A 144,179-nucleotide genomic window follows, 5' to 3' on the forward strand; every position below is an offset into this window, starting at 1 on the left:
ATCGTTAATGAATCTAAATTATTTTCCTAGATAAGCTATACCCCTCCATTCACCTTACATGATCCCACAGCCGAAACCCCGATATGCCTACAGCTCCATCAATCGAGTTTGTAACTCAGCATTCCGAGCGACCCACTTCTAATGCACATGGCAGAAAAAAATCAAAATTTCGCACTTGGGTGTTAAAAAGTCGAAATATGTTTGTGTTGTTATGTAAAAATCAATAAATCACCATTGATCTTTAGCTAGGGCAGTCGCGAGTGTGGCGGATTCCATAAATCCTACTTACCTAGTCTTATTTAGACACTATAAAACATTATTATAGTTCTCCTGTAAAATTGCTTATTTGTGACCTCTGAGACATAGCCGTACGCTATGGCACTTTTGAGGAAATTAGATTTTTAATAGGGAGAGAATTTTTGAAACGGCCTGTTTCTGCATTTCCAAAATTAGCTTCAACACACCAACAAACAATCTCTCTTTTTTATACTGCATGACGACCTGAAAATTCGAAAAGTGAAAAACGTCTGGAAAAGGCTGCATGTGCGTTCTACCATCAATGCACCGGGCGAACGTGACGCAGCAGTTTCTTCGTGAAAACACCTTCAAAGTGATTTCTCATGCTCCTTACTCATGTGACCTGCCTCCTAGTGACTTTAGGGTGTTTTCATCTATGAAAGACATGCAGTCCACTTAAACTCCACGAAGAGTTCTGCGATTACACCTAATGAGCGTTTTTTCCTGGTTAACGAAACTCGAAGTTCACTACCTAAAAGACTATTTAAGGAACATACCTTCATGTGACCAACAGCTTGAACCTCTTCTTAAAAGCATCAGCACGATTCTACAACACTACTTTTCTCTTCCACCCAGGCAGGGTTCCATCTTCCTTAAACGGTATTTCTTGAAACTACGAGAATGTGAATTTATTTTTACTCCGAATTAAACAATACAATATTTGAATTAAATAGGAATTTTTAACATGTGTGTAGGATTGTGTTGGGACCACGAGAAAAGTTCGAATTACTCATGAATTCGAAATAAAAACGAAGTTCTACTGCATTAACTGTCTTTAGAAGTACATTTTTAAGCTGTTGGTGCCCATATGATCATATCCTTAAATGTCAGTTCATAATTCACAAAAAGTATGTATGCCCTCGTTATATTCGATTACGATAGTATTGTTGTTGCAGATCCAGACTCCGTGTAAACGGTCAGCATGGCTAATCACAAGATTAACAATTTAAAAATTTACTACCTTGCTCGTTAATACATTGGGCTCTTTTATAATTCGAACTATCAATCAATCAATCAATCAATACTGGTCTGCATTTAGGGCAGTCGCCCAGGTGGCAGATTTCCTATTTGTTGTTTTCCTAGCCTTTTCCTAAATGATTTCAAAGAAATTGGAAATTTATTGAACATCTCTCTTGGTAAGTTATTCCAATCCCTAACTCCCCTTCCTATAAATGAATATTTGCCCCAGTTTGTCCTCTTGAATTCCAACTTTATCTTCATATTGTGATCTTTCCTACTTTTATAAACGCCATTCAAACTTATTCGTCTACTAATGTCATTCCACGCCATCTCTCCGCTGACAGCCCGGAACATACCACTTAGTCGAGCAGCTCTTCTTCTTTCTCTCAATTCTTCCCAACCCAAACATTGCAACATTTTTGTAACGCTACTCTTTTGTCGGAAATCGCCAAGAACAAATCGAGCTGCTTTTCTTTGGATTTTTTTCCAGTTCTTAAATCAGGTAATCCTGGTGAGGGTCCCATACACTGGAACCATACTCTAGTTGGGGTCTTACCAGAGACTTATATGCCCTCTCCTTTACATCCTTACTACAACCCCTAAACACCCTCATAACCATGTGCAGAGATCTGTACCCTTTATTTACAATCCCATTTATGTGATTACCCCAGTGAAGATCTTTCCTTATATTAACACTTAGATACTTACAATGATCCCCAAAAGGAACTTTCACCCCATCAACGCAGTAATTAAAACTGAGAGGACTTTTCCTACTTGTAAAACTCACAACCTGACTTTTAACTCCGTTTATCAACATACCATTGCCTGCTGTCCATCTCACAACATTTTCGAGGTCACGTTGCAGTTGCTCACAACCTTGTAACTTATTTATTACTCTATAGAGAATAACATCATCCAAAAAAAGCCTTACCTCCGATTCCACTCCTTTACTCATATCATTTATATTGAACCATTCTGTTCATTGAAGCAATTGTATTAATTTGAGTATTGGATATTGGAATCATACTAGGCCACCCACGAAGCCGATGTCTTACAGTATATGTCATAAAGGGGTCCAGAAGAAGCGTTCTTATGTGAAGTGAGCGCGAGCGTCATTATGAGAAATCTCCAGAACTCATTAAAAGAAGTTATGTCCCAAGCCAAGCCTCTTGATGAAGTTTGGGGACGCTTTCCAGTTCGCGGCTAAACTTATTCTAGGAGGGAAGAATGAAATAAATTAATATCTTTGGTCACAGAAGAGTTGCATTGGATTTTAGACAAGAATTGCAACCTGTATTATTTCCGCTTTATTTTGATAGGCATTAGGGCTGCATTAATTAATGCATTCGCTAATTTGAGCTCATGATATAATTAATGCGGGAAATTTTCCCGGGCACGCTAAGATTGCACGCATCCAAGCGGCTTGATGACGCGACCCGGAATTATAAATTAAGGCCGCCAGGGCATATCAGAGTCATTCTTGGACTGAGAAGCTGCAGGAACGAGTCGTCATACTGCGTGTTGGTGCTGAGAACAACGCTTTGTCTTCAAGCTACACCGACTACCTGTACTGCTATTTCGGCAAAGATGTAAGTAATCAACTTGAATATTCAGAGGAATTGAAGATTTTACCTGTGAGATTATGCTATGGGGAGATGAGGTACTGCTTATAAGAGACTAATGAACTAGTAGCTTCGTATTTTTATGAGGTCAAGGGATTGCGGACGAAAGGCTAGAGTTATTATTGGCTCAGGTTAGGAATTCTAAAACTATATGTTGTCCATGTGAAAGGATGATAGAACAGTGACTGAGAGTAGTGAAGAAACTGTTGTGTACCAGGTTAAAACTCTGAACGAGACTTGGTCAGTGTGACGTGTGAGACACGCTAACAGTGAAGACAGGCATCGAGTTTGAACAGTCTGTAATCTATGAATTTATTTTCAGTTACCCCAGCATCAAGTCAGAACGAGTGTTTGACAGCATCATTGCAAAGAAGCCACAACCAGGAGCTGAAGCCAACACAACAACGGGCATCGATCCAGGAACGTTGGGAGCACCTGACCAGCACAACATCGAAGAGGACACCTTCCGACTACAGAGGGAGCTGTACGAAGACGCCACACCAGCAAGAATGTCTCCAATTGGTCAACAGTCTCTGATGACAGCTCTGCAGTCTGTCAGAATGTGGTAGATCCAGTGGTCCACAGGGATGGCCGCTCCGCTATGTTCTCAAATTTAAGGTCAGAGCTTTCCAATTCTGTTTCAAGCATGTCATTTAAATTTAGATAGGAATATGGGGGCCGTCAGTCAGCAAATTTTGTGGTAATAGGATAATTTCCCTTGTAATATAGAGCTAGGCCTCAAACTCGAACCCCGTACTTTAAGGTAGATGTTATTTGTAAAGTCCTTGTTAGCGAAGTTATGGTTCATTGTTATTGCGTTATTTTATTGGACGTGTTTTTTGTAAGGGTCTGATTGAACTCATTTGGGCATAGGAGGTTAGTCTACAGATAGGTACGTTTATTAGATCACATTCCGGCATTTGTTTCTGCAGACGTTGAAGTGTATAGTTATGACCAAATTGTGACCAAGTTGTGACCAGGAATTCACCCAGATTCACTGTTTGAGTAAGCGAGTCCAAATATTTAAGAGATTTGAGCCCATAAGAGGCAGAAGTAAAATTCGCAGTTGGTTTGAGAGAGCCCAACCATTGAGAGTTTATTGAATCTATTTTGAAATGCCTAGTATGGCAATGTGACGATCGCTTAATGATTAGTGTTTTGTAGCACCTGCATTTAGCCCATGAGAGGCATGAGTAAGATGAGCGAGATTGCTGAAGGTAGGGAGACGAGGGCAGATCGCCCAAGTATGTTTAAATGATGGCTTTAACAGCTGACTACGTGAAGTGTTCTTTTGAAAGGCAAGACTTTAGACTGTCTTCCCGGTGGAGCTCATAAATTAAGGGGACTGCCGCAAGTGGAGGGGTGAGAATGGAGGTCATTGAGCTTGACGTCACAGGCTGGTGTGTTGGTCATCTGCAGTATTTCAAGTATGCTAGGAGGGGAAGAAACGACCTTCTTGTTTGGAAAGCAGAGAGCGAGATTTGTTTTATGTCCTATATGTTTTTCGTAATATTTTAACACTGGCCCGTTTTATACTGACACCCTTGTATGTGTTGATTGGATTCTTTCATATTGTTTGCATAGGTATCTGGGACACCTTACCTGTTATAGGACGAGGGTTCGTGACCAAGTCAGGTCATTGTAAATTTTTGTGGTGATTTTGTTGGCACCGGGGTTCGACGGCGCGAGGCATTGTAAATTTTTATGGGAATCATTGTTTTTGTGTAATTAAGCAGATATCCATCTTCCAAAACCTCGTTACTTACACCATTGTTACATGCTTGTTGCAGCTCACGAGTTTTTATGAAGGCAGTGAACTGATAGTCATCGGCTCAGCGTCATTTTTCCATCTCATATTGAAATGATCTTTTATTTGTTAATAATTCAATTTTATGTAATAAATCCCTATTTGTTAAACTTTGAATGCAGCGGTGTTTTCTGTTAGATATTTTATTTTATTTTTTTATTTAGTCGAATTCTTACCTGAGGAGGCACATGTCCTAGTGTTTTATCTTTATATTGCCCCGTTATACCCATGTTATCCCTGGACGGAACTTATAGTGCAGTAGGGCACAATATATATAAGAAAACATAAAGGTCCGATAATACTGCCTTGAGGAATTCCCCTCTTAATTATTACAGGGTCAGATAAAGCTTCACCTACTCTAATTCTCTGAGATCTATGTTCTAGAAATATAGCAACTAATTCAATCACTCTTTTGTCTCGTCCAATTGCACTCATTTTTGCCAGTAGTCTCCCATGATCCACCCTATCAAATGCTTTAGACAGGTCAATCGCGATACAGTCCATTTGACCTCCTGAATCCAACATATCCGCTATATCTTGCTGGAATCCTACAAGTTGAGCTTCAGTGGAATAACCTTTCCTAAAACCGAATTGCCTGCTATCGAACCAGTTATTAATTTCACAAACATGTCTAATATAATCAGAAAGAATGCCTTCCCAAAGCTTACATACAATGCATGTCAAACTTACTGGCCTGTAATTTTCAGCTTTATGTCTATCACCCTTTCCTTTATACACAGGGGCAACTATAGCAACTCTCCATTCATCTGGTATAGCTCCTCCGACCAAACAATAATCAAATAAGTACTTCAGATAAGGTACTATATCCCAACCCATTGTATTTAGTATATCCACAGAAATCTGATCAATTCCAGTCGCTTTTCTAGTTTTTAACTTTTGTATCTTATTGTAAATGTCATTGTTATCATATGTAAATTTTATTACTTCTTTGGCCTTAGTCTACTCCTCTATCTCGACATTATCCTTGTAACCAACAATCTTTACATACTGCTGACTGAATACTTCTGCCTTTTGAAGATCCTCACATACACACTCCCCTTGTTCATTAATTATTCCTGGAATGTCCTTCTTGGAACCTGTTTCTGCCTTAAAATACCTATACATACCATTCCATTTTTCAATAAAATTCGTATGACTTTCAATTATGCTTGCCATCATATTGTCCTTAGCTGCCTTCTTTTCTAGATTCAATTTTCTAGTAAGTTCCTTCAATTTCTCCTTACTTCCACAGCCATTTCTAACTCTATTTCTTTCCATCCTGCATCTCCGTCTTAGTCTCTTTATGTCTCTATTATAATAAGGTGGGTCTTTACCATTCCTTACCACCCTTAAAGGTACAAACCTGTTTTCGCATTCCTCAACAATTTCTTTAAACCCATCCCAGAGTCTATTTACATTTTTATTTACCGTTTTCCACCGATCATAGTTACTTTTTAGAAACTGCCTCATGCCTGGTTTATCAGCCATATGGTATTGCCTAATAGTCCTACTTTTAAGACCTTCCTTTCTATCGCATTTATTTTTAACTACCACAAAAACAGCTTCATGATCACTAATACCATCTATTACTTCAGTTTCCCTATAGAGCTCATCTGGTTTTATCAGCACCACATCCAGGATATTTTTCCCTCTGGTTGGTTCCATCACTTTCTGAATCAGCTGTCCTTCCCATATTAACTTATTTACCATTTTTGGCTCATGCTTCCTGTCGTTCGCATTTCCTTCCCAATTGACATCTGGCTAATTCAGATCTCCCGCTACAATCACATTTCTTTCCATGTCGTTTCCCACATAGCTGACTATCCTATCAAATAATTCTGAATCCGCGTCAGTGCTACCCTTTCCCGATCTGTACACTCCAAATATATCAAGTTGCCTATTATCTTTAGAAATGAGCCTTACACCTAGAATTTCATGTGTCTCATCTTTAACTTTTTCGTAGCTTACAAATTCTTCTTTCACCAGAATGAACACTCCGCCTCCCACCCTTCCTATCCTATCTCTACGATACACACTCCAGTGCCGTGAGAAAATTTCTGCATCCATTATATCATTTATCAGCCATGATTCAACTCCTATTACAATATCTGGTGAATATATATCTATTAAATTACTTAATTCTATTCCTTTCCTTACAATACTTCTACAGTTCATCACTAACAATTTTATGTCATCCCTACTTGATTTCCAGTTCCCTGTTCCCTTATCACCGCTCCCTAGGCCATCCCGTTTCCCTGAATGTACCTCCCTATTACCCTTCCAAACAAATTTCCTAACTTATACGTACCACTGCGGTTTAAATGAAGGCCATCTGAGTGCAGATCCCTATCTCCTACCCACACATTTGGATCTAGAAATTTCACTCCCAGTTTCCCACATACCCACTCCATAGTCTCATTTAAATCCCCAATCACCCTCCAGTCAGTATCCCTTCTACACAGTATTCCACTAATAACAATCTCCGCTTTCTTAAACTTCACCCGTGCTGCATTTACCAGATCCCACACATCTCCAACTATGTTGGTACTTATATCAGCTTGTCTTACGTTGTTGCTACCAACGTGAAACACTACCACCTTCTCCTTCCCCTCCTCCCTCTCTTCTACTTTCCTCAACATCTGCCTCAACCTAATTCCTGGATAACACTCTACCCTGGTACCCTTCCCTCCACACACTTTCCCCACGTGTCTAACGATGGAATCTCCCATGACCAGAGCCTCAACCCTACCCACCTCGTTTGATCCCCTCCCCTCCTGGTCAGCCCTATCTTTCCTGATAACTGCAGAAGCTACTTCCTCCTCCCTTTTCTCCTTCCCATGACCCTGTTCCACCTGTCTTTTCCTATCATCTACTTTACATTTTCCTTTCCTACCTTTTCCCTTCCTCCTACTCCCACACATCTCATCAACAGTTCCCTGTCCCTCATCTTCCCTCTGTTGTTCTACCTGGAGTGACTACAAGGGGAATCAGAAAAAATCGAATCATCCAAAATTCGAATTAACCAAGAATGACTGTTTTAACGAACTGTATAAATACACAAAATATAATTAATTCATTGTGATGAATAATTATTACAGAACTAGCAAATATACCCGTGATTCGCTACGGTATTCTACATTGTATTCGAATATCGAAGTAAATACTGTACATGCAGTAAATAAGATTTTTTAAAAGTGCATGTCTCTTAGCGTTATCCGAGAAACAGCATGGGGAGGTCGCCATACGCTGTTTCCAATGTAAAGTGTTTGTTACGGATTTGTGATATAACGGCAGGCTCACTTGCCTACTGAGATTCACAATCGAGTTGGTAAGTTTACATTATAGTAGCAGGCCCCATTGCCTACTGCTCGATCACAATCGATCGGGAAGCTTTCGTTACAATGGCAGACCCCCTTTCCTACTTCCAGACAGATAACAGTTGAGGAGTTTTTATTATAATGGCAGGCAACTACCCTACTATCAGTGGAAATTGAGTTGTGCAGTTTCATTACAATATCAGGCCACTTTTCCTACTGCCAGCCAGCTTACTGCCAGTCACACCAAGTTGGTGAGTTTCCATCAAAATAGCAGGCCACTATGCCTAATGCCAGTCATATTTTAGATGAGGACATTTGTTTATAATTTTGGGCACCATTGCCTACTCTCAAACACAACTGGGTAGGGGAGTTTTAAAAATCACTGCATGCTCCCTTACCTTGTGCAAGTCCAATCGAGAAGTGAACTATTCATTACAATGGTAGGCCTTCCTTACTAATGCCAGTTACACAGGAGTTGAAGAAGGACCCCTTTCCTACTGCCAGTCATAGTCGGTGTGGGGAGTACTGATTACAATAGCAGACACACCCTTTCTCGTCCGCTACAAATCGACATCAGTGAATATATATAGATCGACATGCGTGTTTATAATAATGCAGACCTTCATTTACAGATTAACTGCTGCTAAAAGTACGTCATATCGACAAAGGATTGTATCATAAGACGCCGGATTTAGTGGCCTAAATGGCTAGTCGTATGATATCTCATTTATTCTTGGATCAGATTGAGTTAGAAACGTTGAACAGGTAAAGTTTTTGTAAAATTATCTAACATTGCATTACTTTTCGGATAATTATGTGACAGCTGCATACATAGCATTTGGCTCACATATGGCTACTGGGTGGGCCAATTTTCTTGAAGAGTTTGATGATTCTATATTTCTTGTTACCGAGTTATCCGTGGAAGGCAGAGGTGAAGGAAGGTGCGGGCTGGAATGGGTCTAACTACAAGTTCGAAAGATGAATTAAAATTTCAACAAAGGTTATATTTTCAAAACTTAACAATGGTGACATAGAATTTGAAAACTTAACAAGTCAACAACAAGCCAAAATCAGATACAAAGAAATTACAACTGTTAGGGGATTATTACAAGGTCTGCGCTTCGAGTCCTACAATCACAATCCTTGAGCTATTAGCCCAACTTTACCAAGGTACAAAATTGAACAAAGGGGCAGAAAACCCCATCATGCCAAGGAGCACTTGCTCCTAATTACAATGTTAAGCCTTCTAGAGGCACACAGAAATCAAATTTAGGAAAGAGCAGACCCGCTCTCAAAGTTCAAGCCTATCAGGAGGCCATAAGCTGACTTCACACTAACTGCCCTTAGGGCACACATATAATGGTACAGGGGTACCTCGTACCCAATCTACTGGGCCTTCTCAGGACGGAAAACAAAACGAGTTAAATAAATGGCCCAAAATACAAAATTGAATGGAGGCGATTTCTTGCACTCCTACACTAAAGTTTTTTTAAAAAAAAACCTATGTGGCGCTAGGCCGATAATACAGGGGCTAATCCCAAGCTAGGGAGGTGACTCGTATAAGAAAACTTTAATACATTAAGGAAGAGAAGAAACGGTTATGAAAACGTAGTCACTTCAATTTCAAAATGAAGGGGAGCTCGAGAGGGTAAAGCACTCTCTATCCCCGCTTTACAGTAAAAGAGATTTGTAGATTTTACATAGACAGAAAAGGAATTTAAATTTTTAAAAGATGGGTTACATATTAAAGGATTCGAACCCTCCCCGAGAGTTAGACTGCTGAGCTAGCAAGAAATAAAGATGTTAAAAGGCCATTACCTTGTTGAAGAACTGCTGCTGGAAGAAAGAGGCCCTTCCCGCCCCCTGCTACATATCCACACACTGAGTTAGATGTTATACTAGTGGCCCGGAGACAAGAAAATCAGCAGTTTTTATACCCTCGTGGAAAATTCGAGACCTTTCAAGAATGAGTAGACACATCCCCATCAACTTTATTGGATAGCTTAGAGCTACATATCCATATCGAAGAAGACATACATGATTGGCTGAGAATTAATTAAAGAAATTTGGGATTGGCTAAGTTCAAACCTGGCGGAAGGAAGGATTAATATTGCCAACCCAAAAATAAAAGAACAAAAATTTTGTAAAGACAACAACTTTTGAATACAAAATTTCTTCAAGAAGGTTCATTCTTTTGCTCCAGAGTGCATGATCATAGTTTTTTTTGTAGAGACATCTGGTAGAGAATGCCCACACTTCTTGATCCATGAAAAACAAAAGCAAATCAAAAACACTCAGTGACATCTACTGATAAACCGTAGAATTAATTCAGTTGTAAAGTTCAGAGCTTCTCCTGTAGAGGAGTTCCAATTGGCGCAAGATTTGAACTTGCGTCGTAGAGGTGTACCGCCCGGTACATTTCCTATAAGTGATTGAAAGTATGAATTATGCATGTGAAAAGTCCAAATTTACTTAACATCGATTAATAGAGAAAAATCGAACGTAAAATGGGTACAGATAAGACAAAAAGTTAAGACCAAGGTTGTTGATCATTCCAAATTTAAGTGAGATTGTGCAATCCGTTATGTGATAGGACTTCACGAAGTTTATGCACCATAATTAAAATTGCCTCCATAGTTCGATATTCTTCGGGGATAAAAATTAAAAATTTAAAGATCCCGGAAGTGTTCCGTCCGTTACAGGCTAAAACGTATAATTTAGTCAAATTTCCATTTTCTTTTTCGTCTGGTAGATTATGCCGCAATCTGGATTTTGAGCGAGGAGGGTAAAAATTAGGACTTTCAGGAAACTAAACAAAAAAAAATGCGGGTGGTCATTATTACCCCTTAATCTGCTAGCTGTGCGAAAATTTCGCAAAAATAGTCAATGTGGAGGCACACAGTCGTTACGATTTTATTTATATAGATAGATAAGGAATCTGCTCCACGTACAACACCTTTTTGGCTCTGTCCGCTGGACTTAACCTGCAAAACTGACCATTCATGATATCTCCCTTATTAATCCTCCTGACGAAAAAAATGCACATGAAAAAAAAGTTTTAGAGATGGAATTCCATCACGTTTGGTCGATTTCCAGTCAGGTTGGTCTTGTACTGTATATAATGTGGAACAGTAAAATCACCATTGCGGTTCCCTATAAACCACCAGTCCATTCCGGGAACATGGAAATGTTATTGACCTTTAAAACCTACCTTTGGACAAGTGGATGCTAAATATAAAGTTTGGTTCGAATATCTTCAGTAGTTTTCAAGTTGTAAGAAATACGCTTTACACGCACCCGCTCTTGAGTTAAGTCCGATGGGACTTGTACCGAAAAACGGTCCGTTAATGATATCTCCCTTATTAATTCTCGTATCGAAATGATGCACATGAGAAAAAAGGTTTAGAAATCAATTTCCATTAAGTTTCATTGTGAATATTTTGTTGGAGTGCAAAATCACGGTTTCGGTTTCGTATGAAGCCCCAGTCACTTCAGGGATTTAGAAACAATATTTGCCCTAAAACCTACCCACGGACAGGTGGTTTCTAAATATGAAGTTTGGTGGAAATATATCCAGTAGATTCTAGCACTCGCGCACATACGGAGTAATTAAGGAAGAAAATAATACAGTTAAGAAAGGTGAAATTAATAGAAAACGGATTATAAATGAGGATAGCTGGATAACGAAAAATATGTAAATGCCAAAGGGATGTATTGGAAAAATCAAATGCCCCTCAATAAATTATGCTGGTGTGAGTTATGGATATAATAAAGCGGTAACAGAGGAGAAAATTAGGCGCAGGGATTCTTAGGTAAACAGATAAGAAGATGACTATTGGTGTTATTACTTAATCTATTCGAGGTTATAACCTCCAACGATATTCCGCCAATATCCCGCAGACAGGGCGATTGACGCCTCTCTTGCCTTCTACCAAAGGACCAACCACGAATTTAAAAGCATGATGAGGAAAATGACAATACGTTAATTCCCTGCTGGCAAGCAGTCAGATACGTTGCCATGGTAACCTGTAGGTTCGTTGTCGGTCTGTCTATCGGTCACTCAATGCAGAGCATGTTACCCGCAGAAAATAGTAAATTTCTCTCCGTCATGTGAAGAGTAAGGTAAATCTATATATATAAAATAACTTGTCCTGACTGACTGACTGACTGACTGACTGATTCATCATCGCCGAGCCAAAACTACTGGACATAAAGAGATGACATTTTGGGGATATATTCATATTAAGACGTAGGTGCTCGCTAAGAGAGGATTTTTGGATATTCCTTCGCTAAAGGGGTGAAAACGGGGGTGAAATTTTAAAATGAGTTGCTCTATATCTCAAAACTTTAAACGTTTACAGATGTAAAAATTGGTATTTAGAATCTTCTTTAAAAATAAGGAAACACGTATTTTTTTGTTTTCAGAAAATCCCAATATGAGGGGTGAAAAAGGGTGAAAATGGGGGAAAAATGGGTTGAATGCCTTTAATCAGGATACCGGTACCTATATCTCAGAAACTGAAGATATTACAGACCTGAAAATTGGTACTTTTGATCTCTTTTAAAAATAAAGAAACACGTAATTTTTTGTTTTTGGAAAATCCAATTAATGGGAGGGTGAAAAGGGGGTGAATTTTTAAAATGAGTGAATCTATATCTCCAAACTTTTAAAGTTTGCAGATGTAAAAATTGGTATTTAGAACCTTCATTAAAAATAAAGGAACACGTATTATTTTGTTTTCAGAAAATCGCAACAGGAGGAGTGAAAAGGGGCTAAAAAGTGGTTGAATGCCTTTAATGAGGCTACTTATATATCAGAAACTGAAGATATTACAGACCTGAAAATTGGTGTTTGGGATCTCCGTTAAAAATAAAGAAACACGTATTTCTTTGTTTCTGGAAAATCCAATTTAGGGGGGGGGTGAAAAGGGAGTAATATTTTAAAATGAGTGTATCTATCTCAAAATTTTTAAAGGTTATATATGTGAAAATTGGTATTTAGAATCTCCTTTAAAAATAAATAAACACACGTATTTTTTCCTTTCTGGAAAATCCAAATATTGGGGGGTAAAAAGGGGGAGGGTAAATTTTTTAAAATGTGTGTGTATACATCTTAAAACTTTAAAATTTACAGATGTAAAAATTGGTAGTTAGAATCTCCTCTAAAAATAAAGGAAAACGTATTTTTTGTTTCCTGTAAATCCCAATAGGAGGGGTGTAAAAGGGTGAAAAATGGGTTGAATGCCTTTAATGAGGATACATATATCTCAGAAACGAAAGATATTACAGAACTGAAAATTTGTATATGGGATCTCCTTTAAAAATAAAGAAACACGTATTTTTTAGTTTTGGAAAATCCAATTAATGGCGGTTAAACAGGAGTGACAAATTGGGTGAATTTTTGAAAGACTATATCTACAGAATATCTTGGAAACGTAAAATGTTACAGACGTAAAAAGTGGGTGTTTGTAATCTCCTGTAAATCTAAAGAAACATAGGTGATTTGTGTTTGGACACTCCACTTAAGGGGAACTAAAAAGGGGTGAAATTTTAAAATGAGAATTTTTACAGTTTATCTCAAAAAACTTAACATGTTACAGAAGTGAAAAATGGTATTTTTTATCTCTATTAAACATAAAGAAACGTGTATTTTTAGCTTTCGGAAATACCACTTGGGTGGAGGGGGGGGGTAAAAGTGACTGAAAATGGTGTTGAATTCTTTTAATTAGGCTACTGATATCTCAAAAATGAAGATGTTACAGGCGTGAAATTTGATATTTGCAATCTGCTTTAAAAATAAAGAAACACGTATTCTCGGAAAATCCAATGAAGGGGGGGGGGGGGTGAAAGAATTGAAAAATTAATTGAATTAATTGAATGAGAATACATACATCTAATAAAAACTAAAGTTGTTACAGACGTGAAATTCGTATTTGGATCTCCTTTAAAAACAAAGAAAAACGCGTTTTGGGGGGAAACCATCTCGGAGGGCGGGAGTGTAAAGGAGTTGAATTCCTTTCATGAGGACACATAAATCAAAAACTGAAGAAGTTAGAGTCGTGATAATTGGTATTTAGAAGATCCTTTACTATTAAAGAAACAAGTATTTTTTGCGGGAAAATTCACTTAGGGGGGGGGGGGGGAGTAGTGTGAAATGAAGTGAAAAAGTAAATTATTTTTATGGGGATACTTATATCTCAAAACTGAAGGTAATAGACGTGAACATTGGTGTTTGAAATCTTCTTTAAACATAAGAAACAAGCCTTCTTTTAATTTTTTTAGGGGGGGGGGGCGGTAAATAAACTTAACGGCGGTGGGGTGTAGAAGGAGGTGAGACCAATTGATTTTACTGTTCTTAATGTACTTATAAGGATCCTCGGCAGCGCGCCGGCCTCTCACAGCTGGGTTCCGTGGTTCAAATCCCGTTCACTCCATGTGACATTCGTGCTGGACAAAACGGAGGCGGGACAGGTTTTTCTCCGGATACTCCGGTTTTCCTGTCATCATCCATTCCAGCAACACATAATAATAATAATAATAATAATAATAATAATAATAATAATAATAATAATAATAATAATAATAATAATAATAATAATAATAATAATAATGTTCCGGACCGTCGTCAAATGTGCGGACCGCGCTGGAAACGGCTCCTGGACGGGTAATGACTAAGAATGCAGTCCGGCCGCGGGTTCAATGCCTTCTAGGCACCCAATATTACACCACGCCGGATCTCCTGAAGGATTTTATCCATATTAAAAATGATTATAGAAAAAGATGGCAAAGATTTAGGGACCCAACTGACCGGGAGGAATACCTGAGCCTAGCCCGGGAAGTACGAAATCGATTGCTGGAAAAGAAGATTGAAAAATGGGAGGAAACATGCCGTAATCTAATAGAAAACGAGTCAGATCGGGAATTTTGGTGGGTTCTCGCAGAAAACGAGTCAGACCGCGAATTTCGGCGGATTATATATCTAAAACAATAAGCATTCAATTATAAATTTCAGTATAATACCGTAGCGAAGCACGGGTATCTTGCTAGTTATGAATATAACGAAAGTTGTTTATAATGAAGAGACGTTTCACGTACGGTCCATGGAGTTTACAGAAGATCAATAGTATAAGAGAAAATGGAGAAAAACCGTTCTGGTTTTCCTATAAACCCCCGCCTATTCAAAGATTTTAAAATGGCATGCATATCGAAACCTTCCCCGGGATGAGTATACTCTAAATATGAAGTTTAGTTGAGATCTATCCAGCCGTTTCGACGTGATGGTGGAACAGACAAACAAACAGACACGAAAAGTAAAAACCACCGATTCGGTCTTGGATTGACCTAAAACGGATAAATATCTGAAAAATTGGCAAAGCAAAAGAAATTACAGACAGCGGCCCCCTTACAACTTTATTTATATAGATTACATATTCTACAGTACCTTAACAGCTGTCACGTTGTCCTGTACTGTAAGATGAATGATTTCACACGAAAATATGCTCTATAAACATTGATGAAACAGCAGCATTAACACACAATTCAGCACATGTAAAAATAAACTAATTCCATTGTTCACTTAAAAGGTTAATGATTTTTTTAAATGATTTTTGTTTGTTTGGGTGGGTTTAATTTCATGAGATAGACAAAATCTTAAATTTCATTTAAAGCTTGAAGCGTGTTATCTCAAACGTTTGACTGAGTTTCAACAAATCTTCTTAAACTTTCTACCATTTTGAAAGCTTCAGACGTCGTTGGTAAAGGCTCTTCTATGACGTCATGACTGCTTTCCTCTTCTTCATTGGGTGGCTTGGAATTTTGTAGCACGTCTGGCAGAAACTCGTCTCCTGTCAGATCTGAACAGTATCAAGAGCTAAATACACGTCATAACTGACATCACTCAGGTTACAGGTGCATTTGTAGTTTTTCTGGAACAATTTCTGCATTAGTTTCTTTATTCCTACGTTGACGATTTCGGGATCGGTGAAGGGGAAGATTTCCGGTGGCGAAGAGCGAAAGCTTGTAGACAAGCGACGGTCAAGGCCATGCCGATCTTACCCTCAAGGACAGTTGCATAGCGACTACCTGACAGTAACTAAGAAGTCAGAATAAAAACAGAGAATTCTTGGGAATTATTTGAAGGTTTCAACTCGTGGAACCGTTACAAAAGTAACTTGCGATCCAATTTTGACTTCGAATTACCCAAATTTAAGCTCGAAAATTCGAGTTAAGTAGGAATTTTTTCAATCAATCAATCAATCAATCAATCAATCAATCAATCAATCAATCAATCAATCAATCAATCAATCAATCAATCAATCAATCAATCAATCAATCAATCAATCAATCAATCAATCAATCAATCAATCAATCAATCAATCAATCAATCAATCAATCAATCAATCAATCAATCAATCAATCAATCACGACTGATCTGCATTTAAGGCAGTCGCCCAGGTAACAAATTCCATATCTGTTGTTTTCCTACCCTTTTGTTAAATGATTGCAAAGAAACTGGACATTTATTGAACATCTCCCTTGGTAAGTTATTCCATTTCCTACTCACCTTCCCATTAACGAATATTTGTCCCAATTTGTCCCCTTTAATTCCAACTTTATCTTAATGTTGTGATCTTTCTTACTTTTAAAGACACCACTCAAACGTATTCGTCTACTAATGTCACACCTCATCTCTCCACTGACAGCTCGGGACATAAGCCTACCACTTAGTCGAGCAGCTCGTCTTTGGCATTGATTAGAATACGAATTTCAAGGGGAACGCACTTTTATTCGAATTATCCAATTTTCGAATTATCCATTGTCGAATTAACCAGAGTCCACTGTATTGTACTTGTAGCTCGGAGATACCTATATTCATCAGGTGCTGGAGTGGACGTTATTTCTGTTTTCATCACTTTTATTTTGCACTAAGTTGTTATCAGTATCATACTGGGAGTATGACTTATCTTATTAGAAGATTATATGCATATAAATCTATGATATTGAATGTAAAACATTTCTTGATAAACATAAACCGTATTTTCCACTTGCCGCTAAACATTGTTAGCAAATTCAATTCTGTGCGTTGTTGATTAAAGCGTGCATTGGAAGTGGGAAGTGGATGCCATAATGCATGCTGCGATCTTCTTCCTTACTTTTCCCAAATTTATTAGGGTTGGCACTTTTATGTGAATTTGACCCAATTCCACGGTCGAATGCCCTTTCTGACGTCAACCCTATTGCATTTTCTTCGTGCTGTACGTAGATGAGATGTACGAACACAAACACCTTTTCTCCGTGTCAAAAGAATTAACCAGTCTGCTACTAAGAAAAAAAATCTACTGACATTAACTGGCTTTTTCTTCCTCCGCTCTTCTCGCACCCATACGCAGTTAAAATTCTTGCCTTGATAAACGTTATGTGAAAGTACTGACTGCAGAACGTTCTTTGCGTTGCTTATGCCTAACTAGACCACCATAAATCGAGTGATTGGCTGGAGAGCAATTGACTTGTGAACATTAATATGTTACCACGGTTCCTGGTCAGTAGCTCATCAGCTTACTTTCATCACGATCATTCAGACGCAAAGGACCTCAACCTCATGCACTGTTGAAACTTTGAACTCGGTGCTTTGCAGCTTTTTTTTGAGGATGCTGCTGCATACTTTCAATATTTTACGTTAATTTATCATGCTCATTAAAATTTTTATCGTTATTGTTTTAACATGGCTGAAAATATGCAAACGGAAGTCGTTTGCACGATAAAACGCAATTTCCCAGATGTTCAGTTTCGATAGTGTGCTTCAGCATCTCGCATCGCAACTGAATGTGATTTCCGCGGGTGTGCACCATACTAGCAAGTAAGTTAATGAATAGTTCGCGAAGTAGGGTAGTCGAGTCCGAGGACGGTCACATTTTCAGATCTTTCGCTTCTTCTTCTTCTTCTTCTTCTTCTTCTTCTTCTTCTTCGCCTTTTACCTACTTGGGATCAGCACTATATGTGGATTAAGCTCATTTTAACGGCCTTATGTCACCTCTATGCGGAGTATGTATTCACTGTTGCGTGTTTCTGTAGTGGTTTGTAGTATGGAGTGTTGTATATAAATAAATAAATGAATAAATAAATAAATGAATAAATAAATAATAACTTGTTCGGTTATCGGAGACACCAAGATGCAGACATTTTTGTCCCACATTCTAGTAATCTACCGGCACTAGGCTGATTTATTTGAGTATGTTCACATATCACTGGATGGACCTAGTGTTGAACCCAGCAACTTGAGCTCAGAAAGCCAGCGCTCTACAGAGTGACTTACTCGGCCCGGCTGTACGTAAATTAAGATATTATGTGTTAAGACCAATATACAAATGCCCAGCCTCCATTTAACTGGTCGCGGTTAAAATCTCGGGCCCGGCTGGGAATCGAACCCGGTATCCTCGGAACCTAGAGCTACTACGCTGACTATTTAGCTATGTAGCTGGACTCTGTTTCACTTGAGCTATGATTTAAAGTACATTTACACTCTATTGAGAGAGCGTGAGATAGAATATTTCATTTTACTACAGGAATGAAATAATCTTACTTGACTCAATTCCACCTGCCAAAGTGCCGTACTGGCAAAGCCTAGCGCACAACTGGAAAGTAATTGCTATTGTTATGGAGTGTTACTGGAGTGGAAGTGACAGGAAGAACTAGTTTTCAAAGACAAATTTCAACAGTCACTGAAATTATTACCCTGGTGCAAGCTTTTAAAAACCGAACAGCTTGTAGAGATTTCACTAGGGATGAAACAAAGGTCTAAATTTGAAAACTGATTCATTTAAGGGTATTAATTATTTAGGCGACAGTGTAAGGCTTATAGCCCCGTGCCTTTTCGTTGTTATGCTATCCACTGACTCTGTTGGTACTGTCACTGCCCACCAAAATTGAACAACGAATGACCCTTTCGATTTTATATATTTTTAAAGCTATTTTATTAAACACTCACAACCACATCCACTACCACCTCCTTCTTCGGAGCCTACCTTCTAGACATTGGACTGAATCTTCAGTGACCTTTCCATCATGGTGCCACCTTGTTTTCCATCGTACATAAGTACAGACATAGTGAGTCCTCATTCCGAAGGATGATTGGATCCTCAATGGTTCCCTTATAAGTTGTCCTCGAAGTCTTAGGCACTGATGAAGATGCATTCTTGGGATACGTGGGAAATGAGTTAAGTAGTTGTCCGATTGCTTTCCTTACCGAGTCAGAAAATGCTGTTGTTCATTAGACAAGCCCAGTTATACCGAATGCACTAACTGATCCTGATCCTACAAGCTACAGCTTTACACCATCCATAACACGGAGCGGTTGATTAATGAAATATATTTCTCTTTCCTGACGACTCAGGATATGCGATAATGAGGGGATCGTGTTCTCAGATACATCAGAAAACGTGCTAATGGTGACTCGATTAACCTATCTTTTAACTAATATTGATATTAAACATATATCTATACTCTGAATTTAGATTATATTAGAGAAGGATCTTCTTCTCCTACTACTACTACTACTACTACTACTACTACCATTACGACGAGAAAACGCAGTTAAAAGCTTTACGGACACATTCAAGGAATGAACTGTAGTAGATTTAAAAAAAAACTAATAATCGAATTCTTTGAACACAGGAGTAAAACAGAAACGTTCACTGGAGTGGATAGCCGAAATCAGAAATGACCTTACTTTGACAGGAATCGCACAAGAACACATCAAAACAGGAAAATCTTCGGATTCAAAATTCAAAAATGACAAGATTTTTAGATCCTAATGGGCCGGTAGGAGATAGGGATCTGCACCCAGATGGCCTTCACTAAAGCCGCAGTGGTATGTAGTAGATGGGAAATTTGTTTAGACGGGTGATAGGGAGGTGCATTCAGGGAAACGGGGTGTTCTAGGGAGCGTTGATAAGAGTACAGGGATCTGGAATTCAAGTAGGGATGACATAAAAATGTTGTTGTTGAACTACAGAAGTATCCTAAAGAAAGGAGTACAATTAAGTAACTTACCACAAATTGTAATAGGAGTTGAATCATGGCTGATGAATGATATAATGGATGCAGAATTTTTTCACGGAACTGGAGTGTGTATCTTAGATGTAGGATATGAATGGTAGGAGGGTGAGTATTCATTCCGCTGAAAGAAGAATTTGTAAGCTACTGTACCATTACGTTACAGTTGCGGCGATAACTGTCATGGAAACAGCGGACAAGTATGGCGCGGAACAGCTTCAGGTGATATACATGTGTACGGAATAGACACATAGCAAATCGATATTGACCGGTCACAGAGAAAAGAGTCTCCTAGATTAAACGACTGTGGACCGTAGAAAAAAAAATTGAAGTGAGCCGATTCTTAACTACCTTGAAGAAAACAATTACGTTACAAAAGAGGATCAGCACATCTTACTGGCAGAGAAGAAAGGAATTAACATGTTATAAAATATTAAAGTAATATTATAAATATACGTCATTAAAGGATTTAACTGCCAATATCTGCAGGATTAACGAAGAATTTAAAGAAGAACGTTTTGTATTTCATCTGTCAAATACTGAAGTAAAGTGTGACTACAGCCGAATCAGACATCGAAGAGAAAGAGGCCGAAATTAATATTATAAGTGACCAGTTTATGCTAAGGAAAGCATAATCTACTGTTTTAAGTTGGAGGCAGTATCTGTTTAGGCAATAGAATTGACAAGAAGCAGGCTGAATTAAAGATATTAACAAAATTAAGAGAAATATTTATGACTGTTACGAGAATCACATATTAAAATTATACGTATTGGATAACCTGCAATTCACCAGGATAATATGTATTCTGCAATATATTTGTTGTCTTTTCGTTCCATGAGAACTGGTGACAGAATGGAATCCGCCTAAACAGATGGAGAAAGGTTGTTCAAGATGAAAAAGCTCAAGCCAAGACGCCCAGCCGAAGCCGAACATGACGAAACCTTGGACTCTGGTGGCTGACTGTTCCAAGATGTCCTAGACGAGGAAGAATCCAACTGCAGAATGCTGTCACAAGATAAGTAACATGTTTTGCATTGTAATGAAACTGTAGTAAATTGCTGGAAAATATTTCGTTTAAGTGCAGGAGTGCATATAGAAAGAAATCAACTGCCAAAGAATGTGTACTAATGTGTGAGTTTTAATAATTAACCGATGACATGTGCCATTTTAAGTAATATAACTGTAGTGCTTGCGTGGTGGTTAATAGAAACAAGATCAGAATGAGCATGTATATATTTAATGCCAATCTATTGGAAAAGACCGAGTAATGTTAGACTAGTTGTGGTTAAAGGAAATGTATGCGAGATACGTAACGTAACCTAGTAAGTGTGGACAATATGATCTGCAGACATGGCCAGTACGATAATTGCATTGAGAGGAAATGATGAAATATTAGGAAGTTGCAGTCTGCGAAAGAATATTCAGGTTATGGATCAGTTTTTACCGTAACACAGAGGTTATTGAAGTGAAGTTAAAGGTATATGTTTTTAAATATGGAGGTATCTGAAGGAAATGAAGGATAGGATGTTGTTAGTATGAGGAAATATGTTTTGTTCTTTCCGTGAGCAATGGATATTTGATTGTATAGCGAGTTCCTGTGTTACATACGGTATTAATATTGAAGTTAACACTGCAAGTGAAGGATTTAGGCCATGTTTAATTGAATGTACGATGTAGTCCAGACACTATATGGTTCATAGTAGCGTTCAGATTAAAGATATTGCTAGGTTACTTGTTTATTACACGCGACGTAATGTAAATATACAAGAGTAAGAAGGAGTCTCGCATAAATGTACAAGCAACTCAGCACGTTAATGTAGATTGGTAGAGCAGTTTTCTTTTGACCAAATGTTGGCACAGCGATGAGATATTCGAGAATGTAAGTAAATGCAATGGCATATGATTATGAATTCATGTGGCACGATATTTCGCAGACTCGAATGATTGATTATTATAACAACGGCACTCAATAGTAAGAAGAATTGATTAAATATTGTACATGTGTAGATGCACGGTTATAATTTATTCAAGTAGCAACGATAGGTATGTTTATAGCTGCATTGGTGTTTCTGAAACCATAGTTAAGCAACATATTACTTATCTCGTGACATGAAAAGATAATAATGAGAATCCAAACAAAACAAAATATACCAAGATGATAATCCAAGTGATGTCCCAAAGACATTTCCAAATAGTCGTAACAGGAAGATATTCCACTCCCTCCTGTTGAATAAAGATTTGTCCCTACCTTTCCCCATGAATTAATTTAAAATATTGAAAGATGCTATATTACTAGACGATGATGAAAAGGTATTCAATTTAGTGATGGGGATTTAAAGACTTTCAATTATGTTTATCACAACAATCAAGAATTCAAGAATGACTTTGTAATATTATACGATTTATTTTCTCCATTGCTATTAACTTAATTGATATTTCACTTTATAATATATTAGCATGCTAATAAATTAAATATAGAATTACTAATGCGTTTCTGTTCTCAAAGTAACTTGTAGTACATAGTAATAAGGTAGTATAGGAGTCAATTGAATTTGTTTATGCCGAATAGAAAGGATTTATCGGGTAATTACCTAAATGTAAGGGAACTGAATGACTGACTGAATATATAGCTACTCTTCAACGGAACCTACGACTTATCTAGAGTATATTGAGAATATAATTGAAATAATTTACCCTGAGAAACATATATACACCTCTTATTTTCGCACTTGTTCATGCATGACACTCCCATCTTTACGTAAATCAACCATGAATGGTATAGTTCGGAATCGTGGTATGACTCTAATTCCCCCCACGTAGCGAACTTCGTGGCCGGAGCAATGCCGTAATTGGGTGAATATTAATTAGGACGCCCGAATTAGGACTTGATAAGAAAATGATATTGGAGTCAGAGAAGTATAGATGACATTAACAAGAGGTATATATTAAATTTCCACCCAATGTGGAACTTGATTTGACGGGGCTGCTTAGAACACCGGGTGTACTGCGAAAAAGTTAAAGATTAGAAACATGAAATTCTAGGTGTAAGGCTCATTTCCAAAGATAAGATGCCTAGCGCTGACGCTGATTCAGAATTATTTTATAAGATAATCAGATATGTGGGAAACGATATGGAAAGGAATCTGATTCTAGCGGGGGATCTCAATTTACCAAATGTCAATTGGGAAGGTAATGCGAATGACACGAAGCATGACCAACAAATGGAAAATAACTTTCGTGGTGATGATATTCGAGCAATTATTTTGCAGATTTTAGGAAATCAAAGCACAATAAATCTTAATTTACACTACACTTTTGCGCAGACTATGAACCCATAAATTTCCGAACAGTTCCAGTTGGCCTTGTAGATGTCGGGTGTTGACGTGCAACTTCTTCAATCCCTCCACCAGAATTTTAGGTATAGCATCTATACTCGAAAGGATGATTGGTACATTTTTCATCTCTTCATAGTGTCAAAACGTTTAATATCTTCTCTTAGTGGTGCACACTTCTTGATTTTCGCGGTATACTTTTCATGGAGTTTCCCGGTGTTCGGGACAACTATGTCGATCAGAACAGCACGTTTTATTCCCTTCCACTGTATCCGGTGCATTGTGGATAGTCGTCTTATCCGTGATAACTGTTTGGTTCCAGTACATTTTAATCTCGTCAGTTTCGAGTACAGTTTGAGGGCTGTATTTAAAATAGGGAATTTGCTGTTTTATTATTATTATTATTATTATTATTATTATTATTATTATGCTATTTGCTTTACGTCCCACTAACTACTTTTACGGTCTTCGGAGACGCCGAGGTGCCGGAATTTAGTCCCGCACGAGTTCTTTTAAGTGCCAGTAAATCTACCGACACGGGGCTGTCGTATTTGAGCACCTTCAAATACCACCGGACTGAGCCAGGATCGAACCTGCCAAGTTGGGGTTAGAAGGCCAGCACCTTAACCGTCTGAGTCACTCAGCCCGGCATTATTATTATTATTATTATTATTATTATTATTATTATTATTATTATTATTATTATTATTATTATTATTATTATTATTATTATTATTATTATTATTATTATTATTATTATTATTATTATTATTATTATTATTATACATCTCATTGGAGAACGCTAGGTACAGCTGTGAGGTTTACGAAATTGTTTGATAGTAGTTGTCTAGCAAGTTATAGATAAGCATGGTTAATGAAGTCGGTTCAAATAAAATTTAAAACCAAAGGCTCAATTACTGGAGGAAAACGTATGTCTGAGATCGATTCAGATGGTTACCTTCATGATTACTGGAATACGGTGTGCTAGGCACAGACAGAACTATTCGACCCCACTTAGTGCTATTATTTCCTTTGGTTAATCTCGACGATGTTAGCATTACAAACTCCCCTGTGGTTGGGGGTAGTAGAATAATACCCAGGGTATCCCCTGCCTGTCGTAAGAGGCGACTAAAATGGCTCAGGGGCTCTGCATTTTTAAGTGAGGTTTGGCGACCACGGAGGCCGTAGCTGAGTCCTGGCATTATTTCCACTTACTTGTGCCAGGATCCTCACTTTCATCTATCCTATCCGACCTCTTATGGTGAACACTTGTTCTATTCCGACCCCGACGCTATCAGGTTTGCGTGGCCTAGGGAGCATTTCATTATCACGCCCTTCGTGGTCCTTGTCTTCCTATGGCCGATACCTTCATTATTTGAAGTGTCGGATCCCTTCTACTTTTTCCCTCGAGGATGAGTGTCTAGTTGTACTTCCTCTTAAAACAATAATCACCATCACCACCACCACTTAGCATTACAAGGCCTACGAAGCTTTTCATTTCTATATCTTTCAATATATTTGCCTTTTCTCAGCTGCTAACTTAGGCCTAATTATTGGAAGGGTAGTCCGACTCGTTGGCTGAATGGTCAGCGTACTGGCCTTCGGTTCAGAGGGTCCCAGGTTCGATTCCCGCCGGGTCGGGGATTTTAACCTTAATTGGTTAATTCCTACGGCACGGGGGCTGGGTGTATGTGTTGTCTTAATCATCATTTCTTCCTCATCACGACGCGCAGGTCGCCTACGGGAGTCAAATAGAAAAACCTGCACCTGGCGAGCCGAACCCGTCCTGGGATATCCCGGCACTAAAAGCCATACGACATTTCATTTCATTGGAAGGGTCAGCCCTTTTTCTCTTTCTGTTATGATCAATGTTAAACGGGGCTCATGACAGGTTGATTTTTCTTAAAATATATGTTAAGCATGACAGATTGTCCGGCCCTTAAAATAACTAGTTAGTTGATAGTAGATTTTCCCAGTTTTCTTCTTTTGCACATAACATTAACCTCTACCGCGTTTGTGTATAGTAGAAGTTCTAGTTATTCAGGGGTTTTTAAGGTCTCTAAGTAATGATTTTAATTTGTGTCTATAACCTGTTAATAGTTTCTTCTAGTTCATAATCAACCTTGGACACATAATAAACCCTGTTGGAGATGGGTAGCGGAAAATACTAGACATCCTGTACTCCAGTAAATAGGGTTCTTTAAGATCATCAGGACTCAGTTATCACGCTCTTAGACTCGAGTAAGCCAATAGCTACGATCTTTGTTTTGTGTTTTGAACGTGTTTGAATATTAGTAGAATTCTCAATGACGTCAATATCATCCCCAGAAGGAGCAAGTTCTTCGATGTCAGACAAATCCATTAGCGTCGTACATTTAAGTTTTTTCTTTTCGGGTCAAATGATCGGCTCTCTTGAGTGACAGACAAGCTTCTTCTAGGAGTAACAACAAAACAAACACGGATTGCGATGAACGCATACATACATTGCGGCCTTGGTTCGTTGCATTGCCGGCTGATTATTTTCCCTTCTTTTTACTCTGCGCAACGGAGGTGTGGTATATAAGTGTGTGTAGGTCGCACAACATCATACACTCTCCTACCAACATGAACCGAGTACTGGCACTGTGCGTCCTCCTCGCCACCGTGGCTGTCGTCCTGGCTGAGGACACCTACACCACCAAGTGGGACAACATCAACGTGGACGAGATCCTCAGCAATGAGCGCTTGAGGAAGGTGTACTTGGAGTGTCTGCTGGCTGACGACGACAAGGGCTGTGCAGAGGAAGGAAAGGCGCTCAGAAGTGAGTACAACCTATAATTAGAGAAATAGTGGTGAGAGTCACTTAAAAGGGAAATGGAATGAGAATTAGATACCTTCATGACATTTATCAGAGGAGGAATTGGCGAGCCTTGAGGACTAGTTTTGATTGCAGGCTAAGTGTGAATTTCTGTCTGCATCTTAGACCTGGTTTAAGGTCCGTTCGACCTACGTGAGAAGAATGGTGCAGCTGTCTAACGGCGATATAAATAAGTCAGGATATTAACAATTTTGCCGGGTGACAGAGCCCACTTCACAGGTTCGATCCTGGCTCAACCAGTGGTATTTGAAGGGTACTAAAATTCGGCAGTATCGTGACGGTACATTTACTGAGACGTAAAATAAAACCTGCGGGACAAAATTCCGTTACCTCGATGTCTACGAAAACAGTTAATAGTTAGTAGGATGTAAATTTATTATTATTATTATTATTATTATTATTATTAACAATTTCCCGTGTCTTGCTAAGTCTGCATGGAGATATAATGAAATTAAGACGAGGTTACTCACTAAAAATCACTATGTTCAGTGCTGAACCACTCATCAATGATACATTGGTTTTTTTGTTTAGTTCACATTCGATTATAGGATACGCTAGTAGATTTGCATGATTTTGTTTTGTTGCGTTCTGGGAGAAATGTGGTACGTTGTGGTTCAATCCTGATAAAACGTAAATAACTAAATAAGTGAACTTAAATTCACGTCGATAACTCTGAAGGTACTCACTCAATATATTGTTACAGTCTTTCAACCCAAACTTTGAAGGGGAAAATGTAGCCTACATTAAGTTCTATATTTACGTATTATATTAGACTAATGTGAATCCTGAGCAGTATTAAAAGGAAAATGCTTTTCTTTTGCTAGCTGCTTTACATCGCACCGACACAGATAGGTCTTATGGCGACGATGGGACAGGAAAGGCCTAGGCCGTGGCCTTAATTGAGGTGAAGCCCCAGCATTTGCCTGGTATGAAAATGGGAAACCACGGAAAACCCTTTTCAGGGCTGCCAGCAGTGGCGTTCGAACCCACTACCTCCCGGATGCGAGTTCACAGCTGCGAGCTCCTAACCGCACGGCCAACTCTCCCGGTAGGAAAATGCTAGTCACAAAGTTATGTTAATTGGAATGTTTCTCTGCTGTAGGGGTCGTACTTCACGATTGGTCCTGACTTCCCAAAGAGCCACCAAATCTCTAAATCTGCTACATCAGCACATGTTTCGCTTAGTTTATGACTAGCTCAACACTTTTTATTCAATACTTCAATAATGTCAATAATATTATTCTTAAAATTTTCGAAATGACTCTTATTAATTATTTGCTTTTCGATATTACTCTACGAATTGATTGCATGGAGGGATTGCAGTGGTTACTATGATTTAATATAATGTTATCAACAAAAATTAGTTCTTTCGTACAAATTTTGAATACATTTTCGTCACAGATTTCTTCCAGTAGTGATAGCTGAATATTAGCCACTTATTTGTATTGCAAGCTCAGCGGATCGCAGTAAACCTCTGAAATATGAAGGCTAGTTTCTATATTTCTCTTTTCGTCGGGGTATAGAACCCACGTGAGCTGAATGATTCTTTACTGCTTCGGCTAGTCTCATATTAATACCGAGCAAGTGTAGAAATTACCTTATGGATACAAAATTATAGAAGTTCAGTATTTATAACATTCCTGAACACCACTGGTTTACGTTCAATTACTACCCTATCACTTGCTTCATCTTAGATATGTGTAGTAAATACATTATAAGTGGGATAAGTTGATATACGAAATTCTAAACATAAAAGGCAGCTATTAATAGGAGATTAATTTTAAACCATAAGTAACAATGGCATATCTAATAACCTGTTTACGTGCCTTGAAACTTATTTCAGTCACACTCATGACCTCTATGTTTAAGTGAGGTTACCAATTACATAATAAATTGTAACTGATTGATCGCGGCGAATTTCTATGAGTATAAATGGTTGCTTTCCTCTTTAAAAAAAAGTATAAGGAAAATTGAAAATTTGGGCAGGGCAGGTTTACTGGGAATCTGGACGTTATTACACATCACACACACAACGCTTTCTATGAAATATATGATTATTAACGAAATATATACTTTACTTTTATTCTGTTATATGTTTAACATCGTACTACGTCTTGTTCTACTACTGCTAATAATAATAGTATGGCATCAGCTACCGTTGACAGAATTTATTTATTTATTTATTTATTTATTTATTTATTTATTTATTTATTTATTTATTTGGGAAACCAAAACAGCGAGAAGCCGAATTACAGAATTCCGCAGTGATGAAAATATTGAGTGGTGTTATCTAGATGACCTGCCTACCTATTTCTATATTCCGATTGTGCTGCTATCTAGTAACAAAAGAGGAGTTCTGCTGAAACAGACATTATGGCTTAGTTAAATTAATTTAGTCACGTGATACTGTGAGTCCAAAGGATACGTTTAACACGCCAACAACAATGCCATGGGGTTGCGGGTTTTTTTCAACCTTCTTTCAAATTCCACTAAGTCAGCCAGGAACACAGGAACATGTTACAACCATGACCCCTAACTAAGAAAGTAATGTGGTCTAATGTATAATTTGTATGTCTTAGGTAACGGAATATACATGAAAATCTTGGGGTTTGTTTGCTGACCCCCAGCATAGGTGTTCAACGGTACAACACTTATAATTGGTGAGCGACTGTTAATGAGCAAAATTTGATCAATTTAATGTGCTATATTCCCCGATTATTACTCATTACTACACTTCATTTTGTTTGTTGTGTGAAACTGTAAATATTATGAGCTACTTCGTTAAACAGGTGTTAATTAGTAAAATAAATGTAAGACAGTCATTGCAGATAATATATAATTATCAACTCAGTTGCGATTCTCATTGAACCGATTTGTTAAGAAAGCACAACATTTCACTCCTGGATTATTCCATGTCAGAATCAAATAGCGCCCTCCCTCAGGATGTTAGTAATCTTAACTGGAGTGATTAGTGTACAGCACTGAAGCAATCTGTTTTCTATAGCTATTCAGACTCTAACTCATTTATATTTTATTCTTGTTGTTATGCCATTGTCCCCGCATTTTGATACTTTAAGGTCAAAGGCGCGAACTTTGGATTTCGCCGTGCTCTTCGACCGGATGCCTTTCCCTTGATAATCGAACCCAGGAGCCTCTGAAACGAAGGTCGCAATGCTGACCATTCAGTCAATGAATCGGATTTCCCTTTTACCTGGACCAGATGATGGGGATACAACCAGGGTAGTTTTTGGCCGAACCTGGAGTTACAAAGCCAGGAAGTCTCTCAACAGACATCTCATTAGTTTACCTGGGACCTTCGTACTTCCTGGCGACAAATATCCTCTTTTCCTTCCTTAATTTTCTAGGTAAGTTGTTGAGTGCCTTTTCTGTTTAACCACTGGTAACATCAGTATCAGGAGGATTTAAATTAAGACGATCAACCGTACTACTCAAGAAGGAAGAAGAATATTTCTAAACTTTCAAAAAATGAGAGAGGGGATAAAGCACGTGAGGGGCCATTAATGAAAGGAATGTGAAAGAGAGAGAGGGAGAGAATGTGTACCTTCGGAGTAGGAACAGGAAAATAAGTACAACAAGAAAAATGATTCATGGAGGAAAATATGGGCAATACAAAAAAAATACCGGATATGTTAGAAAATAGTTACGAGAGAACTGATTCATAAAAAATACCTAGGAAATAGGAAATAAGACTGGATACATTAGCAAATAGTTCCGACAGATTTGATTCATTGCGAAAAATATCGACAATAGGAAAAATGGATGGGATATATTAGAAATATTTACGATTGAGATGGATGATGACCGTGTCACTGAGGAAAATGCTAAAGAATGAAACCCCGCATGTCACAACGGCCCCGAAGACCAATGGACTACCAAGTGACCACTGTTCAGCCCGAAGGCCTGCAGATTATGGGGTGTTATGTGGTCAGCATGACGAATCCTCTCGGCCGTTATTATTGGATTTCTAGAGCGGGGCCGCTATCTCACCGCCACGGAGCTCCTCAATTGTAATCACGTAGAAAGGGTGGTCCTCCTAGCAGTCCTCACATCCAGGTAAAATCCCTTACTTGGCCGGGAATCGACCCGGAGGCCTCCGTGTAAAAGGCAGGAAAAAAGCTCAAGTTATTGATTGTCATCACGGATAAGATGAGGAAAGCAGATTGAAATGCTATAGGCATATTGTATGGTAGGAGGAAACAACCGGGCGAGTTGGCCGTGCACGTAGAGGCGTGCGGCTGTGAGCTTGCATCCGGGAGATAGTAGGTTCGAATCCCATTATCGGCAGCCCTGAAAATGGTTTTCCGTGGTTTCCCATTTTCACACCAGGCAAATGCTGGGGCTGTACCTTAATTAAGGCCACGGCCGCTTCCTTCCAACTCCTAGGCCTTTCCTATCCCATCGTCGCCATAAGACCTATCTGTGTCGGCGCGACGTAAAGCCCCTAGCAAAAAAAAAAGGAGGAAACAATGACCACGAAGAAATCTTTGGATAATCTGGTGATGAGAAACAGATCAAGAGGAAGACAGAAGATGACGAAAAGGACTGCGGATGACGTAAGGGAGAAAGGATTTCGGGACGAGGATGTGAGAGACAGACAAAAATAGAGGAGTCTGTTTTGTTGAAATCGACCAATGATCTAGGAGATAAAACGAGATGTAGTAGAAAAAGGACTATAATTATAAGTGGACATGTCAATTCAGACATACTGTAGATAAGGTGAAGGGGTTGGAGCGAGTAAGTTATAGGGCAGCATGTGTGTCTCTCCCAGGGTTTTCGGAACATTACACTACTGCAGTACATTAAAAGCAGTGCCACAAATTTTTAAATGAAAATTTCACATGAGATACAAATTGTAATTAAAATTAATAACGTAAATTAACAACTATTTGTGTTTATGCGACATTGTACTAATTCTCTTATTGTTATGTTCCAGGTGCCCTTCCTGATGCTCTGGCTACTGAATGTAAGAAATGTACCGACAAACAGAAGGAGAAGGCAGAGAAGGTCATCAAATGGATCATCGAGAACAACGCTGACTCCTGGAAGAAGTTGAAGGCCAAGTGGGACCCCACAGGAGCGTACACCAAGAAGTACGAGGAGGAAGCCAGGAAGCGCGGCATCAACGTGTAAAACACTGATCGAGTGTAGAGGCAAAACTTGAAAATTCCTTCACAACAATACTTGTTGATTTTGTAGATAATTTGAAAATAAAACACTTTTAACCTTTATAATGAATGTAAAGTCCTTAAATCTATATTTTAGTTTAATAAAGCCAGCCTAGTGCTGCACGGGTGTTAACGTACACAGCTGCGACTTCTACCCCAATAATCATGTTATTTTTCACTTTCGTCCATTTGTTAGCAAACCGGGCCAGTTTGGCGTGCGGTTAGAGGAGCGCAGCTGTGACACTGAATGCGGGAGATAGTGGGTTCGAACCACACTGTCGGCAGCCTTGAAGATGGATTTCCATGGTTTCCTATTTTCACACCAGGAAAATGCTGGGGCTGTACCATAATTAAGGCCACGGCAACTTCCTTCCAATCCTAGCCCTTTCCTATCCGATCGTCCCCATAAGACCTATCTGTGTTGGTGCGACGTAAAGCGAAATGAAAAAAACGAGAAAAATTGTTAGCAGTGTTGATATCCATCTTTGTGTGGTATAATGATGCTCCGCTTAGGGTACTTACCCAAATTTCACTCCCTTTAACAAAAAACATCCCGTATAGGCCTACTACTTTTTCTAATTACATAACAAGCAAAATTTCTGCCATGTAGCTTCATGGTAAGTCTGAGAAATAGTGATGAGTGAATAAGTGAGTCGTGGATTCCTCTTTTATATATACATTATAATTTGCATTACGTCGCACCGACACAGATAGGTCTAATGAAGGCAATAGGATAGGTAAGGGTAAGGAGTTGGAAGGAAGCGGCCGTGGCCTTGATTAAGGTACATCCCCAGAATGTTCCTGGTGTGAAAATGGGAAACCATCGAAAACCATCTTGAGGGCTCCCGGTAGTGTGGTTCGAACCCACTATCTCCCGAATGCAAGCTCACAGCTGTGCGACACTTACAGCACGACCACTTGCTCGGTTTCGCTTTTAAATGTAGAGATTATGCTCACTCTCACTTTTAAACACTCCATTTAAGCCCATTCTTCTACTGTCGTCATTCCACTCCATCTCTTCACTGACAGCTTGGAGCATGCCGGGCGAGTTGGCCTTGCGGTTAGGGGCGCAAAGCTCTTAGCTTGCATCTGGGAGATAGTGGGTCCGAACCCCACTGTCTGCAGCCCTGAAAATGAATTCTTAAAGTCACGGCTGCTTCCTTCCCACTCCTAGCCCTTCTCTATCCCATCGTCGCCATAAGACCTATGTGTGCCGGTGAAACCTAAAGTAAAATTAAAAAAAAAAAAAAGAAAAAGCTCGGAGCATATCGCTTAGTCGAGCTGCTACCAAGTCTTCCATGTCCAAACATTGCAACAATTTCGTAAGACTACTCCATTTACTCAAAACAAATCTTGTTGCTACGCTTTCTATCTTTTCTAGTTCTCGAATACAACGGGAACGTACTCTAATAGGAGTCTCTGTGACTTATAATGTACGTCCTGTCCTTTGCATCCCTACTACAAACCCCTAAAATTCCTCAAAGTCATATAAACGAGATATTCAACCTCAATTGACAACCTCGTTAATGTTAATACCCCAGTGAAGATCTTTCGACATACAGCATTAACTCCTAGGTACTTATAGTTATTTCCATTAAGTGTCTATTTCCTGGCCTTTAATCCATGGGGTCACGGGTTTTATTTCCGGCCGAGCCGGAAATTTAAACCTTCATTGGTTAATTCCGATGGTTCAGGGACTGGTTGTCTTACGCATTCGAATTCATAATAGGTAGGATCACGTTTTCATAGACGCACAGGTCGCCTATGAGGAGTCAACTCAAAAGAACTGCACCAGGTCTCTCTGGAGGCTATACGCTCTAATTATTATTATTATTCGAAACCGACTTTCAACCTATTAGGTCGTGTTACGTACATTTAGTACGTGTTGAAGTGATGTTAAGCACAGAACAAAAATGGCCAACCAGACACCAGTGGGATCCGAACCCACAATCTCCCGATTTCGCGTCGGATCACACTGGTGTCTGGTTGGCCATTTTTGTTCTGTACTTAACATCTCTTCAACACGTACTAAATGTACGTAACACGACCTAATAGGTAGAAAGTCGGTTTCGATTACAACGCGGTCGTGAAAATTCAATATTCATTATTATTATTATTATTATTATTATTATTATTATTATTATTATTATTATTATTATTATTATTATTATTATTATTATTATTATTATTATTATTATTATTATTATTATTATTATTACACTCTATTAGCACAATATTTATAACTGAGAAGCCTATTTATTTGGTAAAACATTCAACGTGGCTTTTCACACCATTCACTTCTATACCATTGGCCTTCTGACCCGAACTTGGCAGGTTCGGTCCTGGCTCTGTCCGGTGGTATTTGAAGGTGCTCAAACACGTCAGCCTCGTGTAGGTAGATTTAATAGCACGTAAAGAAGTCTCTGGTAAGACCCCAACTAGAGTATGGTTCCAGTGTATGGGACCCTCACCAAGATTACCTGATTCAAGAACTGGAAAAAATCCAAAGAAAAGCAGCTCGATTTGTTCTGGGTGATTTCCGACAAAAGAGTAGCGTTACAAAAATATTGCAAAGTTTGGGCTGGGAAGAATTGGGAGAAAGAAGACGAGCTGCTCGACTAAATGGTATGTTCCGAGCTGTCAGCGGAGAGATCGCGTGGAATGACATTAGTAGACGAATAAGTTTGAGCGACGTCTTTAAAAGTAGGAAGGATCACAGTATGAAGATAAAGTTGGAATTCAAGAGGACAAATTGGGGCAAATATTCATTTATAGGAAGGGGAGTTAGGGATTGAAATAACTTACCAAGGGAGATGTTCAATAAATTTCCAATTTCTTTGAAATTTTAGGAAAAGGCTAGGAAAACAACAGATAGGGAATTTGCCACCTGGGCGACTGCCCTAAATGCAGATCAGTATTGATTGATTGATTGATTGATTGATTGACTGATTGATTGATTGATTGATTGATTGATTGATTGATTGATTGATTGATTGATTGATTGATTGATTGATTGATTGATTGATTGATTGATTGATTGATTGATTGATTGATTAACACTCAGCTAGATACTGAAGCATCACGAACACCCCTGCACTGTCTCTGGATACACAAAGTTTATCTAGTGTAACACCCTGAGTGTTAACGATCTGATGTTTGCCTAGTTCACGGCACTTTTACACGTACGACATGTTACTCACTGCGTTTTTACGTTCTCAGCAGATGCTGCCCATTTATTATTATTACATGTAATCCGCTATTTCTTTCATCAAGTTCACTTCCGGACTCTATTGTCGTGACGTTATGTGTGTTTCTATGGCACTTCACTTTCTCTGATTGACCATATTTTACTTATGTCACATTTACCTGTGCATAAATAAACGTCGCCGAATTGCCACACGGTTCACTGTAGGCGAATAACACCATTTTACTAACTTTTGTGATTTTACACACAACACTGAACTTTACAATCAATAGAATGATTTACAACTCGTAGTGCATGAATAATTAATTTACTCAGGGCGGTAATCAGCACCTTGCCCCACAGATCACTGGGTACAAGCACTTGCACTGCGCACTACGATGAAAACACCACATTACTACAGCACTGAATAAAACTGTTTGTAACACTTAACAAGGACTAAATGTTTGAAAGACCGAATAACCGCACGACTAAATGCAAGACAGCATAAGACTGAAAGCTTGAAAAGACTGAATATCTGGCTCTCAGATCGTAAATATCCATCGCATATTTCCAAATCTCTGTTATTATTATTAATAACAACTGAAGTCTCTCAGTTGGCATCAATGGATATGCAGGGAAATTCACAGAGAATTATATTTTCACGGGTTAACACATCCCTCTGACTAGGTCTTTGATCACGTGATGCGTGCCTGTTCTCTGCTCACTCTTGCACAGAGAGCGCGTTTTTCAAGTACTGACTGGCGAACGCCCTGTTTTCGCTAAGTGCGCGTAATGAGACTCCCGTCTCGCTAGGTATCAGCAAGTCACTCGTTCCCCGTATAGTGTAAAATGTGCTATTTATGGCACTAATTATCACAGAATGGCACGGAAAATGGCATATTGCATTCACAGGGTATCATGAAATGCTATTGACGGTGTCGTGAACGGCCACAGTACCTAACGTAAAGCCACGGTCGCTTCCTTCCCTCTTCCTTGTCTATCCCTTCCAATCTTCCTATCCTCCCACAAGGCACCTGTTGAGCAAAGCAGGTGAGGCCGCCTGGGTGAGGTACTGGTCATTCTCCCCAGTTTTATCCCCAGACCCAATGTCTCACGCTCTAGGACACTGCCCTTGAGGCGGTAGAGGTGGGATCCCTCGCTGAGTCCAAGGGAATAACCAACTCTGGAGGGTAAACAGATTAACAGAGAAGATAATAATAATAATAATAATAATAATAATAATAATAATAATAATAATAATAATAATAATAATAATAGAGGAATTTCAAGTCGACAGGAAAACGAGGGAATTGATTAAACAAACTCTGACCAACACAACATCAAAAGTTAAGTTCTTGGGAGAAATTTCTGAACCGTTCGAAATCAGAACTGGTGTCCGACAGGGAGATGGACTATCCCCACTACTATTCAATTTAGTTTTGGAAAAAGTGATTCGTAAATGGAAAAAAGAAACTAAAGGTATAAACATTGGCAGACTTCTTAAAGACAAAATTCACCTTGATTGCTTAGCTTTCGCAGATGACCTTGCGATCTTTTCGAACAACAAACAAGAAGCAATCCACTCCATAGAAAATTTGCATGAAATAGCTGCAAAAACCGAACTTCAAATTTCATTTGAAAAGACGCAGTTTATGGAAGGAATAAATCAAGATTCGACAATCAACCATTAATCAACAAATGTGGAATAATTTCCCAAGTAGACAAATTCAAGTATATAGATGAAATTATTCAGCCAGCAGGGTTAAATCAGGAAGCTAACAAAGAAAGAATTGCTAAACTGCAAAGGGCTTACAAAATCACATGGAACAGATACAACAAAAGATGTATATCAAAAAAATATAAAATTGCGACACTACAATACAGTCATCAAACCAGTGGCACTTTATGCATCTGAAACACTGATCATTGGCGGCAGGTCACAAATGAAAAGCATTGAGAAACAAGAGAGGAAAATTCTCAGAAAAATCCTAGGACCAAAGTTCGAAAATGGAATTTGTATGAAAAAGAAACCACACGAAATATTTCAATTCACAGAAAAAATCACAGATACCATCAGAAAGAGACAACTAAAATTCTACGGACACCTACGCAGAATGGATAACAACAGGCTGACAAAGAACATTCTAAATCTAGCTCTAACCCTGAAAATCCGCAACAATTGGTTAGCAGAAATTCATGAAGATCTACAAGAAATGCGTATTGAGGACGAAACCATTCAAGATAGAATGAAATTTAGAAGCCTAGTAAACAAACATAAATTTGCAGAGAAACCAACAAGAAAAATACAGGCTGGGACAGAAACACGCAGAAAGGAACACAGTGGAAAAATGAAGAGATACTGAGATGAAAAGAAGAAGAAACATTGTGCAAAATAAGTTCAAACGCCCTCTACACTTAGGCACAACGAATCAAAAAAAATTAATAATCAGTACTGGTTTTCTACAGTATATACCGGGTGGTTCAGCAGCCTCTTATTTTTTCGGAGATAGGTAACCCAACTAATGCGTATATCATAGTCATCTGAAAAACATTAGTACCTTCTTCTTTATGGCCTTGGTACAACCATATTATTATATAATGCTCGCGAATATGGTACAAATCATTAGCGGCAGTATTATTTCTATTACTTAAACTGCAATGAATGTGGGAAACGATTACAGCTGCGAATAACACTATCTAACGTTGGAAACGAAGTGTCCATAATGACTACCGTGGCTGGCGGTAGCTAAGTTGACCGAACTACGTATTACTGCTGATGCATCAGTCCAGCTTTTGTAACAGGTTCGAATCGCAGGCTGCTACATTTTTTGTTTCTATTAACGCCGTTTACATCACTGTATATGGACGCATATCTTCCTGTTCCAAAAAGTGACTTTCTATTTGGCCTTGAAAAGGGACCGTCTTTATCCGGTGTTCAGTAACCATATTACACTACGACGAGAGTAGGTATCTGTATTAGGGAAGTAGGGTGCCTTGCATATTCAGAGTAACAAGTGTTCGAAATGTTGACCACGTTTTACCATTACGGAGCTTTACATTTTTATGCCACCGAACTTTCTCCATAAATTAGCAACAATTGAAAGTACTCTTCATAGGAATACATCCTGAGCAGGGTGCGAAATCGGAAAAAATGGTGGGGGGGGGGCAAGAAGAAGTATCATAGGGCTTAACTACTGGTATTTATTTGAAGCAGTACCCGGCCGGGGAGGAGGTATATAATTCCCTTGTAAGTAAATTACCCCCTACCCCTGAAAAATGTAAAATTAAAATGTTTTTATTTGAATTCTGTTGTTATGATAAGAATGATGTTCAATGGAAAATTATTCCCGGGTTTCAGATGGACTTGCCAGAGTGAAACATGAAAAATAGGCTGCATGTGCGGAATCGCCATCGCTGCGTTGTTTTATTGCTCAAGGTGTGGCAATCATCCAATTATTTCTATCTTATCTGTATTATTATTGTTGTTTTTATGAAAATATGCACAGTAAAAAAACACTGATTTCAGTAATATGTTACATTTTCCTCATTTTATAATAAAAAATCCCCCCTGGGCAATTTTAGTGGGGGGGACCTTTGAGATAAATTCATCGGTGGGGGGAAAAGCCTCCCTGCCCCCCACCCCCCGCACCCTGATCCTGAGTGAATAAATAAGTGCTGTAATGTGACCTGGAAGGTGTGCATTATTATTTGCGTGCTTTGGATTCGGTGGGTTGTTGATTCGAATTCTATACTGGCCGTCCTGGAGACGATTTTCTTCGGTTTCCAATTTTCACGACCACAAGGCGAATGGCTGGACGGTGCCTTAATAAAAGACCAAGGTCGATTTCCTTCACAATCCTTCTCCCACCCATTCTTAGGGGAAGTGCGCCAAGGCAGAGCGCACCCCTTAAAACCAATAGCAATTATTATTATTGTATCCTCGCTAAAATGGAGCACTTCTGTCGATCAATAAATGTGCTTTATGCTGGATTCGAACCACGACGTTGCCGATACTCATACACCTTGCGCTCCGTTCTGTAACCGATCCAGCCACGAAGTTAAAATACATAGTGCTTTCTAGATATTTAGTACTTAAGTATGGCCGTTCCACCTCGAAAGTTGACATACGTATCAAAGTCTTCAATTAAAGTTTACAGTGTTCATTTAACTTCCTTACGTTACCAAATAAAATGGCGTACGGCTTTTAGTGCCGGGAGTATCCGAGTATAAGTTCGGCTCGCCAGATGCAGGTCTTTTGATTTAACGCCCGTAGGCGACCTACGCGTCGTGATGAGGATGAAATGATAATGAAGACGACACATACACCCAGCCTCCGTGCCAGCAAAATTAACCAATTATGGTTAAAAATCCTGACCCTGCTGGGAATCGAACCCGGGCCCCTTGTCCAAAGGCCAGCACCCTAACCATTTAGCCACGGAGCCGGACCTTCCGTTACAGAGCACGTGGCATAACCTATTAATTCGATCGAAGTGTCCTGTATTTTCATGCTTGTAATCTGGTCACCCTAATATACCATAACTAGCTGTAGTGGTCTTTGATGGGACATGCTCTTAGCATGCGCATTATTGCTACTTTTGTCCCCCAGAGGCTCGTCAATAGACATACCTCTCCCTATCAGTGGCTTCTCGTGACGCATTTGTTTCTGTGCTCTCTGTAGCACTTCAACTTTCATATTTTTTTCATTGCCGGACTGAGTGGCTCAGACGGTTGACGCGCTGGCTTTCTGACCCCAACTTAGCACGTTCGATCTTGGCTCAGTCCGGTGGTATTTGAAAGTTCTGAAATACGTCAGCCTCGTGTCGATACATTTACTGTAACATAAACGAACTCGCGCGGACAAAATTTCGGGACCTCAACGTCTCCGACAACCGTCAAAGTAGTTAGTGGGACGTAAAAATATTACATTATTAATAATTTTTTCAGTATTGATTATCTTGATTTGATCTCTTCTTTCCGGTATAGAAAAGAAATGTATCGGGTTAATTTTTTTAAAAACACTGACAGATATACAAAAACTTGAATACGTTGCCGGAACGATCTCCATACTAACAGTCTTTACAATCTATAGGCCTAGAGTTAGTTACCGTACTTTCGAAAACATTTATATGAGGCCTACTGATATTTCCATTACTTTTTTGCTGTATGGAAAAAAAGGCATAGAACAAAAATTGGGCACGAACTATTTTCAAACCCTCCAGTTGACAATTTTAAACAACTTATAGCTAAGGTTTTACTCGACCTTGTTCTAAACTGAAATAACAATTTTCATTAAAATCCACCCTTTCATTTACCTGTATTCGTGTGACAGACACTGACAAACTTTAAACTGAACTACACACTGGCCAATACAATGACGTCAGTATTCGTATCATAATACAATATAAACCGACTGGCAATCTCATCAACGAAACGCTCAGGAACAGTTGTTTCAAAGTAATAATGGGCAAAATGATGAGTTCACGGATGAATCTAAACAACGGACAGTCACAAGGATCTGACCTAGCCCCTCTCCTGTTCAGTTTGTACATATCACACATGCCTGAAACCATAACAAGAAAGATTCGGTATGCTGACGACTGGCGACTCGCAATGTGCCATAGAGATCGTGAAGTTACCGAGTCCGTATTGACCCATTATTTAACAATTATTAGTGAATATTTCCGTAAATGGAGGTTTCAGCCAAGTGTCGCTAAGACAGATATCTCACCGTTTCACCTAAACAACAAGTTGGCCAACAAAGTGCTCAAGGTCTACTTTCAAGGAAGGCTACTCGGGCATAACACAAACCCGAAAATATCTAGGGGTCGCGCTTGAGAGAACGCTCATCTACAAACAGTACCTAGTAAGAACAGTGGCTAAATAAAAACTCGAAAAAACATACTCCAGAAACTCTGTGGCACATCATACGGATCCTCAGCATCGACACTCCGTAGTTCAGCTTTGGAGCTGACCTACACCTAATTTCTGGTTACCCATACTTACACACATAACACCTCTTTCTATGCGGCGGAAGAGGGCATTGTACGGGAGTACAAAAAGCTACAGAAAAATGCTCACCTCCCTGTTCACGCAGACATCCCAACAATCAGTAAAGGAAGGCTTCGCTCTCGTCACCCCCTTCTGGAAACTGCAAGGATGTTAGCTGACAACGCATTTAATTTCAATGACTGCTGGAAACACACATGTCAAATTAATGCTAGGACGGAACAACTAAGGATGCCGTGCATATCGTCCAAGCCACCTGGCTTTTAATTGCCATCCAAGATCTGGTCGGTCCTTAACCAATAAGAACCTACACTGGCAGGTGTGCCGAAATTCTATACGAGTGGAAGGAAATAACTTCTCCAAGTTATGACTGTGTTGCTCGAAAGCAGAATGTTCACCATATAGTCGAAGAATGTGCTCTGAAAGCTTCACCTGGCGATCCAACAGCCTTGTTATGACGCAGGGATCAATAAACTACATTCGAGGCCTGGATTTAGTTTGTAATTGAATATGAGATAATAATTGTATATATTTTAGTAATGTAGCCATACGCTAAATAAAGCAAAAACCGACTGAAGGTCGCTGTTAAAATAAGCGCTATCACATGATATGCTAGATCAAGTGAAAAACGGGTACGGTTTCTCAATTTTCACGACCAGTACTACTTTGTGTTCCAGCAATGCCAAGTTCTAGAGTTGGAATAAATCGACCGCAGACAGTGGTGAACACTGCTCTATCGTTTTCCATTAAATGGCTAATGTTTGCCTCATGGTAAGAATCGAACTGGAATACTAAGATGAACCAGCGGGTCACCTACCAGTAGTTACCTTTTTGGCTAGTTGCTTTACGTCGCACCGACACAGATAGGTGTTATGGCGACGACGGGATAGGAAAGGCCTATGAGTGGGAAGGAAGAAGCCGTGGCCTTAATTAAGGTACAGCCCCCAGCATTTGCCTGGAGTGAAAATGGGAAACCACTGAAGACCATTTTCAGGGCTACCGACAGTGGGGTTCGAACCCACTATTTCCCGGATGCGGGCTTACAGCTGCGCGCTCCTAACAGCACGGCCAACTCGCCCGATCCAGTAGTTATCAGGACATGTATGAACCAGAGGAATGGCATGCAACGATTTATCGGAGATGAGTGGCAGCAGACGAAACAAAGGACAACACAACAATTACCAGTCAATGTAATGCTATTCATGAATTTTTTGTGGTATTTCGATGTTGTAGCCCTTCTCATTAATTTATTTTCAATTTGATAATATTCCTAATCATACTTCCATTTGAAAACGTAAGTTTCTAAAATAATGCACACTCTAAAAAGTATAGAAACCGAGTATGCGATACAATTATGAGCCCTGGATTGCACTTCATTTCTGTGAAAACAGTACATCAACAGCAATCCATTTCAAATATTTGGGGTAAAATATTTAGGTGTGTCACCGGGTATAGGTACGAATGAATGAACCTAAGAAACTTTTAGTTTTACGAGACTGATGATATCGCGATGATAACCAAGGGTTAAGTGAATGAGATCAAAGAAATAACCTGCAGATATGGAAGGGTGTGGTGGATTTATCGGTGTGCGATCTTATGAGGTGCGTTTGAGTCATAAAACCTTTCCTCAGAACTAGAAACAGATATAATTCTGCGATTTGTTTTTAAATAAAGGGGTACACTTTAAAAGAGATGGAAGCAGTTTACAGCACAAAGAACCCTAGCGGCAGAGGCGAGACTGAAGACTGTTTTTGATACTTAAATGGCGAAGCTTTCATTGCAAGATCAGCGTGTAATCATTGGTTGTTTTTTCTTCCATCTGCGGGGTGTGACACCAATTGAAATTTATCGCCAGTTGAGTGGGATATACGGTGATGGTTTCATGGATGAGTCTAATATAAGTTCGTGGGTGCGAACCGTTCAAGGAAGGCAGAACGTCGGGTGGCGAGAAACCGAGACAATCTTGGCTTCGCACTGGCCGGTCTGACGACATGTCAAATCAATCAATCAATACTGATCTGCATTTAGGGCAGTCCCCCAGGTGGCAGATTCCCTATCTGTTGTTTTCCTAGCCCTTTCCTAAATGATTTCAAAGAAATTGGAAATTTATTGAACGTCTCCCTTGGTAAGTTATTCCAATCCCCAACTCCCCTTTCTATAAACGAATATTTGCTCCAGTTTGTCCTCTTGAATCCCAACTTTATCTTCATATTGTGATCTTTCCTACTTTTATAAACGCCACTCAAACTTATTCGTCTACTAATGTCATTCCACGCCATCTGTCCGCTGACAGCTCGGAACATACCACTTAGTCGAGCAGCTCGTCTCCTTTCTCCCAAGTCTTCGCAACCCAAACTTTGCAACACTTTTGTAACGCTACTCTTTTGTCGGAAATCACCCAGCACAAATCGAGCTGCTTTTCTTTGGATTTTTTCCAATTCTTGAATTAGGTAATCCTGGTGAGGGTCCCATACACTGGAACCATACTCTAGTTGGGGTCTTACCAGAGACTTATATGCCCTCTCCTTTACATCCTTACTACAACCCCTAAACACCCTCATAACCATGTCCAGAGATCTGTACCCTTTATTTACAATCCCATTTATGTGATTACCCCAATGAAGAACTTTCTTTTTAGGATCGCCGAATGAGTGTGGAGCAGATCGTCTGCAGAGTTGGCATTTCCATGGGATCAAAGCACACAATCCTCCATGACGATCTGAAAATCTGAAAAATGGAAAACGGCCGGAAAAGGCTGCACGTGTGCTCATTCACCATGACAAAACACCAGCGTATCGGGCGTAAGTGACGCAGCAATTTCTTCGTGAAAACAACTTCAAAATGATTTTGCAAGTTCCCTACTCCCCTGGCCTGGCTCCTAGTGACTTCTGGCTGTTTCCAACGATGGAAAACACTCCCTGTGGCCGTATTCACTAGCCGTGCCGATATTCAATTAGCAATTTTTCAGTGGTCAAAACAGACCCCTAAAGAAGTGTTGGCAGCGGTCATGGAATGAAGGCGTTGACGTTGTGAGAAATGTGCTGCAAGGAAATTACGTCGAGAAATGACACAAGTTTCGTGAGATTAGTCAGTGGGAAAATTTGGGGGTGTTATAACTAGAATAAACCTCGTAATTAACTTGTTCTGCGGTGAGAAGGAATTAGTTGTAAACTACAGTATTTACATGTCATTTACTGTCCAGCCCTACATTTGAAGGTAATACCTGAAACAATTATTCTATCTTAGTTAACTCCTCCGCTTCTGATATTCGGTGGACTCTATTACAGTCTTTTATTTCCATGACGGTAATGGAATCAAACTAAGCACTATGTTTTTTCTAGTTGGCAAGAAGTCAGCTATAACACATGACGCATACACTTTTTCTTGAAGCAGGTCAAATAAAACGAACAGAAATCTACATGCAATATACATGTTGTAATCTTGATTCCCAGAAGCTATGCTTCGGGGAATTTTTCCCACGTTTCTTTTATCTCAGCACCAGCCGTGTGGTATATAAGTGTGTGGAGTTGAGGTCGGATTACACTCTTCACCATGAACCGAGTACTGGCACTGTGCGTCCTCCTCGCCACCGTGGCTGTCGTCCTGGCTGGCGACACCTACACCACCAAGTATGATAACATCAACGTGGACGAGATCCTCGGCAATGAGCGGCTGAGGAAGGCGTATTTCGATTGTCTGGTGGCTGAAGATGACAAGAGCTGTTCGGAGGAAGGCAAGGAACTCAAAAGTAAGTACTTAGAACTTGCTTATCCTCGAAGAAGGACATTTTCATTAGTTTCTAGTCCTGACTTCCACACTTTTACTCTACATATCTGTTTAAACCTGTTTCGACAATAATCTAGAGTTCACGATAGTCGAAAGTCTCACCTAAAGGACCGTGGTTCTAATACTGGCCAATCTATACACTACTTTCCAAATCATAATGTTTTGTCGTATTCCACGAAAATCCGTACTGTAGAAAGTGGGACATATTATTATTATTATTATTATTATTATTATTATTATTATTATTATTATTATTATTATTATTATTATTATTGAGTTCCTTTGTGCCGCCTGATTACCACGATGCTTGTGCTTTAGCTGTGTTGTCGTTTCTGGTATTCTTAATTATAGGCTTTTCACCTGCTTTCTTCTTGGCATTTTGAGCTTCTCTGTTGGCCCAGTAAATCTTCGTTGACTTGCAGAACTCTGTTTTGCGTTCTTCGGGTCATTTCATGGTCTTATTTTGGTTAGCGTCTGTAAGTGATGTTTTGATATTTGAACGGTGGGTACTTATGTTAATTATGATGGCATAATAATAACAATAATTAATATTAAGTTCTGCCAGATCGTTCTCTAGCTGCTGTAACCACAGTGATCCAGTGGCTTTACCTTTGCTGGTTACTTTGAAGATCCATTCCATACAGGTGTTCGCAGAAGACTGACCGTTTTCTTTTGATGGTATCAGTGAGGGTTTCATGCTGTTGGTAGAGATCGCGTTTTTTTTTTTACCATCGCCTTCCATCTGACAGGACCCTTGGCCCTAATATCCTTCTCTTTTTTACACAAGCCTCACCACCACATGTCTCAATCCCCACCGACTCGACCCAGTATATCGTCCTTTGTGAGCCAAATTACACATTTCATCTTTTTATTTATTCTGATTCATCACATTTACTTCTGTTTTAGTTGCCATGCGTCTCAAGTTTCGCTCTACACAAAAACCTTCTGAATCTATATTCAATTAAGTGTGTGTACATCTTAACGTGCTAGATATTCTTTAGCACACAAACATTATTTTCGTGATAATCTAAAATATATGTGCTCGTTAATTTACAGTTATTGATTGCTTAACCAGTAATGAAGGGAGAATTATCAAGTGCTTCAATTAGGAGTAAAATACCGTTGTTATAAAAGGAATGTTTTAAAAGAACGTGCCTAACAGCCAGGCAATTTTTAATTGTAGGTAAGGAATACAGACGTGTAAAAATTATAGTACTGTCGCGTAGTAATAATTTGTAACCTGTAGAATGATTAAGTCCTGCATTGAATAAAATATGCAAGATATTTTGATGCGGCAACATGTCAATAGTATTCTACAAGATTTTGACTAACGTACTTCTTGATAAGAAAACACTTATATTCGGAACGTCCTCGAAGCAAGGCCGTGTTAGAACTTTCGATCTGAGTGCATACAGTATTTGTTTATTGAAACTGCTTTAACATCCTTGATCTCATTGAATGTAGGAAGCGATTGACAATAATAATAATAATAATAATAATAATAATAATAATAATAATAATAATAATAATAATAATAATAATAATAATAATAATAATAATGGTGGCGGTTGCAGAGTTCGCTTCGGACTACAAGTGACCACGGGTGGCCTCTTACCTGGAGGACCTGAGTTCGATTCCCGGCCAGATCATTGATTTCTACCTGCATTAGTTCGAGGTCCACTCAGTCTACGTGATTACAATTAAGGAGCTATCTGACGATGAAATAGCGGCCCCGGTCTAGAGAGCCAAGAATAACGGACAGTAGGATCCGTTCGACTGACCATACGACACCTCGTAATCTGCAGGCCTTTGGGCTGAGCAGCGGTAGCTTGTTAGGCCATGGCTCTTCGAGGCTTTTGCGCCATGGGAAACAAAAGAAGGCGAATGCCGGGGCGGTTCCTAGCTCATTCCATGTTAAGAAAACAGTACTGCTCTTATGGACCTACAAGGAGTGAACACATCCCCTCTCAGACACTCGTGATTAAGGAATATTATAATGTATTTTATATTGTATTATGAAATATAGAAAATGGATGGGGCATGTTTTTTCCCGTGAGTTATTAAAATAACTACTGAAGTTTTTCTATTTCATAAATACATTCGCAGGAAGGAAGCACGATGGTGGGAACAGCCATCGCTTTGTTGCCTTCCTTCCTTTTCCTTCCGAGTTGCTCTGGTACATACAACGCGTAATCCGTTACGCTGTGAATCGTCGGCAGGTTATCACTGTTGTACAGAACTAGAGAACTCATCTATTTATTTGTGTGTGTGTTCTAATATTATTGTACTGTACAGGAGTTGTTACTGAAGATTTCGATGCTGTGGTGTGCAGCGATACATCACGCCATGACTTGTGCTGACAGAGAATTTCGCTATGATTTTTATCTGCGCTTGCTTTTGTTACTTAGGTTTTGTTCCTCAAGCGCATTTTATTTTTGCCATGTTTTTACCACTTATGCACAAGTGCATTTAATTGTTACCATTTTTTTTCGTGGGGTGATATGACGGGGCACTAGCACTTGGCGTTGCCTGGGCAAATTTATTAAATGCAATTAACTACACCCCCCACCCCGAGCCTATAAAAATATCTGTTGTCTATTTTCTCCCAGATTTGCCTTAACTTCATTGCTGAGGTTTTGTATGTGCAGTAGTTTTCCAATGTTGCTGTGAACACATAAATAAGGTGCCCCCGCTCCCGCTCTTTACAACCCCTCTACCTTAGATTTAAAACAAATTTCAGCTTAGTCACTTCCTTCTTTTTTTTTTTTTTTTTTTTTGAATTTAAGTACTGAGTTTGAACAGTTATGTTGTTACACAGAGCCGTTTGATATGGCAGCCCTGTTGTCATAAGAACAATACAGTTTCTTTAACATAGTATAAGCCTATAGTATATGCCACGGCCGTCAACCCTCTCATCTTCTCCGAACATCTCCATCCCGTATTACGTCGCCTGAGATACGGAGTTACACCCTAGGAGCCTCACCGTCCCCTTCAGGAATGGAATGAAAACGTTTTTAATAATAATAATAATAATAATAATAATAATAATAATAATAATAATAATAATAATAATAATAATAATAATAATAATAATGTTTATAGCTTCTGAAACGAAGCTACAGTCACAGTAATAAATTATTAAATGTTTACGTCCATGATGCAATGGTGATAATATTATATACAGCCAACATTTACTCATGTCTTGGTACATGAGCAATTTCTTGTTCTGACAGTTTGTAAAATAGCGTCAAAATGTATCCAGATTTTTTCTTAAGAACTGGTGAAGCAGAGGAGGAATCTCTCTGGTGTTCAGCTTTCCTCTTCTGAGGGTTGATCTGAGATATTCTGAAGGTTAAAGTGTAATGCTATTTCTGAGCTAACTGAGATAAAACAAGGTGCATGGTATACTTCTATAGTAATTTTAATGAAAAAGACTTGCTTGCTTTTACATTCATTCAGTTCAAGGAGAATAGTCAGAGACAAATACATTTTTAGAGAGTGATAGGTAAAAATCCTACACCTAGTGCCGATAAATCTTTCACTGTCTTAAATCTAAACCCTCGGATTTTTAATCCTGCCCCTAGAAATGATTAACTGTCAAGGCAAAACAAACACTCACTGGATATTACAACAATTTGACTGAAAAATATGTAAGGTACCACACGTGGATTAAGGGACCTGAGTAATTTGCAAAGGAAGATGTTCGATAAATTTCTAACTTCCTTGAAATCATTTATTAAAAGACTACGTAAACAACTGATAGATGACAGCCCTAAATGCACATCAGTGGGGAATGACAATGAAATGGGCCCTGACGTACACAACTTCCTTTAAAACTAACAGCTCCCATGGTCAGATAGCACAGTTATACACCTGTGCACAGGAAGTAAATTGCACTTAGCATGCTAATTTTCTACGATACTGCGGTTTTGACGTATGTTTTATAGTTTTAGTTTGTATATTAGTGTTCATGAAATTGATTCACGGAATAAATTACCTTGTTGGAACGCTTTCTACCACTTTGCTACAGAGAAACCTTAGTAACGATATACACGTTTCTATTTGTTTATCGGAGCTAATATCGCAAACCCCTAAACCTATGATTTAATTTTCTTCAAAATTAGGAAGATTACTTCATCAAAATTGTCATAGTGCATATCTGTGCCCCGGAGACAAAAGCCACTCTGTCACAAATATGTAATTTTACAGTAAGTTCTTCTGAAGGCGCATTTAGCTTTTGCTGCGTCAGAAATATTTCTGGATAACTGGGATTTTCCATTGCTTGCTGTGTACTTCATATTTAGAACACTTCGAAAAAAGCTTATAATATTCGTCCATGCATTTTGTCTGCAACTTTTCCGACTCCACTATGCATGATCATTTCGCAGCTGTGAACATATAAAATCATAATATTTCCAAAGTTATAAAGAAAACGAATATGGCGTGTTTAGGTATTCTAAATCCTTCATGTATATCCACTCATTTGTCTAAGATGAACAGTGTAGTCGTTGTTTTGGTTTGTAAGGGTGAAGGCATGGGCCAGAGAAGAGAAAAGCCCTTTTCCCTGGAAAATGGCCGTAGGTAGAAAGGAAAATATCTTTGCATTTTTGTGTGGAATATTTCATTTCATGTTAATACAGAGTCCTCCGATGTATAATATTACTAACGGCTGGGGTAGTCCACCCTAATTTAAGAGCACTTACTCTTGAGGGTAAGGAGAAGAGCTGTTTGGCTAAGCGGTATGTTCCGATCTGTCAGTAGAGATTTGGCGCGGAGTGACATTAGTAGACAAATATTATATATTTTTTTCTTTTTTGCAACTTGCTTTACGTCGCTGATAGGCATTAATGGGGACGATGGGATAGGAAAGGGCTAAATGTGCGAAGGAATCGGCCCTAGCGTTAATAAATTCACAGTCTCAGCATTTGACTAATGTGAAAATGGGAAACCGCGGAATATTATCTTCAGGGCTACCGAGTGGCTTTCGAACCCACTATCTCCCGAATCCAAGTTCACAGTTGAGCGACCCTAACTGCACTCCTAATTCACTCGGTACGAATACGCTTGAATAGAGATTTTGAAGGTGGGAAATATCAGAATATAAAGACGAAGTTGGAATTCAAGGGTATAATCTTGGGTAAATATCAATCAATCAATCAATCAATCAATCAATCAATCAATCAATCAATCAATCAATCAATCAATCAATCTACATATTTATGTTTCTATCTATCTATCGATCAATGATCTGCATTTATGGCAGTCGCTCAGGTGAGAAATTTCCCACCAATCTTTTACCTAGCATTTTCTTAAATATCAAAGAACTTGTACATTTTTCGAACATCTTCATTGATAAATTCTTCCAATCCCTTATTCCTTGTGATATACTGTATATACGAGTTTTTGTCCCTGTTCATTTGGTTCAATTCCAACTTCACCCCCATATTACGTGAAATTGCACCTTTATATGAAGAAGGGAAGAAGAGGGACTGCAAAAACTATCTAGGTATTTCATTGATTAGTATACCAGGCAACGAGTTCTCTGGCAGTTTGGAAGAGACTGTGCGATCAATAAAATTGTTGTCAGTAAGGAGGATGAAAACGAGTGTGGGTTAAGAACACATAGGGGCTGTTAGGATCAGATTTTTGATATGCACAAGGTAACTGAGAAATGCCTGGGGAGGAACAGCCAGTTATGCTTCGTAGATGATGGTATATCAGGGAGTACCGACGGAAATTATGTCAGCCTTACTGAAGGTTTACGGAATTAAGGGTAGGTTATTAATGGCAATCAAAGGCCCTTATGCTGATAATTGGGCTGCAGTAAGCACTGATGGTAGGCAGAGTTCTCTCTTCAAGGTACTTACATGTGTTAGTCAAGGCTATAATTTTTCACCCGCATTGTACTTACAGTAGTTTACATGTATTAATTTCGGAAAGGTGGAAATGTTGTAAGTAGTGTCTCCCGTGGCAAACTGTGCTGAAATCCTGTAGTCTAATATTATGGAACCTAAAATAAATGCAATGAGTATCATATTAATATTAGTCTTTCCAAGACTAAATTGATGTCAGTAGGTAAGAAATCCAAGATAATTGAATGTAATGTTTGGAATACAAAGCTGGAACAGGCAGATAATTTCAAGTATTTAGGATGTGTGTTCTCCCAGGATGGTAGTGTACTATGTGAGATTGGATCAAAGTGCAGTATAGCTAATGCAGTGATCTCGCAGTAGCGATCAACAGTATTCTGTAAGAAAGAAGTCAACTCTCGGATAAAACTATCTTTACGCCGATGGGGCCGATGACCTCGATGTTAGGCCCCTTTAAACAACAAGCATCACCATCATCATCATCATCATCATCTTTACGCCGGTCTGTTTTCAAACCAACTGTGCTTCCCGGGAGTGAAGACTGGATATAATCAGGATATCTTATTGAAAAATTAGAAGTAACAATTATGAAAGTAGCGAGAATAATCTCCGGTACAAGCAGATGGGGAACAATGGCAGGAGAGTACTTTGCAAGAGCAGATAATGGCTAAGTTAGGAATGATATTTTTGGATGAAGCGGTGTGCTTAAACCGGCATCGGTGGTGGGGTCATGAGAGGCGAATGTATCAGGATATGTTACCTAGGTGAAAATTGGACTCTGTTATGGAACGTAAGAGAAGTAGAGGGAAACCGAGACGACGATAGTTAGACTTGGTTTCTATTTATTTAAAGATAAAAGGTTAGTGAAGCCAGATAGCTAGTTGCAAATAGAGGACTGTGGCGATGGTTAGTAAATTCACTGAATCTTGCAGATTGAACACTGATGGGCATAACCGTCTCAAATAAAGATGTATGTATGTACGTACGTAGGCCTACGTCATCAAGAAAAATGTCTGCTAGCACCTACAAGTACTGTAGTTCCAAGAACATTTAAACTGGAGGGACAGCAGCACTTCTCGCGGTCCCTTGTACAGTTTAGAAAACAGTAAAAATTGCGCACTGCATTTTAAAAATGCATTTTCACTTGTTTTTCTGATAAAAGTTAATTTCCTAGGATTTTTTCCACAAGCCCGGGGACTGATTAAACTCCTTCGTGGGCCCCATGTGGCCGGGTGCCTTATTTTGGAGATCCCTGCTCTATAGTTAACTACTGTGTGGAATTACGAGAAAAATTGTTAGCTGACATTCACCTTCTTGTGTCTTTATAGGGATGAACATATCGTCGCCATCACACGACATGATTTTAGACGTAACAGTCGTGATTATCGATGTTCTTTTAATGATCCAGTTTTCGGTAAAGCGAACTCATTGTTTCATGTTATGTTCCAGAGGACCTTCCTGATGCTCTGGCTACTGAATGTAGTAAATGCACCGACAAGCAGAAGGAGAAGGCAGAGAAGGTCATCAAATGGATCATTCATAACGACGCTGAGGGATGGAAGAAGCTGAAGGCCAAGTGGGATCCCACTGGAGAGTACAGCAAGAAGTACGAGGAAGAAGCCAGAAAGCACGGTATTACCGTGTAATGTGACTACGCAGTGGAGATAAGCCGTTTGTTGTATAATTGAAAGTTGTTTGTTGTTCAATAAATATATTTACAAGTATAACCTATTTCATTGAAGATTTATAATATTCTTCTGCTTTTCCCTCCCATCAAAACGGTGATCTTTTGAGACTTCCAGATAAGTCTCTGAGACCATGAAATGTTTTCATTAGATATTTCATTGATTCAGTTTCACATACAAGGTATCCCTGCAGGTTTCCCCCTTGGAAATGATGCAATATTGTGGCAGAGGCTTGGAATGAGGTTGAAATGAACAGATATTGGAACATTTCTGTACACCAAATATTTGTGTAGTTTTCTTGTGCGTAAACTCTAGGTAAGATGAAAGCTTCTTAGAACCCTGCAGTGGAAGAAATGCTTTGAAGTTTACTGTTATGTGCTTCGAGTAAAAGTATTTTCGCAAATACCAGAATCCAACCATTAAACGTTTCTTTTCCACTTTTTAAGGTACAGTCAGTGTTTGCCGCATTACTCCTAGACTGTATTCGACGTGGCTAGAATGGTACCCGAAATATTCGTGACAGAATTTTGAATGTGAAAATGTGCTGGTTTCTCATTTAGAATCAGTTGAATTAATAGAAAATCAACCAATGCTTCGGTATGCTTGGCAAGGAACAATTTTTAATATCTATTTTTTCTTGTGTTAAATATTAAAATGTTCTAGATATAAACTTCCGTGTATCAGTACCTGCAGTGTGTATAATATTGTAATTAAAACGCTTTTACGGCGTGTTCCTGGTGCTATGATAAAGTGTGCATCGAGCATTGTCTTTTACAGCTACATTACCATGAAGTGGAGGATTGTGAGAGACAGCAGGCGTACCTAGACAGAGTTGTGAGAACAGCCGGTAATTAAATGATAGTAAATGTGTTGAAAAGTTGTACGTTTCACCAGGAGGGAAAGTCTTCTCAGGTTTAATTGTTGTGTACATTGGGGTGATAGTACCTCATGGGGAACACTGTAAGTACCTACGTGTTAATATAAGGAATGATCTTTGTTGGGTTAATCATATTAACGAGCTTGTTAAGAAAGATTATGAGGGTATTTAGGGATTGTAATAGGGAGGTAACGTAGAGGGCGTATAAGTCTCTCTCAAGATCAAAATTACAATACGGTTCCAGTGTATGGGACCCATGCCAGGACTACTTGAAATGAGACTGAAAAGCTTCAAATGAAAGCAGTACGATTTATTCTGGGTGGTTTCCGATAAAGGAGTGGTGTTAAGAACGTGTTGCAAAATTAACGCTTTGAAGTCTTAGAACTAAGAAGACGAGATGCTCTGCTATGTGGTAGCTTACGAGTTGTCTGTGGAGAGATGGCGTGGAATGACATAAGTAGACGAATAAACTTGAGCGGAGCTTTCAAAATAAGGAAAGATCATTATATGAAGAAAAGTTTGAAGTGGGAAAATATTCATTTGTAGGACGAGGAATAAGGGATTGGAGTACATTATCAAGGGAAATGTTCGATATATTTAAAAATTCCTTGGAAACGATCAAGAAAAATCTAGGTAAACAATTGATAGGGAATCTGCTACCTGGGCGGAAGACGTAAATGTAGATCATTGATTGATTGATTGATTGATTGATTGATTGATTGATTGTGCCCTCATCATGTTAAATTTCAGCTTTAGAAGTTATTTATTATTATTATTATTATTATTATTATTATTATTATTATTATTATTATTATTATTATTATTATTCAAGTAAGATACAGTACGTCCGCCTCTGTGGTGTAATGGTTAGTGTGATTAGTTGCCACCCCCGGAGGTCCGGATTCGATTCCCGGCTCTGCCACGAAATTTGAAAAGTGGTACGAGGGCTGGAACGGGGTCCACTCAGCCTCGGGAAGTCAACTGAGTATAGGAAGGTTCGATTCCCACCTCAGACATCCTGGAAGTGGTTTTCCGTGGTATCCTACTTCTTCTCCAGGCAAATGCAGGGATGGTACCTAACTTAAGGCCACGGCTGGTTCTTATGGTCGTAGGCGATGGATTAAAACAGTGTTTCTAAACGATGGAATAGAAAGTGGGTATGCCGACCGGAGGGTATTGTCTGAAAGGGTAAAAAATTTGCCTGGTTGACTGCAGTTTGGAAGTGACTTAAAACAAATGGACGGTGATAGGGGAACATGTTCAAGAGTGGAAGGGTGGTGGACCTGATTAAATTTTCAATTGTGTACAGGGTGATCGGTGGTGCAGGACGAGCGTTCCATTTTTTGAGTAGGTAACGTGAGCCTGGCCTCAAGTGTAGCATAGAGGTGGGGCCTGAATATTGGGGCTGCGGAGTATGGAGTGTGCTTGGCTGCGGTGCCCTCAGTTTGGACGATCTGTGCAGCAATGCTTGGTGTTATGACTGTTGTATTTCGAGCAGCTCTCACACGGTAGGGGTTGAGGCGGAGTAACATGAGATGGCTCCACACGATAGTGCTGACGATAGATGTTGACCCCTTTTACAGCAGGCGATCGACGTCTTCGGTGGTGAGGATTAGTAGCCGGATCATTAACGTCGGCCCGGAGGAGTTCTTAATACGGATTGCCTTTAGTACATGGATTCTGTCAGCAATTCATTATTGTACGATGGCATCTTCGGTAATATCAGGGTCAATTCCCCTGACCACACAGCTGAGTAGAGGGGAGCGAGTGGGTAGAGTCGGAGTCTTAAATGTGGCCTGCTTAAGAGTTTGGAAGGGTGTACAAGAAGGTTATTCTACTGAAGCTCAACTTGTAGGACTCCGGAAAGATACAGCAGATATCTTGGATTAAGGAGGTCAAATGGACTGTATCGCGACTGACCTGTCTAAAGCATTTGATAGGGTGGATCATGGGAGACTACTGGCAAAATTGACTGCAACTGGACTTGACAAAAGAGTGACTGAATGGGTTGCTATACTTCTAGAAAATAGATCTCAGAGAATTAGAGCGCAGGGCTGAGTGGCTCAGACGGTTAAGGCGCTGGCCTTCTGGCCCCAACTTGGCAGGTTCGATCCTGGCTCAGTCCGGTGGTATTTGAAGGTGCTCAAATATGTCAGCCTCGTGTCGGTAGAACTCCTGCGGGACAAAATTCAGGCACCTCGGCGTCTCCGAAAACCGTAAAAGATTAGTTAGTGGGAAGTAAAACAAATAACATTATTATTATTATTAGAGAATTAGAGTAGGCGAAGCTTTATCTGATCCTGTAATAATTAAGAGGGGAATTCCTCAAGGCAGTATTATTGGACGTTTATGTGTTCTTATATATATCAATGATATGTGTAAAGGAGTGGAATCAGAGATAAGGCTTTTTGCGGATGATGTTATTCTGTAAAGAGTAATAAATAAGTTACAAGATTGTGAGCGGCTGCAGGGTGACATCGATAGTGTTGTGAGATGGACGGTGGGCAATGGTATGATGATAAACGGGGTTAAAAGTCAGGTTGTGAGTATCACAAATAGGAAAAGTCCTCTAAGTTTTAATTACTGCGTTGATGGGGTGAAAGTTCCTTTTGGGGATCATTGTAAGTATCTGGGTGTTAATATAAGGAAAGATCTTCATTGGGGTAATCACATAATTGGAATTGTAAATAAAGGGTGCAGATCTCTTCACATGGTTATGAGGGTGTTTAGGGGTTGTAGTCAGGATGTAAAGGAGAGGGCCTATAAGTCTCTGGTAAGACCCCAACTTTTTTTTTTTTTGCTATTTGCTTTGCGTCGCACCGACACAGATATGTCTTATGGCGACGGTGGGATACGAAAGGCCTAGGGACTGGAAGGAAGCGGCCGTGGCCTTAATTAAGGTACAGCCCCGGCATTTGCCTGGTGTGAAAATGGGAAACCACGGAAAACCACCTTCAGGGCTGCCGACAGTGGGGCTCGAACCCACTATCTCCCGATTACTGGATACTGGCCGAACTTAAACGACTGCAGCTATCGAGCTCGGTAAGACCCCAACTAGAGTATGGTTCCAGTGTATGGGATCCTCACCAGGATTACCTGATTCAAGAATGGAAATTATCCAAAGAAAAGGAGCTCGATTTGTTCTGGGTGATTTCCGACAAAAGAGTAGCATTACAAAGATGTTGCAATGTTTGGGCTGGGAAGACTTGGGAAAAAAGAAGACGAGCTGCTCGACTAAGTGGTATGTTCCGAGCTGTCAACGGAGAGATGGCGTGGAATGACATTAGCAGACGAATAAATTTGAGTGGCGTCTTTAAAAGTAGGAAAGATCACAATATGAAGATAAAGTTGGAATTCAAGAGGAAAAATTGGGGCAAATAATCATTTAAAGTAAGTGGAGTTGGGGACTGGAATAACTTACCAAGGGAGATGTTCAATAAATTTACAATTTCTTTGAAATCATTTAAGAAAAGTTTAGGAAAACAACAGATAGGGAATCTGCCACCTGGGCGACTGCCCTAAATGCAGATGAGTATTGATTGAACTAGTTGAACCTCGCCAATTGTATTTCGTAGTTTGTCAGCCACTTCTTCTCCTTCACCTTGATTATGATACCATTCCCTGGTGGTGGAATTTCTGATATCTTCATGCTGAAGTTGAGCAGAGTGGCGAGAATCTTGGGGCGCAGCAGACTTCAGGAGTGAGGTTAACTAGAAGAAATACATGAGAGCCTTCTGGGCGAGGTTGTATGGAGCAAACTGAAGTGACGGAGCGCTGCACTGCAGGGAGGGGTGGGTATTCTGAATCCATTGTTGTATTGGGTGTCGATTTCGTGCTGAGTTATTCTTCCTGAGTTCAGGTTATCTGTGGTGGTAGATCAGTAGTAATACGGCGAGTGGCTGGTGCAGCTTCAGGAGTGGTGCGAGACTCCGGGCACTTATACTGCACACTTGGAGTGTACTGCGGAGCAGGGGGCAAGGGGAGTTGACTGGGATGGCTTGGATTTTGTGTACGAGAAGACGTTAACGTCGTATTTTAAGTTATAGCTGCTTCTTCGGCTGCAGATTGACCAAGGCTTGACGTGGTGGTGATGGTTGTAGTGACAGGGTTGTATTGAATCGGGTGTAGTGTGAGTACGGGTACATGAGGGTGCCTGTAGAGAGGGGAGAAAGGGGGGGGGGGAAACGTAACCAGCAATTCTGCTCTCGAAGTGAGGTGACTATTCCAAGAAGAAATGAGATTTCTAACTTCGAAGTAAGCGGGACACGGCCGAACTCCAAGAAAAAATGGAGTTTTTGACCTCAAAACGAGGCGAAGAGATTATGATGAAAAGTTCGGAAGTGAAACCTAACCAAACACTGCTCGGCCCCCCTAGATGGCCACATTTTTAAGAGCCAGCTTGACAGATTATGGTATAAGACTGTTCGCTGGTATGAAAACAAAGTTCTGACAGTTGCCTGAAAAAGCGTCCAGTAAGACGAAGGATTGTCTGAGATCCCAAGTGCATGATTCATACAGGACCTTCTTCTTCTCACACACCAATCGAAGTTACTGTTCATTTTCCTAAGTAACTCAAACGGATGAGGCGCTGGCCTTCTGACCCCAACTTGGCAGCTTCGATCCTGGCTCAGTCCGGGGTTGTATGAAGGTGCTCAAATACGTCATCCTCGTGTTGGTAGATTTACTGGCACGTAAAAGCACTCCTGCGGGACAAAATTCTGGCACCTCGACGTCTCCGAAAAGCCGCAAAATATAGTTGGTGGAACGTAAAGCCAATAATATTACTACACTTTCCTTGAATTTTATAATGTGATCAAAGTACCCGTATCTTTTGCCCGGACAATTATTACAATATTATCAGCTCGTTTCTCAGATCCATTTGCGGAATATCCAACTTCTTCATAGACCTCGAAGTATTGCTGTTAGGGAGGCTTTCAACAATCAATGAGCGAACTGTACTTTGCCTATTGATTCTCACCAATTCTATCTTACACCAAGCGAGGTGACAATGTGGTTAGGGCCAGGTACCTGTGAGCTTGAATTCGGGAGATGGTGGGTTCGAATCCCATCGTCGGCAGCCCTGAAGATGTTTTTCCTTGATTTTCCATTTATTTTACAAGCTGCTTCACGTCGCACCGACGATGGCGACGATGGGAAAGGAAAGGACCAGTAGTAGGAAGGAAGCGGCCGTGGCCTTAATTAAGGTACAGCCTCATCACTGCCCGTTGTTTAAATGATAAACCACGGAAATCATCTTCAGGGCTGCCGACAGTAAGGTTCGAACCTACTATCTCCCGAATACTGGATACTGACCGCATGGACGCGACTGTAATTATCGAGTTCGGTGATTTCCAATTTTTACACCAGGCAAATGCTGGGGCTGTACCTTATATCTTGCCAATCCTAGCGCCTTTAATGCTTCCGTCGCTGAAATCATTCAATGTCTTAGTGTGACTTTAAACCATTAGCCGTAAATGAAATATGTTAAGAAAGTTCTTCCTTAGGACGACACATGATACTTGGGGTAAGTTTTCGAATTCGTCGCATTTTCTGCAAAGGGATTTCATTTTTAAAACGCTAATTTTGCTTTTCGGAATTATATTTAGTTATAGAATTATTTAAACCCTGCATATTCTATGGGTTGGAAATTACAAGTTGATAATGACTCATTTTTGACGTACGATTACTTTGAACTACGTCAATTTCCATTCTTCTTTCGACCTAAATTTTGTTGAAATTAGGTGCTGTACTACTGTTAAATTTGAAATCCTGTGAACTATTCTACATTATTCTCAAACTTTAGGGTTTCTGAAAACAAAATATACCAATCAAATTTTTGTGTGTTTTGGTTACGTAACTACCAGCTTTCATTCGGGAGATAGTGGGTTCGAATTCCACTTTCGGCAGCCTTAAAATTGGTTTTCCATCGTTTCCTTTCTTCACACGAGGAAAATGCTCGGGTTGAGCCTCAGTCAAGGCCACGATCACTTCCTCCCACTCCTTGCCCTTTCCTATCACATCGTCGCCATAAGAACTATCTGTGTCGGTTCGACATAAAACACCTTGTAACAAAGGAAATACAACATAATATTTTCAAGAACCATATGGGGGTATTGCATTTGCATAACTGTCAATGGGAAGAACTAGATGGAAATGTTAGGGCATGAATGAGTTAGCAGAATGAAGGGGCAATGTAGACTCTAAGTGGTCAAGGGAGCAGTGAGATCTATCGTCACTGTTAGAGCAAAACCTCGTATCTCCCAAGACTCTTCCTAACCATTAACACTGGTCACGCCTCCCAACCACATATGCATATGTAGTCCATCAGAACAACGCTCGCTGTGTTTATTTTCCTATGGTTATCCGTAAAGGAAATCAAACCTTACCGTACTGCGCTGGAGGAACGTATGTTTGCATGACTATTTTCTCACTCGTGCAGTATAATGCATTTCAGGTTCATTTTCTTTTACACATTATCATAAAAAAACAAACAAAATGAACATTTTTTATTTAAAATTTTCCTTTGCGTTTCATCGACACAGATAGGTTTTACTGCAGTGATGGGATAGGAAAGGCCTAGGAGTTGGAAGGAAGCGACCGTAAGGTACTGCCCCCGTCCCAGCGTTTGCCTGGCGTGAAAACACGGAAAAAACCATCTTCAGGGCTACCGAGAGTGGTGTTCGAACCCACTATCTCCCCGATGCAAGCTCACAGCTGCCCGCCCGTATCCGCACGGCCAACAAAAATTGTTCTCATGAACTGCATATCTTTGAGTGGCTGACAGACGTGACCAGTCTTTAGGATAACAATGTGTAGCAAGAGCATTGCGAGATACGAGGTTTTGCTGTAATAATGACGACATGTATTACGATAAGATATTCATTAGAAATACGAGAAAGAAATGCATTTAAAAATGTATGTTTCTGTATGTATGTCTAATCCCTTATTTTCGTTTCCTGATACGGGTTCGATTATGAGATGAGATGAAGTTCTCTGACTGTTTCTCCGGCCGGGTGCCCTTCCTGATGCTAACCTCAGTTGTGGAACTAATGCGAAGAATTGAATAATGGTGAATTGGGTAAGGAGGTGGAAGGTCCGCGTCTGTGGTGTAGTGGTTAGTGTGATTAGCTGCCACCCCGGAGGCCTGGGTTCGATTTCCCTGTTCTGCCACGAAATTTGAAGAATGGTACGAGGGCTTGAAAGGGGGTACACTCAGCTTCGGGAGGTCAACGGAACAGAGGAGGGTTTGATTTCCCCCTGAGCCATCCTCAAATTTGTTTTCCGTCGTTTCCCACTTCTCCTTTCACATGCGGGAATGGCATCTAACTTAAAAACACGGCCATTTCCTTCCTTGTCTATCTCTTCCGATTTTGACATCCCTCGACAAGGACCCTGTTCAGCATAGCACGTGAGGCCGCCTGAGCGAGGCGCTGTTCCTCCCTCCCGATTATATCCCCCAACCAAAAGTCTAACTCTCCAGGTCACTGTCCATGAGATGGAATTCCCCCCCCCCCCCCCCCGAGTCCGAGGGACAATCTAACACTGGAAGGTAAACGGAGTAAGAAAGAAAGAAAGAAAGAACTGAGGTGGAAGAATTCGGTTGTGGCCCAAGAATCGGACCTGCCCCGGCATCTGCCTGGAAGAGAAAATGGAAAACCGCAGAAAATCATTCTCGAGGTAAGGTAGCTGAAAGTGAGATTTGAACCCACTCCTCTCCTGAAAGCAGAGAACTAGTGCATTAAGAGTTGACTAGCAGAGCGTGGTCTCAATCCACGGACCTCTGGGTAATGGGGCCCAGCACGCTTCCACTGTGCCACTCAGCTGCTGCTTGCGGGCGTCTTGCTCGTGGTTCTTCACGTACTGTCAGACATTATTGATTTAGAATTGTGTTAGCAGAGCGTAGTTTCGATCCTCGTTCCTCTGGGTTATGAGCCCAGCACGCATCCACTCCCTCAGAGTGGGGGGAGTTATGAATTGATTACTAGTACCGGTGCATCCGCCTCTGTAGTGTAGTGGTTAGTGTGATTAGTTGCCACTCCCGGAGGCCCGGCTTCGATTCCCGGCTCTGCCACGAAATTTGAAAAGTGGTACGAGGGCTGGAACGGGGTCCATTCAGCCTCGGGAGGTCAACTGAGTAGAGGTGTGTTCGATTCCCACCTCAGACATCCTGAAAGTGGTTTCCCGTGGTTTCCCACTTCTCCTCCAGGCAAATGCTGGGATGGTACCTAACTTAAGGCCGCGGCTGCTTCCTTCCCTCTTCCTTGCCTATCCCTTCCAATCTTCCCATCCCCCGCAAGGCCACCTGTTCAGCATAGCAGGGGAGGGCGCCTGGGTGTTGTATACCCAGACGAAGAGTCTGAATCTTCAGGACACTGCCCTTGAGGCGTTAGAGGCGGGATCACTTGCTGAGTCCGATGTAAAAACCGACCATTGAGCGCAAACAGGTAAAGGAGAAGAAGAAGTAAATTAATTGCGGTAGTTAATTTGGAATAGCAGTGTAATGTTTCGGAATTTGCGTCGCACCTCGCCTCGGCTGTACCCGAAGTTCCAGTGCTTTTAGAAGGCTCGGTTTTTATTAAGAAATGAAATGGCGTATGACTTTTAGTGCCGGGAGTGTCCGAGGACAAGTTCGGCTCACCAGGTGCAGATCCTTTGGTTTGACTCAAGTAGGCGACCTGCGCGTCGTGATGGGTATGAAATGATGATTAAGACGACACATACACCCAGCCCCCGTGCCAGCGAAATTAACCAATGGTGGTTAAAATTCCCGAGCCTGCCGGGAATCGAACCCGGGAGCACTGTGGACAAAGGCCAGCACGCTACCCATTTAGCCATGGAGCCGAATTTTATTAGGAAATGAGAACTTCTATGTAGTTTGGTTGGTATGTTTGACGGTTGTGTCGGAAGGGGGGTCTGTTTCGGTCTTGTTAATATATGGTGGTGATTGGGGTTGGGGTGCTCTGTTCTGGGCCGTGAGGAGGTTTAGTAGTATTAATTGTAGGAAGTTGTATGGATCATGAGTTATAGGATGGGTGTGGGTGGGGGCGACATTTTGAGGCTTAGGAGGGAAGGTGGAGATGTGTTTGTGTGTTTAAGACTTCGTTATTGTCTGTAATGTTTCGTTATCGCCTGTTTTAAACATAGGCATCCAGGGAACGAAACTGCATGGCTGCCCTGGCGGTTGGCACACTTCGCCAGGTCCTGAGGTACCTTACAGACAGAGTGGTGATGAGTACCATCGCCTCTGTTGCAGCGGGTGGGCTCTGAGCAAGTAGCTGCAGAATTATACAGTTTCAGCCAATTGAAACATTGTGTGACTAGGATCAGATGTGGAAGGGTACGGGTTCGAGTCACTGTACTGGTATTTTGTGTTTGGCGTGTTTGTAACTTGGGAACAGAGTTTTTTACGCTACTCCTAGTATATGTACTTGTGTCTTGTGTAGCTGGGTTTGGGGCTGATTTCGAAGATAGTTCAGCCTCTGTCCCGTCTGTTTGAGTGATTTGGTTGGTTTGAGGCGGAGGGAGGTTGCGGGAGGTGGGGACGGGGGAGGGGGGAAGGTGGCTGTTGAATTTCTGTTTCTGCTGTGGTTGGGATTGGTGGTAGTGGAGGTGGTCTGTTTGGATTTCAGTTTCTGTGGTTGTAGGTATTCCTTCTATGGCTTCGTGACGAGTCCTGATTGATTTGGTTTTAGTCTCCTTAAGTTTGGTTTTTGATAGAATTTGTGGAGGAGGTTTGGGTACCGGTTTCGTTGGTTGGATGTTGGGGTGGAGTGAAAATAGGTGAGCGATCACGTTGGTAGTCCGCCTCTGTGGTGTAGTAGTTAGTGTGATTAGCTGCCACCCCCGGAGGCCCGGGTTCACTCAGCCTCGGGAGTTCAAATGAGTAGAGATGGGTTCGATTCCCCCCTCACCGAGCTCGATAGCTGCAGTCGCTTAAGTGCGGCCAGTATCCAGTATTCGGGAGATAGTAGGTTTGAACCCCACTGTCGGCAGCCCTGAAAATGGTTTGCCGTGGTTTCCCATTTTCACACCAGGTAAATGCTGGGGCTGTACCTTAATTAAGGCCACGGCCGCTTCCTTCCCACTCCTAGCCCTTTCCTGTCCCATCGTCGCCGTAAGACCTATCTGTGTCGGTGTGACGTAAAACAACTAGCAAAAAAAAGATTCCCCCCCCCCCTCATCCATCCTGGAAGTGGTTTTCCGTGGTTTCCCACTTCTCCTCCAGGCAAATGCCGGGATGGTACCTAACTTAAGGCCTCGGTGGCTCCCTTCCCTCTTCCTTGCCTATCCCTGCCAATCTCCCCCCCCCCCACCCACAAAGCCCCTGTTCAGCTAGCAGGTGAGGCCGCCTCGGCGAGGTACTTGTCATTCTCCTCAGTTGTATCCCCCAACCCAATGTCTCACGCTCCAGGACACTGCCCTTGAGGTGGTAGAGGTGAGATCAATCACTGAGTCCGAAGGAAAAACCAAACCTGGAGGATAAACAGATTAAGAAGAAGAAGAAGATCACGTTGGTTTGATGTGTTTAGTACTGGGTTAATTTGGATTAGGGTGGGGATACCTGTGTGTTGGAGTTTGTTGATGATAATGGGAACAGATCTGTTTCTTATGGGAGTAATGATTGTGTAACAGTTTTGGGTTTCTTCGATGACAGCAATATGATGGATGATTCTAGGTTGGATTGCTTGGATGATGCTTTGACGGGTGTGTGGTATGGGTTGTGGGTTCTTGAGTGGAAGTATCAGGAAATTGCGTTTTTCAGCTATGTGAAAAGGAGTGTTGCGTTAGATGTAGTAGAAGGGATGTTCGAAGTTGTGTTCTTCTTCATCATCTTCAGTTTCATGTTGAATGTTTCATTAGCTGAATGGTGATTGGGAATAAGGAGTAAATAATTAATTTTTGTGGGGATTTATTTTGTGGACCAGCAATAACAAAGTAATTGTTGTCATCACGAGGGTGAACCTGGTTGAATATGATGGTGAGAGGTTGGGAGAAGTCTGTGTATGGATCCCAGCTACTCAATCCACCGGGGTTGTCTATACTCCTGGGTGGGTGGTTGTTTATGGTGTGTGTGTGTGTGAGGAGGGGGGTTGCTTGGTTGGGTATAGGAAGAAGCACTGGAACGGTCAAACTCCTAGGACGACCCGCTTATATGTTACTTGGGGCTACTTAATTAGTGAATCACTGTCGGGTCAGGTATAGTTATCGGATCTCGCCGTGACAAGGTCCGAACAAGTTATTTCCCTAACAGATAGACAAATTTTGCTTTCTTCTGTTGTTGTACTGCGTTACGCCCGTATTCTTCGTGGGCAGCTGATGATTGTTGCTTGAACATGCTGTGTTGGCGAGCTAGGGGCTCGCGGCAGGCTGGATCGAGTGGACGCTTGGTGCTGCTTATAATGTGCCTGCTGCTGCGGCCACTCCGCTCGATATTACACATATATAACCAATATAATACCTATAAGGTCCGCCTCTGTGGTGTCGTGGTTAGCGAGAATAGTTGCCAAGACCGGAGGCTCAGGTTTGATACACGTCTCTGCCATGATATTTGAAAAGTGGTACGAGGGCTGGAACGGGGTCCACTCAGCCTCGGGTGTTCAAGTCAGCAGACGTGGGTTCCGACGTCAGTCATCGTCGGAGTGATATTCCGTGGTTTCCCACTTCTCCTCCAGGCAAATGGCGGGAAAGCACTTAACTTAAGGCCACGGCCGATTTCTTCCCTGTTCCCTGCCTAACCCTTTCCATTCTCGCACAATGACCATGTTCAGCATTGCAGGTGAGGCGGCCTGGGCGAGGTAATGGTCCTCCTGCCCAGTTGTATCCCCCGATCCAAAGTCTCACGCTCCAGGACACTGTCTTTGAGGTGGTAGAGGTGGGATCCCTCGCTGAGTAGGCGGGAAAAACCAACCCTGGAGGGTAAACTGATTAAGAAGGAAAGAAAGAATAATCCGTAAGAAATCACATAAAAAGAAAATAAATGGTTCATGGAGATCAATATGACGTCCATTCATATATATCTCGAAGTTACACTACTGTTACATGCCAGCCTCATTGTAGCCCCTTTCAGTACTTCCAGGAAGGGGCTGGTGACTGAGACAGACGACCTGGGGTCTCCCGGCCGGCTTGTGGGGTGAGGCCGGCCTTTCCGTGTATTGTTCTCGTCGGCCGGCTTATCTGTGAGCTTCTTGTAGAATCAATGGGAATGTTCTGCTTCTAGCCACCTAGCAAAAATTCTGGCTGAAATCAGCCGGACTAAAAAAGTGGAGGTTAGCCGCGGTCAGTCAGTCAGTGTTGGACTCGGGGTCAGTGTTGACTCCGTGGTGAAGTCAATGCGAGACTCAGTGTGTTAGGATTCGGTGGCTGGGCTGAGGGCAACAGAGGTCTTGGCTGTCGCTAGTGTCCCACCGAGGTCTGAACCAGGAAGTGTTGTTGTGGTGTCGGAGAGACAAGGTGAGTAGAAGACGTGCACTATCTGACAAACCTGTTTGCTTGTGTATTTCTGAGGACTGAGGATCGTCGTGAGCCAGCGAGGAAACCCGCTATCATGAGTTGAAGGTAAATGTTCGCTGTTGTGAGTATCGTCCTGCTGGTGAATACTGTTGACCTGTATAGTTGTTCGCTGCATGTGACTGTGTGAATGACTGGACTATCTGTGGAGTCGAACCAACGAACAGCCGTCTGTCGAGTGGCCCGTAGCCCTGTATTCAGATCCAGCTGTCTACACACAGCTGCGGTATGAAGTGCCTGGACTTGGAGAAGTGAAAGTAAGGATTAAGTGTCCCCAGTCTTCAGGTAGAGTAACGGCCTGGACCGCCTGCTGCGGCATAAGGAAGAGCAATTTGTAAATAGACAGTAATTAGCAAGTGTGGCCATTTATAGCTGATTAGAATTGCGTGTGTGCATTTATTGGGTCATCCTAAAATAAATTAGACTAATGAAACAGACGAAGTTTTATTCGTTACACCATAGACAACTACAACATATTTTGGTATGCACATCAAGGAGAGAGCAGCAGCAGTCATCAGAGCCGCACACAATATACTGAACGTAACCAATCTATGTACAACAGGTGCTTAACCAAAGGGGGAAGGTTTAGAACACTCATGAAATTTTTACAGAATAAAATAAACAGAAACCGAAAATAAACACGTGAAGGTCGACTCTATTGGATGGCCCTTTTGATTATTTTTCTTTCTCCTTTTCTTAATATGTTTACCCTCCAGGGTTGGTTTTTCCCTCGGACTCAGTTAGGGATTTCACCTCTACCGCCACAAGAGCAGTATCCCTGAAAATGAGACTTTGGGTCTGGGGATACAACTGGGAAGGAGGACCACTATCTCGCTCAGGCGGCCTCACCTTCTATGCCGAACAGCGGCCTTGTGGGGAGTGATAAGAGTGGAAGTGATAGACAAGGAAGAGAGAAGGAAGTGGCTGTGTCCTTATGTTAGGTAACACCCCGGCATTTGCCTGGAGGAAAATTGGGAAACCACGGAAAACCACTCCGAGGATGGCTGAGGAGGGAATTGAACCGCCTCTTCTCAGTTGACATCGCGAGGCTGAGTGGGCCCCTTTCCAACCCTCGTACCACTTCAAATTTCGTGGCAGAGCCGGAAATTGAACCCGGGCCTCCGGGTTGACAGCTAATCACACTAACCACCACACAACAGAGGCTGACTGATTATTCACGGAGCCGAAATTGTGACAGCTGGATAAAGGATTGCAAGAGCCAGAGACACATCATAAGAAGAACAGCAATCCAAGGGTTCCACCACAAAATATATGAGAACAAGAGATTCCATGAACCGAACGAAGAATGCCGGTGTGTACTATGTGGAGAGAGTTGTAGGAAATATATAATAAGATGTGCAAAGAGAACAAAATCTCTTATAGACTTTCTTTATTTTTGTACATGAATGATCCACTTGAGTGTATTTATCTTGTTCTGTTAAGAAAACAACACAGTTGTGAAATATGTAATAATCAGTGGAATCATCTGTTCTATTATATAAGTTCAGCTCAGTATATTTCCTCGACGTACCTTGATTTTTTTAAATCACATGATCCGCCATCTTGTTTTCAAGTTAGCGGTATGAGGCATCAGACCAGTTCCTTCTAGGAACATTACACCGTGAAGGAATATTACAGCCGCATATCTTATGGAATTTCTCGTAAACAGTTTACTCTACGTTCGTTTAAACTCTTGTAGATGAATTCACAAGTTTGTGCTAAGAATTACTGAGATCATGAGTCGCACACTTCTGTATAAACACGACTCAATACATGGTGAGTGTAGCAGTAGAAGGTGGTTATAGACGATACACATGTTTATATCAGATAACAAGCCCAGACTTCTGTAATGTATGCATACAACTTTGAAGCTGAAGTCAGTTTCAAGATCACTCATCCGCAATCAAATTTCTACGGTTCCTCTTCTTCATGACGATCTTCCCTCTTAAAAGTCATTGGTTTCACGTTCCACAAATTACATTTTCATGGTTTTCTGAGAAGCCGAGGTTTTAACCCACAGGAGTTATTTCACGTGCCAGTAAATATCCACCGACACGAGGCTGAGGTATTTGAACACCTTCAAATGTGATCGGACTGAGCCACGATCGAACCTGTCTATTTGGGCTCAGAAGGCCAGCGTCCTTCCACCTGAGCTACTCAACCCGGCGGTTTTCCACTGTTCTCTTTCATCGGTTTTCTTACGTCAATGCCCACTGAAGATATTTCTTTCAGATCAAGACATTCAACATAAAACTATCATTGAATTATACAGCTAGGCAGTTGTTATAAATCTTTCAAATAATTAGACATGTGAACTTAAGTTTCTGAAAAGAAAATGTATTTGAACCTTAAATGTACAATATTGTATGTGTACAAAGAAGAATTTAGTTATTTTTTATATCTGCTTTACAATTTTATAAGAGTGCATTTACTCCTGCCTTGCAGACAAACAACTTGCTAGGGGCCGCTGATGTATTAAAAATGAGCAATCTTTTATTTTATAGTTTTCTTTGCTAACCAGGTAAAGTGAATTTACGTGAGATTTTCACATTCTCTTAAGGTCAGCGTTAAAGAAGTCACATAGTGCAGTTGAACTTTCCCTTAAAATGACAGACTGCTCAGCACTTAAAGAATGACCAGTACCTCGCCCAGGTGGCTTCACCAGCTATGCTGAACATTGGCTTTTCGGGGGATGGGAAGATTGGAAGGGATAGACAAGGAAGAGGGAAGGAAGCGGCCTTGCCCTTAGGTTAGGTACCATCCCGGCATTTTATTCTTTTGCATTTAAAGTAACATATATGCTAATTTGCTAATTGCTTTACGTCGCACCGACACATATACGTCTTATGGCGATGATGGGATAGGAAAAGCCTGGGAATTGGAAGGAAGCGGTCGTGGCCTTAATTAATGTACAGCCCCAGCATTTGCCTGGTGTGAAAATGGGAAACCACGGAAAACCATTTTCATGGCTGCTGACAGTGGGATTCGAACCCACTATCTCCCGGATGCAAGCTCACAGCAGCGTGCCTCTGACCGCTCGGCCGACTCGCTCGGTAAAGTAACGTGCATCCCGACCGCGTTTAGTGATAGTATTATCCAGTATCTTCTTCTTAATCTGTTTACCTCCAAGGTTGGTTTTTTCCTCGGACTCAACGCGGGATCCCACCTCTACTGCCTCAAGGGCAGTGTCCTGGTGCATGAGACTTTGTGTCGGGGGATACAATTGGGGAGAATGACCAGTACCTCTCCCAGGTGGCTACGCTGAACAGGGGTTTTTCGGGAGATGGGAAGATTGGAAGGGGTAGACAATGAAGAGGGAAGGAAGCGGCCTTGCCCGTAAGTTAGGTACCATCCCGGCATTTGCCTTGAGGAGAATCGGGAAACCACGGAAAACCACTTCGAGGATGGCTGAGGAGGGAATCGAACCCCCTCTACTCAGTTGACCTCCTGGGGCTGAGTGGACCCCGTTCCAGCCCTCGTATAACTTTTCAAATTTCGTGGCAGAGCCGGGAAGCGAACCCGGGCCTCCAGGCGTGGCAGCTAATCACACTAACCACTACACCACAGAGGTGGGCACATCCAGTATCTTCAGGGATTTTCAAGGTCTCAGGTAACGGCTTCAATTTGTCTCTATGACCTGGTAATAAGTTCTTCTAGTTCACACGTATCCTTAGACACGTACTGAATCCTATGGCAACGGGTAGCGAAATACAGTAGTCACCTTAAGATTCCAAAAATAGGGTGTATTAGGTTCAGTAGGACTCAGAGATTAGACATGAGTAAGAGAATAGCTATGATCTAAGCTTTGTATTTTGAACGTGGAGTTTATATATCTGTTGAACCCCTCAATGACGTCAGTCTTATCCCCAGAAGGAGCAAGATTTTCAACGTCAAACAATTCTATTCAAGTCGTACGTTTGATTTTTTTCCGGGTCAAATGATTGGCTCTCTTGAATGACAGACAATCTTTTTCTAGAAGTAACAACAAAACAAACATGGATTGCGATGAACACATACATACATTGCGACCTTGATTAGCAGCAAACACGACTGCCATTTTTCCCTTCTTTTTACTCTGCATAACGGAGGTGTGGTATATAAGTGTGTGTAGGTCGTACAATATCATACACTATCTTACCAACATGAACCGAGTACTGGCACTGTGCGTCCTCCTCGCCACCGTGGCTGTCGTCCTGGCTGAGGACACCTACACCACCAAGTGGGACAACATCAACGTGGACGAGATCCTCAGCAATGAGCGCTTGAGGAAGGTGTACTTGGAGTGTCTTCTGGCTGACGACGACAAGGGCTGTGCAGAGGAAGGCAAGGCGCTCAGAAGTAAGTACAGCCTGTAATTAGAGAAATAGCGGTAAGAGTCACTTGAAAGGGAAAGGTAATGAAAATTTGATACCTTCATAACATAAATCATGGCCCTGGCGAGCCTGCATCTGATCTTGAGGTCTTAGTTTCAAATGCTGGCTAGATCGGGGATTTCTGCCTGCATCTTAGGCCTGGTTTAAGAAAAATGGTGGAGCTATCTAATGGCGATATAAATAATGCAGGATTCTAAACATTTTGCCGGGCTCAGTAGTTCAGACGATAGAGCGCTGGCTTTCTGAGTCCACTTGGCGGGTTCGATCCTAGCTCAGCCCAGTGGCATTTGAAGGATACTCAAATACGCCAGTCTCGTGACGGTATATTTACTGGCACGTAAAAGAAAGCCTGCGGGACTAAATTCCGGTACCTCAATATCTTCGAAAACCGCAAAAGTAATTAGCGAAAAGGAAAATATATTATTATTATTATTATTATTATTATTATTATTATTATTATTATTATTATTATTATTATTATTATTAATTTTCCATGCCTTGCCAAGTCTGGTGAGGATATCATGAAATTAAGAGGAAGGTAGTCACTAAAAATCACTATGTTCTGATATTGCAGCACTCATCAATGATGTATTGGTTTTGTTGCTTAGTATACACATGATTTTTCTCCTGGTACTTCGGTTTTCCCTATCATCTTTCATTTCCAGCAACACTCTCCAATATCAATTCATTTCCTCTGTCAGTCATTAATCATTGCCCCAAAGGAGTGCGACAGGCTTCGGAAGCCGGCACAATTCGTATTCTCACCGCTATATCGAAGCTTCATTCATTTCGTTCCTGACCCGGTCGAATGACTGATAAGAAGCTGTGATTATAGGCTAAGCTAGAGGAACCACACGTTAATTTTTTACAGTCTATGAGAAAAGTGCCACTTTGTGGTTCTGTGTCTTCCTGATAGCAGGTAAATAAATGAAGTAAATCCGAATAAGTTAACTGAACTTTACATAGGGAACTTTGAAGGTACTCAGTAGATTGTTACATTCTTACAAACTCCTAAGGCGAATGCCGGGACAGTTTTTAGTTTAGGCAATGGCTACTAACCATCTCACCCTCTCCGCAAATCTCCTTCACCGTAACAAATCTCCTGGCCTGAGAGATGGCGTCACCTTATAAGAGGCCCGCCTCCCGCTTCAGGGGAGGAATGAAAACATTTTAGCAGTAGTAGTATCCAATCTCTGAAAGGACAAATGTAGCTTACATTAAATTCTAATATTTACAGATATATGTTATAGTAATGTGAATCCTGAGCAGCATTAAAAGGAAGATGTTAGTGACAAAGTTAATAGGGATGTTTCTCTGGTGTAAGGGTAGTACTTCACGTTTGGTCCTGACTTCCCACAGAGTCACCAAATCTCGAAATCTGCTACAGCAGCACATGTTTCGCTCAATTCATGACTAGTTCAACACTTTACTTTCAGTACTTCAATAACGTCAATAACATTATTCGTTAAGTTTTTCAAATTATTCTTTCAGTTAATTATTTGCTTTTTGAATTCTTACTCCACGAATTGATTACATGGTGTGAATGCAGTGGTAACTATGATTCAATACAATTTTATCAAGAAAAAATATTTTTAGTACAAATTTTGAATACATTTTCGTCACAGTTTTCTCCTATTAGTGATAGCTGAATATTAGCCACTTATTTATATTGCAAACTCAGAGGATCTTAGTGAATCTGTGAATCTGATGGCTAGTTTCTGTATTTCATTTTCTGTCGGAGTATAGAAGCCACGCGTGCTGAATGTTTCTTTACCACTTCGGCTAGTTTCATTTTAATACCGAGCAAGTATGGAAAATACCTTATGGACACAAAATAAAAGAAGTTCAACATTTATAATACTCCTGAACACCATAGGTTTACATTCGATTACAACTCTCTCACTTGCTTATTCTTAGATACGTGTGATAAAATACATGATACGTGGGATAAGTAGACATACGAAATTCTAAACACAATCAAGCGACTATCAGTAGGAGATTAACTTTAAACTATAAGTAAATATCTTTCTTTATCCGTTAACCCTCCGGGGTTGGTTCTTCCTTCGGACTTAGAGAGGGATCCCACCTCCACCGCCTCAAACGTGAGACTTTGGGTCGGGGATACAACAGGGGAGAAGGACCTGTACCTCCCCAGGCGGCCTCGCCTGCTATGCTTTGTGGGAAGATTGGGAGGGATAGACAAGGCCGTGGCCTGAAGTGAAGTACCATTCCGGCATTTGCCTGGAGAAATGGGGAACCGCGGAAAACCACTTCCAGTTTGGCTGAGGTGGGAATCGAATCCCCTCTACTCAGTTGACCTCCCAAGGCTGAGTGAACCGGTTCCAGTCCTCGTAGCACTTTAAAAATTTCGTGACAGAGCCGGGAATCGAACCCAGGCCTCCGGGGGGTGGCAGCTATTCACACTAACCAATACACAACAAACGCGGTCGTATGTATCAATGCTATATCGAATAACCTGTCTATGTTGCCTTGAAATTTATTTTATTTATATTGATGACGTAAATTTTTAACTGAGGTTACCTATTACATAATCGATTTTTAAATTAACGATGACTCCTGATGTATACCAATGGGGACTTAAAAAAGAAAGTATGAGGCAAATTAAATTATTGTGCGGGAGCAGGTTTACTGGGAACATGTAGGTCAATATATGTCGCACACACATCGCCTTCTACGAAATTAATTGATTCGTAACTTAATATGTACTTTATTTTTATTTCGCTAGATATTTAACATCGTATTGCTTCTTTTTATACTACTGCTAATAATAATAGTATGACATGAGCTACCATTGTACAGACTTTATGAAGTGGTGCCATCTAGGCGGAGTGTCTACCTATTTCTATATTCCGATTGTGCTGAACCAGATAATTATTATGCCTTTGTTAAATTAATTTTGTCACTTGATACCGAGTGCCCACAGGATACGTTTAACACACTAGCAACAATGTCATGGAGTGCCAAAATTTTTTAACGTCCTTTCAAATTCGAATAACTTAGCCGGGAATTCAGGAACTTGTTACAACCATATCTTCTAACTAATAAAGAAATGTGGTGGATTTTCAGATCACGAATATTAAAGCAGTGTATAATTTGTATGTCTTAGCAAACGAAATATACATGAAAATATTGTAGTAGGTTGCTAACACCCTCACCCCCCCCCCCTTTCGGTGTTTATCGGTGCAACACCTGACATTGGTAAGCGACTGTTAATGGGCATGATTTAATGGATTTAATTTGCTATATTCCGATTATTACTCATAACTACAGTTCATTATGTTTGTTGTGTGGAAGTGTACGTACATTTTATGAGATACTTCGTTTTTTTTTTTTTTTTTTTTTTTTTTTGCTAGTTGTTTTACGTCACACCGACACAGATAGGTCTTACGGCGACGATGGGACAGGAAAGGGCTAGGAGTGGGAAGGAAGCGGCCGTGGCCTTAATTAAGGTACAGCCCCAGCATTTGCCTGGTGTGAAAATGGGAAACCACGGAAAACCATTTTCAGGGCTGCCGACAGTGGGGTTCGAACCTACTATCTCCCGAATACTGGATACTGGCCGCACTTAAGCGACTGCAGCTATTGAGCTCGGTGATACTTCGTTTAACGGGTGTTAATTAGTAAAGTAAAGGTAAGAAAGTCATTACAGATAATACATAATTATGAACTTAGTTACGATTCCCGTTGCACAAATTTGTTAACGAAGCACAACATTTGATCACTGGATTATTCCATGTCAGAATCAATTACTGCCCCCCCCCCTACCGCCCCCTCATGATGTTATTAATATAAACTGGAGTGAGTAGTGTACAGCATTAAATCATTACGTTATCTATAGCTATTCTGACTCTAACACATAAATATTTTAGTCTTGTTGTTGTGTCATTGTCTCCACATTTTGATAAAAAAAATCCCAGGTGCGAACTGTCGACTTGGCTGTGCTTTTAAACCGGATGCCCTTCCCTATGTGGAGTTAAAATTCACTCTCCTGTATTCCTGATATAGTAGGCAGTGTGCTGTATTTTTTAATATGACGAGGTGTGTATTGAATTAAACATGAAAACCCAGCCGCCGAAACAGAAGAATTAACCAGACGTCGAAAAAATCAATGACATGTCCGATAATCGAACCCAGGACCATCTGAAACGAATTTTCAACGCCGACCATTCAGCCAATGATTCGGATTTCCGTTTTACCTGGACCGGATGATGGGGATACAACCAGAGTAGTGTCTGGCCGAGCCTGGAGTTACAAAGCCAGGAAGTCTCTCAACAGACATCTCTTTAGTTTACATGGCGCCTTCGTAGTTCCTGGCGACAAATATCCCCTTTCCCTTCCTAAAATTGCTAGGTAAGTTGTCGAGTGCCTTTTCTGTTTAGCCTCTAGGAACATCAGGATGAACCAAACCAAACCCCATGGCACTACAGCCCTTGAAGGGCCTGGCCTACCAAGTGACCGCTGCTCAGCCCGAAGGCCTGCAGATTACGAGGTGTCGTGTGGTCAGCACGACGAATCCTCTCGGCCGTTATTCTTGGCTTTCTAGACCGGGGCCGCTATCTCACCGTCAGATAGCTCCTCAATTCTAATCACGTAGGCTGAGTGGACCTCGAACCAGCCCTCAGGTCCAGGTAAAAATCCCTCACCTGGCCGGGAATCGAACCCGGGCCTCCGGTTGAGAGGCAGGCACGCTACCCCTACACCGCGGGGCCGGCACATCAGGATGAAGGGAAATTAAGACGATCAACCCTACTACTCAGGAATGAAGAGGAAGAAGACTTTCTAACCTTTCAAAACATGAGTGAATGGATATAGCAAGAGAGGGACCATTGATGAAAGGACTGTGAAAGGGTTCGGAGTTGAAAGTGGAAAACAAGGACAACTATAGAAATGATTCATGGAGAAAAACATGGGTAATACGAGTAAAGGCCTGACATGTTCGAAAATAGTTACGAGAAAACTGATTCATGGAGAAAAAAAAAAAGGTGCGCAATGAAGAAAGGACCGGATATAACAGAAAAATACTTATGAGAGGACTGTTTCATGAAAAAATACATGGGCAATAGGAAAGAAAAGTGGATACATTAGCATGTAGTTCGGAGAGAATTGATTCGTGGCGAAAAATAAGGACAATATGAAGAAAAAAAAGGACAGGATATATTAGAAAATATTTACGAGAGATTGAGATGGATGATGAGCGTGTCACTGAGGAAAATACTAAAGCATGGAACCCCCATGTCACAACGGCCCCGAAGATTCATGGCCTAACAATGATCCACTGTTCAGTCTGGAGGCCTGCAGATTATGAGGTGCATGTGGTCAGCACGACGAATCCTCTCGGCCGTTATTCTTGGCTTTCTAGACCGGAGCTGCCATCTCACCGTCAGATAGCTCCTCAGTTGCAGTCATGTAGATTGCTTGCCCTCAGATCCAGGTAAAAATCCCTGTCCTACCCGGGAATAGAACCCGGTGCCTCCGAGTAAGAGGCAGGCAAAAAGCTCAAGTTATTTTCATCACGGAGGAGATGAGGAAAGCCGATTGAGCTGCTATGGGCATATTGTAAGGCAGGAGGAAATAAAGACAGCGAAGAAATCTTTGGATAATCTGGTGACTGGAAACAGACCAAGAGGAAGACATAAGATGAGGAACAGGATTGAGGATTACGTAATGGAGAAAGGATTTTGGGACGAGCATTTGAGAGAAAGACAAAAATATAGGAGACACTTTTGTTGCAATTGACCACTAATCTGGGATAGAAAAGAAAAAGTAATGTGAAAAGAACTATAATTAGACAAGTCAATTCAGACATACTCTAGATAAGGTGAAGGGCTCTGCGCGAGTAAGTTAATGTTAGAGCCGCATGTATGTCTCTCCTAGGGTTTTCGGAACATTACACTTCTGCAGTGCCACAAACGTAGAATTTTTGAAATTAAAATTCAACATGAGATACAATTGTTTATTAAAATTAATAATATAAATTGCCAACTATTTGTGTTTATGCGGACATTGTATTAATTCTCTTAATGTCCTGTTCCAGGTGCCCTTCCTGATGCTCTGGCTACTGAATGTAAGAAATGTACCGACAAGCAGAAGGAGAAGGCAGAGAAGGTCATCAAATGGATCATCGAGAACAACGCTGACGCCTGGAAGAAGCTGAAGGCCAAGTGGGACCCCACTGGAGCGTACACCAAGAAGTACGAGGAGGAAGCCAGGAAGCGCGGCATTAATGTCTAAAACAGTGGAGACACTGATATAGTGTGGAGGCAAAACTTGGAAATTCTTTCAAAATACTTGTAATTCTGTAGATAATTTGAAAATAAAACCCTCTTCACCTTAATACCAATCTATCTTTGAATGTAAAGTCCTTATTTAGTTTAATACGGCCAGCCAAGTGCTGCACGGGTGTTAATCTACACAGCTCGACTTGTGTCCTATTAATCTTGTTATTTGTTTAAGAACCGTTCAATTGTTAGCAAAATTTATATCCACCATTATGTGATATAATGATACTGAGTTTAGGGTACCTAAAACAAATTAGTGATGAGTGAATCAGCAAGCCATGGCTTTCGCTCTTAAATGTAGAGTTTATGCTCATTCTCACTCTTAAAAACTCGATTTAACCCTATTCTTCTACTGACGACATTCTACTCCATCCTTCCACTGGCAGCTCGGAAGATACCGCTTGGTCGAGCTGCTCGTCTCCTTACTACCAAGTCTTACCAGTCCCAAGTTTGCAACATTTCGGTAACACTACTCCATTCACTCAGAACAAATCGTGCTGATATCCTTTGCACCTTTTCCAGCTCTCAAACATATATTTGAACACATTCAAATTTGAGTCTCTGTGACTTATGAGATACGCCATCTCCTTTGCATCCTTACTACAAAGCCATGAAATCTCTCACAGTCGTATAAACGAGATGTGTAACCTCATTTGACAACCTTGTTAATTTTATTATCTTTCGGCATACAGTATTAACTCCTAGGTACTAACAGTGGTTCCCAGTAAGTGCCTACTTCCTTTAGTCCATGGGGTCCAGGGTTCAATTCCCGCCCGAGTCGGGGATTTCAACGTTCATTGGTTAAATCCGATGGCCCGGGGGCTGGGTGTACTTACCGTACTCCGCATTAGAATTCATAACATGTAGGGTCGCATTTTCATAGTCGCGCAGGTCGCTTATCATTATTATTATTATTATTATTATTATTATTATTATTATTATTATTATTATTATTATTATTATTATCAAATGTACCCCGCTTCGCTACGGTATTCCACATTGTATACGGATTTCTCCGTAAATTACTGTAAAGGCAGTGAGTAAGATTATATTCAATCGCATGCCTCTTAGCGTTATCCTAGAAACAAACCAGGAAGGACGCCATGCATTGTTTCCGATATAAGATAGACACTAGGGAAGTATTGAAGATAATGGCGGGTCACATTTCCTACCGCCAATCACATCGAGTTCGGGAGTTTCTACTATAACGACAGACTCACTTGGCAACCGTCATTTATAATAGAGATGGAGAGTATTAATACGTAGACGTTCACGACCACTAAATAACATTATGATAATTATTTGGGGATATTAGGTCGTGTAATATTAATTATCAGCTGACTCGTTTCGAACCTGCGACCAGGATCGTCTTCAGAGCAGTAACAAACCATAATGGTAACTGTCACTCCATAGTAACCAGACTCAAGGTAGAGAGACCCTCTTAGAAATATAGTTTATTCCAGGGTCTCCAGAGTCACGGAGAAAGATGTTGACGAGTTAATTATGGAGGGTAGCCATGATCTACTCAGTATATAGCCGTTACCTTTGTTAAAATTATTCGGTCGTTTAGCAATTTGTACCGCTTCATAAATGATTCTAGGAATAAAATATTTCTTTTTATAAATGACAGAAGTTTCATCAAACATTATTTGATGGTCATTATGTATGGCATATTCTGCCACAGCAGACTTCTCTGGCTGGCAATGACGAAATTGCCTGCGATGTTCTTTAACCCTTGTTGTTACCTTCCTACATGTTTGGCCAACATAAACCGATCCACAGGAGCAACGAATCATATATATTCCAGCGCAGTTTAAACCAATAGGATCTTTGACAGAACGCAAACAATTGCCTAAGACGATATTAGGCTTAAAATGGTCTTGATATTGTGCTTTCTGAGAATATTGCCAATCCTATCCGTGACAGATTGTACGTATGTCAAGAAGGACAGACTCAAAGGATGAGAATCATGTGACAATCTGTATTTTGGCTTAGAATGTAGCACTTTGTCAATCTGTTTCCTTGAGTAACCATTGCTCAGAAATGTTCTGGTTAGGAACTCAAGTTCACCTTTTAATTTAGGAGGATAAAGTAAACGGTGAACTTAAGTTCCTAACCAGAACATTTCTGAGCAATGGCTACCATTATGCTTTGTTACTGCTCTGAAGACGCGAAATGCGTCAGCTGATAATTAATATTACACGACCAAATATCCCAAAATAATTATCATAAGGAGATGGAGAGTTTTCATTATAAAGACAGGCCCTTTATTTCTAATGAAAGTCACAATCGAGTTCGAAAGATTTGATTATAATCAAGAATTGCAGCGCTATCTAACGTATCAGCAATCGAGACACGACAATAAGTCATAGGACCGAAGTTAATGATCTCTACAAATTGAACGGCGATTGTGCTGTCTGTTTTGTAATACGACTTACCGTTTAGCCACCAATTATCTGGAAACGAAGGTCTGCACCGTCATTAAACTGCATCCATATTTCGATATTTTCCGGGACCAAAAGTTACACATTTGAATAGCTTCGAATTTTTCCTAAAAGAAACAAGGTGTCCCAGGTTTCTGAATTAGCACTCGCATGCATACGGAGTAATTAAGCAAGAAAGAAATACAGTTTAAAAAGTTGAAATTAATAGGAAGTAGGATTATAACTGAGGACAGCCGGATAAGACAAATATGTAAATACCGAGTGGATATACAACGATATTCCACCAATATCCCACAGAATGGTCGATTGACGTCTCCCTTGCTTTCTACTCAAGGAACAACTATCACTATCACTTTTATCACTACCCAAGGAACAGCCACGAGTTTAAAGGAATGATGACGAAAATGGCAATACGTTACTTCTCTGCTGGAAAGCAGTCGGAGATATTGCCATGGTATCCTGAAGGTTCGTTGTCCGTCTGTCGGTCACTCAATGCAGAACATGATACCCGCGCAAAATAGTAATTTTCTCCGTCATTTGAAGAGTAATCTAAATTATGAACATAGAAGAATTGTTTATAATGAAGAGACATTTCACATATAGCCCACGGATTGTACAGAAAATCAATAGTATAAGAGAAAATTGTGGAAAACTGTTCTTTTTATCCTATAGAAGCTCCATCTATTCAAAGATTTTTAAATGATATGCATAACAAAACCTTTCCCAGGATGAGTATACGCTAAATATGACGTTTGGTTGAGATCTATCCAGCCATTTCGCCGTGATGGTGGAACAAAGAGACAGACACGAAAAATTAAAATCAACGATACGGCCTTCAGTTGACCTAAAACCGATACATATTTGAAAAATTGGCAAAACAAACGAAATTACAGACAGTGGACCCCCTACAACTTTAATTATATAGATCCTTCTTCTTCTTCTTATTTTTATTATTATACTCCATCAGCATAACAACTATAACTGATAGGACATTTCCTTTTGGTAAAAACATTTAGCCTCGCTTTCCTCCCCATTCACATCTATACGGTTCGCCTTCTGACACCAGCTTGGCAGGTTCGGTTCTGGCTCAGTCCGGTGGCATTTGAAGGTGCTCAAATACTTTAGCCTCGTGTCGGTAGGTTTACTAGCACGTAAAGAAACTCCCGAGGGACTAAACACTGACACAACGGCGTCTCTCCAAATCGTAAAATTAGTTAGAGGGACGTAAAGCAAAAACATTATTATTATTATTATTATTATTATTATTATTATTATTATTATTATTATTATTATTATTATCAATGCCATTTTCTGCTGTTCATCTGACAGTTTTGTCGGTATTTTTTGCAGTCACTCGCAATCCTGTAACTTATTTATTACTCTATACAGTATTACATTATCCGTCTGCCCCATGATGTACGAGTTGCATCTCCCCTCCTTATACGGAGACACTGGGTTCCAATCCTGACTCGTCAATCGGTTAGGAAATGGTTCCACTCACCCTCTTGAAGTCAACTAGGGAGCTGGTTAAGTGGAGAGATGGCCGATGAAGGCGAATAATGTCATGCAATACGAATGAACAACTCGTCACGCTATCCACGAGTTTGCAGAATCTCCAGGACATATAAACGGGCAGCCTAAGGCCCTTCGTTGCTAGTAATAGACATGATTTATTGTGGCATCAGACTTTTGAATGACATTTTCGAAATCAAGATTGTTCTAGTCCACAATTCATTTCACATAATATTAAAGAAGGGCGTGTGACAAGGCTGGTTCCTGTCTTTTAAATCTTTTTCAGTTCATATATTCAACAAACTTTAGATATTGTAACGGACAGAGTACAAGTTGGTCTAAAGGTGAACGGTAGGAGGAATGGCATGTTAGGGTTTGCAGATGTTATTTCCATAATCGCAGATAACAGGGATGATTTAGAGAAAAACACTACCAAGCCAATTGGCGTATTCGGGAAATAGTGGGCTCAAATCCCACTTTCGGCAACCCTGAAAGTGGATATCTGTGCTTTCCCATTTTCACACCTGGCAAATGATGGGGCTCTACCTTCATTACGGCCACGGCTGCTTCCTTTTGCACTCCTACCCCTTTCCTAACCCGTCGTCGCCGTAAGACCTATTTGTGTCGGTGAGACGTAAAGCCAAGAAAACAACAACAAAAACCTGACTGAGATGGAAACACACCTCAGCGTCAAGTGCCGTATGAACATCAATAGAATGAAGAAAATAGTTGATGGTCTGTGTTTGCAAGACGACACAAATGCCCCTTGAGAGTCAATGTGGGTAATCATACTTTGGACAAAATGTTCTTACTGTGGAGTATAACTACAGATGGTCGAAGTAGACAGGAGATAATTAGCTGCATAATCCAAACTGATGAAGGCATGTGTTTGAAGTGTTACCTTGTGTGGCTTTGAGACATGGGGAGCGGAGGCAGTGGACAAGAGGAGACATGAAGCTTTGGAAACCAGGTGCTACCGGAGATTCCTCAAAATCAGCTGGATGGACAGAGTAACGATTGGTGTGGTGTTTGATAGAGCAAGAGAATCGAGATGTCCTTGGCGGCAGATGCAGATTAGACGAAACGACTGGCAGGCCATCTGCTATGCCATAACACAATGAAAACAACAATAACATAGGGCCGTATAGAAGAGTGAAATCGGCGAGAAGGTACATGAGCCAAATCATGTCACATATGAAATGTGCGAACTGCACGGAAGAGAAGAATGGAAGCAAAAGCAAAGCAAAGTCACCTCCGTACAGGCCATGAAGGCCCTTGGAGGAGTGGAAGTTAAAGGCACGTGATGGGGTAGAGTGGTTAGCTTTACGCCCGGTAGCCTTTGCCGGCACTCATTTTTGGTGTAGGCTGAGTGAACCTCAGGACCATATGCACCTCCGGAAATGGAAATCTCGTTTCTTAAATTTTACGATTTCCTGACGGGGATTCGAATCCACTTCCTTCCGGGCGAACCGAGCACGCCTTTACCGCCTCGGCCAGGCAGACCCTGAAAAATGGAAGTCTGCTGCAAATAAACCCACGGGTTCAAGACTGAAGAAGAAGAGGAAGAAGAAGAATAAACATTAAAGCATTTTTTTTGGTTAGTTGTTTCACGTCGCACCGACACAGATAGGTCTTATGGCGACGATGGGAGAGGAAAGCCCTAGGAGTTGGAAAGAAGCAGCCGTGGCCTTAATTAAGGTACAGCCCCAGCATTTGCCTGGTGTGAAAATGGAAAACCACGGAAAACTATGTTCAGGGCTGCCAACAGTGGGATTCGAACCACTATCTTCCGGATGCAAGCTCACAGCCGCGCGCCCCTAATTGCACGGCAAACTCGCCCGGCTGAGGCGTAAAGGCGTGCTCTGTTCATCCAGAATGACGTCGGTTCGATTCCTCGTCAGGAATTCGAAAATTTTAAGAAACGAGATTTCCATTACCGGAGGTTGACTGAGGTTTACTCAGTCTACACCAAAAATTAGCACCAGGTTAATTCCTGGGGGCAAAGACGGCCGGGCTCAGAGCTGATCACTCTACCTCACTAAGTGCCGAAGCTGCGGAAAGTGCAAGACTTTTCATTCCACCTATCCAATGGCCTTCAAATTTTTTTATGTAGCCTATTGCAATCGAGCCACTTCCATTTTTAATGATAATAATAATAATAATAATAATAATAATAATAATAATAATAATAATAATAATAATAATAATAATAATCAGGTACGTATTTATGGTGTAGTGGTTCGTGTGATTAGCTGCCACCAACGGATTCCCGCGTTCGGTTCCCGGCTCTGCTACGAACTTTGAAAAGTGTTGCGAGGGCTGGAACGGGGTCCACCCAGACTCGGGAGGTCAACTGAGTAGAGAGGAGTACGGTTCACGTGAGCCATTCTCGAAGTGGTTTTTCGTGGTTTCCTACTCCTCCTCCATGTACCTTTCCTTTCCGATCTTCCCATGCCCCCACGAGGCCTCTGTTCAGCATAGAATGTGAAGCAGTCTTGGTGAGGTACTGGTCCTCCTCCCTAGCTTTATCCCCCAGACTGAAAGTCTCAGGCTCCAGGACACTGCTCTTGAGGCGGTAGAGGTGCGACCCCTTGTGAGTCTGAGGAAAAAAACCAATTTTGAACGGTAAATGGATTAAGAAAGGAAAATAAGAACTAATAATAATATTAATAATAATAATAATATTACTAATCAGTACTGGCTTTCTATATATAAGTGAGGTCCGTGGCTTTTGCTAAGGAAATATAATCTTAAACGGGACTTCATAATGAACGACAGTCGAAGTGTCCTGTATTTTCATGCTTGTAATCTGGTCACCCTAATATACTGAACCCATAATTCTACGGTGAGAAAAATTTTCATTTTTCTCAAATATTTATTTGGTATTCAGAAACTACTGTATGTTTGAGGGCAGCCATTTTTGCGCTCCTGCGAGCCCCGATGTCGCGTGGTAAGGTTCTTCCTCACGGCGAGCTCGTGAATTGCCGGGACACCTCGGTGGGACTCGAGTGCCCAACGATTCTCTAAATTAATGGAATTCTGCACAACGAGGGATTTTGACAATATAGTAAAGGAAGAAATAAATAAGCAAAATTATTCATACACCCTCCGTGAAGTTAGTGACACCAGGGAAAATTTTAAGTGCAGTTAAGCCCAAGTACATGGTAGCGTGAGATCAGCGAACTAGTTACACGTGCCAAGGTCAGGGGCAGAAGAAAACGCGCGAAACGCACGGGCAGAAACAATTTATTTCTCCTGTTGTGAGTGTAGAAAAATTATAAAATTAACATCGAACATAAATGCAAGTCTGTACGGAGTCCTGGGACAAATCTTATCAAAATCGGGTTATTAGAAGCAAAATTGGCAGATTACACAACCAAGCCTCATAGAGGGGATAGCGTCCTTCCGGAAATTATAAAAGAAACCCCCCACCGTAGATTTTTCAGTGTCGATCTGGAACTTGGAGCCGCGGGAGCTTGTGCCCGTCGTCATTAGAAATTCGCGCCAGATTGACCGACAATAATTAAATACATGTTCGTGGCTAAGGTCCATAAATTTGGTTAAGAAGAAAAGCGATTGGGAAAGTTCTGAACGTTTGCAGACGAACTGGGAAGGTGTAGGCTGGTTGGAATATACACAGCAGATTTTATATTTTATCATTTCATGTACTCTTGTAAGTGAAGAGGGTCTGGGGGAAGCTACGCAGAGGAGTTCTGCTCCCTTTATCGGTTGAACACCTGTTCTTATTGAAACAACGGAGAGAGAAACCACTCTGAGAAAGCATCAGACAGTTGTAGTCGACTGCCGGACGAGGGAAGTTCGTGGTGCAAGTTACAGAGAAAGTGCATTATTTATATGGTAATTTTAATCTCGTGTGTGTGAAGGGTAGTGTTTGGATGAGTGAGATTTTGAAAATGAAAATGTTATCTGTGAAAATGAGTGGCTAAGTGCGAGGTTGCTGGTGAGGATGTAACCAGAATGCTGAGAATGTCACCATTGTGCAGGTCTGTCTAATTTTATATTATGTTGTAGTTAGTTAGTTACTGTCTGTCCTAACCAACGTTTTCCAGATGATTGTCGGGTCGATATTCGTAATTATCAGGCGAAAGGCGTTGTAAATTTTGGTCAGCGTGTGAAAATTTCAGTGTGTAAATTCATGTCAAGAACGGTAAAATGCGACGCTTAAAATTTTGTGTTGAGATGAGATATCATTCAAAGTGCGGATTTGTGAACGTTATAAGTGTAAATTTGTCGTGGCGAATATCTTAATCTCAGGTGTCAGTTGCATTCAGAAATGCTGGTCGATAATAATAATAATAATAATAATAATAATAATAATAACAATAATAATAATGTTTACCGCGGGATAAGGAAATTCTTCTCTGTTAAATTGCATTTAACCAGTTATATTTACAAGGATCGTAAGCATGTTTAGATAATGTCAAGAAAATTTGTTAGAGTCACAGTTATTAATGGGAAGAAAATTTTGAAACATCGTGTATACCAGTGTTGCGAAAGGTCGATGTGTGCTCTTGGACTCTTGAGGTTCGAAAATCGTAATAATAGTAAAGTAAGAGATGTGTTTGATAATGGTTGTCGTTTTCACCAGGGGATCGAAGTATGAAAAAGGGTCGTGAAGGAAAGGGATTGAGAGCGATGGATTTATATGTGCGTGGAGATGAGAGAGAAGCGATACCGCTGGAATAAAGCGATGAGAAAGTGTGTTGAGATAAGCTGTATTTTGTAGAGGAAGTATTTAGGAAACAGGCTGTGTTAAGACAGGCTGTATGGTTTTCCGCAATCAATCCGAATTTGAGACGACTATGGTGTGAAGCCTTGTAAATTTATAGAACGATTCCAAGTGAAGACGACTCTGGTAAAATGTTAAGTCTGGGTAGTAAACATCCAGTGACTTTTGTTAAGAAAATGTGCGATCTCCAGGATCGAAGAGCACTTTGGACACACGGTTGGGTTATATCGAATTTGTTCACTGGAGAAGTCATTGATAAGATGGTTGGAATTGATGATAGGCGATTTGAGAATTTCGAATGCGGTGGTGATGATTATTATTTTGAAGGCATCCACTAAAAGGGTAAACGTGTGTTGGGAATTTTCATTTGCTTCCCTAACACTTCGGTGCACAGGCTGAGATTGTGTTCGAGGTGGAGAATCGTTCGTCACGTCTATTTATTTTTGAGTTCACATATTATAATGAGGTAGACACTTACTGTATTTTTCGAGAGGTAGAGACTTACTGTATTTCGACTTGTATTCATTTGATAATAGAGACGTTGGTTCCGTCGTGTGGTATTGGTCTGACCAAATTTAGTGTTGAATATCAGAGTCTGTTTGAAATTGCTGTTCGCCTGATATGTTAAGGGAGACGTGGTACGACCCACTTTGACGCCCGACGATAGATTTAGGACGTCACTTGTTATTCTTGGAGTCACTGATGATGAGACGTCCTAGGTCACGCCCGACGATAGAATTTGGAAGGCATCATGTATATAATGATTAGGGTTAGGGTGCACAGATTTCAAGTGAGCCCGACGATAGGTCTGGGATGGTAGCTGTACACACTCAAGCCTCAGTTTAGATATTTCTTTGTTTTGTTTCTTGAAGCGGCCTGGGGAAAGGTCGCATTTACAATACGATATGATTTTATGACGAGGGTCAATGCGGAGCTCTCCATTGAGATAACGGGACTGCTATCAGAGAAGTGAGGGCTGTCCAAGTGTTGGATATCGGCTCGACATAGATTAAATGTTTTTACTGTAATTTTTCGTGCGTGCTAAGCGTTAATGACTTCGAGATGTTAATTTATTTTTACGGACTTTATTGTTTTCTCGTTTTAACGTACGTTCTCGTTTGATAGTGTGCATATTGACACTCAGTGTATTAGTGTGAGACTTGAGTTGCGAATGCGGTTTCGATTCGTCAGCCAGTATTTTATTTTATGTTTAATCTTGTCGTATTTTCATTCTTATTCATAGTTAACGTAAGTAAGTAATCACTTTATAGTAGTGTGTTGGGACAGACAGTAAATAGAGAGATCTGTACTGGTAGCATTGTTTTCAAAGGAAAGAATTCCTTAAAATTGTAGTAAATTGTAGCGTGGACTGGTAATTTTATTAAGCATAACAAACCCATTTCAAACCTGAAAATCGGTTCAATAATAATATTTTCAAGTGACTTTTCACTTTTGATTAACTTCAGTGTTTGGCATTTCTTCTAAATGCATGATTAGTAAGTGTTTCCTGCATTTCGCAGTTTTGTTCCTTTAGAACGATCTAACGTAAGATCCTCCCGGATCCTGTTGTTGTTGGTTCCTTCCGAACAGCTGTTTGGGGTGATGCACAGTTAGCATCGGGATTATCTTATCACTTAAGGGTGTCATGAATGACAAATACATGGTGGAATTTTATTTCAATTGTGAATGATGCTGTTAACTTATAGTGAACACCATGCTTTCCCATAATATTTCGCAACCTATCCAAAGCAACTGATAGTCAGTTTGGTTCGATTAAGGGTCCATTCGGCGGATGTTCCGTATCCGTGAAGGGTATTTGACTGGTGGATAACCTTAATGGAGAGAAAATCAGGCGTTCTACTTGTTGAAAGTCAGATTTTCCACGGATCGTGTGGATTAACTCTCAGTTCTCGTTTGGAATAATAGGTGCCCGGTTTTCAGGTCTTTCCTTTTTCAGTTTTTCAGTTTCGCTGTCCACTAACATATTAGCTTCTCCGAAGAAACTCTTCGGCTTTGTAAGAAACAAATTGGCGTTATGTAATGTGACTGTGTTTGGAACATTCAAAACCAATAATTTATATTGTTTTTTCGCAAGAATGCCTATTAAATTAATTATGTTATCGTGCTATTTCAGTTTAATAAAAGTTAGTAAGCACATTTTTGCTCCTCATTTCAAGTAGTTAGGCTTTCTTCTGAACCCCATCGTTTGGTTAAGATCGTGACCGAATTTATTCCCGCAACGACCTATGATTTAAGAGTTCTAAATTGTTCTACTGTAGCAGCCGTGGCCGACCAACGATGGAATGGTAAGTTCAAGGGTTCAATACTATAACTTGCTCTAGTACACCGTCTTTGATGGGTCATTTTCTTAGCATGTGCATCATTACTACGTTTGTCCACCTTTCGTATTGTTCCCCAGATTCTGAGGAACATAAATTGTCATAACTCTCTGTATCAGCGGCTTGTCATGACGCACTTTCTTCCGTGCTGTCTGGGGCTCTTTGCACTTTCATATTTTTCATTGCCGGGCTGAGTGACTCAGACGGTTGAGATGCTGGCCTTCTGACCCCAACTTGACAGGTTGGAACCTGGCTCAGCCCGGTGGTATATGAAGGGGCTGGCATACGTCAGCCTCGAGTCGGTACATTTACTGTCGCGTAAAAAACAATTACATTATTATTATTATTATTATATTTTTTTCAGTATTGATGATCTTGATTTGATCTCTTCTTTCCGGCATAGAAGAAAACCAAGCATCGGGTTAATACTTTTTAAAATACTGACAGATATACAAAAAATGTAATACGTTACCGGAACGATTCCCATAGAAACAGTCTTTACAGTCTATTGACCTAGAGTTAGTTACCGGCTTTTAGAAAATGTTTGTACAAAGTCTACATATACACTGACTGACAGAGCAAATGCAACACCAAGAAGGAGTGGTTCGAAAGGGATGAAAGTTGGGGAAAAACACAGACGGCACGGACGAATAATTGATGTTTATTTCAAACCGATATGCAGGTTACACAATGCGCACGGCATCGACTCAGTAGGATGTAGGACCACCGCGAGCGGCGATGCACGCAGAAACACGTCGAGGTACAGAGTCAATAAGAGTGCGGATGGTGTCCTGAGGGATGGTTCTCCATTCTCTGTCAACCATTTGCCACAGTTGGTCGTCCGTACGAGGTTGGGGTAGAGTTTGCAAACGGCGTCCAATGAGATCCCACACGTGTTCGATTGGTGAGAGATCCGGAGAGTACGCTGGCCACGGAAGCATGTGTACACCTCGTAGAGCCTGTTGGGAGATGCGAGTAGTGTGTGGGCGGGCATTATCCTGCTGAAACAGAGCATTGGGCAGCCCCTGAAGGTACGGGAGTGCCACCGGCCGCAGCACATGCTGCACGTAGCGGTGGGCATTTAACGTGCCTTGAATACGCACTAGAGGTGACATGGAATCATACGAAATAGCGGCCCAAACCATGATGCCGCGTTGTCTAGCGGTAGGGCGCTCCACAGTTACTGCCGGATTTGACCTTTCTCCACGCCGACGCCACACTCGTCTGCGGTGACTATCACTGACAGAACAGAAGCGTGACTCATCGGAGAACACGACGTTCCGCCATTCCCTCATCCAAGTCGCTCTAGCCCGGCACCATGCCAGGCGTGCACGTCTATGCTGTGGAGTCAATGGTAGTCTTCTGAGCGGACGCCGGGAGTGCAGGCCTCCTTCAACCAATCGACGGGAAATTGTTCTGGTCGATATTGGAACAGCCAGGGTGTCTTGCACATGCCGAAGAATGGCGGTTGACGTGGCGTGCGGGGCTGCCACCGCTTGGCGGCGGATGCGCCGATCCTCGCGTGCTGACGTCACTCGGGCTGCGCCTGGACCCCTCGCACGTGCCACATGTCCCTGCGCCAACCATCTTCGCCACAGGCACTGCACCGTGGACACATCCCTATGGGTATCGGCTGCGATTTGACGAAGCGACCAACCTGCCCTTCTCATCCCGATCGCCATACCCCTCGTAAAGTCGTCTGTCTGCTGGAAACGCCTCCGTTGACGGCGGCCTGGCATTCTTAGGTATACACGTGTCCTGTGGCACACGACAACACGTTCTACAATGACTGTCGGCTGAGAAATCACGGTACGAAGTGGGCCATTCGCCAACGCCGTGTCCCATTTATCGTTCGCTACGTGCGCAGCACAGCGGCGCATTTCACATCATGAGCATACCTCAGTGACGTCAGTCTACCCTGCAATTGGCATAAAGTTCTGACCATTTCTTCTTGGTGTTGCATTTGCTCTGTCAGTCAGTGTATTTCGATTATTTTTAACTGTAGTGGAAAAATGGCATAGAACAAATATTTGCCACGAACTATTTTCATGTAAAACCAACCGGCAAAAATATACACCTTTTTCCATGCTTTTGTGCACCTTCTGATCCCCTTCCAGTGGTTATTTTTGAACAATTTATAGCTAAGATTTTAATCGACTTTCTTCTAAACTAAAATAACAATTTTCATTAGAATCTACCCAGCCATTTTCCCGTATTCTTGTAACAGACACAGACAAACTTTAAAGTGAAATCCACATAGGCCATTACAATGACCGACTGACAATCTCATCAACGAACGGTCAGTAACCGTTGTTTACAAATAATAAAGGGGCAACAAGATGAGTGCACAGGTGAATCTAAACAACGGACTAATGCAAGGATCTGACCTGGCCCCTTTCCTGTTCAGTTTGTACATATCACAAATGCCTGAAACCACAGCAACTAAGTTTCGGTATGCTGATGACTGGGCATAGAGGTCGTGAAGTTACCGAGTCCGTATTGACCAATGATTTAACAATTGTTGGTGAATATTTCCGTACATGGAGGTTGCAGCCAAGTGTCGCTGAGAAAGAAGTCTCACCGTTTCACCTAAACAACAATTTGGCCAAAAAAGTGCTCACGGTCTACTTTGAAGGAAGGCTACTCAGGCATAACACAAACCCGAAATATCTGGGGGTCACAATTCATAGAGCGCTCACTTACAAACAGCACCTATTAAGAACAGCGGTCAAAATAAGAACTCGAAATAACCTACTCTAGAATCTCTGTGACACATCATAGGCATCCTCTGCATCGGCACTCCTTATTTCGGTTCTTGTGCTGGTTTGTCCTGTTGCGGAATATTTCTCTACAGCTGGATCAAAAGTACTCACACAAGACTTGTTGACATACAGGTCAACCTTACCACGCGTCTTATAACTGGGACAATCTGACCTACACCTAAATTCTGGTTACCCATAGTTACACCTACAACACCTCCTTCTGTGCGGCGTGATAGAACACTTGCACGGGACTACGAAAAACCACAGAAATATCCTCACCTCCCTGGTCAAGCAAACATCGCAACAATCAGTAAAGTAAGGAAGCTGCAAGGATGTTAGTTGACAACGGGTTTAATATCTATGACTGCTGGAAACACACATGGCAGATTAAAGCTACGGCGGAACAACGTAAGATGCTGTGTATATCCTCCAAGCCATCTGGCTTTGGATTGCCAATCAAGAGCTGCTCGGTTCTTAACAGAATAAGAACCAACATTGGCAGGTGTGCCGATTTACTGCACAAGTGGAAAAAAAAATAACTTCTTCTAATTGTGACTCTGGTGCTCTAAAGCAGACTGTTCACCATATAGTCCAAGAATATGTTCGGAGAGCTATTACGAGATAATTATTGTACAAATTTTACTAATGTTGCCATATGCTAAATAAAGTGAAAAACGATAAAATATCGGTCTTAAAGTTAACGCTGTCACATGATATGCTAGAACAAGTGAAAAACAGGACAGTTTTTCAATTTTCACGAAAAGTACTACGTTTTGTTCTAAAAATTCCAAGTTCTAGAGCTGGAATATATCGACCACAGACAGCACTGCTCTATCGTTTTGTATAAAATGCCTGACGTTTGCCTCACAGTAAGGAACGAATAGGAATACAAAGGTGAACCAGCGTGTCACCTAATAGTAGTTATCAGATCATGTATGAACCAGAAGAATGGCATGCTACGATTTATCGGAGATCAGTGGCAACACACGAAACAAACAACATCACAACAAACACCAGTCAATGTAATGTAATTCTTGAACAATTTTATGGGATTTCGATATTGTAGGCCTTTCAAATTATTTGTTTTCCATTTCATGATATTAATAGGCATTCCTCCATTTAGAAATACACTGACTGACAGAGCAAATGCAACACCAAGAAGGAGTGGTTCGAAAGGGATGAAAGTTGGGGAAAAGACAGAGACGGCACGGACGAATAATTGATGTTTATTTCAAACCGATATGCAGCTTAACACAATGCGCACGGCATCGACTCAGTAGGATGTAGGACCACCGCGAGCGGCGATGCACGCAGAAACACGTCGAGGTACAGAGTCAATAAGAGTGCGGATGGTGTCCTGAGGGATGGTTCTCCATTCTCTGTCAACCATTTGCCACAGTTGGTCGTCCGTACGAGGCTGGGGTAGAGTTTGCAAACGGCGTCCAATGAGATCTCGCACGTGTTCGATTGGTGAGAGATCCGGAGAGTACACTGGCCACGGAAGCATCTGTACACCTCGTAGAACCTGTTGGGAGATGCGAACAGTGTGTGGGCGGGCATTATCCTGCTGAAACAGAGCATTGGGCAGCCCCTGAAGGTACGAGAGTGCCACCGGCCGCAGAACATGCTGCACGTAGCGGTGGGCATTTAACGTGCCTTGAATACGCACTAGAGGTGACGTGGAATCATACGCAATAGCGGCCCAAACCATGAAGCCGCGTTGTCTAGCGGTAGGGCGCTCCACAGTTACTGCCGGATTTGACCTTTCTCCACGCCGACGCCACACTCGTCTGCGGTGACTACCACTGACAGAACAGAAGCGTGACTCATCGGAGAACACGACGTTCCGCCATTCCCTCATCCAAGTCGCTCTAGCCCGGCACCATGCCAGGCGTGCACGTCTATGCTGTGGAGTCAATGGTAGTCTTCTGAGCGGTCGCCGGGAGTGCAGGCCTCCTTCAACCAATCGACGGGAAATTGTTCTGGTCGATATTGGAACAGCCAGGGTGTCTTGCACATGCCGAAGAATGGCGGTTGACGTGGCGTGCGGGGCTGCCACCGCTTGGCGGCGGATGCGCCGATCCTCGCGTGCTGACGTCACTCGGGCTGCGCCTGGACCCCTCGCACGTGCCACATGTCCCTGCGCCAACCATCTTCGCCACAGGCGCTGCACCGTGGACACATCCCTATGGGTATCGGCTGCGATTTGACGAAGCGACCAACCTGCCCTTCTCAGCCCGATCACCATACCCCTCGTAAAGTCGACTGTCTGCTGGAAATGCCTCCGTTGACGGCGGCCTGGCATTCTTAGTTATACACGTGTCCTGTGGCACACGACAACACGTTCTACAATGACTGTCGGCTGAGAAATCACGGTACGAAGTGGGCCATTCGCCAACGCCGTGTCCCATTTATCGTTCGCTACGTGCGCAGCACAGCGGCGCATTTCACATCATGAGCATACCTCAGTGACGTCAGTCTACCCTGCAATTGGCATAAAGTTCTGACCACTCCTTCTTGGTGTTGCATTTGCTCTGTCAGTCAGTGTACAAATTTCTAAAAAATGCACACTCTAATAATTATAAAAACCAAGTATGCAATTATGAGACCTTAGTATTATAATTTAGTATAATTTAGCCGCCTCCACCTCCACCTCCACCTCCACCTCCACCTCCACCTCCACCTCCACCTCCACAGGCTCTCGGAGAGGCCTCTTCCATCTTCACATCTACATCTACATAGTTAGAGGCCTCCGCCGCATGACTGCGCTGGCTAAGAGCGCGAGCCTAACCTCATATCGCCATCTTGGAGGGGCTTAACCTAACTTTTCATGCGTAAGAGAGCTAGCCTAACCTCATGGAGGGGCCTAACCTCAGTTTTACAGCCGGATGCCTTTCCTGACGCCTAATAGGGCGAGCCTAATCTCACATCCGTCATCTTGGAGGGGCTTAACCTAACTTTTAACGCGTAAGAGAGCTAGCCTAACATCATGGAGGGGTCTAACCGCAGTTTTATAGCTGTATGCCCTTCCTGATGCGAGCCTAATCTCACATCGGCTATCTTCGAGGAGCTTAATCTAACTTTTGACGCACAATACAGCAAGCCTAACCTCATGGAAGGGTCTAACCTCAGTTTTACGGCCGGATGCCTTTCCGGACGCCAATTACACAAGATGGCGGTTAAGCATAGTCTCTTATGAGACTCCCTACGGACGCTTGCGCAAGATGGCGGCTATACATAGCTTCTTATGAGACCTTTTAAGGGCGCTTGCACAAGATGGCAGCTGCAAGATGGCTGCTATACGTAGGCTGGTATAAGACTCCCTAGGGACGCTTGCGCAAGATGGCGGCTATCTAATTCTACATGATGGCGACTATACATAGCTTCTTATGAGACGGCTTAAGGGTGATTACACAAGATGGCTGCTATACATAGGCTTTTATGAGACTCCCTAGGGATGCTTGCGCAAGATGGCTGCTATGCATAGCTCCTTATGAGACGCCCTAGGGATGCTTGCGCAAGATGGCGGCTATACATAGCTCCTTATGAGACGGCTTAAGGGCACTTGCAGAAGATGGCTGCTATACATAGGCTCGTATGAAACGCCCTAGGGATGTTTGCGCAAGATGGCTGCTATACAATGCTCCTTATTAGTCGCCCTAGGGATGCTTGTACATAGCTCCTTATGAGACGGCTTAAGGGCGCTTGCACAAGATGGCTGCTGTACATAGGCTCCTATGATACGCCTTAAGGGTGCTTGCGCAAGATGGCTGCTATCTAATTATACAAGATGGTGGCTATACACAGCTCCTTATGAGACGGTCTAGGGGTGCTCAAACAAGATGGCTGCTGCTCTTCTGAGACTCTTTAGGGACACTTGCGCAAGATGGCGGCTATCTAATTCTACAAGATGGCGGCTATACACAGCTCTTTATGAGAGGGCCTAGGGGTGCTCGCACAAGATGGCTGCTGCTCTTCTTAGACGCCCGAGGGATGCTTGTGCAAGATGGCGGCTATACACAGGCTCTTATGAAGAAAGCAAGCTTAGAGGCTACTGCGCAAGATGGCAGCTGCTGTTATGAAGATCCTTATGCATGCGGTGGAGGGCAATTTGAAATTCTACGTGCTCTTGTTTGTAAACACAGCTACGTGCTTTTTTGACAGCGGCCTTTTTTAATCAACAAAGCATCGTACTGCCATCTTTAGCTACTATCTTAGGTACGTGGTAGCGGGCAATTTGAAAAAAATTCCATGTGCTATTTTGAGAGCGGCCATCTTTAATCAACAGAGCATCGTGCTGCCATCCTTAGCTACTATTTGCTATGTGGTGGAGGGTAATTTGAAAAAATCTACGTGGTTTGGACAGCTGTCAGCCGCTATCTTTAAAAATAACACATCGTGCTGCTATCTTTACGACACTAAACCTCATCCTTATACATGTGGTGCAGGGTAATTTGAAAAATTCCACGTGCTTTTTGACAGCTCCCATCATTAATTAACAGAGCATCGTGCTGCTATCTTTACAGCACTAAACATCATACGTTTGAAATATGGTGGCGGATAATTTGAAAAATTCCACGTGCTTTTTTGACAGCTGTCGGCGGCTATCTTTAAACAATGGCGGCTATACATAGGCTGTTAATGGCTCCTCCTCCTCATCATCCTCCTCCTCGTCCACCTCCTCCGCCTCCTCCTCTGTCAAGGCATAGTTTTATATCTCTATCCAACCAGTTCAAACCTGCATCGCCAAGGCAAGAGTGTGCACGTGCTGCAGTAATAACATCATTGTGCATGTTTATACTTGCAGATCACAAAAGAAGTGATTGAAACATAACAAGACTAGAGTCGAACACTGTACTCGATGTCGTTAACTTCAACATGTGATCAGAACATTGATTGATGTGTTGTGATTACAACATAACAAGACTATAATAGAACACGATACACGATGACGTTAATTACAACATGTGTTCAGAACATGTCAGTTGATACCCTTGTTCTACGAAGATGGATTCGAAGAGAGAAATAAAATAAGAAAAGAATTCTGAACAGCTTGTGCAAGGTAGCGGCTGTTATAACGTCCTCCTCCTCCTCTTCCCGCGCGGTTAAGGCATATCTCTATCGAACGTACAACGCGACGTTATGCATAAAGCAGTGCACACGGTGCACATACTGCGTAGCCAACTCGCTCGGTAAACGATAATATGAATACAACAAAAGTATAACTTTAAGTGCTTTGACTTTTGTTATTTGTCTAGTACGAAAATCAAAAAGTACAGAACAAAACCATACGTCGTAGCCAGCTCGCTAAGTAAACGAGTATATGAATATATTAAACGTACATCTTTAAATGATTTGCCTTGTCTTGTGCGAATATCAAAGAGGTATAGAACAAAAACCATACTGCGTGCCATCTAGTTCGGTATATGATAATCTGATTTAGTTACAATAAAAAATCATAGATTGAAACCCTGTTCTCTTATCGCAAACACGGAAAGTGAAATTAAACAGAACGCCTAGTGCTATAAGAAATACATTGGTTACATTTAAGACCCCCTAGTAGGCGAACAAGTTATCGCATAAACATGTAACATGAAATATCGTTTCGGAAACATATTGTTTCAATCTGTTGGCATGGGTTAGGAGATTGTAGCTTGTGCAGAAAGTAAAAATTAAACAGAGCGCCTAGTGTTATAAGAAATACACTGCTTACATTTAAGTCCCTTGCAGTTGAACAAGTTATCGCATAAAAATGTAACATGAAATATCGGTTCGGAAACATATTATTTCAGTCTGTTAGCATGGATTAGGAGCATGTAGCTTGTGCAGTAGAGGGCTACTATGCAAGATAATTGCAAAATGCTGAACCGAAAAATAATTGTGCTACACACATAATAGAGAATAAGACCTAAGGGTTATATCTTATTAGAAGGGCAAAAGGATAAAAGGACCCTTCCTCATCCCCCTCCTCCTCTTGACCGCGTCCTCCTCCTCCTCCTCCTCCTCCTAGGGATAAAGGGCTAAAGGGCTCCTCCACCACCTCACTACGCCCTCCTCCTCTTAGACGGAGTTAGCTGAAGTTGGTACATTTTAACACCAGCAACATCCTCATCGACTGTTATCAGCAAGAACGCTTCTACTTTGTTAAGTGTAGCAAATTAATCTCTATTGGTAAATGGTTTTGTGTTCAGAACCGAAGAAATTCATGCCACACATAACAGGGAATGGATCCCAGGGGTCACGCCTTATCAGAATTACCTAATACATTATAAAATCCCCGACCTATTAGTGGTGCAATGAGTTGCGTTTATCTAACAGAAATCAGTATCTGCTTGATAGTTTTTTGGGTTTGGAACACTGAACTTTTCAAGATGGCAGCAGTGAGGTTAGCGATGTTCTGTTGTTGGATTTTAAATTCCTCGCTACGACATGAAAAGGTGGCAGCCTTGAAGTTTAGCGCCGTGAAGATGGCAGCAGTGAGGTTAGCGATGCTCTATTGTCCTTAAAAGTGAGGTTAGGGTCCGTCAAGATGACAGCTGTCGAGAAAGCACATAGATTTGTTTACAAACAAGACCACGTGGTCGTGACGTCGCGGTCACGTGGTTTGCTACGTCAGCACACGAAGTTTAAAATCCAGAATAGGTTTGAATCTATGTTTTTTCTATTGTAACTAAATCTGATTATGGTTTGTGTTCTATACCTTTATGTATTCAGCACGAGAAAAGGCAAATCATTTGAAGTTGTAAATTTGATGTATTCATATTATAGTTTACCGAGCGAGCTGTCTACGCAGTATGGTTTTGTTCTGTACTTTTCGATTTTCGTACAACACAAACAATAAAAGGCAAATCATTTGAAGTTATACTTTTGTTGTATTCATATTATCGCATACCGAGCGAGTTGGCTACGCACTATCTGCACCGCCTTATGCATAAGATCGCGTTGTACGTTCGATAGAGATATGCCTTAACCGAGCGGGAAGAGGAGGAGGACGTTATAACAGCCGCTATCTTGCACAAGCTGTTCAGAATTCTTTTCTTATTTTATTTCTCTGTTCGAATCCATCTTCGTAGAACAAGGGTATCAACTGACATGTTCTGAACACATGTTGTAAGTAACGTCATCGTGTATCGTGTTCTATTATAGACTTGTTATGTTGTAATCACAACACATCAATCAATGTTCTGATCACATGTTGAAGTTAACGACATCGAGTAAAGTGTTCGATTCTAGTCTTGTTATGCTTCAATCACTTCTTTTGTGATCTGCAAGTATAATCATGCACAATGATGTTATTACTGCAGCACTTGCACACTCTTGCCTTGGCGATGCAGGTTTGAACTGGTTGGATAGAGATATAAAACTATGCCTTGACAGAGGAGGAGGCGGAGGAGGTGGACGAGGAGGAGGATGATGAGGAGGAGGAGCCATTAACAGCCTATGTATAGCCGCCATTGTTTAAAGATAGCCTCTGACAGCTGTCAAAAAAGCACGTTGAATTTTTAAAGTTATCCGCCACCACATTTCAAACGTATGATGTTTAGTGCTGTAAAGATAGCAGCACGATGCTCCGTTAATTAATGATGGGAGCTGTCAAAAAAGCAGTGGAATTTTTCAAATTACCCTGCACCACATGTATAAGGATGAGGTATAGTGTCGTAAAGATAGCAGCACGATGCGTTGTTTTTGAAGATGGCGGCTGACAGCTGTCCAAACCACGTAGAAGTTTTTCAAATTACCCGGTACCACATTTCAAAGGTGGTACCTAAATATGGCAGCACGATGCTTTGTTGATTAAAGATGGCCACTGTCAAAAAAGCACGTAGCTGTGTTTACAAACAAGAGCACCTAGAATTTCAAATTGCCCTCCACCGCATGCATAAAGATCCTCACAACAGAAGCTGCCATCTTGCGCAGTAGCCTCTAAGCCAGCTTTCTTCATAAGAGCCTGTGTATAGCCGCCATCTTGCGCAAGCACCCCTAGGGATACTCATAAGAGCAGCAGCCATCTTGTGCGAGCACCCCTAGGCCATCTCATAACGAGCTGTGTATAGCCACCTCCTTGTAGAATTAGATAGCTGCCATCTTGCGCAAGCGTCCCTAGGACATCACAGAAGGAGCCTATGTATAGCAGCCATCTTGTGCAAGCGCCCTTAAGCCGTTAGATAAGGAGCTATATATAGCCGCCATCTTGCGCAAGCATCCCTAGGGTGCCCCATAAGAGCCTATGTATAGCAGCCAATTAGTGTAAGCGCCCTTAAGCCGTCTCATAAGAATCTATGTATAGCCGCCATCTTGCGCAAGCATCCGTAGGGCGTCTCATAAGGAGCTATGTATAACAGCCATCTTGCGCTAGCGTCCCTAGGGAATCTCATAACAGCCTATGTATAGCAGCCATCTTGTGCAATCGCCCTTAAGCCGTCTCATAAGGAGCTATGTATAGCCACCATCTTACGCAAGCATCCCTAGGGAGTCTCATAAGAGCCTATGTATGGCAGCCATCTTGTGTAAGCACCCTTAATCCGTCTCATAAGAAGCTACGTATAGTCACCATCATGTAGAATTAGATAGCCGTTATCTTGCGCAAGCGTCCCTAGAGCGTCTTATAAGAGCCTATGTATAGCAGCCATCTTGCAGCCGTTATATTTTGCAAGCGCCCTTAAGAGGGCTCATAAGAAGCTATGTATAGCCGCCATATTGGGCAAGCGTCCGTAGGGCGTCCCATAAGAGCCTATGTATAGCCGCCATCTTGTGTAATTGGCGTTGGGAAGGGAATCCGGCCATAAAACTTAGGTTAAGCCCTTCCATGAGGTTAGGTTTGCTGTCTTGTGCGTCAAAATTTAGGTTAAACCTCTCCAAGTTAGCCGATGTGAGGTTAGGCTCGCGTCAGAAAGGACATGTAGCTGTAAAACTGAGGTTAGGCCCCTCCATGATGTTAGGCTAGCTCTCTTACCCATAGAAAGTAGGTTGAGCCCCTCCAAGATGGCGGATGTAAGATTAGGCTCGCGCTCTTAGCCAGCGCAGTCAATGCGGCAGAGGCGTCTAACGAAAGCGTGTGGAGGTGGAGTTGGAGGAGGCCTCTCCCGAGAGCCTGTGGCGGTTGAGGTGGAGGCGGCTGAATCCCTGACTTATACTACTGACCTTGATTGCACTTCATTTCTGTGAAAACAGTACATCAAGAGCAATCCATTTCAGAAATGATTGGAGTAAATTATTTAGGTGATTCACCCGGTATAAATACGAATGAATGAACCTTATAAGCTTTTAGTTTTAAGTGACAGTTGATATCGCAATGATAACCAAGGGTTAAGTGAATGAGGTCAATAAAATAACCTACAGATATGGATAGGTGTGGTGGACTCATCGGTGTGCTATCGTATGAGGTGCGATCAAATTATAACACATTTTCTCAGAACTGGAAACAGATAGAATCATCCGAATTTTTAAAAAAGTAAGCGAGCGTTCATTGACAGAGATGGCAGCACTGTACAGCACAAAGAACCCTAGCGGCTGGGGAGAGAGTGAAGACTGTTTTTGATACTTAAATGGCGGCGTTTTCATTACAAGATGAGCGTGTAATCATTTGTTTTTCTCCATTTGCATGGTGTGACACCAATTGAAATTCATCGCCAGTTGAATGGGAGATGCGGTGATGGTTTCATGGATGTGTCTACTGTACGTTCGTAGGTGCAACTTTTCAAAGAAAGCAAAACGTCGCGTGAAAAGAAACCAAGACAATCTCTGCCTGCACAGGCCTCTCTGGCGAAATGTCGAGCGAGTGGAGAAAGTTGTTTTTGAGAATCGCGGAATGAGTGTGGGACAGATCGTCTCCAGAGTTGGCATTTCTGTGGGATCAGAGCGCGCAATCCTCCATGACGACCTGAAAATCTGAAAAACGGAAAACGGCCGGAAAAGGCTGGACGTGTGCTCATTCAGCGAGACAAAACTCCAGCGGATCGGGCGAAAATGACGCAGCAGTTTCTTTGGAAAGCAACTCGATTCCCCAAGTTCCCTGGTCACGTGGCCTGGCTCTTAGTGAATTCTGGCGTTTTCCAACGATGAAAAACACTCTCTGTGGCCGTACATTTCAGTGGTCAAGAAAGACCCCTAAAGAAGCGTTGGCAGTGTCACGGAATGAAGGCGTCCACGTTGTGAGAAATGTGTACGGCTGCAAGGAGATTACTCCGAGAAATGACACAAGATTCATAGTTTACGTGAGATTAGTTAGTTGGAAAAAAACCCGGAGGTGTTTTATCTCGAATGCACTTCATAATTAACTTGTGATGTGGTGGGAAGGAATTAGTTGTAAACTCTCTACATGCCATTTACTATCCAGCCATACATTTGAAGGTAATGCTTGAAACAATTATTCTATCTTATTTAACTCCCCCGTGTCTGATATTCGGTGGACTCTATTACAGTCTTTTAATTCCATGACAGTAATGAAATCAAGCTTAGGCATTATGTTTTTCTAGTTGGCAGGATGTCAGTTACAACACATGACGCATACACTTTTTATTGAAGCAGGTGAAATAAAACGAACAGAAATCTACATTCAATATACATGTTGTAATCTTGTTTTCCAGAAGCAACGCTTGGGGGAATTTTTTCCACGTATCTATTATCTCATCACCTACCGTGTGGTATATAAGGGTGTGGAGTTGAGGTCGGACCACACTCTTCTTCACCATGAACCGAGTACTGGCACTGTGCGTCCTCCTCGCCACCGTGGCTGTCGTCCTGGCTGGCGACACCTACACCACCAAGTATGATAACATCAACGTGGACGAGATCCTCAGCAATGAACGGTTGAGGAAGGCGTATTTCGATTGTCTGGTGGCTGAAGATGACAAGAGCTGTTCGGAGGAAGGCAAGGAACTCAAAAGTAAGTACCTAGAACTTGCTTATCCTCGAAGAAGGACATTTTAACCAGTTTATAGTCCTGAATTGCACACTTCTACACTACATATCTGTTGAAGTCTGTTTCAACAATAATCTAGAGTGCGCGATAGTCAAAAGTCTCATCGAGAGGACCGTGGTTCGAATACAGGCCAATCTGTACAGGATTTCCCAAATAATTATTAATGTTTCTCGTATTCCACGGAAACTCGTAATGTAGTTAGTGGGGTATAAAACATTATTAGACTCCAATATGATTATTATTATTATTATTATTATTATTATTGTTATCATTGTTATTATTATTTTTGTTGAGTTCGTTTGGACCGCCTGAGGAATACGGTGCTTGTGCTTTAGCTGTGTTGTTGTTGTTGTTGTTGTTGTTTTCGAATGTTGTCCCTTCTGGTGTTCTTAATGGTAAGTTTGCCTGCTGCATTTTCTTGGTAGGCCCTACCTTCACTTTTTCTATTGGCCCAGTAATCCTTCGTTTTCTAGCTGAACTCTATTTTGCGTTCCTCGGACCATTTCCTTGTCTCATTGTGGTTAAATTCTCTGTAAGGGATGTTAGTAGAAGTACGGTTTTGATAGTTGAACGGTAGTTTCTTCTGTTAATTATGATGGCATTATTAATATCAAATTTTACCAGATCCTTCTCTACCTGCTGTATCCACAGCGATCCATTGGCTTTAACCTTGCTGATTACTTTGAGGATCTTAGAGGACAGATTGTGAGAATCCGTTCCATACAGGTGTCCGCAGAAAGCTAGTCGTTTTATTCTGATGGGATCAGTGACGGTTTCTTGGTGATGGTAGAGTTCACGGTTTAGTTTGTACCATCGCCTCCCATATGAGAGGACCCTTGGCCCTACTATCCTTCTCTTTTTGTAGTCAAGCCTCATAACATGTCCCATTTCCCAGCAACTCGACCCATTATATCGTCCTTTGTAAGCCATTTACACATTCCATATTGATATTTATTCTGTAACATCATTTTTTTTTGCTGCTTTAGTTACCATACGCCTTAATGCTTCATAGAAAATCACATTATACACAAACACCTTCTGAATCTATATTCCAGTAGGTGTATGTACATCTTAGGGTACAAAATATTCTTCAGCACACAAACATTATTTTCATGACCTATTCTAAGTTGTATGTGCTCCTTCATTTGCAATTATTGATTGATTTGCTAGTAAAGAAAGAATAATTTCTTCATTTAGGAGTAAAATACTGTTTTTAACATTTAAAAGGAGCATGTCTTATTAGCCAGGCGCTTTTTAATTTTAGGCAAGGAATACAGACATGTATAAAATTATATTGCAGTTTACTTACAGTAATAATTTTTTAACCTGTATAATTAATAATGTGTCAACATGCCAATAGTACAAACATTTGATTAATTTACTTGTTGATAAGGAATCAATAATTATGTTCGCTACGTGCTCGAAGGAAGAGAGTTTTAGATCTTTCGATCGGAGTGTATACTGTATTTGCTTATTGAAACGACTTTAACGTCTTTATTCTCATTGAAGGTAGGAAACGTTCGACCATAATAATAATAATAATAATAATAATAATAATAATAATAATAATAATAATAATAATAATAATAATAATAATAATAATAATAATAAGCGGAAGAAGAGGAATAGCAATGTCGGCGGTTGCAGGGTAGGCATTGGACTACAAGTGGCCACAGGTGGTCCGTTGGTCCGACAGCTCTGAACTCCGACCGACCAAGTGAGCAGGGAAAGGATGACCGCTGTTCTGTCTTGGCTCCTATGCTTCTGCATTCGGGAGAGGAAGAGCGGGTGGTTTCTACCGCCGGCTGTGCTGATAATGGATTCCCGTGTTTTTCTATGCTCCTGCACTAAGGCGAATGTCGGAATATTTCCTAGAATAGGCCACGGCGCCAATCCCCCAACCTTCTCCGAACATCTCCTTCACCGTATCATTTCACCTTGGCCTGAGAGACGGAGTTACTGTCTAGAAGGGCTGCCGTCGCAGTCAGGAACGGAACGAATAAATAATAATAATAATAATAATAATAATAATAATAATAATAATAATAATAATAATAATAATAATAATAATAATAATAATAATAATAATAATAATAATAATAATAATAATAATAATAGCAAAGCAAAGTCACCTCCGTACAGGCCATTGAAACCCTTGGAGGAGTGGAAGGTAAAGGCTTCCACCATTGTTAACCTCGGCACGTGATGAGGTAGAGTGGTTAGCTTTACTCCCGGCCGCCTTTGCCCCCAGGAATTAACCTGGTACTCATTTTTGGTGTAGGCTGAGTGAACCTCAGGGCCATATGCACCTCCGGAAGTGGAAACCTCTTTTCTTAAATGTTACGACTTCCTGACGGGGATTCGAACCCACGTCCTTCCGGGCGAACTGAGCACGCCTTTACCGACTCGGCCAGGCAGCCCCTAATAATAATAATAATAATAATAATAATAATAATAATAATCGTATGGCCTCAGCTACGGTGTGCAGACATTTCAATTTGACGCCATCTGGCTGTCTGCTCGTCAATTTCAACGTTCCGTTTTTACTCTAGGCTCACTAGATGGCAGACCGAGTAAACCGAAACTCTCTTGGGCGTCTGTGGCTGAGATTTAATGAATTTTGTCTGGTAAACACCAAATGTGTCAGCAGAGATCTTTTACATGTCGGAAACGTACGACATGGAGTGTCGAATGAATTTTTTCCGCCTTCAAAAATCCGACTACCTCTCCCGGGTTCGAACCCCCTATCTTGGGATCCGGAGGCCGACAAATTACCACTAATATATGAAAACGTTTTTGTATTATTATTATTATTATTATTATTATTATTATTATTATTATTATTATTATAGCTCCTGAAACGAAGCTACAGTGACAGGAATAAATGATAAATTATTAAATGTTTACGTCCATGATGCAATGATGATAATATTATATAAAGCCAACACTTACTCATGACTTGGTACATGGGCAATTTCTTGTTGTGACAATTTGTAGAATGGCGTCAAAATATATCTAGTTCTTTTCTTAAGTACTGGTGAAGCAGAGGAGGAATCGCTCTGGTGGTCTGCTTTCCACTTCTGAGGACAGGTCTGAGATAATCTGAAGGTTAAAGAGTAATGCTATTTCTAAGTTAACTGAACGGATAGGGATAAAATAGTTGTATGTTACTTCTCTAGTAATTAAATCAAAAACGAACTGCTTACTTTTACATTCATTCAGTTCAAGGAGAGAAACACCTTTTTAGAGAGTGGCAGGTAGCAATCATGCACGTAGTGCCAATAATTAATGATTCATCGTAGGAAAAACACTGTCTTCAATCTAAACGCAAGTATTTCAATCTTGTCCGTACAATTAATTAATTGTCATAGAAAAGCAAACTTGCTTTGACTGGATATTACAATATTTTGATTGAGAAATAAAGTAACTCGTGGAATAAGGGACTAGAATACTGTAATTAGCTAAGGATGATGCTCGATAATTTTCTAAATCTCTTGAAATCTTATTAAAAGACTAGGTAAACAATTAATAGGGAATCTGCCACCTCAGTGACAGCTCTACATGCACATCAGTGGGGAACGCAAGTGAATTGGATTCTTTATGGATACATGTTCCGACTTGCAAACTTCCTTTAAATCTAACCGCTCCATGTTAAAGTAGGATAGTTATATATCTGTGCACAAAAAGTACATTGCACTTAGTATGCTAATTTTCTACTATATTGGGGTTTTCTTTTGTATATTGGTGTACATTAAATTGACTATACCCTTCCAAACACTGAATCAGTTACCTTGTTGGAACGCTTTCCACCACTTTGTTACGGGGATACCTTAGAAAAGAAATACACGTTTCCATTTGTGTATCGGAGCTAACATCGCAAAACTTTAAAGCGATTATTTCATTATTTCTTTCACAATTAGAAATACTACTTCCTCAAAATTGTCAGAGTGAATATCTGTACCTCGGTGACAAATATGCAATTTTACAGGATATTTAAAAGTATGTTCTTCTGAAGGAGAGTATTACTTTTACTGCGTCAGAAATATGTCTGGATAATTAGGATTTTCCATTGCTCACTGTGTAAATCATATTGGGAAACTTTTGAAAGAACTTACAATATTCTTCCTGCATTTTGCCTCCAAATTTTCCCACTCCACAATGCACACTTGAGCTCCCTGGTGCATGACCATTTCGCAGTTTTTAACATATAAAAGCATATTATTTCCAAAGTTATACAGAAAACGCGTGTGGCGTAATGTAGGTTCATGTTTGTCCATTTACGTGTTTAAGATTAACAGTTGATGCAAGCGTAATAACAGGTATAACTTGAAAACAATATTCTCTCGTCCATGGTTAACTAATGCAGATATCGTGCTCGAATAATAATAATTATTATTATTGAGAAAATAATTGACAATATTCCATCCATTGTAAACTGTGCACTCTAGAATTTTCACGAAGATATTTTTTATAATGTAACTTTCTAGACGCCTGGGCAGGCACCTATATAAAGAGATGACCATGGCAGTTATTGAGAGTTACTGTTAAGTGAGTTGTTGGAAGTTATTGGTTGGCGAGTTATGGAGTTATCTCGTGACATGCGGTAATCTCAGTCTCCATGTTGAAGTGGCATGCTTTTACGCAGTCAACTGTTTTATTTGAGTTTCAATGTTGTCATCTCGATGAGCAGCGATTGGCAGTTGTCCTTAAATGGTGGTTTGTGATATGAATGTTTTGTTTTTGACAAGAGTGATTTAAGGTTATGTGTGTAATTTGTAAATACGCGTAAATGAAATAATTGTACCAACTGACAGCATCCCGTGTGCGACTTTGTGGATACATTACAGTTTAGTCGTTGTTTTGGTTTGTATGGATGAAGGCATGGGTCAGAGAAGAGAAAAGCCTTTTTCTCTGCAAATAGCCGGAGTTGCCCTTGACATTTTTGTTGAATATTTAATTCTAACTTGATACGGAGTACTCCGTTGTATAATATTACTAACGGCTGGGGTAGTCCACGCTATTTTAAGAGCACTTACACCTGGAAGTAAGGAGAGGAGCTGTTTGACTAAGCGGTATGTTCCGATCTGTCAGCAGAGAGTTGGCGCGGAGTGACATTATTAAACAACAATATATAGATATTTTTGCAAACTTGCTCTATGTCATACAGAAACTAATAGGCTTTATGGTGACGATGGGACAGGAAATGGCGAGAAGCGGGTAGAATTGGCTATAGTCCTAATTAAGGTACAGTTACAGCATTTGCCTGGTGAAAAATTGGAAACAAACTGAATGCCATCTTCAGGTCTGCAGAGCGGCATTCGAACCCACTATCGGGGCATCCTTAGCAACGATACACTCGTTTTCGCAACCCATGAGACCCTGCAAGGTGATGATAATGAGGGATTAGTGCATCATATTCACAGTATGGACTCTAGTCGAGGAGGCTCCAACTTACAGGACCCTGAAGGCCACATATGTATCAAATTTTGACTCTCAGTGGGGGGCCGTAATGGAGAATTTATCAGAACGAAACCAAACCTCATAACGCAACAGCGCCGAAATGGAATGGCCTACTAAGTGACCGCTGCCCAGCCCTAAGGCCTGCACTTACAATGTGTTGTGTGGTCAGCATGACGAATCTTCTCGGCCGTTACTCTTGGTTTTCTAGACCAAGGCCATCATCTCACCATCAAATGTCTCCTCAACTGTAATTACGTAGGCTGTGTTGACCTCGAACCAGACCTAAGATCCAGGTGAAAATATCTGACCTGGCCGGGAATCAAAAAAGCCCCCCCCCCCCCAGTAACAGGCAGACACGCTACTACTCTGCAAGATTGGCACATTTATCATAAAGGAATTACTAAAATGTATTATAAAACGTTTTTAGTGTAGACATCCACATATTGCACCCTCCGAGCACAGTTTAGTATATGTTAGTTACATAGATATGTTTGGAAGGTACCTCTTGATTGGGAAAAAGCAGTATGTAATTATTAATCAATCAATCAATCAATCAATCAATCAATCAATCAATCAATCAATCAATCAATCAATCAATCAATCAATCAATCAATCAATCAATCAATGATCTGCATTTATGACAGTCGTTCAGGTGGTGGATTTCCCATCAGTTGTTTGCATAGTATTTTCTGAAATGTTTTCGAGGAACTTGTAATTTATCGAACATCTTCCTTGATAAATTATTCCAATCCCTTAAGCCTTATCTTAGAAATTATTTTTTGCCCCATTACGTCAGCTTGAATTATTCCAAATTTATCTCAATACTACATGTAATTGCACCCTTCTATAAGAAGGGAACAGGAAGGACTTCACTGATTATCTAGGTATTTCATTGTTTAGTACACCAGACAAGGTGTTCACTGGCAGTTTAGAAGAGAGTGTGCGGTGAATTGTTGACAGGGGCTGTTAGGACCACATTTCTGATATTCACCAGGTAATTAAGGAAAAATGCCTGGTGAGGAACAGACAGTTATCTTCGTAGATCTAGAGAAGGTACATCACGGAGTACCGACGGAAATTATGTCAGCCGAAATGGGAGATTATGGGACTAAGGGTAGATTATTAATAGCAATAAAAAGGCCCTTATGCTGACAATTGGGCTGCAGTAAGTATTGGTGGTAGAGTGAGATCTCTGTTCAAGGTACATACAGGTGTTCCCTCGCATTGTTCGTAGTCGTCATGGATCAACTACGTAAAGGTATAAAGTGGCAGGAGGTGATTCAGTTAGGTGGAAATGTAGTAGGTCGTTTGGCCCATGACAAGGACTTGCTCATTATGGCTAACTGTGCTGAAGTCCTGTAGCCAAACATCTTGGAACTTACAATAAGTTCAATGAGTATCATACGAATATTAACCTTTCCAACACCAAATTGATGTCAACCGGGCGAGCTGGTCGTGCGGTTAGAGGGGCGCAGCTGTGAACTCGCATCCGGGAGATAGTGGGTTCGAATCCTACTATCGGCAGCCCTCAAGATGGTTTTCTGTGGTTTCCGCTTTTCACATCAGGCAAATGCTGGGGCTGTACCTTTATTATGGCCACGGCCTCTTCCTTTCCATTCTTAGGCCTTTCCTGTCCCATCGTCGCCATAAGACCTATATGTGTCGGTGCGACGTAAAACTAAGACAGTCATCTCGCAGTTGCGATCAACAGCATTGTGTAAGAAAGAATTCAGCTGTCGAACAAAACTCAGGATATCTTATTCATAACTTATAAGTAACAAATATGAAAGTAGCGAGAATGATATCCAGTACAAACAGGTAGGAACAATGGCAGGAGGTTACTTGGTATAAGCAGATAAAGTCTAAGTAATGAATGAACTTGGATAAAGCGGTAGGCATAAACCGGCATCGGTGGTGGGGACATGCGAGGCGAATGTAGGAGGATGTTATACCTAGCCGAGTAATGGACTCTGTCCTGAAGGATAATAGAAGTAGAGGGAGACCAAGACGACAATAGTTAGACTTGGTTTCTAATTATTTAAAAATAAAAAGTATGGTACTAAACGAATCCACAGAACTAGTTGCAAATAGAGGACTGTGGCGACGGTTAGTATAATCACATAATCTTGCAGCCTGAATGCTAAAAGGCGTTGTATGTATGTATGTATGTATGTATGTATGTATGTATGTATGTATGTATGTATGTATGTATGTATGTATGTATGTATGTATGTATGTACGTCATCAGGAAAAATGTCTGCTAGTAGGTATAAGTAGTTCCAAGAACAGGTAAACTCCGTGGAACAATGGCAGTCCGTCGTATAATTTAGAAATTAGTAAGAACGGTGCATGGCATTAAAATAATGCCTTTTCCCTTGTTTTTCTCACGAAAGGTAGTTTTCTAGGGTTTTTCCGCAAGCCGGGGGCCTGATTAAACTCCTTCGTGGGCCACATGTGACCGGGTGCCGTATTTTGGAGATCCCTGATCTAGACTGAACTACTGTGTGGAATTACGAGAAAAATTGTTAACTGTTATCACCTTTCTGTGTCTTTATAGGGATGAACTTAATCGTCGGCATCGCACGAGATAATTTAAAATGTAACAAACCAACAGTCGTGATGTTCTTCTGATGATGTACTGGAGTTTTTCGGTAAAGCGAGCTCATTGTTTCATGTTATGTTCCAGAGGACCTTCCTGACGCTCTGGCTACTGGATGTAGTAAATGCACCGACAAGCAGAAGGAGAAGGCAGAGAAGGTCATCAAATGGATCATTCATAACGACGCTGAGGGATGGAAGAAACTGAAGGCCAAGTGGGATCCCACCGGAGAATACACCAAGAAGTACGAGGAAGAAGCCAGAAAGCATGGTATTACCGTGTAATGTGATTACGCAGTGGAGATAAGCCGTTTGTTGTATAATTGAAACTTGTTTTTTGTTGTTCATTAAATATATTTACAATATTTCATTGAGGTTTTATAATATTCCTCTGCTTTTCCCTCTTACTAGAACGGCGATCTCTTGAGACTAATAAATAAATCTCAGAGACAATAAAATGTTTCATTGGATATTTCGTTGATTCATTTTCGCTTACAAGATAACCCTGCAGATTTTCCATTTCGAAATGCAGCAATATTGTGGCAGAGGCTTGCGATGAGGTTAAAATGAACAGAAGTCGGAACATCTCTGGACACCAAACATTTGGTTAGTTTTATTGCGGGTAAGCTCTAGGTGAGGTGCAGTCTGGATTGAATCCTGTCGAAGAAGATATGCGGTGTAGTTAACTATTATGTGCTTCGAGTAAAATTATTTCCGCAAATATCAGCATTCAACCATTAAACGTTCCTTTTTCCACATTTTAAGATACAGTCGGTATGTGCCGCATGACTTCTGGACAGTATTCGATGTGGCAAGAAATGTACCCGAAATCTTCGTGATAGAATTTTCAACATGAAAATGTGTTGCTCTATTATTTAGATTCAGTTGATCATCATCATCATCATCTGTTTACCCTCCAGGGTAGGTTTTCCCTCGGACTCAGCGAGGGATACCACCTCTACCGCCTCAAGGGCAGTGTCCTGGAGCTTCAGACTCTTGGTCGGGGGATACAACTGGGGAGAATGACCAGTACCTCGCCCAGGCGGCCTCACCTGCTATGCTGAACAGGGACCTTGTGGAGGGATGGGAAGATTGGAAGGGATAGGCAAGGAAGAGGGAAGGAAGCGGCCGTGGCCTTAAGTTAGGTACCATCCCGGCATTCGCCTGGTGGAGAAGTGGGAAACCACGGAAAACCACTTCCAGGATGGCTGAGGTGGGAATCGAACCCACCTCTACTCAGTTGACCTCCCGAGGCTGAGTGGACCCCGTTCCAGCCCTCGTACCACTTTTCAAATTTCGTGGCAGAGCCGGGAATCGAACCCGGGCCTCCGGGGGTGGCAGCTAATCACGCTAACCACTACACCACAGAGGCGGACAGATTCAGTTGATTTCATTCGAAAATCAACCAATGCTTCGCTATGGTAGGCAAGGACATTTTTAATATATATTTTTTCTTGTGTGCAGTACATTCAAATGTCCCAGATATTAACTTCCATATATCAGTAAGCGCCAACGGTCCTAGCCGTGTTGAAACGCCGGATCCCGTGAGATCTCCGAAGTTAAGCAACATTGGGCGTGGTCAGGAGTTGGATGGGTTGCCACGCGCTGTTGGTGGGGGGTAAAGGAATGGAGGAGCGGAAAGGACCTGGCCACCCTACCGCACGTAATCTCCGGCTCAGGAACACCTCTGCGGAGATTCGGACCTGCCTTCGGGCAGAATAACCCTTACCTTACCTATCAGTAAGCGGCAGTATATATAATATTGTAATGAAAACGCTTTTATGGCGTGTTCCTAGTTCGATGATAGACTGTGCATCGAGCATTGTCAGCGACATTATCATGGAGCGGAGGAATTTGAGCGAACTCAGGGGGATATAACAGAGTTGTGAGAAGGACCGCCGTTAACGACGTGTTGTTGAAAGGAATGAAAAGTCAAGTTGTAAGTTTCACCAAGAGGGAAAGTTTCTCAGTTTTAATTACTGTGTTGATGGGGTGATGGTACCTCATGGGGAAGACTGTAACTACCTAGGTGTTAAAATAAGGAATGATCTTCATTGGGGGAATCATAATAACGAGCTTGTTAAGAAAGGTTAGGAGAGTATTTAGGGATTGTAGTAAGGATGTAGCTGGCTCCGTGGTGTAGGGGTAGCGTGCCTACCTCTTACCTGGAGGACCCGGGTTCAATTCCCGGCCAGGTCAGGGATCTTTACCCGGACCTGAGGGATGGTTCGAGATCCAGTCAGCCTACATGGTTAGAATTGAGGAGCTATCTGACGGAGAGATAGCGGCCCCGGTCTAGGAAGCCAAGAATAACGGCCGAGAGGATACGTCGCGCTCACCACACGACACCTCGTAATCTGCAGGTCTTCGGGCTGAGCTGCGGTTGCTTGGTAGGCCAAGGCCCTTCAAGGGCTGTAGTGTCATGGGGTTTGGTTTTTAGTAAGGATGTATAGGAGAGGGAGTATACGTCGCTCGTAGGATCCCAATTAGAGAGTAGTTCCAGTTTACGGGACGCACACAAGGACTACTTGATACGAGATCTGGAAAGATTCTGAGGATGATTTCCGACAAAGGAGTAGTGTTATGAAAGTTTAGCAAAATTTACGCTGGGTAGTCTATGAATTAAGGAGACGAGACGCTCGACTATGTGGTATGTTTAGAGTTGGCAGCGGAGAGATGGCGTTGAATGACAAAAGTAGATGAATAAGCTTGAGAGAACTTTTAAAAGAAGGAAAGATTATAATATGAAGGGAAATTCGGATTTTATGGGGTAAATATTAATTAATAAGGCGAAGAGTACAGGATTGGGGTACATTATAAAGGGAAATGTTCAATATATTTCTAAGCTAGGTAGAAAATTGATAGGGAATCTGCCACCTAGGCGATAGCCTTAAATTCAGATCATTGTTGATTGATTGTTTGATTGATTGTTGATTGATTGATTGATTGATTGATTGTGCACTTATCAAGTTAAATTTCCGCTTTCGTGGTCATTTTTAAATTATTATAATACTAATTATTATAATAATAATTGTAATTATTATTATTATCATCATTAGCTTCTTTCCATCTTCCTTTCTTAGTCTATATACCCTCCAGGTTTAGTTTTTCCCTCGGACTCGCCGAGGGATCCCACTTCTACCGCCTCAAGGGCAGTGTCCTGGAGCTTGAGACCTTGGGTCGAGGGTATAAAACTGGGGAGGAGTACCAGTATCTCGCACAGTCGGCCTCACCTGCTATGCTGGATAGTGGGCTTGTAGGGGTGTGGAAGGATTGGAAAGGATAGACAAGGAAGAGGGAAGGGAGCCTTAAGTTAGGTACCATCCTGGCATTTGTCTGGAGAAGTTTGAAACTACAGACGAGGTTGTATGGAGCAAACGGAAGTGATGGATCTTTACGCTGAATCCGAAGGATCATTAGTTGTAGTGGATGTCGATTTCATGCTGAGTTGTTCTTCCTGAGTTGAGGTATGCTCTGCTGGTAAATAAGTAGCAATATTGCGAGCGGCTGGTGCAGCTTCAGGAGGGGTGCGAGACGCTGCGCCCTTATACTGCACTCCTAGAGTGTTCTGAGTGGCAGGGGGCACGGCGAGATGTTTGGCATAGCTTGGATTGTGGGTATAAGACGACGTTAACGCCGTACGATAAGTTATAGCCACTGCTTCGGCTGCAGATTGTCCAAAGTTTGACGTGGTGGTAGTGATGGTTGTAGTGACAGGGTCGTAGTGAATGTGGTGCAGTGCCAGTACGGGTACATGAGGGTGCCTTTAGACAGGGGAGAAGATGGGGGGAAACGTAACCAGCAATCCTGTTCTCGAAGTGAGGTGAGTAGGCCTATTCCAAGAAGAAATGAGATTTCGAACTTCGAAGTAAGCGGGATACAGCCGAACTCCAAGTAAAAATATGGAGTTTTGGACCTCGAAACGAGACGAGGACATATGATAAAAGTCCGGAGGTGAAACCTAACGAAACACTGTTTGGTCTTCCCGGATGGGGGCGTTTTTAAGTGGCGATGAAACGAAGTGACAGATTATGGTGTAAGAGTGTTCGTTGGAATGAAAACAAACGTAGTTCTGACACCTGCCAGAAATACCCGTAACTTTTTCCCGGTAAATTACAATATTATCAGGTCGTTTTTGACACACATTTGTGGAACTTCCAGCTTCTTCATAGACCTCTGAGTGTTGCTGTTATGGAGACTTTCAACAATCACTGAGCGAACTGTACTGTGACAATTTATTCTCAACAAGTCTCTCCTACACCAAGTGAGTTGACCGTGTGGTTAAGGCCATGTGCATTACGGTCGAATTCGGGACACGGTGGGTTCGATTACCAACTTCGGCAGCCCTGAAGATGTTTTTCCGTGATTTCACATTTTTACACCAAGCAAATGCTGGGCTGTACCTTATATGTTGCCAATCCTAGCCCTTTATCCATGCTTCCGTCGCTGAAAACGTTCCATGTCTTACGGCGTCGTTAAACCACTAGCAGTAAATGAAATAAATGAAAAATTTAAAAGAAAGTTCTTCCTTTGGACGGCACCTGAAAATTAGGGAAAGTTTTCGAATTCGTCATATTTTCTGCGAAAGTATTTCATTTTTAAAGGCTAATAGTTGTTTTCGAAATTATTAGTTACAGAATTATTTAAACCCTTCGTATTCTTAGGATTTAAAATAATAGATTGACAATACCTCCCTGACGTACCGTTAATTTTATCTACTTCTGTTTCTATTCCACTTTCGACCTAGTTTATGTTAAAATTAGGTACTTCACTACTGTGAACTTTGAAATACCATAATTTATGCTACATTATTCTCAAGTTTGGTGTTTGTGGAAACAAAATATACCAAGCAAGTTTCTACGCGTTTTGGTTACGTAGCTTCGAATTCCGTACATTATGGGTTCCGAATCCCACTTTCGGCAGCCTTGAAGATGGTTTTCCGAGGTTTTCCATTTTCACACCAGCAAAATCCTGGGTTTGAACCACAATTAAGTCCACAGTTACGTCCTTCTCACTCCTAGCCCTTTCCTATCACATCGTCGCCAAAAGACCTATGTGTGTAGGTGCGACGATCATCCGATCCTTGTATAAATGGTTAGCGTGCTGGCCTTTGGTTACTGGGGTCCCGGGTTCGATTCCCGGCGGGATCGAGAATTTGAACGATAATTGGTTAATTCGGCTGGCACGGAGGCTGGGTGTATGTGTCGTCTTCATCATCATTTCATCCTTATCACGACGCACGGGTCGCCTAAGGGGTCAAGTCAAAAGACCTGCATCAGGCAAGTCGAACATGTTCTCGGACGCTCCCGGCTTTAAAGCCATACGCCATTTCATTTTTGTTCTGGTGGACTGCATATCCATGTGTTGCTATTAGGCGTGACCAGTCTTAAGGACAATAATGGATAGAAGGAGCATTGGGAGATACAAGGTTTTGCTGTAACAGCGACGATATGTATTATGAAAAGATATTCATTAGAAGTATGAGAAAGAAATGTACCAAACTAGGTTAAGCTGTTACAAATATGTGTATGTCTGCCCTGGGAGATCTGCATATTCCACCAATCTCTTCTGAGACGTACCGATACCGGTGCGCCCATTCGCACTCCACTGTCGGCCTGTAATGAATGTATAATTGTTGTGTGTGTTTTATCAGTACAGTAATTAACCAGTTTGGGTAGTTTTAACAGTATAATTTTTTTGTGCATTTTTCTGTACGTGTGTGTGTTTAAGTGTAGTGTGTTTATGTGCGTAAATATGTGTGTGGCCAGAGAATGAAGATTCAGCGTTGGCTGACACAGTAATTGTGTCAGACATTAGTGATTTAAAATTAGACTAGCAGAGCATGGCTTCGACCCATGCACCTCTGTGTTACGGGCCCAGAACGCTCCCACTGTGCCACTCTGCTGTTGTTAACGAATGTCTTGCTCGTGGTTCTCCACGTACTCTCAGACATTATTTATTTGAAAGTAGGCTAGCAGAGCGTGATTTCGATCCACGGACCTCTGGGTTGTGGGTCCAGCACGCTCCCACTGCGCTACTCTGCTGTTGCTCGGGAGTGTCTTTCTCGTGGTTTTCCACTTACTGTCAGTTATTTTTGTTTCAAAGTTAGGCTAGCAGAGCGCGGTTTCGATCCATGGACCTCTGGGTTATGGGCCCAGCTCGCTTCCAATGCGCCACTCAGCTGCTGCATTCAGGGGTCTTACTCGTGATTCTCCACGTACTCTCAGACATTATTGATTTACATGTAGGCTAGTAGAGCGTGGTTTCGATCCACGGACCTATGGGTTGTGGGCCCAGCACGCTCCTACTGCGCTACTCCGCTGTTGCTCGGGAGTGTCTTGCTCGTGGTTCTCCACGTACTCTCAGACATTATTGATTTAGACGTAGGCTAGTAGAGCGTAGTTTCGATCCACGGACCTCTGGGGTGTGGGCCCAGCACGCTCCCACTGCGCTACTCAGCTGCTACATTGAGGAGTCTTGCTCCTGGTTCTCCACGTACTCTCAGACATTGATTTAGATGTAGGCTAGTAGAGCGTGGTTTCGATCCATGGACCTCTCGGGTATGGGCCCAGAACGCTTCCACTGCGCCACTCAGCTGCTACATTCAGGAATCTTGCTCCCGGTTCTCCACATACTCTCAGACATTATTGATTTAGATGTAGGCTAGTAGAGCGTGGTTTCGATCCACGGACCTCTGGGGTGTGGGCCCAGCACGCTTCCACTGCGCCAATCTGCTGTTGTTCACGAGTGTCTTTCTCGTGGTTCTCCACATTCTTTCAGATATTATTGGTTTAACATGCGCGTCCACTCCGCTAGGTATAGACTACAAATATAACCAATATATTTCTATCAAATCACTTAAAAAGTAAAATAAATTCCTAATAATAATAATAATAATAATAACGAGGTCATGATCATCATCATCTGTTTACCCTCCAGCTTCGGTTTTTCCCTCGGACTTAGCGAGAGATCCCACCTCTACCGCCTCAAGGGCAGTGTCCTGGAGCTTCAGACTCTTGGTCGGGGATACAACTGGGCAGTATGACCAGTACCTCGCCCAGGCGGCCTCATCTGCTTTGCTGAACAGGGGCCTTGTGGAGGGATGGGAAGATTGGAAGGGATAGGCAAGGAAGAGGGAAGGAAGCGGCCGTGGCCTTAAGTTAGGTACCATCCCGGCATTCGCCTGGAGGAGAAGTGGGAAACCACGGAAAACCACTTCCAGGCTGGCTGAGGTGGGAATCGAACCCACCTCTACTCAGTTGACCTCCCGAGGCTGAGTGGACCCCGTTCCAGCCCTCGTACCACTTTTCAAATTTCGTGGCAGAGCCGGGAATCGAACCCGGGCCTCCGGGGGTGGCAGCTAATCACGCTAACCACTACACCACAGAGGCGGACAAAGCAAAGTCATCTCCGTACAGGCCATGGAGGACCACTGTTAACCTCGGCATGTGATGGGGGTAGAGTGGTCAGCTCTACGCACGGCCGCCTTTGCCCCCAGGAATTAACCTGGTACTCATTTTTGAACCTCAGGGCCATATGCACCTCCGGAAGTGGAAATCTCGTTTCTTAAATTTTACGACTCTCTGACGGGGATTCGAACCCACGTCCTTCCGGGCGAACTGAGCACGCCTTTATCGCCTCGGCCAGGCAGCCCCTAATAATGGGGTAAGAATGTAAAATGGTTCATGGAGATCAAGGTCACTTACTTGCATAAATATCTCGGTGTTACGCTATAGACAACTACAACATTTTTTTTTTTTTTTTTTTTTTTTTTTTTTTTTTTTTTTTTTTTGTATGCACGTCCAGGAGAGATCAATAGCAGCCATCAGAGCCTCACACAATGTAAACCAGTCTATGGACAACAGGGGCGTAGCCAGGCCGACGGACAAGGGGGGCGGGCGTTACTTGAGTTTAGAACACCCCCCCCCCCCCCCCATGGAATCTTTACAATAAAAAATGAGCAGAAACCGACAATAAACGAGTGAACGTCGACTTAGTGCCCACTTTTGAATATTCAGAGACATAATTCTAAAACCAAGAGATACCTTCAATCTATTTTCTCAGGAGTCTCGAAAGTTGGATTTTTTTACTGTAATCGTAACGTACCATTCGCTGTAAAGCAATTGGACCTTGATCATGTTGTTCTTGTTCTGTATTTGAATGTCCTGCAATCTGAATATCAACATAATTCAGTAGCATCAGTATCGTTATTATAACACTTATGCATGCGCGCACAACACACGCAGAAGCACCTTCATTATGTTTTGTCAACATATTGTAACTATCCCCTCCCGCCATCTTATCGGACATTACTGGCCATGCTACTAATCGACAAACATAGCGATGCAGCTATTCAAACCGGTAGTGGCGCCAGTCATAACATATGGCGTATAAATCATCTGGGATAATTCAAGTAAAGTGACCTGAAAAGAATAGAAAAATTCAAGACCATATACATGAAAGGAGTATTATGAGTCGCAAAAATAGCGCCATCACGACTGTTATATGAGCTTATGAAGGTGACGTACTTCGTAGAAGACATCAGGCTACAGCTCTGGTTACCATCCACAGGGTCATACCGGGAATTATTCAGTACCAGAGAAAGAAAGAAAATAGGATTAGAGTTCTACACCATATCAACCGTAATGGATGACAACTGGCAAAAAAAGTGTAAGAGCCAGAGACACGTCCCAACAAGGGTTGCACCACAAAATGTGCGAGAACAAGAGATTCCATGAACCGAACGGAGAATGCCAGTAGTCAGAACCGTGGGAAATATCACAGTACTTTTGCATCCATCTCTTGGCACAGGCCAGAGTAAAGTGTAGCTTCCACCGAAGTCCCAGTCAACATCCATGACTGTGACAATATGGGAGTAGCTGGGGTATGGGTAGTGCTGAGTAATGACTTTCAGAGCACGACTAGTGCATCTGAGTGTTATGAAAGGTGTTGCTCATAGTCAGTCGTGCTGCAATAGTACTTTCTGACCCAGTGAGGAAAGCAATGCCAAACCACCTCACACCTCATCTTGCCTAGTACGCCTCATTTTGGTGCTGTCATTGGTTTTTGAGGTTTCCTTATAACCGCATAACCTTTGGTGGTGCTATTTGAGGATCCAACCAGCCTCTGGGCTGATGACCTAACAGACACAGACAATATGTGCAAAGAGAACAACATCTCTTACCCACTTTCTTTATTTCTGTACATTAATGTTCCACTTGAGCGCACTTTTCTTGTCTATATATATAAAATAAGTATTTTGTCTTTATATTTCTAAGAATTTAAAAATAATGATATTTCGGTATCAGTCGTGTCCACAATAACAAGGATATGCACCTTTCAAATTTCCGTCATTTCTGTCTGTCTGTCTGTCTGTCTCTCTGTATGTATGTATGTATGTATGTATGTACGCACGGATATCACGAGAATATAGCTGATGAGAATTTGATGAAAATCGGTATGTAAAGTCGGGAAATGAGGCAGTACAATCTAGCCTATAAATAATTTTATTCACGCTGAGTGAAATGATAGTTTAGGGAAAGGCCCAAAATATCTTTCTTTCTTTCTTTCTTTCTTTCTTTCTTTCTTTCTTAATCTGCTTACCCTCCAGGGTTGGCTTTTTCCCCAGATTCAGCGAGGAATCCCACTTCTACCGCCTCAACGGCAGTGTCCTGGAGGTTCAGACTCTGGGTCGGGGGATACAACTGGGGAGAATGACCAGTGGCCTAAAATATAATTTTCAAATATTTATTTGTCCGCCTCTGTGGTGTAGTGGTAAGTGTGATTAGCTGCCACCGCCGGAGGCACGGGCTCCATTCCCGGCTCTGCCACGAAATTTGAAAAGTGGTACGAGGACTGGAACGGGGTTCACTCAGCCTCGGGAGGTCAAATGTGTAGAGGTGGGTTCGATTCCCACCTCAGCCATCCTCGAAGTGGTTTTCTGTTGTTTCCCATTTCTCTCCAGGCAAATGCCGGGATGGTACCTAACTAAGGCCATGGTCCCTTCCTTCCCTCTTTGTTGTCTATCCCTTACAATCTTCAGCATAGCAGGTGAGGAAGCCTGGGCTAGAGACTGGTCATTTTCCTCAGTTGTATCCATGAGCCAAAGTCTCACTCTCCAGGACACTGTCCTTGAGGCGGTAGAGGTGGGATCCCTCGTTGAGTCCGAGGGAAAAACCGACCCCGGATGGTAAACAGATTTGGAAAGAATAAATTTCCGATCTTTATATTTTACACATATTTATTTATTTATTTATTTATTTATTTATTTATTTATTTATTTATTTATTTATTTATTTATTTATTTATTTATTTATTTGGGAAATCAAAACAGCGAGAAGCCGAATTACAGAGTTCCGCAATGAAAAACATAATTACAATAGAGTAGCACAAGGCAAACATAAAAAATAAGTGGAAGAACAATGACGAAAAGCATCTAACGATAAAAATAGAGGAAAAAATTAAAACTAACAAAATAATTGTGGAGACACAACAAATAACAAAAAAACATAAAGGTTAAAGAAACAACGAGAAAAATTGAAGATTGAACGTAAAACGAAGAGAAGAACTTATAGCTAGGCAAAGTAAGATAAATACAGATATAACACTTAAGTAACGGTATAGTACAGTAAAAAATAAATAAATAAATATTATATTATGTGCAAAAGAGGGCGGTTATGATTACAGAGACATTCATGAAATTGTATTTTTGTTCCTAAGTCCACATCAACTCCTAACCATGGCAAAATGGGTGAAGAGAATTTAATGGAAATTGGTATGTAAAGTTGGAACAAGGTATTACAGTCTTGACTATAAATAATTTTCATTGAGCTGGATGAAATTGTAGTTTAGGGAAAGGTGCCTAAAATTGATTTTTTAAAATACCTGTGTTACTTATCCTATCGAAAAATATTATATAACACTGAATACAAGTCATAGAGAATAAATGTTCCAACCATTTATGTCTTATACAGTTTTACCACCCGGGCTATTATAATAGAATTCATCAATTTAGACTTGTGTTGCTTCCCGTACTTCCCTTGTACTTCCCGTACCAACGCCGAGGATTGCTAACATAGAAATGTTGTTTAATCATGTTAACTGACAATGATTTTTGTCACGATTGTCTTAACCCTCAAACACACTCGTATGGGGTGGAATCCACCCCAGGTCATTTTATTTCCTAGTGAAATGTACAAACAACTTTGCTGTGCTCTCCCCGCTCTTATATCTTTCTGGCTGGATCCCCGCAGAAAGAGTCATTCTTACATAATCTATCTTAAAATCTCCAATTAATACAGTAATCCATATTTTACAATACAATGATATGTGGGGTGGAAAGCACCCCCACGCGTGTGTCTGCGTCCTAAGATTTGGCGCGTGTGCTTGAGGGTTAAGGTGTAAAAACGCGAGGTGATCGGTCCGTATTGACAAGCAAAATGGCGAAGATCATTATAAAAAAAAAAAAAAAAAAAGAGAAAAGTCGCAAAGGTACGATCGCTGGAAGAATAAGACAAGAGTGAAACATGACAGAAGGAAGGACTTCCCCTTTATACATTAGATGCTCTAATAACCCAGAATCGGAAGAAAACTAAGTATGGAGGCTTACAATATTAAAATCTCAATACTAACATTATATTGACCGTTGTTGTCTCCTCTGCTGCCACTCATCTCCGATAGATGGGATTGCTGCCACGTCCAGACTAAAACAGCATGCCTGAATACTGGCGGAAAGTAGCTGGGGAGTTGGAGAACTTTCCACGTGCGTTACCTACGGCACACGGTAGGCATATCTGTGTATCCCCTCAACGACGGCTACTACAGCTAGTTAATAATACTGTAAATTGAGATATGCTAATTATGAATTATCTGGTCATCCACTTCCCGAGCACCTTGCATGGTTCTGTTAAGGAAACAATAACTCATTTGTGAAATATGTAATAATCAGTGCAAGCATCTGTTCTATTATGTAAGTTCACCGCAGTATATTTCCTCGACGTATCTTGATTTGTTGTTAAATCACATGATGCGTCACCTTGTTTTCAAGTTAGCGGCATGAGGCATCAGACCACTCACTTCTTTCCAAGAACATGACTCCGTGAAGGAATATTACAGCTGCATATCTTATGGAATTTCTCGTAAACAGTTTACTCTACGTTCGTTTAAAACTGTGCAGATGATTTCACATATTTTTGCTAAGAATGATTGAGATCATGAGTCGCATAGTTCTAAGAACACAAACCCAGCCTTCCGTAAGTAAGCGTACAACACTGAAGCCTGAAATCGGTTTCATGATGACCCTCCCGCAACCAAATTTGTATGGCTCCTCTTATGCTTGTTGATTTTTCATTCTAATAATGTTATGGGTTTACACTTCCACTAACTAAATTTTTATGGATTTCATAGATGCCAAGATGCTGAAATTTTCTGTAGCGTGAGTACTTTTATGTTCCAGTAAATCTACCAACATGAAGCTAAAGTATTTTAGTATCTTCAAGTGCCACCAGACTGAGCAAGGATCGAACATGCCTAGCTGGGCTCAGAAGACCAGCGTCCTACCGCCTGAGCTACTCAGCCCAGCGGTCCTCCACTGTTCTCGTTCATCTGTTTTCTTAAGCCGATGTTATTACTCATGCCAATATATTTCTTTCAGCTCAAGGCCTTAAACATAAAATTCAAAGGAGCATATACTTGCTTGTTATATCTGCTTTACGATTTTACAGTCCGGCTCCATGGCTAAATAGTTAGCGTGCTGCCCATTGGTCACAGGGGTCCCGTGTTCTATTTCCGGCCGGGTCGGGAATGTTAACCATAAATGGTTAATTTCGCTGGCACCGGGGCTAGGTGTATGTGTCGTCTTCATCATCATCATTTCATCGTCATCACGACACGCAGAACGCCTATGGGCGTCAATTCAAAAGACCTGCACCTGGCGAGCCGAACTTTTCCTCGGACACTTCCGGCACTAAAAGCCATACGCCATTTCATTTATGATTTTACAAGTGTGCATTTATTTCCACTTTGCAGACAAAATTTATAGGGGTCGCTATTGTATTAAAAATGGACATATTTTATTTTATGACTCTTCTTGCTAATCAACTGGAGTGAAGTATAAACTTAAAACAATTAAGGAAAATAAACAAAATGTTAAATCAACAAAATTCCCAGAAGGAAACCATAATTTAAATTCATCGAATGCAAATGTTAAAAAACATTTAAGTTCTTTAGGTGTTTTCAATTGTGAAATTACCAGCGCTTCGCCGCTGTGTAGCAGTGGGCTCATCAGTTGGATTGTTCTACATAAGAGGTTTGTAGTGGTGTTTCAAAGGCGCACTGGCCGCCAACACCTTGGAAAGGTGTAGCATTCCAACTGATGAGCCCACTGCTGCACTGGGGCGAAACCCTGGTAATATCACTATTGAAAAAAACCTAAGGAGTTTAAATGTTTTTAAATAAAATATTGTTTACCTCAGAGAATTCGTGAACAAGGACACCTCTATGATTCAAGTGTGGCAGTAGTTACAGTAATTGTACAGCTTTACATATATAGGTAAATAAATTATGAAAAGCAACCTCTGTAGAGTAGTGGTTAGAATGATTAGCTGCCATCCCCGGAGGCCAGGATTCGATTCCCAGCTCTGCCAAGAAATCTGAGAAGTGGTACGAGGGCAGGAATGGGGTCCACTCATCCTCGGAAGGCCAACTGAGTAGATAAAGTTTCGAATCCCACCTCAGCCATCCTCGAAGTGTTTTCCGTTATTTCCCACTTTTCCTCCAGGTAAATGCCGGCATGGTACCTAACTTAAGACCACGCCGCTTCCTTCCCTCTTCCTTCTCTATCCCTTCTTATCTTCCCATCACTCCACAAGGCCCCTGTTCAGCATAGCAGATGAGGCTGCCTGGGCGAGGTAGTGATCATACTCCTCAGTTGTATTCCCTACCAAAGTTTCACACACCAAGACACTGCTCTTGAGGTGCTAGAGGTGGAATCCCTCGCTCAGTCTGAGCAACCCTAGAGGGTAAATGCATTAAGAGGAAGAAGAAGAAGAATAAGAAGAGAATAAACTCAAAGCTCTTTTAAAAAGTAAAAAAGTAAAAATATTTATCATGACAAATACATTTTTTTTACAAGTTGCTTTACGTCGCTCCGACACAGACAGGTCTTATGGCGACGATGGCACAGGAAAGGTCTAGGAGTGGGAAGGAATCGGCCGTGGCCTTAATTAAGGTACAGCCCCAGCATTCGCCTGGTGTGAAAATGGGAAACAACGGAAAACCATCTTCAGGGCTGCCGACAGTGGGATTCGAACCCACAATCTCCCGAATACTGGATACTGGCCGCACTTAAGCGACTGCAGCTATCGAGCTTGGTAAATACATTTTAATAATACGGTTCTGTATTAGTTTTGGAATGAAAAACCATTATAACTTATTTACGTGAAATAATTATTACGCAGTTAAGGGTTAGTCATATTAACATTTAAGATCAATAAATACGTACATTTTGACATTACAGTTTACTTTATGAGAGGAGAGAGTAAACATCGGAACTCTCTTGGGAGATCTTCGGCTGAGTTCTTCTTAAGTATTCAATCCATGGATTGGTCTGTGGCAGTTCTCGAGTCGGCTCTATTCATAGTTTCCCTCTTCATCTCTTCATAGCTTCTGCATCCTACATCAGACATGATTTGCTGTACATATTGTAGGTGTGGTCTTCCTCGACGTCTTTTGACTTCAATCATTCCCTCCAATACAGTCTTCAACAGGTTATCGTGTCCCAAAGTATGTCCTGTCACTCTAGTACTCCTCCTCTTTATACTTATCCTTAAGGTATAATTTTCCTCCACCTTCTTAAACTCTTCAGCATTCCTTATGTTCTCTGTCCAGCTAATATTTAGCATTCTTCTATAACACCATTGTTCAAAAGAATTCAACATCCTGTTTTCTACTTTTCCAATTGTCCATGTTTCGCAACCTTAAAAAGCAATGCTCCAAATATACACTTTCAATAATCATTTTATTTCTTTAAGATTAATGGAATTTGTAGTGAATAAGCGTTTCTTTTTGTGAAATGTTAATTTGGCTTGTAAAATTCTACTTTTGATTTCCTTCTTGCTTCTTCCATGTTTGGTAATTTCGCTTCCGAGATATTTAAATTCTTTCATATTTTTCAGTGTTTTGTTGCCCACCAATATTTTCATACTTGAGTCTGCTTTTTTTTTTTATCGCAGACCATAATTTTCGTCTTTGTCTTAAGTTTACTTATTTTCATGTTGTATTCATTATCTATTATTTCTTCCATTTTTACTATTATTTGTTCAAGATGTTGTCCACTGTCTGCAAGTGTGGCAATGTCATCTGCAAATCTAATCATATTTGTTCACCCTGTATTCTTATTCTATCTTAATAATACATAATTAATTAATATTATTTGCTTTACGTCCCACTAACTACTCTTTTACGGTTTTCGGAGGCGCCGAGGTGCCGGAATTTAGTCCCGCATGAGTTCTTTTACGTGCCAGTAAATCTACCGACACGAGACTGACGTATTTGAGCACCTTCAAATACCACCGGACTGAGCCAGGTTCGAACCTGCCAAGTTGGGGTCAGAAGGCCAGCGCCTCAACCGTCTGCGCCACTCAGCCCGGCTTATTCCTATATTCTTATATTCCTATATTCAAATCATGTTGAACCTTATTCAGTGCATTCTGGATGTAGGCATTTAAAGCATTGGAGACGAAGCACAACCTTGCCTAACTCCATTCCTTATTTTTGCTTCCTCTTGTTCATTTCCAATTTGAATTGCTGCTTTTGTACAAATTCCAAATTATTCTTCTACCTCGATACGGGACTCCTATGTTTTTAAGAATTTCAAACAATTTTATCCAAAGTATATTATCAAAAGCCTTTTCAATACCCGCAAAGCAAAAAAAAAAAAGTTCTTCTGTTTTTTCTAATTTTTTTTCTTCAGTATAAGTCTCAATGCCATTATAGCTTCTGTTATAACCTTTAAGAAATCCAAACTGGTCTTCAGTCAGATACTCTTCAATTTGCTTTTCAATTCGTCTTAGTATTATGTCGATGACAATTTTTGATGCATGAACTACTAAACTGATAGTGCGATACTATTCACATTGTTTTGCTGCCATTTTCTTTGGTATAGGGATCATGACACTTTTTTCAATGTCAGCAGGTAGTTTTACTTCCATGTAGATGTTTTGTAAAAGTTTAAGCAATCTCTCCTTCACACGAGGTCCGCTTTTCTTTAGGAGTTTAGCTTTGAGATTATCAGTGCCTGGCGCCTTACTGTCCTTCAGTTTTCGTAGAGCTAATTCAAATTCCTCTCTCAGTACGTTGAAGCCTAAATTATCTTCTGTTACTTCATCTTCTTCCTCAATAACTAGATTTTCTTATAGAATTACATCCTCGTAATTGAGAATTACTCCCTCTGCATTACTTATGGCATTACTTTGTTATACTTATCTCCAAAGAAAATCTTTAGCATCTGATACGCAGAATCTACATGTATTTTAGTAGTTTTTCCTTCTATCATTGAACATATACCCTCGTAATAATTTCCTCTTGCTATTCTTGCTTTTCTGTTTATAACATTCCGCAATCTTCTACATCCTTTCTTTTTGTATTCCAATTTTGAGTAACCGTCTTTTATCTATCATATCTAAAATTTCTTTAGGGATCCATTCCTTCCTAGGTGGAATTTCCGTTTTCCCCAAAATGTCATCAGCTGACTCCGTCAGATCTTTATTTAATTAGACTCTATGCATCTTCTATAGTATTCTCTATTTCTGCTTTAGTTAATTCATCAGTTTCCTGCTGGTATGCCCCAGCAATATTCTCATCTTTCAATTTACTTATTTGTCAACATTTGGTATTTCTTTTCTGTATTCTTTTAAATTTCAGCCTGCTCTTCATCATAACGAGATTATGATCTGTTTCCACATCAGCACCCGGATAGCTTCTGCTACCTTTTACTTGATTCATAAATCTCTTTTTAACTATTATATAATCAATTTGATATCTATTGATATTACCTGGTGCTTTCCAAGTGTACCTTCTTCTTTTGTGGTGTTTAAACTGTGTATTGGTGATTACAATTTCATTTTACCACAAAATTCGAGTAGTCTTTCACATCTTCCATTCCTCGTCCCCAGTCCACATTTTCCTATTGTGCTACCTTACGCTCCTTCTCCGACTACAGCATTCATGTCTCCTAGTATGATAAGGTTTTCCTCACCTTTTACTCTACTAAGAGCCTTTTCTGTTTCTTCATACATGTGTTCTATTTCCTGATCGTCGTGACTAGGTTTTGGCCTGTAAACTTGTACTATTATTGTATCTCTTGGTTCTGTTTCTAGTCTAACCTGTATTAATCTTTCACTGCATTGGACATATCCTTTCACTCTTATGCCCATTTCTTTATTTAGGACTGTTCCTACTCCTGCTTCATCTGGTTTCTTAGATGATGTTCTTGAATGAATCACCACTCCAGAAGTCTCCTGCATCTGGCTACCATACTTCTGACACTCCCAAAATATCAATCTTCATTTTCATCCCATGTCTCATATCTTCCAACTTTCCACACTTCATCCTCGATTGCACATTCCATGGTGCTATTCTTTGCTCTCCTCTACTGTATTTCCTTCAATTCATCTCCTTACTTGTCCTCGCCTGTAGATCCGAATGGAGGACTATTCCGGAATAATTTACTACAGAACCTTCCATCATACTGCCGATAATTGGGAAATCTTAATAGATCATTAATGGAGTAGTTACCCGTTGTTTCCATTCCATGCCGTTACCAGCACTAAAGTGGCTCACCCGCCTTCAGAGGTAGTTTCCTACGTCTAGGGCAAGAGAGTGCTCTGTATCATTACCCGCTCATCCGCCCTCCCAGGAGGTGGTTAGCACGTAGTAATGGTGCTCTCCTCATCTTGAGAGACATTCGGTCCCTGTATTCGCTAGCCGCTTGAATATCACAAATATGTATATTCAAACGTTGCCCCCTCTGTACCGCGGGGAGGTGAATATCATGAATTTCTTTCATAGAGTTTAGGACCATAATGGCATTTCCTAAACTTTCCAGTACTTTTAGAGAGGCCTCAATTATTTTTTTCCCAGTAAATATCAAATATAACTTCTTTGCCAACATCGTACGACATGGAGTATAGCATGGAATTCCTTACTCCGTTCAAAAGTCCGACCATCTGTGCCAGGCTTGAACCCGTGATCTTTAGATGTGAAGGCCGACAAGTAGGCACCGACCTGCAGAGGGAGCCTTTAAACCCCGACAATATCGTTGGCGCGGCGCCCGTGCCAAAGTTTGTTAGCGCCTCTAGGAGTCGCGGTGCGCACTTTCGGAACCTATGATATAGTACGATTGTGATACATCTTTCTTCCTTTCTTAGCCTGTTTACCTTCCAGGATTGGTTTTTCCCTCGGACTCAGCGAGGGATCCCACCTCTACCGCCTCAAGGACAGTGTCCTGGAGCTTGAGATTCAGGGTCGGAGGATACAGCTGGGGAGTAGGGCCAGTGCCTTGTTCAGGCCGCCTCACTTGCTATGCCGAACAGGGGATTTGTGGGGGGGATGGGAAGAATGGAAGGGATAGAGAACGAAGAAGGAAGGAAGCGGCCCTAGCCTTAAGTTAGGTACCATCCCGGCATCTGCCTGGAGGAAAAGTGGGATACTATGGAAAACCACCTCGAGCATAGATGAGGTGGGAATCGAACTCCCCTCTACGGAGTTGACCTCCAGAGGCTGAGTGGACCCCGTTCCATCACTCGTACAACTTTTCAAATTTTGTGGCAGAGCTGGGAATCGAACCCGAGCCACCGGGGGTGGCAGCTAATGTGTGTGATATGTTTATGTAAAAATTTATGTAGCTGTAGTGTATCGCTCCAAGCTATATAATGCCTCATTTTTATTGTTATAATTCTAGTAATAATAAATATCGTGAAATCGAATTTTCTCTGGTATAGTCGACTGGATCCTCAAGGTGTACAACTTTAAATACGCTATAGGGGAATTCCAAGGTGTTTAAATATCTAGAACCGCCTGTCTGTCTCTTGCTTCGAGGAGTACGTTTGTCCTTCCGGATAATAGGTTTATGTTGAAAGAGTCTTGTGACGTCAAACTCATGAAATTACGAATCTCGTACACGAGGATCAAAATTGGACACAGATAATACAGCGCATACGACGAACCGCAGCAGAAAATAAACTTGTTATGATCTGGTTACTAATTCGGATTCTTCTTCTTCTTATTGATCCCCGAGCGGAATGAGATGGGGCTGACAGATCTAATTACGCGCGAAAAGAACACACCTTCCTTTTACCACTATACTTTGAAAAAGGTAGTCTTACACGGAAAGGCCTCCGTGGCTCAGACGGCAGCGCGTCGGCCTCTCACCGCTGGATACCGTGGTACAAATCCCAGTCACTCCATGTGAGATTTGTGCTGGAAAAAGCGGAGGCGGGACAGGTTTATTTTTATTATATTGATTTTCTGGACCCCACAGCAAGATTCAAGGCCTCTACTTGGCGGTAAATTACATCTGCTGCCATTGTCATTGATGACAGTATGACCAGCACCGTTGTCGCCCGTAGGCAAGTGCGCAGGACTTCTGGCGATACGAATGGCATACTTCCATGCATTATTGACCTTATTATAGAGGTGAACAATTGCAAGGTCAATCTTATACCTATCATTTATTTCTAATGTGTTTAAATTTTTATTTATATGCCAGAAGAATCTACTGTAATCTAAGAAGGTTCTCCAAAGAAAAAGATGGCTCTTGAAAACGAACCCAGGAAAGATTAAAAATGATCGGTTTAGGATCAGAATAAGTATATTGGAAATCCGCAGCCTGTTTCCAGTCATTCAACCGAGTCAGGAATGGAATGAATAACCCCCCAGCTAGCGGTGAGGATAGGAATTGTGCCTCCTGCCGAAGCCTGTCGTACTCTTCTGGGGCAATGATTAATGAATGACAAATGAAATGAAATTATATTGGAGAGTGTTGCTGGAATGAATGATGACGGTGAGAACCGGAGTATCCGGAAAAAACCTCTCCCACCTCCGCATTGTCCAGCACAAATCTCACATGGAGTGACCGGAATTTGAACCACGAAACCCAGCGGTGGGAGGCTAGCGCGCTGCCGCCTGAGCCTCCGAGGCTCCTTATAAGTACATTAGGAACAGTAAAATCAATTGGTCTCACCTCCGTTTTCACCCCACCGCGGTTAAGTTGATTTACCCCCCTCCCAAGAAAAGAAGGCGTGTTTCTTTATGTTTAAAAGAGATTCCAAATACCAATGTTCACGTGTGTTACCTTCGGTTTTGAGATATAAGTATTCCCGTAAAAATAATTCACTTTTTTCACTTACTTTCACACTCACCCCCCACTTAAATGACTTTTCCGGCAAAACATATATTTGTTTCTTTAATAGTAAAGGATCTTCTAAATACCGATTATCTTCAGTTTTTGAGATATGTGTCCTCATGAAACGAATTCAACTCCTTTTCACATCCGCCCCCAAAGATAATTCCCCGCCCCCCCCCCCGCAAAATGCGTCGTTTTTGTTTTTAAAGAAGATCTAAATACTAATTTTCACGTCGGTAACAATTTAGTTTTTATTAGATGTAAGTATTCTCATACAATTAATTCAATTAATTTTTCAATTTTTCAACCCTCCCTCCCTTCACTGGATTTTTCGAGAATACCTGTTTATTTACTTTAACAGGAGATTCCAAATACCAGTTTTTACGTCTCTGAGATATACTGTAGATATAGTCTTTCTAAAAATTCACCCCAATTTGTCACTCCTGTTTAACCCCCATTAGTTAGATTTTCCAAAAACAAAAAATAAATGTTACAGTATTTTTAAAGGAGATTCCATATCCTAACTGTCTGGTCTGTACTATCTTCAGTTTCTGAGATACAAGTATCCTCATTAAAGACATTCAACCACTTATTCACACTTTTCAACCCTCCTATTGGGATTTACAGAAAACAAAAAAATACGTGTTCTTTTATTCTTAAAGGAGATTCTAAATATCAATTTTTACAGCTGCAAACGTTTGAAGTTTTGAGATATAGATACACTCCTTTTTAAAATACACCCCCCCCCCATTTCATTCCCCACTATTTGGATTTTCTATAAACAAAAAATACATGACTCTTTATTTATAAAGGAGATCCCAAATACCGATTTTCAGGTCTGTAACATCTTCAGTTTCTCAGATATAAGGATCCTTATTAAAGGCATTCAACCATTTTTTACCCCTTTTCACCCCTCCTATTGGGCTTTTCCGAAAACAAAAAATACGTGTTTCTTTATTTTGAAAGTAGGATCCAAGTACCAACTTTTACATCTTTAAAGTTTGAAAGTTTTGAGATGTAGATACACTCATTTTAAAAATTCTTCCCCCCTTTCAACCCTCCACTATTTGGATTTTCGAAAAACAAAAATTGTGTTTCTTTATTTTTAAAGAAGATCCCCCATACCAATTTTCAGGTCAGCAATATCTTCAGTTTCTGAGATATAGGTACCCTCATCAAAGGCATTCAACCACTTTTTCACCCCATTTCACCTTCCTATTGGGATTTTCCTAAAACAAAAGAATACGTGTTTCTTTATGTTGAAAGGAGATTCTAAGTACCAATTTCTCCGTCTGTAAACTTTTACAGTTTCGAGATATAGATACACTCATTTGAAAAATTCACCCCCCTTTTCACCCCCATTATTTGGATTTTCCAAAAACAAAAAATCCTGTTTCGTTATTTTTAAAGGAGGTTCCAAATTTAAATTTTCATGACTGTAACATCTTCAGTTTTTGAGATATAAGTTTCCTCACAAAAGGTGTTCAACTCATTTTCCCCCCTTCTCACCCCCTTCATGGGATTTTCCGAAAACAAACAATATGTGTCTCTTTATTTTGAAAGGAGATTCTAAGTACCAATTTTTATATCTGTAAACTTTAAAAGATTTGAGATATAGATACACTCATTTTACAAATTCACCCCACTTTCAACCCTCCACTATTTGGATTTTCGAAAAACAAAAAGTACATGTTTCTTTATTTATAAAGGAGATCCCAAATACCGATATTCAGGTCTGTAACATTTCAGTTTCTGAGATATAAGGATCCTTATTATAGGCATTCAACCATTTTCACCCGTCCTATTGGGATTTTCCGAAAACAAAAAATACGTTTTCCTTTATTTTGAAAGTAGAATCTAAGTACCAATTTTAACATCTGTAAACTTTGAAAGTTTTGAGATATAGATACACTCATTTAAAAATTCACCCCCCTTTCAACCCTCCACTATTTGGATTTTACAAAAACAAAAAGTACATGTTTCTTTATTTTTAAAGGAGATCCCAAATATTATTTTCAGGTCTGTAATATCTTCAGTTTCTGAGATATAAGTATCCTCATTAAAGGCATTCAACCAATTTTTCACTCCTTTTCGCCCCTCCTATTGGGATTTTCCGAAAACAGAAAATATGTATTTCTTTATTTTGAAAGGAGATTCTATATACTAATATCTATCTGAAAACTTTTACAGTTTCGAGATATAGATTCACTCATTTTAAAATTTCACCCCTCCTTTTCACCCCAATTGTTTGGATTTTCCAAGAACAAAAAATACGTGTTTCTTTATTTTTAACTTAGGTTTCAAATTAAATTTTTTATGACTATAACATCTTCAGTTTTTGAGATATAAGTCTCCTCATTAAAGGTGTTCAACCACTTTTGCCCCCCTTTTCACCCCTCTTCATGGGATTTTCCGAAAACAAAAAAATACATGTTTCTTTATTTTTAATGGAGATACCAAATACCAATGTTTATTACTCCAAACCTTTAAGTTTTTGAGAAATAGATATTCTCACTTTTAAAATTAACCCCCCTTCTCACCCCCTTAGCGACGGAATATCCTAAAATCCTCTCTTAGCGAGCACCCACATGTTAATAAGAATGTATCCCCAAAATTCCATATCTGTATGTCCAGTAGTTTCGGCTCAGCGATGATGAATCATTCATTCATTCAGTCAGTCAGGACAAGTTATTTTATATATATATATATATATACTGTCTTACTAATAAAAAAATCCTTATACAGTTGTTTAACACTTGTATAGTTATACGGTGAATAAATCCTGTATAAGCGTTTTATATTTTTCTTACTAATAAACATGGTGTACGCATTGTATTACTATGCAGCACGTATGCACGCGTTCCAAGGCGTAGGAATCTCTTCCTGCAGTTCACTGGCGTTTTTCGCACGTTCACCGCCTTTATGATCGCTCCTGCTGGTTATATACGAGCAAAACTTTCCGGAAAGTCACGCAGTAGCACGGCATATCGAAAAGGCAGTGGCAACACAAAGTGAGACAGCTGGAAATTGGCTTCTACTGATATCAACATTCCTTCAGTTTGCTTGTGTAATGAACGCCAAAAAATAAATGGAAAAGCTTAAGAAAAGATCAATAGCTCCTATCTGGGATAGTACGGAAAACGTAAGCAATTGTAATTGAATCGGCGAGTTGAAAAGAGTACACATTCCAAAATATTTACTTTTCAGGAGAAAGGAAAAACTGTTTTGTAGCTTAAAATAAAGGTTTGATCAAAAAAGTTTCTGTTAGGCATTTATACTTCATATTTCTGCGTTTTCAACTACAAAGTATGGAAATCATATTACGTACGGTTTTCAAGTTATACCATTTTTTATGTCGAGGAATATGTCCCTTTATAGGGTACTCAAATTTGATAAAGATCTTTGTAGAGGCAAATAATGTATAATAAACTCGCAGTTTCAAAAGTCTATTAAGCAGTAACACATTATTGCACAAAAATACGCCCAACCATCATTTCTTTTATCGTTATTCATTGTCATTCCGTGAGACAGCCGAAAATGGGCTTATAGTGATATCAACATTTCTTCAGTTTGCTTGTGTAACGAACGCCAAAAAAGAAATGAAAAAGCTTAAGAAAAGATCAAAAGCTCCTATCTGGGATATTTCGGAAAACGTAAGCAATTGCAATTGAATCGGCGAGTTGGAAAGGGTACGGTACACATTCCAAAATCTTTACTTTTCAGGAGAAAGGAAAAACTGTTTTGTAGCTTAAAAGAAAGGTTTGATCAAAAAAGTTTCTATTAGGCATTTATACATCATATTTCTGCGTATTCAACTACAAAGTATGGAAATCATATTACGTACGGTTTTCAAGTTATACCATTTTTTATGTCGAGGAATATGTTCTTTTTTAGGGTACTCAAATTTGATAAAGATCTTTGTAGAGGCAGATAATGTATAATAAACTCGCAATTTCAAAAGTCTATTAAGCAGTAACACGTTAATACACAAAAATACGCCCAACTATCATTTCTTTTACAGTGATTCATTGTCATTCCGTCTCTTTAAAGTGTTTTACTTTCTGAAGATGTCTAGCCTCCATAACCTCTGAATGGTGTATGTCTTCTATGTTTAAAATACCGTGAAGATCATCAACGTTATCGGCCATTCTTTCAATGTGTGTTCAATGTTATATGGATAAGTCAAATATTTCACCACGATTATATTACTGTAGACAATAAATAGGCTACCGCGAAAATAAACTGCTCACTCGTTTCTTTTTCCGCTACTCACTGCTAAACAACGCTTATACAAGGGTCCTGGCCTGTATAAGCAATTCAATGTACATAACAGATGTATACACAGAAGGCTTATACGCGGTTTATTAGTAACGAATTTCACATAAATGGTGTATAAACCTTGTATAAATGTTATACACCGTTTATTAGTAAGACGGATAGATTAGAATATGTACAGTCCGGCTCCATGGCTAAATGGTTAGCGTGCTGGCCTTTGGTCACAGGGGTCCCGGGTTCGATTCCCGGTAGGGTCGGGAATTTTAACCTTAATTGGTTAATTTCGTTGGCACGGGGACTGGGTGTATGTGTCGTCTTCATCATCATTTCATCCTCATCACTACACGCAGGTCGCCTACGGGATTCAAATCAAAAGACCTGCATCTGGCGAGCCGAACTTATCCTCGGGCACTCCCAGCACTAAAAGCCATACGCCATTTCATTTCAGAGTATGTACAAGAATTAATTTCTTAAAGTACAATCAGCAGTCAATTGTATATAGAGATACGCGAGGCGCTTCTACTCAAGTCTTAACTTATAAGCTGATTTCTGGCTAATAACTAGACTTATTATTATTTTGGGCTGGGGATCTATCTGGATTTTTTTTTTTTTGCTAGCGGCTTTACGTCGCACCGACACAGATAGGTCTTATGGCGACGATGGGATAGGAAAGGCCTAGGAGTTGGAAGGAAGCGGCCGTGGCCTTAATTAAGGTACAGCCCCAGCATTTGCCTGGTGTGAAAATGGGAAACCACGGAAAACCATCTTCAGGGCTGCCGATAGTGGGATTCGAACCTACTATCTCCCGGATGCAAGCTCACAGCCGCGCGCCTCTACGCGCACGGCCAACTCGCCCGGTCTATCTGGAATTATAGTCAGCAATCACCCTAAACCATTGTAACCATTGCAACCACTGTTCGTCTATGCACACTAGGACAGTAGCGTCATCTTCTCGCTGTGTGTTTTCTTCCTGTAAGTATGAGATTGAGAAACTCATGTAAAGTTAAAACCGTTCTATTCCTCAGTCCAGAATTACAATTATTACACTGGCCGGAAAACGAACCCAGGGCCTTGAAATGAGAGACAGGCACGCTACCTATGCATCACAGGGCTGCGTAATAATAATAATAATAATAATAGGTGTATAATAATCAAAATCAATACTGGTTTTCTGTAAATATACTCTTTTTGGGCTCTGTGATCCGTGTTAAGATAATCTAATCTTAAATACGGCCTAATAATCAACGGCAGTCGAAGTGTCCCGTATTTCCATGCTTGTAATCTGATCACCCCAAAATACTGTAACTAGCTGTAGAACCTCGTCGCTGATGGGACGGTCACTTATCAGGGGTATCATTACTACACTTGTCTACCCTTCGTATTGTTCTCCAGATTCTAAAATTCCCACTAACTACTTTTTAAGGTCTTCGGAGACGCCGAGGTGCCGGAATTTAGTCCCACAGGTGTTCATTTACGTGCCAATAAATCTACCGACACGAGGCTGTCATATTTGAGCACCTTCAAATAGCGCCGGACTGAGCCAGGATCGAACCTACCAAGTTGGGGTTAGAAGGCCAGTGCCCCAACCGTCTGAGCCACTCAGCCCGGCTCTCCAGATTCTGAGCATGAGGCACACAAGTGGACATGCCGTGATGTACTTGCTTCCTTGCTCTCTGTGCTTCTTTGCTCTTTTATATTTGTTTTATTGCCGGATTGAGTGGCTCAGACGGCTGAGGCGCTGGCCTTCTGACCCCAGTTTGACAGGTTAGTTCCTGGCTCAGTCCGGTGGTATTTGAAAGTGGTCAAGCACGTCGCCGCGCTTCGGTGGATATACTGGCACGTAAAGTAACTCATGCGGGACAACATTTCGGCACCTCGGCGTCTCCGAAAACCATCGAAGTATTTAGTGGGAGGTAGAAAACAATAACATTATTATTATCTTTTCATAATTGCTGACGTAAAGCCCTTTCCTATCCCATCGTCGCCATAAGACCAGTCTGTGTCCGTGCGACGTAAAGCACCGTGTGAAAAAACATTATTGATGATTTTGCTTTGATCTCCTCTTTCCGGTATAAAAGGAAACAAAGTATCGCGTTAATATTTTTAAAAATTCTGACAGAAGTACAAAACCTTAAACATTGCCGGGACGACCTCCAGAGCATTTCTCTTTACAGTCTCCTTAGTTACCGGATTTTGTAAAACATTCATATGAATCCTGCTGATATAGCCATCATTTTTTGGAAAGGAAATATAGAAATATAGAATAAAAATTCATCATGAGCTATTTCCATGTAAAACCAACCGTAAAAGAGGTCCATCGATTTATGCTTTTTCTGATGCACCACCACTTCCTGCTGAAATTCTTTGAATTACTTATAGCTATGATACTACTCGACCTTATTCTAAACTGAAATACAAAGTTTCGTTAAAATACACCCATCCATTTTCCCATAAGTTAATGCTGCAATAGACGCAGACAAACATTAAACAGACCTGCGAACATTAGGCACAATCCCTCTCATCGCAAGTTTAAAGTGGCTTGCGCGAGCATTTGCTGAGTAGATCCCACTGACTTGCTGGATAATACAGGGTGGCGCACGAATAGTTGACACATTTGAAAAGCAAATATAAAATGCAACTTACGTACTATGTTGTTAAAATTTTGCTCACACCTTCCCTGTTTCATGGAAATAACTATAGAGGTGACACTGCTGCTTTTTCTCCAAATGCCTGCATTCCAGTGAGCTTTCTGCCATGGCCGCCCACGGCCGACTCTCCGTTCAGCAGCGCGCCAAAACAGTTATCTTTTATGGCGACTCAAAGGAAATTTCGAGCTGTATTTCAGACTAGGTGGGCACAGCAAGGAACATCGTACTTCGCTTATACAGAAACTTTGAAGAACAAGTCAGTGTGAAGGAAGAAAAGCGACCACGTGCACCAACAGTTCGGTCTCCCGAAAACATCGCTGCGCTGAGGGACGCCATGCAGCGCAGCCCGCACAAGTCAACACGGGTGCTTCAAGATAAAGTGGAATATCGCGCTATTCAGTTCAAAGAATGTTACACGGTGACCTTCAATTGGTACTTGTACAAAATGACTGTACTACACAAGCTAACAGATCTTCTCAGACAGAAAAGTTTGCAGTACGCCTTATGGACTCAAAATAAAGATGAATTACCGTTTAACACTTGGTTCTCTGACGAAGCTTATTTTCATCTCAACGGGGCACTTACTTAATAAACAAAATGTGCGGTTTGGGGCTACAGAAAAACCGGACATTATTCACGAAAGAACACGTATGGGGGAAAAGTTAGTCTGTGTGTAGGTCTGTCAAGACATGGGTTAAATGGACCATTTTTCTTCAGTCAGACAGTTTTTTGCATAATGGATTCATGCCTCAAATTCACGCTATCCCTCTTCATATACAGTAGTTGGTGCAAGATGCTGCAACACCTCACACTGCTAACGATATTATTGAGTTTTTGAGGGGAGTATTTGGTGTACCCACAGTACAACGATAATGGCGGAATCTTCTGGCATCCATAAAGCCCATATGTAAATCCTTGTGATTCCTTTTAATGGGGATATTTTAAAGAAAACCTTTTTTGCTCCAAGACCTCAAAGCTGCATGGAAATGCGTGCTCGGATCGTGCAGCTCTGCAGTGAAATTCATGAAGACGTGTGCCGCAGTCATCAGAAACACGCGTACTCGTCTCGAAGAGGTTGTCTGCCGCAGTGGAGGCCACATTGAACATGTGATATAGTGAAATGTATTTCCAAGGTCCAAGATGCCTGTGTCTAAAATTTCATTAGTGTTCTGTGAAAAATAAATTTGTTATACTAAAATTAAAATGTGTCAACTATTCGTGCGCCATCCTGTAGTTGAGTGAATGAAGGAATCAATGAGATGAAAGAATGGATTACTGTAGTTACGTCATTTAATTTTCCATTCTTTATTTTTAAGGGTTATATTATTATTGCTATTAATATTTTTATGTCATTGTTACTTGTAATTATAAGTTACGTATAATCTTCTAGTGGTTAAGTCTAAGAGAGGGCCCAGAGCCCTAACTTCGCCACCAATAAAGGCATTATCTATCTATCTATCTATCTATCTATCTATCTATCTATCTATCTATCTATCTATCTATCTATCTAACTATATATCTATCTATCTATCATAGGTCATTACAATGACGTCAGTATACTTACCATAATACAACATAAACCGACTGTAAATTCGCGATTAAAAGCAATGCTATCACATGACATGTTCGATGAAGAGGAAAAGAGGCAAAGATTCTCACCTTTTACGAACATTACTACGCTGTGTTCTAACAATGCCAAGTTCCAGTTCCACAGAAAAAGTCGACCTGCTTTTCTTTGGATTTTTTCCAGTTCTTGAATCAAATAATCCTGGTGAGGAATCCATACACTGGAACCATACTCTAGTTGGGGTCTTATATGCCCTCTCCTTTACATCCTTTAAATACCGTCAAAACATTTTATTTACAATCATATTTATGTGATTACTCCAATGAATATCTTTCCTTATATTAAGACCTGGGCACTTACAATGATCCCCAAAAGGAACTTTCACCCCATCAAAAGTAAGCGGACCTGACTTTTAACCCCGTTTATCATCACACCATTGCCTACTGTCCATCTCACAACATTATCAAGGTCATTTTGCAGTTTTTTACAATCCTGTAACTTATTTTGTTACATTGTTATTCTTAAAACATTTTTTGGTTTTCGATATTGTAGGCCGTCACATTTATTTTTAATTTGATGTTATTGAAAGTTATTCTTTCATTTGGAAACGTTCTTTGAGATAACGCATATTCTAATAATTACGAAAACGGGATACAGTTATGAGGCATTCGTTACGTTTCATTTCTGTTAAAACAGCATATCGACAGCACCTTCCATTTCACAAAGATTTAGGTGATCCATCCGTTATAGATATGGATGAATGAAACTAACAAGCATTTAGATTTACGCGACTGTTGAAATCGCGATAACCAAGGGTTAAGTCAGGGCCTCTCAAACGCCCAGATTCTCACGCGTGCAGATAGAGGCGCAAGAGCTCCGTGCACTGTGCATCGGCGCCGCTCGGTTCGACTCGGACCAACGCTTGGTCTCTGGGCTACTCGGCTAAGCTCGGCTAAGCTCGGCTCTACTCGGCTCAACTCAGCTCGGATTTGGAGCGCTACGTAGCAAGTGGGGGAGAAGGAGACAAGGGGAGCGAGCGAGACAGGCGTGAGGAAAGAGAGAGTAAGCGCTAGTGCTCCAAATCGAGGAGTGGGGGGGGGGGAGGGTATGCACTCTGGTCAACCAAGCGAAGTCGTCTTTTGCACCGTGCACAGTGCATGCACCACGCGCATGCACCCTGAGAGGCCCTGGGTTAAAGTGAATGAGGTCAATGAAATAACCTATATGGATGGGTGTGATGCATTTATCGGTGTGCGATCTTACGAGGTGCGTTCAAGATATAACACCTGTCCTCAGAACTGGAAGCAGAGAGGAACATACAGTTTGTTTTTAAATAAGCGGGTACTATACGACACAAAGAACTCTAGCGGCATGGGCGAGAGTGAGAACTGTTTTTGATACTTCAATGGCGACGTTTTCATTACAAGATCAGCGTTTTCTCCACTATAATAATTTCGTGTGGCTATTTGTAGCCGGGTGCAGCCCTTGTAAGGCAGACCCTCCGATGAGGGTGGGCGGCATCTGCCATGTGTAGGTAACTGCGTGTTATTGTGGTGGAGGATAGTGTTATGTGTGGTGTGTGAGTTGCAGGGATGTTGGGGACAGCACAAACACCCAACCCCCGGGCCATTGGAATTAACCAATTAAGGTTAAAACCCCGACTCGGCCGGGAATCGAACCCGGGACCCTCTGAACCGAAGGCCATACGCTGACCAATCAGCCAACGAGTCGGACGTTTTCTCCACTTACTTGGTGTGACACCGATTATCGCCAGTTGAGTGAGACATGCAGAGATGGTGTCATGGATGTGTCCAATATGCGTTCGTGGGTGCGACAGTAGAAAGAAGGCAGAACGTCGTGTTACAACAAACCAAGACAATCTCGGCCTCGCACAGGCCGCTCTGGCGATATGATCGATCGAATAAAGAAAGTTGTTTTAGTGGATTGTCGAATGAGTGTGGAACAGATCGTCTCCAGAGTTCGCATTTCCGTGGGACCAGAGTACACAATCCTGCATGACGACCTGAAAATCTGAAAAATTAAAAGAGGCCGGAAAAGGCTGTACGTGTGCTCATTCACCAAGCCAAAACACCAGCGCATCGGGTGAAAGTGACGCAGCAGTTTCTTCGTGAAAATAATTTCAAAGTGATTTTCCAAGTTCCTTACTCACCTGGCCTGGCTCCTAGTGACTTCTGGATGTTTCCAACGATGAAAAACACACTCTGTGGCCGTACATTCACTAGCTGTGCCTCTATTGTATCAGCAATTTTCCAGAGGTCAAAACAGACCCTTAAAGAGGCTTTGGCAGCGTCATGGAATCAAGGCGTCGACGGTGTGAAAAATGTTGACGGATGCAGGTATATTACGCTGAGAAATGACACAACTTTCATAGGTTTCGTGTGATAAGTTAGTGGGGAAAAACCCGGAGGTGTTATAACCAGAATGTACCTCGTAATTAACTTGTACTGCGCGGGGAAGGAATTCAGTCGTAAACTCTCTACATGTCATTTACTATCGAGCCATACACTCGAAGGTAAAGCTTGAAACAACTATACTCTATTAGTTAACTCCGTTTTTGATATTCGGTGGACTCTATTCCAGGCTTTTAAATCCATTACAATATGACGGGAATGGAATCAAGCTTAGCCGCTATGTTTTTCTAGTTGGCAAGATGTCAGCTAAAACACATGACGCATATATCTACTTTTTCTTGAAGCGGCTGAAATAAAACGAACGAACATTCAATACACATGTTGTAATCTTGTTTTCCAGAAGCAACGCTTCGGGGAATTTTTTCCACGTATCTATTATCTCATCACCTACCGTGTGGTATATAAGGGTGTGGAGTTGAGGTGGGATCACACTCTTCTTCACCATGAACCGAGTACTGGCACTGTGCGTCCTCCTCGCCACCGTGGCTGTCGTCCTGGCTGGGGACACCTACACCACCAAGTATGATAACATCAACGTGGACGAGATCCTCAGCAATGAGCGGCTGAGGAAGGCGTATTTCGATTGTCTGGTGGCTGAAGATGACAAGAGCTGTTCGGAGGAAGGCAAGGAACTCAGAAGTAAGTACCTAGAACTTGCTTATTCTCGAAGAAGGACATTTTCATTAGTTGCTAGTCCTGACTTCCGCGCTTCTACTCTACGTATCTGTTGAAATCTGTTTCACCAATAATCTAGAGGGTGCGATAGCCAAATGACTCACCTAAAGGAACGTGGTTCGAATACAGGCTAATCTATACAGGACTTCACAAATAAGTATTCATGTTTCTCGTATTCCACGAAAATTCGTACTGTAGTTAGTAGGACATAGAACATTATTAGACACTATTATTATTATTATTATTATTATTATTATTATTATTATTATTATTATTGAGTTCTTTTGGGCCACCTGAGGACTACGGTGCTTGTGCTTTAGCTGTGTTGTTGTTGTTTTCGAATGTAGTCTTTTCTGGTGTTCTTATTAATAGGTATGCATGCTGCTTTTTCTTGATACCTTCACCTTTTCTATAGGCCCAGTAATCCATCGTTTCCTTCCTGAACACTATTTTGCGTTCCTCCGACCATTTCCTAGTCTCACTGTGGTTAAATTCTCTCTAAGGGATGTTAGTCGGAGTACGGTTTTGATAGTTGAACGGTAGTTTCTTCTGTTAATTATGATGGCATTATTAATGTTAAGTTTTACCACATACTTCTCTACCTGCTGTATCCACAGCGATCCAGTGGCTATACCCTTGCTGGTTACCTTGAAGATCTTATAGGACAGCCTGTTAGAATGCATTCCATACATGTTCCGCAGAAAGCTAGTCGTTTTCTTTTGATGACATCTATGAGGGTTTCTTGATGTTGGTAGAGTTCACGGTTTAGTTTGTACAATCGCCTTCCATCTGATAGGACCCTTGGCCCTACTGTCCTTCTCTTTTTGTAGTCGTCACCACATGTCAAATTTCCACACACTCGATCCTTTATATCGTCGTTTGTGAGCCGAATTGCGCATTTCTGCTTGATATTTATTCTGTAACATCACAATTATTGATGCTTTAGTTACCATTTTCATAGAAAATCACGTTCTTCACAAACACCTTCTGAATCTATATTCGAATAGGTGTGTACATCTTAACGTACAAAATATTCTTCAGCACACAAACATTATTTTAGTGATCTATTATAAATTATATATGCTCATTCATTTACAATTGTTGATTGCTTTGCTAGTAAAGAAGGAAAAATTAATAAGTTCTTCAAATAGGAAAAAAATACCGTCGTCAAGGAACGAATATTATTTTTAAATGTTTTAGAAGACCATGTCCTATCAGCCAGGCACGATTTAATTGTATGCAAGGAATACAGACATGTATAAAATTATATATTGCAGTTTATTTACAGTAATAATTTTTTATCCTGTAGAATGAATAATGTGGCAACATGTCAATAGTACAAATATTTGATTAACTTGTTGATAAGAAACACATATGTTCTCAGCGTGCGCTACGCAAGAGAGTTTTAGATCTTGTTCTTGTTTATTGAAACGACCTTAACAACTTTACTCTAACTGAATGTAAGAAACGTTTGACCATAATAATAATAACAATGCGGACGGTTGCAAGGTAGGCTTTGGACTACAAGTGACCACAGGTGGTCCGTGGTCCGACAGCTCTGAATTCCGACCGACCAACCGAGCAACGAAAGGATGGCCGCTGCTCTGCCGTGGCTCTACTCTTCTGCATTTGGGAGAGGGAGAGTGGCTGGTTTGCACCGTCGGCTGTGCTGAGAATAGTTTTCCGTGTTTTTCTATGCTCCTGCACTAAGGCAAATGTCGTAACTTTTCCTAGCATAGGCCACGGCCACCAACGCTCTAATGTTCTCCGAACATGTCCTTCACAGTATCACTTCTCCCTGGTCTCAGAGACGGGGTTACCGTCTAGGAGGCCCGCCGTCACCTTCAGGAACGGAATAAAAATGTTTTTAATACTAATAATACTAATAGTAATAATAATAATAATAATAATAATAATAATAATAATAATAATATTTATAGCTCCTGAAAGAAGCTGCGGTGACAGGAATAAATGAATAAAAGTTTACGTCCATGATTTTATGATGATAATATTATATAGAGCCAACATTTACTCATGATTTGGTACATGAGCAATTTCTTGTTTTAACAGTTTGCAGAATAGTGTCAAAATGTATCCAGTTTTCTTTTTCTTTTCTTAAGTACTGGTGAAGCAGAGGAGGAATCGCTCTGGTGTTCTGCTTTAGTCTTCTGAGGGCAGGTCTGAGATATTCCGAAGGTTAAATAATATTGCTATTTCTAAGTTAACTGAACGAATAGAGATAAAACAAGGCGCATGCCATTTCTCTAGTAATTTAATGAAAAACGAGTTGCTTACTTTTACATTCATTGAGCTCAAGGAGAACAGTCAGAAACACCTTTTTACAGAGTGGTAGTAGCAACCCTGCACCTAGTATCGATAAATGATTCATCATGGGAGAAACAATGTCTTCAGTCTAAACCCAAGTAATTTTAATCTTGTCACTAGAATTGATTAACTGTCATAGCAAAGCAAACACTCACTGGATATTACCATATTTTGACTGAATAAAAACGCAACTCTGTCGGTACCATACGTATAATACGAGACTAGAGTAATTTGTCAGGGAAGATGCTGGATAAATTTCTACATTCCTTGAAATAATTTATTAAAAGACTAGGTAAACTAATGATAGGGGATATGCCACCTCGGTAACAGCTCTAAGTGCGCATCAGTGGGGAATGCAAATGAAATGGGCCCTGGATGGACACATGTTCCGACTTCCAAACTTCATTTAAAACTAACCGCTCCCATGGTAAGGTAGCATTGTTACACATCTGTGCACAGGCCGTAAAGTGCACTCAGTAGGTATGTTAATTTTCTACTATATTGAGGTTTTGACGAATGTATTTGAGCTCTGTTTTGTATATTATTGTACAGTAAATAGACTATACCCTCCCAAACACTGAATGTAATGCCTTGTTGGAACGGTTTCTACCGCTTTGTTACGGGAAATCCTTACCAACGATATCGATTGCTTACTTCTAAAACCTTGTATCTCCGAATGCACTTCCTATCCATTTTCTTCCTTAAGAATGGTCACGCCTCCCAGCCACATATGGATGTACAGTCCATCTGAACAATTTTCGTTGTGTTCATTTTCCTATGCTGACGTGGAAAGGAAAATGAACCTTATTATTACTGTAGAAGTGCTTAAATTCGCCTTGAAAACAACATTCATACAATACGGTATGGTAAGGTCCATTTCCCTAGCATAGGAAAATGAACACTACGAAAAGGGTTCTGATGGACTGCATATAAAAATGTGGCTGGGAGGCGTGACCAGTGTCAAGGAATATATTGGGTAGGAAGAACATTGTAACATACAAGGTTTTAGAAGTAAGCCGACGATATACAATTTCTATTTGTGTGCCGGTGCTA

The 144,179-nt window shown here is 41.1% G+C and overlaps 5 protein-coding genes across 6 annotated transcripts in view; all 5 read left to right on the forward strand.

The window, feature by feature from the left end:
* Window positions 1-25,966: 25,966 nt before the first annotated feature.
* LOC136874134 (ejaculatory bulb-specific protein 3) lies at window positions 25,967-76,073 on the forward strand. 2 transcript variants are annotated; one of them, XM_068227666.1, is made up of 3 exons: window positions 25,967-26,187; window positions 31,199-31,415; window positions 76,000-76,073. In XM_068227666.1, the coding sequence occupies exons 1-2, from the start codon at window positions 25,992-25,994 to the stop codon at window positions 31,393-31,395; spliced, it is 393 nt and encodes a 130-aa protein (XP_068083767.1). In that variant the 5' UTR covers window positions 25,967-25,991; the 3' UTR covers window positions 31,396-31,415; window positions 76,000-76,073. The 2 variants fall into 2 exon arrangements, with proteins under 2 accessions (XP_068083767.1, XP_067003794.2); XM_067147693.2 differs by lacking the exon at window positions 76,000-76,073 and having other exon boundaries at window positions 31,199-31,500.
* LOC136874135 (ejaculatory bulb-specific protein 3-like) lies at window positions 44,150-52,003 on the forward strand. The gene is made up of 2 exons (XM_067147694.2): window positions 44,150-44,368; window positions 51,726-52,003. Exons 1-2 carry the CDS (start codon window positions 44,173-44,175, stop codon window positions 51,920-51,922), a joined length of 393 nt encoding a protein of 130 aa, XP_067003795.2. The 5' UTR covers window positions 44,150-44,172; the 3' UTR covers window positions 51,923-52,003.
* LOC136874138 (ejaculatory bulb-specific protein 3) lies at window positions 69,464-76,073 on the forward strand. Its single transcript, XM_067147696.2, has 2 exons — window positions 69,464-69,683; window positions 75,774-76,073. The coding sequence occupies exons 1-2, from the start codon at window positions 69,488-69,490 to the stop codon at window positions 75,968-75,970; spliced, it is 393 nt and encodes a 130-aa protein (XP_067003797.1). The 5' UTR covers window positions 69,464-69,487; the 3' UTR covers window positions 75,971-76,073.
* A 24,412-nt stretch (window positions 76,074-100,485) lies between these two features.
* On the forward strand, window positions 100,486-109,173 carry LOC136874139 (ejaculatory bulb-specific protein 3-like). Its single transcript, XM_067147697.2, has 2 exons — window positions 100,486-100,709; window positions 108,892-109,173. Exons 1-2 carry the CDS (start codon window positions 100,514-100,516, stop codon window positions 109,086-109,088), a joined length of 393 nt encoding a protein of 130 aa, XP_067003798.1. The 5' UTR covers window positions 100,486-100,513; the 3' UTR covers window positions 109,089-109,173.
* A 31,371-nt stretch (window positions 109,174-140,544) lies between these two features.
* The window catches only part of LOC136874141 (ejaculatory bulb-specific protein 3), an 8,146-nt gene continuing 4,511 nt past the window's right edge, over window positions 140,545-144,179 (forward strand). Inside the window, exon 1 of the mRNA XM_067147700.2 lies at window positions 140,545-140,765. Within this exon, the coding sequence (XP_067003801.2) occupies window positions 140,570-140,765 (196 nt within the window). The 5' untranslated portion in view covers window positions 140,545-140,569. The remainder of the gene's footprint in view (window positions 140,766-144,179) is intronic.

Source organism: Anabrus simplex, chromosome 5 (genome assembly GCF_040414725.1).
Source record: "Anabrus simplex isolate iqAnaSimp1 chromosome 5, ASM4041472v1, whole genome shotgun sequence".
NCBI classification, from domain to species: domain Eukaryota; kingdom Metazoa; phylum Arthropoda; class Insecta; order Orthoptera; family Tettigoniidae; genus Anabrus; species Anabrus simplex.

What these genes read in the sequence shown, in the direction of transcription:
- LOC136874134 (XM_068227666.1), top strand. Translation starts at nt 25,992, where the DNA reads ATGAACCGAGTACTGGCACTGTGCGTCCTCCTCGCCACCGTGGCTGTC. An exon ending in GGAAGGAAAGGCGCTCAGAA is followed by an intron (nt 26,188 to 31,198) that starts GTGAGTACAACC and finishes GTTATGTTCCAG; the next exon opens with GTGCCCTTCCTGATGCTCTG.
- LOC136874135 (XM_067147694.2), top strand. Translation starts at nt 44,173, where the DNA reads ATGAACCGAGTACTGGCACTGTGCGTCCTCCTCGCCACCGTGGCTGTC. An exon ending in GGAAGGCAAGGAACTCAAAA is followed by an intron (nt 44,369 to 51,725) that starts GTAAGTACTTAG and finishes GTTATGTTCCAG; the next exon opens with AGGACCTTCCTGATGCTCTG.
- LOC136874138 (XM_067147696.2), top strand. Translation starts at nt 69,488, where the DNA reads ATGAACCGAGTACTGGCACTGTGCGTCCTCCTCGCCACCGTGGCTGTC. An exon ending in GGAAGGCAAGGCGCTCAGAA is followed by an intron (nt 69,684 to 75,773) that starts GTAAGTACAGCC and finishes GTCCTGTTCCAG; the next exon opens with GTGCCCTTCCTGATGCTCTG.
- LOC136874139 (XM_067147697.2), top strand. Translation starts at nt 100,514, where the DNA reads ATGAACCGAGTACTGGCACTGTGCGTCCTCCTCGCCACCGTGGCTGTC. An exon ending in GGAAGGCAAGGAACTCAAAA is followed by an intron (nt 100,710 to 108,891) that starts GTAAGTACCTAG and finishes GTTATGTTCCAG; the next exon opens with AGGACCTTCCTGACGCTCTG.